Here is a 144179-nt window from a genome sequence, read left to right on the forward strand (position 1 = left end):
GCTACTAAACTCAGTGATGTTCCACATACTGTGCTGTAGATCAGCTTTAAAGTGGGGCTCTATTTTTTAAGTCCCTTTTCTGAGCTTTTTTTCTGGTGGAAGTTGGTCTCTTTCGAGATCAGTTTTCTTTATTAGACACCTTGATGTTGATATTACTTTAATCTACAACTTCTTGGGATTGATTTGATGCACTCTGTACCACTGATTGTATGAACATATACAGATTATACAGGTATGTATGTTTTAATTATTACAGTTGAGACAAATATAGTTGTGAAAAGTGTGTTAGTGATAAATATATTTTCTACTGTATTAGTAAGTTTGTTATCCATAATAAATACATAAGTTACATTAAAAGCAATGTCTCCTATTTATTTCTATGGAAACTAAAACAAATACAAACATCACAATAACACTATTTGATAGAGCAAATTCTCAGCTACAAAACACTGTTTTTGAACCTACTCATCACCACTAGCTATGCACTGTCACCAGCAATGAACAAAAGCCTGCATGCTGCTCTCATAAAAATCTGTATGGTCATCCAGAATGTGGATGTTTTTCCTATTGCTGCTGCCATCACTGGAAAACACCATACACAATGAAAGTTTTCTATAAATGCAAGCACCCATGAATGTCCATTGGAGCATTTTTTCTCTACATGAGGAACTCAATGACACACCTTTGCTTCAGAAGTACTTTTATGTCAGACATCATTTTGTCAGTCTGCCACTCTGCTGCCATCTATTACACAGCAACAAAATGTAATGGAATATTGGTGGGAAAGTTCAAGCTTTACTGCCATACCACCAACATCTACCTCTGAGATTGTGGACCAGCATAACTAAATAGGAGGCATTACTTTTGGAGAAGCCCCCATGTATTCACTTCCACAGTATTATTGATGTTTGTTGAACCTGTAACACCAATCTGTATTTTCAGCTATGTTACTAAGTTTACTGCCCGTAATTTCCTTTCTACTATCTCTCATGGCTCCTACTATGAATTAGTGCTGCACCCTTAACATCTACTATGTATATATTTGCTTTCTGGTAATATCTGCAGTAGTTTATTGTCTTCATTTTTTTAATTGTTTTAGAAATCACAATATAATTACTAGTGGTAGTTCCTTGTTGTCTGTAATAAATAACAAACAAAATCTTCTTGTCTTTGTAAATTACAAAATCCTACCTATCCACTGCTGTGGATACTTACCTTGTTCTGTATAACCCTACTCTATTACCCACAGGCTGGGCAAACTCGCTTTGATTACGATATGCTTCTAGGTAAGGCTAGTCAGAGCACATGAGTGCTGCTTAGTGCTTCAGGGACCTGGCAGTTAAAACTAATACATACTTAAACTTGTTAAAGAAGCGATGACACCTTCTCACAGCTCCACACTAACCAGTAGAGTCATCAGTTGTGCAAGACAAGTTGCTTTATTCTGTCCCTTCATATCTTCTGAATGCTTTTAGAGTACACGCCCTTTCATAGTTTCTGCAAAGTCACAGGACAGGCAACTGGCCCATGTAACCCCCATGTAAACCAGTGCTATGGAGCCACTATATGAAAAGTCAAACTATTTACATGGAAGTTTTTACTGTCAGGAAAGTAGGGAGGGAGCTACACAGATGTTAGGAACTGGAAAAAAAAAAAAAAAAAAAAAAGGGGGAGTTTGTCTCCTCTTGGTTGTCTGTGGTACACTGTGCTTCAACAGGCTGCAAGAATTAAGGAGGCGGAAGCAGAGGCATTGTCCCAAAGAAGAGATGAACCAAAGCTAAGAATATGAAATGAAAAATGGTGGATCATATTATGGTATAGACCTCACAGAGATGGGAAAAGTGAAAACAGGGTCAAAAGGATGGACTTGGCTTCAGGGAATGGAGCTGCTTAGTTGAGAAGTGTCTATTTCATAACCAAATGGAAAACAAAGAAGCATGATACTGAGTTGGTTCACTGAAAATCATGAATTGAGCAAAGTAGTGAAAAACAGGGCAGATGAGCACAAATAATGTTAGGTGATTGTCAATATCTGAAAATTAAACACAAATGCTGAAGGTTCCTTTAACCCTACCACAGATTCATGACAAAATGTGAGTGCATGTCAGATACATTTTGGCAGGAAAGCCAGGAATCTTGGCAGAGCAGGAGCCACACTGAGTACAGCCCTGTGACATGGCCTTTAAGGTCCTGAGTCCTGGTATCAGCCATGCACTTTCAGCTGTACTGCAGGTAATTAGATCTCTGTCCCTCTATTCATTTCTAAGGAAAACCTTTGTTATTTACTGATCAAACTACAAATATTTTTCTAAGAGCTGGGAAGGAGGAGGTAAGGTCTTGTCCTTGTAACCAAATTGCCTCTGCTTGTGTGTAGACGTCAAACCAGTTTTACAAGAATGTTTCAGAGGTGTTGCCTTGCAACACAAAGTTACACATTACACGTCCTTCATCAACTCTTTCCAAGGAGACAATGTACACTACTACATATTTGATCTGTGTTTCTTTGTTCAACACTACCTATGATCCTTTTGCACCCTACAGTTGGATCTTTTTTAGAAGGCAGACGTGCAGAACACACCTGTTTCACATCTCTTCTTGAGGAGTCTGAAAATACATTTTATGTTCTTTGTGCAGCTGCTTTTGTTGTTGTTGTTGCTGTTTAGATACTTCAAATGAGGCAAAATTCCTTAAGGACCACTATTTTATTTTTCCATGTTCTTGTTTTTAATAAGTATTTGCCATAAATATTTTTTTTAATAGACAGGAAAGATATCTTTTAACCATATCCATTCAGCCTGCGTTCATCTCCTCCCATTGAAAAGTACCTGCTGAAGGATGAAACTGTTAGCATGCTCTTAAACTCCTTCCAGAATATAAAACTCAATGAATATTCCTAGATTATCATTAAGGTTAGGGGGTTTATTTTTACTATGAAAGGGCTATTTTTATTACATGTGTTGCAGGATGAGATCTCTTACCTGTTTCATATTCTGTTGATGTATTACCTCTTCTGTTAATGACTTCATGGAATGCTATCTATGTTACACCTCTAAAGATATCTTTCAGTATACAATCTCTTAAAAACCAATGAATGTCTGATCTGTTCTCATCTTGGCCTAGGTATATCTTTTCCCCAAACAATTATGAAATCTTCTTATCAAGATCTGATTTATCTTTGTACCTAGCTAAATCAGCAAAAGTAGGAACAATTCCTTACCTGTCCAGTCTGAATCTTTGCAATGTTGCACAAGACCACTGCATTTCTTACTGTGTCTCCAGAGAGAGCTAAAAATTTCTCTTCGGTATCCACGTATGTTCAGTTTGGAAGAATTAGCCCTCTTGAACAGACTCTTCCAATAAACTTGCTATATTTTCTCCTGTTACTGCTCTTGCCATCCTCAAATGTATGTTTCATAACATGGTAGACTATGGCGTGTTCTAATTAAACTTACATACCTCTCAAGGGGCACACTGGTCAGGTCTGTTAGACAGCACTAGAGTTACCTGCCATCAGCTACAGTTAGGTTTTCTCTTCTCTTTTCTTCTTTGAGTCCCAGACCATTGTACAGTTCAATTCTGAGAGAAGGAGTAAAAGCCTGTTCATACAGAAGACCTTAGAATCTACTCTGTATGTGGCACACCCTGTGTTTACGTCCGCAGGACTTTTGATGATTATTTCCTTAGGAGGACTAGATCCAAATAGAATAGAAGAACTGGACATTTCTTATTATTTCCTACAGTTATTTCCTATTATTTCCTCTCTCCTTAAAAGAGCAGCTGAGCACTGTAGCATAAGTCTGGATCTTCCTCTGAGAAGGTTAAATGTTCTGTATGTGGTAGAGAAAAAAGAAAAATGAAAATTCAAAGTGTGGCTAAAGATAAACGAGTCTCATGACTGTCAAAGTGGAACTGCCAGTTCTGCTGCATATCTTCTGAGAGCTCTGCAGTTTTTGAAATTCTGTAGTATGCATGTTGGATGAGAAAAACAGCAGAAAAAAACATCGTTCAAACCTACAAAAAAATCTAAAAATTTTCTATTGCTTCAGTTCACTGAATGTGAGGCATTGTTTTGAAAACCTAATGAACAAATAAAACCAACCCTTACCCACAACCAACCCTTCATCCTCAAATTAAAAAGCAATAGATCCATCACTGCAATTAAAATGGGATATACAGTACAAGAACAGGAAGCAGGAGTTATGTCAGCTTCTACTTTCAGCTGCATAAAAAGCAGCATGGGTGAAGCATCATAAGCCCAACATTTCTCTCTTCCTCTCATTACTTTTTGCCCAAAAGAGAAATAGCTACAGTCATAGCTGAGAACCCAAAGTGTAAAGCAAAATTCACAGAGCAGAAGAAAAGAGGAAGTGAGGAGTCCTAAGTGATATCCATCTTAAAAATCTGTGTATTCCTTTGGCTGTTCATATTCACTGCAGTTAATCTCCTGGAAATCTGTGATTACTGAGAAAATGTTATTTCCAGAGTCTTTTGCCATTTTATATTTCTATCTCCTTAGCAGGCTGAGCTTGTCAGTATGTAGAGGTCGACTATACTGTAGTGTGTGTGAATAAGTTTTGTAATGGAGTAGCATACGTTGATTAAGTGTTTGCACTAACATAGATAAGCATAAAAACAAAGATCTCTGATACTGATAAATCCTTCATTTCCTGGGATCTCTCCTAGGTACAAAGCCTTCATTGTTCGAGGCAGAAAAATGAGGTTTACCAAGTTGACTGGGACATGAATATTTTGCTATCCAGCTCTTTAATGCAGTGCAGTTCACATTTTGTGTTGTTTGATTCCGATCACAGATGATGCACAACCATAGCAAACAGATCACCTGAGCTTTGATTATCTCCAGAAATAACTCCTGCTCTAAACAAGGAAAGTTAATTCAAAGAAGCAGCTCGCACATTTTCAGCACTGTCTTCTTTCTTGGAGATGCAAGCAATGAGTTAGGTGAGACTGACTCACTTAAAGGCACTCCTGATTATTTACAAATCCCTCAACAGCTATGATCCATTTCATTTCAGTAGCTGTTATCTCTCTACTGTCCATGATAATGCACTCAGTTGTAGAGGCTACAAATCTGTGGTTAATTATGACAAAGTAATCTGAGCTCAGATGCTTTTAGCTTTTTTCTCCTTCCATTATTTTGAATATTTGGGATTATTTATTTCTTTAACACAAGTCCTAACTATTGCTTGTCATCGTTAAAGTAGTCTTTAATACCAAAACTCTGAGGTAAAAGTAAAGACTTTAATCTCAGTGACATCTTCTCTAGCTATATGAATTCATCATGAAAGTTAGTTTAAATGTTTCATTCTGTGGTTTTCTTAAGGGAATGTAATAAAATAGGTTATTTCAGAATTTAATAAACACCAGTTTTATCATGATGATATTGCTACTTAGATGCTGTTGTATTACATCTGAAATGTAAGCAAAGGTCTGAAAGGAAGTAACTGCATATTTTTAAGCAACTGATTACATGATTTAGAACCTAAGCAGAAATATTTTATAAAGTACCTGAAGTGAAAATCACTGCCTTCAACTCGTTGATGACTAGGAAAAACAATAGTGCCCTTATTTCTTAATGATTTTACATGAAATCATATTGCTACATGCTTAGTGAAGTATAAGCACTGCCTGAAATTTCTAAATGGAACAATAACCAAAGATAATACGAACAATGTTCTCAGAACCCCTGTATTTCTATGTAAGACTTTGGACTTTATTTATCCACGTTATCTAAAAATAAACAGAACACATATTTTCTTTGTTAACAGCACTGACAATCACCAGAAAGGAGACATGCCAGATTAAAAGAAGGTAAAAAAACCAACTAAAACTGTAATTTCAACGTGGAACACTAAGTATCAGCAACCTCAGTATAAAGATCAAACTGAATTCTTTGTGATGCAGAGTAGGAAAATATTCCGTGAACATCAATGGCAGCAATGTCATACTAAATAACGAGTTATGTCATGGGAAGGAAATTTTACATGAGAAATAATAAGCATATAAACCATATCAATAAAACTGCTTTCTAAAGATGTTAGTTACTGAAGATCCAAGTCTCACAAGCCCACTTGAAATACTGGTTATATGGTGCACCCTATATTATAGTTCACATGCTGTATATCCAGCTCTGAAGTTACTGCATTATCAAGAAATCCTGAATATCCATAGATTCTAAAAGCTGGAATTACCTTTTCTGTGTAGTACCATCATTCTAATCACACAATTAAATACTGATAATATCAGCATAGCTATACAGCCAGGTTCATCATAACAATTGCACAAGTATTCATATGCAGCCTCTGTGCTACAGTAATAAAGGCAATATTAAAAAATCCTGTAATTGGATATTTTTATTACCTTTTCAGAGTCACCATGCATTTTGAAAATTGTGGTAAGACTGCTCAGAGGCTTCTTGGGTAACATCTAGAACTCCAAATTTTAGTGCTGGTTAAATGAACGTCGAAAAGTCATCTGCATTTTGTATTTGCATTTACTTTATCTCCTTTTTGTTTCCTTTCAGCCAAAAGTTTTAGCAGATAGAATTATTCTGTTAATTACTGCTGCACAATTTCAGAAGCTCTTCCTGCAAATAAAAACTGGATATGTAGCTTAATTATCCTGCAGCATGAAAACACCTTGTATGCTGTGATCCAAACTGTGTAGCAATCTGGCATTTCATTTTCAAAATGTGATAAACTTCGAAAAGTTTAGCAAAGTCATTGACATTCTTTAAAGAACAATTTTTTTTTCTTCTCTTCACTCTTTCCAGAGTGAAAACTGAAGTATATCTTTTGTTAACTGAAGTGAACTGGGAACTGCTTAGGTTTTGTGCTTGAAAAGTACATTTTCTAAAGAAAGCCTTGCACAGTTTGAAAACCAAAACATTTCTAAGGATTCTTGTTTTTGATGAATCATGTGCTTATGATCTTCCTTAGATATCTTTATTCATGCTCCCTACTGCCTTTTATCAAATCGTCAGTAATCATCTTTACATAATGCCACTGCATTAGCACAACCATACTAAAAAAAAAAAGATACATTTTCTCTAAAGTTTATTCCATTTTTGCTTTCACTGCCACTACCAAATCCTTGATCAGTTATCATAGACTTTTTTCATGTTTATGTGGTATTTTGGCAATATGCTTTTCTCTATGGTCCCAAACTTCTCTCTTAGGACAAACAGAGAACAACTAGTCCCTTTCCTTACACAAAACATCAATGCCAAAGACATTCCCAAGTTCAAAAAAGTTGCACAGAACTGTTTTATATTTGTGCTAAACTATCTGCTGAAATTCTTGCAGGTTCTGTTCTTGATCGTATTCCTTTTGGTATTCACAATATTTCTGTTTCCTAGTGCAGAGTCCCAGGACATAATTATCTCTCTGCCAGAAGCATTACAGAGAAATCCTTTTTGTCTCTCTTCTACTTCAGATCACAATCCTAGACAGTTAGATCATGAAAGCATCTCCTGACTTTACCTTACTTTTCTTCTCACTCTGCTCTCTTACACAAAATTTTTGCATGTCCCCAAGTATGTGCACGAGTTCCAACCAGAAAACTTCATTTGTCCACACTCAAAGTTTGTAAAATGTTTCTTGGCAACTTAACTTGACGTACAGAAAACAGTGTTTGTTTGGATCTTAAGTGTGTGGCACATACTAAATGCCTGAATAAAATATCTTGGACTGAATTTAAAGTATCAGCAAAATCACATTCCTTTCCAGAATGTTTTATCTGGTGACTAGATATCTGAATACCAGGATGCAAGGAGTTGATGTGTATGTAACAGAAACGTAGGAATATCAAGAAAAATAGTACTAAAATATACGTCAATGAAATATTAGCTTCACCCTTCCTCCTCAGATGACAAAAATCCACATGCATTTCAACTAGATTCACTGTTATATTGAATGGTGAAAGGATTAGTCTAAGTAACTTGACAATGTGAGATCTAGGTCTGAGCCAGTACTAGGTTTATTCAAGGAGACAGAGAATCTATGTATATCTTAATCTAGTCCTTATTGCTGAGAAATTCAAGCTTTTTCTTGTCAAGAATTTTTCACTGGTGTGAGAGTGAAAAGCCTTAGTTTATGACTGCAGAACAGAAAGTTCATGTGCTGATTAAAGATCTCAATCATTGACCAGTATTTTTATCAATTAATTTCATTATAATTTTGATTTGTGTTTCTTTAGCAAATGGTTACCTACAAGAAACGTCCAGAAACTGCAGCATAGAAAGTTCTGCACAAATGTGCACAAGAACTTCTTTATGGTGAGGGTGACGGAGCACTGGAACAGGCTGCCCAGGGAAGTTGTGGAGTCTCCTTCTCTGGAGATGTTGAAGACCTGCCTGGACACCTACTTGTGCAACCTGGTGTAGGGAACCTGCTTTGGCAGGGGGATTGCAGTTGATGATCTCTGGAGATCCCTTCCAATCCCTATGATTCTGTGATTCTGTGATAAAATCATGGAATTATTTCAACAGCAGTACCTGAAGAGGTATGCGACTGGAATCCCCTGTATTCATTGACTGTATCAATATTATACAAGGGTTCAAGAAAAATATGTAACAGGATAACTTAACGTATATAATTTCCATCCAATTTCCCAGGTAGACCTTTCCCATTAAGAATACCAGATACAAAAGTATTTGGACTCTGTTCAACAGACACTATATAACAGTATATAACAGTATAACACTGTTTCAGGACAAAGCACAAATAAGTATTTCACAGTCTCACCATCTAGAGCATCCGTCCCAGAGACAGCTCTTATATGTGTTTCTTTCATTAGTCAATTTTAAATTCTAAAGGTATTCTAAGATCATCTTTTCCATAAAGCAAAAACCCTTGAGAATAATCAAAAAATGCCACCTAACATCCTTATAAATGAAGTTTTTCAAAATTGCTGAACTTGGTGCTCTGAATCTCAATGACTCCTCCTGAATTTTCAGTATCACAGAATCACAGAATCACACAGAATCACCAAGGTTGGAAAAGACCTTCAAGATCATCCATACACTGTTACACAAAGAAGGAAAAATACAGTGGTCTGAGAAATACTGCAGTTCAGACTGAAGAACACCAGGTAACCAAGTTACCAGCTAGCTCTTTCAGAATGCTTTTTCAGAACCTTGCATGTTACTGCATCGTGCATACAGATCTATTAAAGTCTGTAGAGGAAAAAAACATTTTATAGAGTCTCTATGGCATATTTCAGCAGTATTAAAAATGAGTGGTCAGTCAGATCTGAATACATCTACATATAAAACAAAAAGAAAATATTTAAGTAAATTTCCCCTAATGTATCAAGTGAATTATGCCTCATTGTATTATGTTGATCTTTATGGAGTACAGAAAATTTAACTATAGAAATTAGACAGCATTTTCTGTATGTCTATTGTTGCAGAGGCTGTATAAATGCTGACAACAGCAGAAAATTATCACAGAATCAAATAGTGAGTTGGAAGGAACCCACAAGGATCATCAAGTTGAACTCCCAGCTCCATGTGATTAAGATCACCTTTCTGCAAATGTCATGGCCCATCTTTCCACTTCATCACCCCCTCCTGACAGGAGATAAATAAGTCACTACTTCCAGTTTAACTTCAGTACAAAGCTATTAGGAAAGATCAACACTGAAGTCTTAATGTAAGACTGACACAGATGGTAAGTTCTCTTGCTGAAAAATAAAGCAACTTAAAAGTTTCTATCTACTCTTATTCTTATCATGTCAGTCACTGCTCAAACCAAGATGTTAAATCTAAAATGTCTTACCTTCTGATATACCAAAAGGTATACAAAAAATGGAAAACTACTTTCTCTCATCTACCTGTTCAAAACATAAAATATCAATCCTGAATAATGCCCAGTACAAAAGACCTAGGTTAAAATATAAAACAGGCTTGGTAATAATCCAATTTCATTTATAATACTCCTACTTATCCCTCACCTAGGATGCCATTCAAAAACTAATGAAAGCTCCATAGAAACCTTTAATTACAGTCAGCTTACCAATCTAAGGAAGCTTTTTGTTTGTTTGTTTGTTTTAGAGTTTTTGTTTGTTTGTTTGTTTGTTTTGGTGGTGAAGACAGCTTCTAAATTTCCAGACTAAACAGGTGCATAAGTTGATCATTTGCCAACACTGGCCTTTCAGGTTAATACTTCCACTTTTCACTATGGCTTTTATTCATTTGCTATATTTACAATTTTTTTTTTTTTTTCCCACAGATATCCTTTTGCTCTTGCAATATCTACTGATTATACTTCCTCTTATTTTCACATCATTCTACTTGTTTATGCATTTAAGTAGCTCGCCTGTCTTGATACCACACCAATATAGTCTCCATATACTCTCTATACTCTCACACCAGTATACTCCCCCATATACTCTCTAGATACCTCTGTAAGAAACTTTTCCGATTTCTCATACTAGGTTTTGTTTGGTTGTTTTTTATTGCCCTCTCCCCACCAACACCCAAATCACTTTGTTGAATTCATGACTGATTATCATATCAATCATATCATATCATATCAATCACATCATATCATATCATGTCATTATCCTTTCTTTTAGTGATGTGGCTTGTTATATAACATAAGTTGCATTATCTGATATTTCCAGAACAAAGTTATACTATCAGTTATATGCAGGTATCTTGAGAAAGAAAATAGAGAAGAGGCCTCTCACTGGTCAGTCCCCAAAGATCCATCCAGGGTGCATAACATTTGTGTGTAGCATATTGCTCCATAAGGATAATAAGGTCAAGAATGACCATCCCATAATCCTGTAATTGCATAATTCACTTTGGTCCAAACCATACTCAGCAGATGCTGCAAACTATACTTACATAATGTGATCATCACAACACTTTCACATTCTTTCTAGGGAGTTAACCACTCTTTTTCTTGTTTAACATTGAAATCGGTATAGATAAGAGTATCTCCAAATCCTGTAATTTAAAGGCATCACATAATGATGCCTTTAAGTGCATATCAAAATATTGCAAATGTATTTAGTGGTATTCCCATAACATCTTCTGTTTTTTTAAAGCTAAATAAATAATTGTGAAATAGAAACTGTCAGGTCATAACCTTCAAAAAGGATTTCCCCCAATTTATAATGATGGATAATGCATCAGAGATGTCATCAAAATTTAATTCTTGTTCTGCTAATAATTTCAGGCATTTAGTCTTGCTTCCTGCTTTGCTCCTTTGTCTCAGGTACAGCTGTTAAACTTAACTGTTGGCTCATTAATGACTCATAGCCATACCTTTAGCTTCTTGAGAGAATTAAAAAACAAACAAACTACAAAACAACAAAATACAAAAACACAAATCACACTGGTAAAGGGTTAAATAAGACCTTTACTTTATGAAGCTGCTAATAACTGTTACTAAGTTACTAAGTTACTAAGGCATTGCTGCATAACTTAAATTTATCTCTATTACGACATTCCACTAGATGCCATCCATTTCTTACACATATCGTATTTAATGAAGTCCCTGTAGTCCTCAGTATCCTGTAGTCCACAGGAGATCAATACCTCAATACACAGACAGCCTTGAAATTCTCATCTGAAGCACAGAGAAATGTGTAACTGAATCTTGTTACACATCCTGGAATTTAAATACCTGATAATTTGTTACAATACAATATCTACACGGAAAGGTTCTATGGAGCTTAAGATCTTTCTAATCCAACTTGGCATTTCAGTGACAAACATCTCCGTTACATACTTCCTGAGGACAGTCTTTTTTTTTTTTTTTTAAATTGGATTCCCTCTGTGTCAAACCCTTGATTTCATTCTCAAATTACTCTTATAAAAATTGCATAGAGTAAAAGAGTGCATACAAAGCTTTGCTGCTTGAAAGATCTCCCAGTCTTCAATTATGAGAGAAAAGCAAAAATAAATAATTAACAAAGAATAGATAAATTGAACATAATGGGTTTGTCTTACATATCTCATATGTAGCCCAGTACTGTCACCCACAGCAGAGGCTGCTTTTATTGCAAAGAGAATATTGAGGAAGTGTAATACATACTGGCTATGACTGTCATCTATGTTCCTTTCCTACCAATCCCTCAAGAAATTCATTATGGAAACACATACTCATGTTTCTTTATCATCTGCTGCTTATGTACAAATCCTCATTAGCATTAGTATCCCTTTCTCTTGCTAAGGTCTTTTTGTGAGAAATGCAAAACAAAATAGAAACAAAACAAAAACTCCTATTTCATACGATAAAGAATGCCTCACTGGAGCAATTTCTTCTCTCTGCTAGTGCAGATATTTATGAGCACAGCATGCAGGCTCTTGTTCATCATTAGTGAATACACATAGCTAATGGTGATGACTATGTTGAAAAAGAGTGTTTTGTAGATGAGAATTTGTTCTATCAAATAATTTCATTGTATACTTTGCTACAGTTTCCATGGAGATAATAGGAGGCATTACTTTCAGAGCAACCCATACAGTTAGAGCAACTTGAAAAAAAGATGGTAGAATCTTGTACTCCATTCATGAAGTAAGCAGAATAGTGACAGAGGTTGGGATGATTTTTCACATAAATTATTTGCTGTGTTTATCTCTGAAACTCCAGTTTCAATATAAGAATTGCATACTATCTTATAGTAATGATAGTAGTCACAGACATCTTCTACATAAGCAGTGAACCCAGATGTAACTTCCATATGTTATTTGCATATAAAGATTCAAGAAACTGTGAGCAGTTCTTAGTTGGATATTACTTTTCTTGGTAAGATGCACAGTCTTCAGGTTGTTATAGACTATTTCTAATCAGGCACAGAACTTGAAAGATTTGCCCGGGAACAGACAAGATATTAAAAAGAAGTTATTATACATTGTTATCAACTAACTGCATATATGCTTGGATATTATGGTAGTAATTTGTAAAAAAAAAAAAAAAAAAAAGTTCAGTAGCTTGTCCTTCAAAAAAAGAAAAGATAAAAACCTCTCCAATTAGTTTTTATTTCCTATAGAATGTTAATTTCATCTCTTTTCAAGAAAGGATGTGAAATAATTAGCAATCACAAGTAAAAGGGATTGATTTCCAGTCCATCTCCAAACTGGCATGTACTTTCATTTTGAAGATATTCAAACTTCAAAGATGCTTTTTATTGCCATTATCTCTTAATTAGTGATTATTTCTGAAATTTCTATATGAGAATGTGTTTAGTTAAAAAATGTTGTTTTTCTACGTGAGCATACCCAGTATAATTTGTTATCTCCTAGGCACTTGCCATGCTACACAGGCTTGCTCCTCTTAGAGATAGGATACACACTGTGGCTCCCCTCTTGGCCAAGCTTCTATGGGGATTCTATGGGGATTCTATATGGATTTCCTTGTATTAAGTCAAAATAGGGAAGTGAAAGATGAACTCCTGGGTATTTGGACAGAAACACATATTTTATGTCTGGTTATAGACAACAATTAATTGCTTTCTCAAGCAGAAATTTGACTATTCTATGTACTAGAGCAAGTTGAAAACTAAAAACGTTGAGTAAGTTTTACAAAATATGTCTTCCAATAATCACAGAATGTTTCAGGAGAAAACTGATTTATGCTTTTGCTGCAAAATATTCATTCATCATACCAGATATAATGTTTTTTAACAGAAAAACAAACAAACAAACAACAGCAACAACAAAAAACAACCAGTACTATTATAGGTTTGGTATGTAAAGTATGTATTTCTCCAGAACAGCCTATAAATTTTAAAAAGAGATGCTTTGAAATTTTTCAATTATGCAGAATCTCTATGAGAGTATTGCACTGAGCATTTAGAAACAGAAAACAGAAGAATGTGGTTTAACCCGGCAGGCAGCTCAGCAACACACAGCCATTTTCTCACTCCCCAGAAGTGGGATGAAAGAGAGAATTGGAAACACAATAGAACTCATGAGTTGAGAAAAAAAACTATTTACTAAGACAGAAAAGGAAAAGAGAAACAAAACCACAATGATAACAAATATATATATATATATATACTCTATGCAATTTCTTGTCATCTGCTGATAAACATCCAGATAACAATACAGGTGCTCACTGACTCTCACCACCCACTGTCTGATGCCCAAACAATCCCCCAGAATTGTCCCACCTGCAACCAACCCTCCACAGCTCTACAGCCTTCTGCATGGTGTCACATGATATGGAGTAACCCAGTGCCTAACTCAGGCCAATGTCCTGGCTTCTGCCTGCCCCCTTGTTGCCCCACTATAAATGCAGTGGCTCTACCCCAAGTGTGCTTCCATCATTCAGTGGCAACCAAAGTATTGCTATGCTGTTAACACTGTTTCAGCTGAAACAAAGGAAGTGCATTTTCATAATGGCAGAAGACTAAATCTTCTATCAGGCATAGTTTAATTTATCCTCTGAGTTTATACAGGTTAACTATCTTCTAATTTTACAGAAATTTGAGATATCTGCAGTAACTGCTCTTCAAGTACCATCAAATCACCTAATGATTGCAGTTCTATTTTTTTATTCATTCCAACACATATTCCTTAGAGACTCAGACATGGAAAGAACTTCAGGATTTCCTTTCTCTTTAACTTTTGTATCTGTCCTTTGATTTGTTTTTGAGCTCTGAACACAGAAATTCCAGGGTATTGCACACAAACAGCACTCATTCTTTCACAGTACTTTCACAGAAAATTTAGAATTTAAAAAAATTAAAGAAGTGTGTAAAAACATCCTGCAAAGAGGGTTTTGTCACTTGCCTCTAAAGCTGTATTTGAAATGCTAATGTTTCCACTGTCAAAATTTCATTATGATAATTGTAGTTTGTATGCTGAATCTCTTCAAATGCAACGGAAATGCTTCCTTTTATTTTTTTTTTTCAGTAGTTGTATAATTTCATGATTCAGATTGGCAGATTCAAAGCAGTTCAAAATATATGTGAATATATGTATTTCTATAGTGTATGAATGTGTATGCGAGTATCTAACAGAAAAAAAAAACATAGTATAAAAAGTAGGCAATAAGAGTAAATCACATTCTGTTGACGCTTTTTAGTGAGAAAAGAAAAATCACTACTTGGAACGGAAACAGATCTCTTTATATATAAACTATTTATTCATAGAAATGTCATAATAACCATAACAGTAATGCCAGCACGCTAAGAACAAATTATATTTATGAGCAAATCTGCCCTTATTTGTCACAAACTTATACTTCACTTTCAGTTTCACTAATAATTATTTTTCAGAAAACAAAACAAGTAAAATGTGTTGAACTGATATTGTAGCTTATCAGAAACTAGGGAACCAAAGGTTCTTGTTGATACTACCTGTGTATTAATTTTAGGAAGTATGTAACAGATAAAAGGCTTATGAAGGTGACACTCCTCTTTTGGAGTAGACTCAGGTGAAGTCAGAGCTCTGGACCACACATCCCTCAACATAAATGGCTGTTTCCCTGAAGGCTTGAAATGTAAGTCTGAAGGAGGACATTGCAATTTTTTTCTTCTGCCTCACTGTTTCCTATGGAAACAGAAGAGGACATCTACAAAACAGGTTTTGTTCACATGCATGTTTGTGAAGGACATATACAAAGGCTGCTCCAAAAGTAATGCCTCTTATAATGTCAGCCCATAACATCAGAAATGGATGTTGGTGCTATGGCGGTAGACATTGAACAACATTATTACATTTTGCTGCTGAGCAATAGATAGCAGCAGAAAGGTAGTCTGGTAAAATGTCATCTGACATGGAAGTTCATAGGAAGCAAAGGTGAGTCATTGAATTCCTTCATGTGGAAAATATTGCACCCATTGACATTTGTTGCCTCTTGCTGAAAATGTATGGAGACAAAACAGTCGTTGCATTATAGAGATAGAGAAATCTTCCATGGAGGGAAGGATATTATTAGAACTAAATTTGAATGTTTTTTTACAAAATGGCTTCTTTGTAAGCCTTAAGATGGTACTTAGGAGAAAACTGCTTTTATGAGGATGTTAAGCAAGTTAGTATGGTGGGAAATTGAGAAATGGAGCCCATGTACTGGTCTCATTTACCAAAGGAAATGCTTGAAAAATAAGAGGGAATGTCAGGAGTTGTACAACTCCAGTTGTAAAAAAAATTAAAAACTTTAGAAAATAAAGCTGTAAAGATTCTGGGCAAGGTTTAAGCATTATAAGCATAAATTTGAGAAAACACAGCATGAGATATGCCACTCTTTGTTTTCAATCAGTACAAACAATTCTTGTGTTTAATCTTGGTAGATCAAATATTATGAAATCTTATAAAAAATTTGTTAATTATTATTATATATACCATACCTCCATTTACTTGCATTTCTCAATAGGTTTTAACTACTAAATATTCCTCAACAATTTCCCACATTTTTTAGTGTCTGTGGATTTGTCTTAATAATATATCATTCATTTCTGTTCTCATCAGGACTTTCACTATATCTAGCTGTATTAAGGCCTCTTGATTTTGGGAAATCCCAGATAATTAGACTGAAAGGGACTACATAGTGTAAATAATGAGTAGAATATATTTAATTTTCACAATTTCCTGAAAAAGTCTGCCCTTTGTACACGTCAAGGGATTGTCTTAAATCTTTATGCAGTTCACTGATATAAATAATTAAATATATCTAGCTGATAGGTGCTGAGAAACTGTTCTGAAACTAGAATTTACTACTGTAAAGAATCTAGATAAGGGAACTAGATTGAAATCTTTGTCAGATATATTTTTACATGGAAAATAGAAAACTTGCCACAGAAAACGTGGAGAAAGACCTTTTATGATTGCACAACTATTTTGTGTTTTGAGTTAACTTAAGAGAAAAGGCAGTGAGGCTCAACAAATACTAGTTAATGGAGGATGAGCAGGTCTCACTTTGGAAAGGAAAAACACTCTCATGAATAAAAAATAGGAATGCATGTTGCTTTGAATTAATTTGATTGATTTCGACTTTGCAACAAATTATTCCCAGAAGGATACTTTTATTCTACTGGTTAACCAGAAATTTAGTTCTGAAATCATGACAGTTTACTCAGTCCTTGGAATAATGAGGAAACAGAAAAGCCTGCTTTCTTTTCTTTGGAAAATTCTGGTGGTTCTACCCCTTGTATTCACCAACTCCATACTATAACATCACAAATAAGCACAAAACTACCAATGATAATCTGCAATAACCTGAATGCACAGAAGTCTAGAAATGAACTATGCTAAATAGTGCCATTTCTACTGACAAAATTTGCAACTAAATTTGCCATGGAAGACATTTTTTCTCATTAGCAAGTAAAAGTGCAAGGCATTTGTTAAAATGAAAGATAATCTTTCTTACTTAATAAAAAACAAATGTAGTAGTTTCCATAAAAAAATGGACGCTCCAAGTATGAAATTGTCACATATTTCATTTTCTGATTCTAGCACAAATATAGCTTCTTTTCTTTATCCTACAAATCACAGTGCATTTTCCCCAGTTTTTTTCTGGATTTTGAGAAGAATAATGGTACAAAATAAATCTTCTGTTCACTGCTGAGGAATAAAAGGGATCATGTTAAATAATTCTGCTGAGTACTCCTCTGTATCTAAGCCTGCACTCACTCCTGATCTTCTATTTTCCTCCTTTGACATAACAGCATGATTTCACTAGATCTGATCAACTTCCTGTATTTTTATGTTGAACTACTAGCGTAATACCACCCACAGCCTTAGTAAGCTAACATCCACCATTTGGTCTCCATAAATATTCTGGAAGCGTCAATGAATGTCGATGAGTGCCATTTTTTCTACAAGTAGCAATTCAATAACTCCCTTTTTCTTCATAAGCACTTCCATATCAGACATCATTTTGTCAGACTGCCCCTCTGCAGCTACCTGTTGCACAGCAACAAAATGTAATGGGATATTGCTGGGAGGGTTCAGCCTCTACTGTCCAATATCCACCTCTGACGCTGTGAGCAAACATGATAAAAATAGGAGGCATTACTTTTGGAGCAGCCCTAATACAATTTTTTTGTTCAGATTTGTTTCCAAGTAAGCAATCATTTCATAGAATTTTCTATTCAAGTACCTGGCACTTGTTCTTTTTACTGTTTTTATATCTTATATAACATATTCATATTTTTACTATTATCAGGTTCTGTTATCACATCAGTAAAGTCCTGGATAAAAAGCTATGATCATATAATATAATGATGTTTAATATCAAGCTGTGCATTCACAACATTATGAAACAAAGTAATATCATGTTAATGTAGCATATAGAGACAGAAATTCAAATGTTAAAAATATGAAGTAACAACTTCCTTTTCACTTTAAATATTGTTCCAGTTGCTTCTAAACTTTTTGAAACGACAATGTTCTGAATTGCTGATATCTTTTTTCTTAAGGGTGAAATACAAATTCCAAAATAAGGAGGTTCTAGAAAATAAGTCTAGATTTATCATACATGAGAGGTGAGATCAAAGGTATTTGTAGAATAAAGCTGTCTTAGAGAGGAAGCAAAAAGCTTCACTTTATGTTTCTGAAACCAAGAAGGCCACTCTTATATTTACTTAGAGACATCCATTGAAATGCTTTCCTGGATTATGGCCAGAACATTAAAAAAAAACTGCACTGGTTGACACTTCAACACTTTATTAGCTAACATCAGAATGCTGTATTTATGTATGTACATAAGCAAAAAAATTCCACAATGCTTAATGCAACTGCATGCAAATAAAGTATGAGACAATTACATCATCAAGAAAATGATCTGCAGTCAAATATTCATTCCTAATTTCTTGGAAATATGATAATCATTCAAATCAAATCTTAGCTCAGTTCAGCTACATTGTAACTAGTTCTATTAACACTACTACCCATGAAAATAACCTTCCTATTGGAATGTCTCAAAATGGGATTTCTGTTTGTAAAGTCTGAAAGAGACCAACATTTTAATTTCTGCTGTGAATCACATGTAGCAAGAGGTTGAATGTAACTCTTTCCCCCTCAGATAAATATCTTACTGCTGCTTAGCACTGTATGTCCCTTTCTTTTAATCTGCTTTTTAATTCCTCCTTAGAAATGATTCACAGTTGCCCTGACAAGAGATTCAGAGTCTCCCAAACATGTTGAGTCAAGACATCTGTTGTGTGAATACTGTCCTTGACAAAGAGGATTTATACGGTGGAAATGTCATCACTAAGTCTCAGAGCAATGCCATCCAGTTTCAGTCTATGCATTTTGACTTTCTTACTTTACCCACAGTGATATTAGTACACCTTATTTGAACGTGTTCCCTGCCTTTAAAAATGCAAACACCGAGGAAATTTTTCCCACTTTTACTGTCAAATAACGACATCTATAGAGAGTGCCTTATGACAGATCAGAGCTTCCCAGTAAGTACAAATCAGGCCTCTTTGCTATTTGAAAATAATGCATCAACTTAGTGGAAAAGAAATTCGGCAACAAGCTTTTCAGTTTCGAGATGGATTTACTTTAATATAAGAATTTAAAATACACTTCAATGGCCAATTTTTGTCTCTGTTGATAGAGGTGAGAAATTGCACATAGGTGAGGAAATTCATTAAAATTATGTTTCCTCACAATGTAGAGTCTCAAAGCAGCAACTCACAAACAGTAGCAAGCAAGACTCTACACGCAAGCTAGGCTCCTAATAAATTACTTGGATAGGTGGCTGAGGCTGATCTTCATCATCTTGTCTGTCTGATCAGAAATGGTTTTAAGCAAGACAGCATAAAAACCTTTTTATATGGCATTCACACACTGTGCATAATCCAAGTTTATTGAGTTTTGTGCTAGCAGCCTGCCACTGAAAGCAGCAGCACAGCACTATTTCTCCCATGCACAGCAGACACTCACATTCCTCAGGTCCATCTGTGCACAGCTGCAGTCTTTCTGGCTGTGTTCAGGAAGGGAGGTACATTATGAAGGCCTTGTGATAGATTTTTCCTTAGATCTGCATCCTTGAATGTTACTGCAGAACTTAAAGTTGACCTTTTCCTCTTATCATCTCTGCTAGTAAATAATGTACTTGATTCAGTACCTTTGTGGCTGTCAATGCAGAAAAAAACCAGGCTTGTTCCTGTTAGATAGGGTTACAGTGAAAAGGTCATCAAAGGGGTTGAATGTATTAAATTTATGTTATTCATCCCTCCTAACTTTCTTGATTTCTTAGTATGTATTTCCCATGGATTTGCTCATGCTCTTGAAAATTCAGAATATTTCTCAGGTTAACACTACTATACAATGTCTATGGGTTTCTAAAAACAGCAAGGTGATGATTTGCAATGACAAAGGACTTGATAAGCACATCTTAATTTCAGGTTATTATTCCGTGGAGCACCTTTCCCATTAATTCTCAAAAATCAGGACCAGATTGAAAGGCAAAAGCACTGCATGGAGAAAGACCTGCACTTCCTGTCCTACAGACACATTTGCTGTTGTTGATGCACCTCATTCAGGGCGTAGTCTCAGTCTTAAATTCCTTATTGAAATAAGAAGCATGAGTATGTAATTGATAATAATCTGCAACACTTTAAAAACAATTCAGAGTTCATTTAGACAAAAACTGCACAATACCAATAGCATGAAATGTTGTAATGACATTAAAAGAGATTTTTTTCAAGGAGTAACAGTGATGTTCTGTATTTTTAAGATGCTATTACTACTGAATTTTAGTATAATTACAATTATTTTACTTTAATACATTAACACTCCAATTCACTATTCTTGAATACATTAACAGTACACTGTATAATATGTACTCTTTGTTTCGTAAACCTGACAAATGCAAAATCTCTTGTCATTTCTTTTCCATTACTGTATTGTCTACAGTTCTTTGCAACCAAAGATATACAAATAACAGTAATAATGACAATAAGAGTATATTTCTGTAGTTACTTACAAAATCATCATTAGAATAAAATGATGATGTGAAAACCCATAAAGTCAACAAGAAGAAATTAAGCTGTCATTTTTCCTTCTTTACCTGTGGAGTTATTTTTTTGTTGCATTTTATGAAGACAAGTCTGAAGACAGTTTCTAAGACAAATAGATTTGGACATCAGGGTTGGCCATATATATTTATAAGTTCATTTTCTAAAATCAAACAACTTAACTTTCTTTCAAAATGATGAGTATTTGGGCTCATCTATTATTTTCATCTACTATTTAAAATGAACACTCAAATAAAATGCAGTATCGTAGAATTAGAGTCATCAGTTCTTCCCAAAGATTTAATGAGGTACTAGGATGAAGGTGTCATTGTAACCTTTGTTGGGGAAGTTCTATTTAAGTCTTTGCCAATTTCTGTAGTTTTGAGCTTATAGTCCTTTCTTCACACCTCTGTGATCTGTTTTTCTTTTCTACTTTCTGTGTCTTCCCTGAGGTCCCTATAGAATTCTTGTTTTAATGAAACCCACTAAACATGAGTGTAGCAGAGTTATAGTTTTCCTCAGCTGTGAAGGGGAAATGCAAATATTTTCTGATACCTTTGTTCATTCCCTGTTATTGAAATCAATCTTATGTTATTTGTCTCTGCTTTCTTACCTAGTTGTGTTTGAACATAGTTGTTTTTTTTTTTTTTGGATTAGGAGAAAACGAACCCAGCAGTAAAATCTTATCTCTATTTGTTACATCTACAGTGCTACAGAGTAAGTTCAAACCCTGAACCTAGTCACCCATACTACTTAATTATTAATGGACTTTGGCATAGTTTTAACCTATAACACCTGACACTCCTAGAAAATGCTTGGGATTGCATGAGCTAAGAGCCATTCCCACCCCCAAAGTTTCCTCCACAGTGCTATGCTTTACTAACCTTCTCCTTATCCCTCCCAGCTCCTGCAGTATTCTAGCAAGTCTTGTACCACAACCACACCCACAAGCCATGTCTGTGGCACTCCAGAACTTGTAACAGGTACCCTCAATAATATGCTCTGCAAAAATTGCTGACAGGCTGCAATATTATTTCATTATTTCAGTCACTTTAACTGGGGAAAACAAAAAAGATATTATTACATACATGTATTCAAAGACCATCACAGGCACAGACACAAGGTGAGGAATGTTGTGTGGATGTGGTCAGTCTATGTCTGCTGCTCTTAGAGCTAATGACCCCTCCTTTACTGTATTCAAGTGTACCTGTTTTCTAGTGCAGATGTCACCAGCTGTTAGGCTGAGGATGCAGACCAGTGCTATTGGTGATGCAGAAAGTTATTGAACTTAAACAGAATTAGTTGTTCATGAATCATGTGTTCTGGTGAGTCTAGGAACAGATTAACAGATAATGCTGAAGGAAGGTAAGATGTATCACATTTTTAATTATTTTTATAAGCTTTGGAATGTAAAGAGTCTTCTTTAACCATAGGATTCAGCTACTAAGCCCCTTCCCTAGATTAAACACATAAGCAATCCAACCAGATTCACCTTTAAAACAAAACAGATGCGTCTTATCTTTTGAATGCAATCTGTTTTGAAATATATCCCAAAGAATTACATTCCTTCAATCCCAACAAACTTGACTGCACATCTTCTACATCTCAAGGAAGTGCCCTAACCATGAGGCCATACCTTAGTTTGGGGTTCACAGTGAAACGCAGAGCACCCAGCTAGATCTGTTTTGCATCTACGCCATAGTTAAATGAATAATACATGTTGTTTTGCTGGTTATTTATAGTTTTAATCACAAAACTAATCTAATGTCCCTAAATCATCTAGTAATGATTAAATCCCATGCCTATTGCTTTTGATTGGAATATTCCACATTCTAAACAGCATGCCAAATGCTCACAACACCATGATCACATCTATTTTCTAGGCCACGGTGTCCGAAGGAATGTGTTCTGGCTTAGTTAGGCTGAACCCTGCTCTGCCAATTCATGACACAGCGTGGTAAACACTGCAGTGGATCCTTTTGTGAGCAGATCTTAGATCTCTAAATCACAATGTAATTGAGATGCAGAGAAGGTAATGCTGCTCAAGACAAAGTAATTTTGTAGTGAAAGTACAAACCTTCAGACTGAAAAGGGAAAATCGAGTAAGTCATCTCCAGAGTTAGAAGTCACTGGAGTGTGTGTGCCTCCTGAGATTTGAGTACCTTACGTATCTAAAGCAAGGAACTTGAAATTCAATATATTTTAAAACTCATAGCAAAAGCAAAATTCCATCAGTAATGTATTTATTTTAGAATATCTGCAGACAATATGGAACTCAATCCTGAAGGACATCATAAGTGTATTTGTGATTCCTTGAACTCAAAACTATCAAGCAGTGCTCTCATTATTCTCAATGATAATATCTTGCACAAAACGTACAGATATCTTATCCCTGTATTTCTCAGCCTTAGCATGCTCCACACCTATTATGGTACTTTCTGAACTTAGATCTATTTTCCTTATGATTGAAGGCAGGAATCTGATCCAGTTTCTTTCCTGTTTTAAATTATTAATTCTCTCAAGGCTATAGATATTCTACAGGTAACACAGACAAGAGGGAAGATGAGACTTAAGCTACTTCTGCAAGAATTGTTATTCTCTATATAAAACCATTTTTAATCACAATTATGATAAAAGGAGTTTAAGATTGAATTCCTTTGAAATTAACTGGAAAGTAAACTGAAGCTGCACTCCACAGGTGGACATTCTAATATTCCAGCAGAAAGTAGTACTTGACTTTCCCAGTAGGTTTGTCTCAACCTGATCAATCTTCTGTTTTGTTTTTTCTTACTTGCATTCTAATAAAAATTTTTGTGCAAGGCCACACAATACTTTAATCTCCTACAAAGTGATTTTTCCCCCATTCTTCTGGAAAGTAAAAAAAAAAAACAAACAACAGGTACAACAAACAAACAAAAACAAACAACCCACAGTTTTTTTAAAACAATTAACAACAAAAAATACATTGTTTAATTCACAAACCAAATTGAAAAATTCTTTGCACAGCCTTAAAGCATAGTCAGTTTCATTGACCTAAGTGTGCCTATGTACGAAAGTAAATTGAAAATCATACTCCCCTGTCATTACTTAGTTCTATCACAAGCAATTTTAGAATCACTATTATCCTTCATTATTAAGATTTAGAAGGGCACTAATTTGTAAATCTGGGCACTTCTGACTTTGTTCACAATAAAAACCATTACAGTATCACCAAAAAGATTTTTTCCCCATTAGAATTTATTGTTATTATTTTTGTTATTATTAATTACCTTAGCCACTCTAACAAATCTCTTTCATTCAGGAGATTGACATATTGACATATGTGACATGAATGCCTGCCAAAGAACTAATCAAACACTTTTCTCTGAAGAAGCAAAACCAATCACACAGTCATATGTACATAATAGAACATGAGTGTTCATTTATAAATAATAAATCAGTTTCATTGTGCATACTGAATACAAATTACCATAATTTTTACATCTTTCCTTTAAAACTTCTCATTGAGAAATAAACAGGAATTGACTTCATTATGTATACGTAGGTCACTCTGAAAGCAATGCATCTTATTTATTTCCATGGAAACTAAAACAAATACAGAAAACACAATAACACTATTTGAGAGAGCAAACTCTCAGCTACAAAACACTATTTTTCAAGACAGTCACCACCATCAGCTCTGCATTTTTGCCAGTGATAAGCAAGAATCTGCATGCCACGCTCATGAAAGCATGCACCAGTACAGATGAGTCAATGCCACTGTTGCCACTGCTGAAATGCACCACTCATCACCACATTGTACTCACAGTAACTGTTTGGTCTCCATAAATTTTCAGCAAGCATCAATGAATGGCAATGGGTGCAATTTCTTTTCCACGTGGAGGAATACAATAACACATTTTTGTTTCCACATTTCCACATCAGATTCCATTGTGTCAGACTGCCCCTCTGCTGCCATCTGTCACATGACAACAACATGTAGTGGGATATTAGTGGGAAGGTTCAACTTCTACTGCCATACCACCAACATCTGGCTTTGACATTACTTTCAGGGCAGCCCTCAAATATATGTTCGTTTTGTTATCCTTTGAAAGCCATGCCTTATTGTATTTGGCCATTTAAAATGATAAGTAGCAACAGAAGACTGGTAGTTATGTGTTTGTTTGTCTTTATGAATACTAAATTTCCTTTTCTCATTATGAGAACTGTTAGAACCGATTACTGATAACCAACGAGACAAATTTCCTTTTGTATAAAAATTATCTAAGACTAGTTTACCTCACAAAACAATCAGACCTATGTATCTGGTGAAGGCTGTAAGAAACAGAATCTACAATTTTCATGTATGGGAGGAAAAACAAACAAACAAACAAATAAAACACCAAACACCAACATTTTCTTTCACAGAATAATATAGCTGATTATCAAATATTTCTACCTGTTCTAAGTCTGAATACACTTGACAAAGAGGTGTTACATGCAGGAGAAAAATATCTGCTTTATGAATATCACAGAATAGCTGCCAAATATGTGCACGTTTACAGTAGCTGCATTTCTGGTCTGGGTTCACTAGCCATATCTTTGGACTTGTTAATGCATGAAGCACTCTTTCTTCTGCAGAGTTTTATGTAGTTGAAAGGAGTAGATTCACTGGTCCTCATACAAAACACAAGCGCAGCAAAATTTTGCTGTTTTTCCCATTTCTATAGGTGATTACTGCCAAATTATTCTATTCAAAGCTGACTCAAATAGTAGTCAAAACAGAAAAGATAAAAGTAGCAACCTGCAGTTAAAGTATAGTTAAGAGACAAAGAAAAGTTTAAAGTATTTTTTAAGGGAGTTTGTTGATAGGCAGGTAGTAAAAGAATTAAGTTTTTATTACTACATCTAAAGAAAAATCAGGGAAGACAATACAATGCGTCTTCTTAGTCCTTGCCATTGTTAAATGTTGAAGACTAAAGCAGAAAAAGCTTTTCACATGGAAATTCATAAGTTATTACCAGTGGTTGTTTTTTTTGTTTGTTTGTTTGTTTTTATTCTCTTCAGCTTAACTAACACACTCAATGCAGAACTATCAGCAAAAATTGGAGGCTTGTGCTAAGTTGTTGCACTAAAGGATAAACAGAGTGGATCAAACAAACTATTGATCAGTCAAAAAATAGTTAAGAGTGGTATGATAAATCTGTTATGGGTGCACTGATCAAATTTTCTCTGAAAAATGATGGCAAGATGCAAAGACGGGAAAAGTTAGGATGGAAGCCATTTCACTTTAAATATTTAAACTGCAAATGTTCATATCTGTACAAACACTCTGAGCCGTCTTTGCAGTCAGTGGAAACAAATGGGCAGTTCCAGAACACAAATAACCTCTTATACTCAACTCAGTCATTTAGACCTTTCCAGTGAAAGTAACTGTGTCCTTGAGGTACTTGTTTCTACCACTCACAATAAGGATATCCTATAATATTAGCTCAGATGTAGCTGTTACATTACAAAAGTTCTCTTATTAATCTCCAATAAAATAACTGACATCCAAAACATGCCTGGTAAGTGTGTCCCTCTGCAATTGAATCTTTTAATGTGTAGTTTGGGATCCTGCTTACCGTTTGTGTGACCTTCCTACAAGCCATTTGGAGGGGACTGCATTATCTCACTGTATCTGTCACTGCAACTGATCCATGTTTCATAGATAAAGGATTGCAACAGTGGCTTGCGATCACAGATGACAGGTCATGTTATGCATTCTTTTGCCTTTGGGCAAGATCAAGTATATTTTCTATGAGGTATATCAAAATACATTTTTACGTGAAACTTGTTAAATGGTTTTGTGAATTATTATTGAGAAAAAATATCCATATTAGATAACCAACGTCTATGCTGTTCAGCTGCCTCAGGGCGGTGAATAGGTAGGCCCTTGAGGATAAAAATCCTGACAAAGCTGTATTCAAAACCCTTGGCCACGTTAACTACAGTAATTGTAAAGTGTTCCTACATTCCATTTTATGGCCATGCCAATTTTATAGAAAGCCTATATCTATTGTTCCAGTGATTTGTATGGAACAGAAATATCTGTAGATCTGTCTAGCTAATGTGCAGGCTAATGGGAGCTACGGGGTAATAGTCTGACCTTAACTCACTGATTTCTTTCAAAGATTCAGCTCTCTGTGCATCCTATTAATCTACTAATGAGTCGAACTAGTTCTGAAGTACACAGGCACCACTTCCAGACTTGTTAGAATTTGTTTGTCTCTCCCTGGTTTTCATCAATGTCAAAGTACTATCCACAGAATCAAGCTATTCTATTTTAAGAAGTACTCTGAGAAAGGATGCCCTTATCAGGAAAGGCTTTTTGAATTTGATAGGAGAAAAAAAAAAAGCATAGTATATAATACACAATTTAAATCTGAATGAGAAATAGTTTTATTTACATTAGTACACGTTAAAAAAAAAAGTGTGTCTGTTTCATATCTGATACAAGAGTTCCATAGCATATTTTCATAATGGAAAATTGAAAAGGCTTACAAGAGTCCTGAATATCCGTGGCTAATATAAAATACAGAGTATGTCCTACAGAGAACTCTGTGCACAAAAAACTATACACTTCAAGAAGAGGTCTTTTTCTACTGCACTACTTAGTTTGAGCTATTTAATTGCCTATTTTTCAGATGGCTTTTGTGTTAGGTTCTGCAACTACTTTCATTAATATGCCTTATAAATAAGATAAGCAGTGTAGCCTTTTCAAGCCTTCAGGAGTTGGGTATAGCTTGTAGATCATATCTTCAAATGTAGTGAAAGAAACTGGGGCTTTATGTGCTGTTTTGTTCAAAGAACAATTGAAGTACGCAAAATACAGTGTGCTATTGTGAAGAATGGGCTAATTTTGAAATTAAAAATGATATCTCTAGGCTCAAAGATCTTAATTTCTAGCCTAAAAAAGAATAGCTTGGATCATCTTTGCATAACTGAGATGTGTGTGTGAAACCATGCCCTTTTTTAATGACTCAGTACATAAAATACTGATGATTGAAGATTATTTATTATATACCTAGCATAAAATATTTTCAGATCTAAATATGTCCCAAAAGGTAATATTTTTTAATACTTTGGTTATTTTAAAAGTTGTACAAGAGCATCCAAGGACTTTGCTTCCAACTAGCTGCTGTAATTCTGGTCAGAGTATAAAAGGTTCCTACAAGGCTTGTTTGTTCTGTATTAGAGCAGCTAGTGTCAGAGATTTAAGTCCTCCTCCTTTTGGCTTCATCTTCATCTGTTCAGGAACACTGGCTGGCTGCCACTGCTCTGCAGCTGTCTAGGCTATGTCTCCATAGCTGTCCTGGGTCAGTAGCTACCCTATGTAACCTTAGTCCTACGATAAATTGGATTGTGTCCTTTGCAATTGCTTTCCATTTTTATTTGATGGTTGGATTCAAACCTGTTCCATGGTGTATTAGCTGCTGATCCTTCAGATCAGTCTGACATTCTGAAGAAAATGAGTTGGAGGTGCTATACAAAGTAAAAATCTTTAGACTAAGAGAAAAATAATTTCCCTTCCCTGATATATACAATCACTAACAAGGAAAATAAAATCTCTGTTTACAAGAAAGTGTTTTATTCACATGGAACAGGTAAGAAAGGCACTCAGACACAAAATTCAGAGCAATTTCTGCATCAATGCAGTCTTTCAGTATCACATAGTAACAACTCAAATAATCCTGTTAATATCTTAATGTACCTTAACTAAACAGCCCCAAAAATGAAGAGCTGACATTACACTGATAAACAGTGATACAAGCATGCTGATGTTTACCAAAGACTGCCTTTATATCGTGTACTCAGTTTACAGTATTCTGTCATGCAATTTGCACAAACTACAGCAAATGAAAAAAAAAAAAAAAGATAATTTTGTGAAATCCCAACTTAACTCAGAGAAAGAAAAAAATAAGAGAGATATTCTTATTGCTTTTCTCAGAAATTTAACGATTACAGAGGAGTATCTTTTCCAATTTCTGGAAGCATCAAGAAGCAAAATATGTAAAATGCTGAACATGTGAGATACAAAATTAGCAGCCTATCTTATATGATGTCATATTTTTTCAATGTCTGTTCAATTAGCACAAATCCCAGATCACTCTGAAATACATACAAGGCAGTTCATTAGCTGATGAGGTCCTGACTTGGCTCCGTGGATTTTATTAACACTATTGTCTAGAACAGAAGTTTATATATACAGCTTACACTAGAGCACTTCCATACAGATGCCTAGAGATGTCTTAATCTTCATTGGAGTCTCTTCCTACACCACTAAAAACTGCTGAATTCATGTTGTTTGATGGGAAGTGGCTACTGCAAGATATCATAATTTCATATCCCAAGATGTGTATTACTGGCAATGAGAAAAGGACTGACAGTAAAATGGTAATATGAAAAAATAATTTATTACTGATTTTGTGACATAGCAATGCAATCCCAAGATAACAGAAAATATCTCAGTCTCATGACCCATTGGAAAAATAAATTTCTATAAATTATAAGTTCTTATACAGGATTGTCTACTGTAGCTCTACACAGGAATGACAGAAACTACCTGGAGACAATAAATTGCACAACTACATTTTTGATGTAATCGGTAAAGAATAAAATACAAGATATGTTGAGGAGTTTTATTTCTGAACCACGCAAAAACACTCATCAAAACATAATATTTACTGTTAGGTTTTACACACTCTGGTAAAATGCAGCTCTCCCAGAGGAGAGCTGCAAAATAAAGCTTAATTTTACCAAGACATAAAGACAATAACTAAAAGCTCTTCACGCATGTTTTTGAACATATAGTCCAATGCTTTCAACGCAATGAAGGAAAGTATGGAAAATTAATTGCACAGTCAATAGGTTCTGATTTTTCATGTTAGCTTGAGAAAAGTGTTATATTTCTACAGACCAACCTATTGATATTATTTAGGGTAATATTCAGACTGTGGTAGCGGCCAGTGTTAAAACATCTACCTGACAGGATGATTCAGACTTCTTCCTTTAGATATCCCAGCCATCACACAGTCAGTGGGTTAAATGCCTCAAAGAGGAAATAAAGAATATCTAAGTGGGATGCCTTTCATTTTCCACTGGCAGGACAGCAAGTGTCTCTGGGTACACTACACCATGGTGTTTGTTTGAACAGTTAGTTCATGTACCTATGCAGAACAGGCATCTTCATCTCTTCATCTTCAGAGCACTGAATTCACTTTTGACCACCACAGGCTAATGAGGGATGACCCTTTTTATGCACAATTAGGGAATATGAACAGGAGACTCTAAGACTTTCCTCTATTTATATCTCCTACAGAGATGGCTCCACCTCGGATAGCTGCATAGTCTGTCAAAAAAAAAAAAAAAAAAAAAAGGCAATTTTTCCTCTTCAATCTGGATCATAGCACAGAGAAAGATTGAAGCATTAGACTTGTAAGTTTTGAAAGTTCATCATTATATTATTTCATTTACATTATTATTTTAGCAGCCATTGAGTGAGATAAAAAATGACAAAGTATTCTAAGCAATCACCACTTAGAGCTGAAATTTACAGAAGCACACAATTAATTCATGTTCAGCAGAAGAACACATTAAAATAGTGCACTAAAAACATGCAATTTGGTTAGTTTTTAAGGCCACAAATTATTTACGTAATCAGCACATTTAAATTTTGGTAATGGGTTGTGAAAGTATGTTGCATTCCTAAAGAAAATTAGAACTTACTTTAATATTGGTAGCTAGCACTCTGGAAACATTTGATGAATTTGACTTGTTTTTTGGTCTTTCATTGTAAATGTATGGAATGATTTCTAGTTTCTGTGGTACAAACAAGTTTTATTTAAGCATCTTTTTAAGCAAACTGAGCAAATCTTCTTTCTTTCCCTCCTCCCTCTCCTCCTGCCCTTTTTTTTTTTCTGGTTCTGATCCATTGACATCAGCTACCTTATGCAGTCCACATGAAAGAGTTAACTAACTCAAGAAATCATAGAATCATAGAATCACATGAAAGATGTCAAGAAATCATCAAGAAATATGCCAGTTGAATAACTTCAGTATTTATTTGGTAGAAAGATGTCCTTTCTATTCTACATTCTTTCTATTCTATATTCTATTACACAGAATTTCTATTCTGTGGCTTCTTTGGCAAATCAATATATCCTGATGTTATCTCCCTCTGTTGTTCTACAGAATCACAGAAAACAGTAAGAAGAGTTATCAAATGGTATCATTTTCCTTGTGTGTTCATGCAAGATTTCACTTCTTAACAAGTAAGAACTTGGGAATTGTAAGAGTGCTTTACAGTGAAAGATGTTTTGTCTGTTTTAATAAATGTCTACTAAAAGTATCATATTTCCTCTGTACTCAGCACTGATGAGGCTACACTTTGAGTGCTGTTTTCAGTTTTGGACCTCCCACTACAAGAAAGACATTGAGGCTCTGGAGTATGCCCAGAGAAGGACAACAAAGCTGTGAAAGATCTGGAGCATAAGTTTTATCAGAAGCAGCTGAAGGATCTGGAATTGTTCAGTCTGGAGAAGAGGAGGCTCAGGAGTGACCTTATCACTCTCTACAGCTACCTGAAAGGAGGTTGTGATGAGGTCCCACTAGTGATAGGACTAGATAGGATGGCCTCAAGTTGTGTCAGATTGGATATTAATAAAAATGTCTTCTCTGAAAGAGTGGTCAGGCACTGGAAAGAACTGTCCAGGGAGCTGGTGAAGTTACTGCCCCTGGAGATGTTCAAGAACCATTTAAACGTTGTACTGAGAGACGTGGTTATTGGGTAAATATTGGTGATAGGTGGATGGTTGGACTGGGTGATCTTTGAAGTGTTTTCCAACCTTGGTGTCTGTATGACTCCTTTCTTTCTCTCTCTTCTCTGTGCTTGTATTAGGATAAGCATAATGGTAGAAAAAGTATTTCTAGATGACAAGAAATTACAAAAAAAAAGAAATCATATGCTCCACAGAAGACTATGATAGACATAACAGGAACATTATGTAATGATTGCACTGGCAGTATAGACAACAGCAAGTAGAATAAGTAGCTTCCTAGTCTAGCAACTGTAATTTAACAGAGGGTCATGGTGCCCCTAGGATTGCGGTCAGCTTTTTTCAGCTGCAGGAGCCTTCTTCACTTCCCTGTGATAGTGATTTATGTAACTGAATATGTCAAACTGTGTTTCCAACAACATTTTGAACACTACAAGAGACCTGACAAGCACGAGCAGTAAACTGCAGCTGTATTTTCAGCAGTATTACACACAGTAGTGATCTGGGAGTTGAGTTCATCAGTGACCTACCTAAGTTGTTACCTCCCCTCTAGAAGAGTGGTTTATTATCTCTCCCAGGTTTCCAGATTGCTTTTCTATTATCTATTTATCTTCTATACTTCTAGTGACTACCTGTTTCAGCTGATAACTGCCAGCTGCCTCAAATTCTTTGTGATGCCTGATAAAGATCTCTCACGGCTGAGTCTATTGCTGTTGTTACAATGTGCTGTGTTCTCTATCCCCAGGAGCTGTAAAAGAAAAGAATTTTATTGGGCATTGAATAGATGTGTTTGATGCTTATAAAGAAAACTGATCTCAGCAGAAAGATGTACTTTGGCTATATTTTATCATTAGAATTCTGCAATATCTAATTCTAGTCGAATTTTTCACACATACACAAAATGAAGTGCATCTATCTGTTTCACAGTAGCATAGCAAAACTAGGATTCACATAGCAAAACTAGGATTAAAATTTTATGTTAGTGGATGGGCTTTCTGTGTTCATGAGTGAGGATGCAATGGGACGCAGGCTGACAATGACTAGTGGTTGATATAAAGCTTACAGAAGGTGGCTGAGGTGAATTACCAATATGGTTTTAATGACTACGCTGAGTATTTGCTGGAAATGAGCACAAGAGCCATGCCAGCTTGCCCATGCATGAAAGCAGTTTGAACAGTGTGTGCATGGAACAAAAATCAGTTAGAAAAAGCATGTAATCATCATGTAATCATACAAACACTAGTGACACCAAGAACGGTGACACTAAGACCCTTTAGGTCTGGACTGTGATTAGAAGACATAACTGGTGAGATAGCAGAGGAAACTAAAATTTTGCATTCAAATGAAACTGCAGGACAAGTGGTAATGGGGGTAAATAGGCTAATCCAGTAGAAGACTTACCCAAATGATTATTTGATAGATTCACATAGATAATATCAAGTATTCAATATCAGCAGCATTAATTTTTTTCTTTCTCCAGAGAAAAATATTTCTTAAAAACAAATTCCAATAAAATCACTAAAAGGATCTCAAGTTGTTATGAATTCAGAGGGGAGAGTACATAAGATGCAGTCTCCCAAAGTCTATCTCACTGTCAAATGGATGTGGAATGAATAACCAAATATGTAACTTCTTTTCACATACACAATACGTAGGTAATTTTACTTTATTTTTTCAAATAGATCACTGAAACATACACAGACAACATCACCCTCCACACATAGACAAACACACGTGTATACAGTGCTTGGAACCTTTGCTAGCTTCTTGAAATTCACACTTGAATTATTAATCACTATCACTAATACATTTTTAATTCTTACCCTTAGAGTGTGGTTGTGAACATTCTTACTTTGAATAATGGGCTGCCTACACAGAAGGTTCTCAGAGGCTGGAAGGGTGTAGGACAGTGACAGAGCTTTTTTTTATCTACATCAGGGACCTTACTCACTTCAGAGCCCTCCTGTAGCACTCAGAGGGGAGCACTTGCTTTAAAAACTTGGTGCCAGTGAAAACAGGAGCTGCATAAAAAATAAAATCATACTTCAACCTTTAGTCTAAGGGCAAACTGCAGCTTTTTGTCACATTAAGCAGGACACTGAGCTGTATCCAAACTTGTGCAGGCTGTGGGCCAGAATCACACACTGCTTTAATTGCAGTTAACTTGTGTTCAGTCTCTGCCTCAGACTACAGAAATGTGATCAAGCGTACAGCAACAATAGGTCAATTAAGATGCACGGACCTTTCCTAGAGAGGCTGCTCCAAAAAGAGGCATGCAAACTGCTTGGGGCACATACATATATATGGAATATGGGTAGTATTCTGTAACAGTAAATATTCTAATGTTTTCTACTATTTCTATATAGACATGTCAATGTGTAAATACTCATTATATATACATAGAATACATCCATTTTCACTGTGTTATATATCATACTACATAATGTGTACTAGTGCACTAGTACAGCAAATATAATCTGTGATTTAAACATATCACTGTGTAAAATTTATTGTCCAAAACATATATTGCATACATTTATGCATAAAGAAAACCTATACTTACATTTATACAGCTATGTATTCATAAAAATTAAGACAAACTAGAGGAAATAGAACTATAAAGTGAAAAAACATCACCATTCATTTTCATGCATTTCCAGTTCCATTTGAAAACCACTTTTTTGACATCCTGCAAAGCTGTATGTGAAGTGGATACTTCATTGAAAAAGATAATGTATCCATGTTTTTCTGCATTTTACACATACTATATGAGGTCCTCTATGGCCTACAATTTTCTTCAGGGCACACAAGGTGTTTCAATACAGAAGACAGCTTACCACTAACACAGTGCCAAGTTTAAAATTTGTATTTCAGCAATAGCAGCCCAGAAGATCCTAATTTAAACACCTGAGGTCTTGTAGTTGTGGGCCTGCCTGGAAGGGACCATGAGTTTGAGCATGGCATTTGTACCAAAGTCTTTGTATACCCAGGACTTATATCCTTGCTTGTATACCCAGGAGTTACTGCTTCGTGTAGCGGGCCTCTCTCAAGTGTTTTTTTGTTTTGTTTTTTTTTTTGTCTCTCAAAGCCTGTAGTATGACCTGATGCCAGAATAGACCCTGTGATCATGGGTATTCTGGGCACAGTTTCCATCATACACTTGCTCAAGAGATGACTGACACTGCTACCTGCATTAATGCAGCTGTGAGTTTCATGAACTGCACTGGCAGTCACTGTGGATGTTTATTCCCAAAAATGACCCGGGACATAGGCAAGTAACTCAATTATTCTGAGCTTATATGTCGCCACAAAAATGGCTCCAAATTGTTTGTTTCAGAAATGAAAGCATTTTCTGTGTTACTCAGTGAACTACTTACTGCTCCTTAAACAACTGTTGTGCCAGGATCTGCCCAGGAAAGGCAAGCTGGCTGCTTTACAAGCATGTGATAAATTACTCCCTCCTTCTGAAGCTAAAGAACTTCCAGTGGAAACTGATGATAGACATATTTTAACAATAATATCTTAGAGAAAGAAGGAATTATAAGATAGGCTGTTACGCTGCTGAGTCTCTCTTCTTATTTAATATAAATTTTAAACAGAAAAAAAATCTCGCATAAAATCAAGCAGAGCAAATAAGTAGTTGTAACAAAGAAACCTGATTGCTATGCACCTGTGCTTCAAGATGTCCTCTGTGCCTGAATTCTTTGATGCATAGTAGATATTACCGCTGCAGCCTTTTCTGGGGTGTCCTGCTCCTTTCCAGAGTATTTTTGAAAGGCCATTGTTCATTTTGGCTGATGCCAGCTAAGGGATAAAAACACTATTAGCAGGAGATAGACAAGCCTATCAAGTCCCTTTATTGATCAACAGCAGCTCAACAAGCTGAATATTCTCAACTAAAACCCAACTTCTCATATCTGTAAAGATCTATCCCCAGTTCTTAAAATGCCTGTGAAGGTCCTGTTTGTAAAGCTCGTACCAAAGAATCTGCATGCATTAAAGTTATAAAAATAATAAAAATCACATGGTAGTCACAATTACTTTTTGTACATATTTTGCAACATGATGTCAGCAACTGTAACTACTTTTTTTTCAGATTACTTAAAATGTTGCATATGACATGAAATGTTACCCATGAGAATAGGCATTTATGGTAAAGGGTTTAATTATGTGATTATGTTCCATGTTCCATCATTCTCCCCATAGGATTTTAGCCTCAAGGACAGAATTTTGGGATAATTTAATGGCTGTTCTATAAATATATTCATGGCATGTATACAAAACAGTTCCTGATTTTTTCTGGGAAGTGTGGAGGTAGGGAAAAGGGAGAGAGATCCACGACTTTAATCAAGAACTCATTCCTCACGGCCAGATTTGCTGTTTGAGAAGGTGATGTTCTCCCGTTCTGCACACAAAGATCGCTGTCATTTTTTCTTGACATAAGCTTGGCGTGCCTTGCCGTAACCTCTGTGTGGAACGGCCATCGAGTGCAAACAGCCACATGATGCGAAACACTCGGCGCCCCGTGTCCCGCTGAGGAGGACAGAGGGGTGGGACGGAAGGGCGGACGGACACGACCCGTCCTGGCAGAGCCGAGGTGAGGAGCGTGACACCCCACGAGCGCGGGGCCGGGCGGGGGCCGGGCGCTGCCTTTCTCGCTGGCTCGTCGTCTCCGGGCCGGGCGCCGCGCCCCCGCCGGCCCCGCGGAGCCGGGTTGGGCAACCCGGGAGGCGTCTCCTCCGCAGCCCCCGCCCCGCCGCGCCGGTGCTGAAGCGCCTCGGCCGTTCCCCCGCAGCACCCCCGGGACAGCGGCGCCCCGTCGGCCCCGCAGCAGCACCCGGGCCTCCCTCCCCGCCGCCCAGCCCGGGCTGTCCTGCCACGGCTCTGCTGCCGAGGCTGCCTCATGGGGAATAAATAAATTCATAGCCCCGCTCACCCCCGCGGCAGCGAGAGAAGCCGGCGGCGGCCGCGGGATTAGATCCAGCCCGAGCTAGAGACCAGGTAACGTAACCTACCCGCCAGGAGGGAGGAGGAGGAGCAGCGAGGCCGCTGAGGTCGCCCCCATCGGGGAGGGCTCCGGGGGACGGAGACGGGGCTGCCGCAGCCGGGGCGCGCCGGCGTCCCCCCCACCCTCCAGCCCCGTTCGCTGCGGGCGGGAGCGCTGCTGCTCCCGCGCTGTGCGCGCCGCAGTGTCAGTCACACACACGCACACGAGCCGCCACCCACGCAGGGATGGACGGACGGATGGATGGATGGACGGACGGACGGACGCCGCCCCTCGCGGGCGTTGCCCACTGGTCCCGAAGCAGCCGCTGCAGGGAGGCGCCGCACGCCTCGCCGTGCCCATGCGGCCGCCGGGCGCTGACAGCGGGCGGGGAGGCGGGTGGCGGGGCCGAGCCGAGGCCGCATCCCGGGGCGTTGCCGCACCTCCCGTTGCCGCCAGGGCCGCCTCCGCCTCGGGGCAGCTCCGCCGGGAGACGTGGGCGGGAGGCGCGGCAGCGAGGCTGGAGCAGCGTGTCTGACTGGGCGTCACTTGGCGGCTGCGGCCCCGAGGGGAGCGGTGACGTCACAGCTGTGCTGGGGGTGATCTCGGGGAGGGGTCCGCTGGGACCCTGCGCTGTGGCTCTGCCTGGCGTGGGCCGGGCCGCTCCGAACTCGGCGGCGCTGGTTCATCATCTCCGAACATCGCTGGCTTTGCTTAGAGGCTCTGCGCCCAGCTCTCCCCGTGACTGGTACCAGAGCCGGGAGAACGCTCCTCCAGCGTTATTTTTATACGACCTCTGCTCGCACAATGGGGACACAGCGTCCTTGAAATCTCTCTTGAGTGGGGCATTGATAACCTTGTCCTGAGAGAAAAGGGTTTCTCTGTGCCCACGCAGATCTCTGTGCTCTGGCACTGTGGTTGTTGAAGTGACCCCTACAAGACACTGGAGGTGGGACACGGCCCTAACACAGACCTTTTCATATTCTGGAGACCAGAGTGTGCTCTGGTGCTCCTGGGAGGGCCGGTGATCTCTTCATCCCGCAGGCACACCACACTTACGCAGGCACACCGCTGCTTTTCAGATCAGAGGAGAATAAGAAAACTAAACAGAAAAATAATGTTTCGAGAGAGCTTTTTTTTTTTTTTTTTTTTTTTTTTTTTTTTCCTCTCAGATGCCAGCCTGAACTGTTAAGCAAAGAAGAAATCTTACTAAGATTATTCTTCCTTTCCCCTCAAACAGCTTTCAGTAAACTGAGGGATGTGGATGCCTTGTGAAGGCATCCATTCCCGATTCTGTGGTCTCTATAATAACCACTCGTGTCACCATAGTGACATCCACCTGTGTCTCCAGTTACATATCAAATAGCAATGAAAGACATGCTTGCAGCTTCCCTTGCAGGAATGGAGCCATAAACTTAACTGCACACCAATTGAGACAGTGAAATATTGCCTTGACTCTCCCTAGATGAACCATGATATGAAAGGTGGTCTTCAATGCTGAGGGGGTAGACTGATATTTAAAGGAAACAGGAAACTGAGAAGTAGTTCAATGAAAGTGGTAAGGCTTTTATTTGTATATATTAAATTTGTGAATAACATGCTTGAATGATTCCCTTCTTACTTTTAAAGACAGCTCTCTCCCCTTTTCTTCCATGATTACTGACTTTGGATATCATACTTGAGAATGAGTGCTGAATATCTTCCACATAAAACGAAGACAAGAAATTATATTTCAAAAGTTTCTATAATGTGTGCACTTAATTATGGAACCATAACTTCACGTATCTGAATAGCTCAGCTAACTTAGTTTGGAACACAGTCCTTCTAATGTAAGTGACCTAAGAGCAAAACAACTCTGAAGAAGGCAAATACTGGTAGATTTTTGTGTGTATGTGTGAGTGGTTTCAGATAATTTCACTTCATTTTTTTTAATATGATGGAGACATGGGATAGCCTAAGTCTCAAATGGTCTCTACATGGGAAGTCTTCATGGATTGTAGAAAATGAATTTTCCACATTTTGTGCATAGGAAGACTCTTTGAAAGATCTAGTGATATAGCTTGTCTGAAGAGGTACTTCTCATGTAAATTGATGAAGGAATAGTAGATACAAACTTCTGGGGAGACTCTGAAATATTTTAAAGGGAAATATCAGAGCAACAATTATATGGTTTAACATTGTGACTCTGCAGCTACAGTAAGGATAGGTTGAATTTTTTTTCAGCAATTTTCAGTGTAAATGAATAGGCCACAAATAGTGCAAAAAACCCATCCAGTCTTTAACAATTCCATCTAATAATAAATTCCATCTAATTCCACCTGTCACTTCTCAGTGGTGTGTATTGGATTTGGACTCACTCAGATCTTGTTATTGCAAAATCCTCATTGTAGAATCAGGGTTCTAGATCTCTCTGCTTAGGAGATCCTATGGGGAGATTTGAAGATGCTGTTACTTACAGACATAGAAGTTAAGGCAGAGTGAAGAGCAGTCTTTGAATTACAAGCTGATTTGTTTAAAAAATGTTATTCTTTCATTACTTTTCTTCCTTGGATTTTGTTCAGTATTTTCTACATTTTTACTATTTCTTTGTGTATATATACTTATGTTTCTGGTACCCATTGGTTTTCTGTTCTGTCATTTTAGGAAAAAAAATCCAGTTTAGTATCCTTTCTTTCTTAAGTAATTTTTCTTGTCCTCTTTTTATGACAAGCAGGTGGCTTTGCTTGCACTATCTCCTGGTTATTCTTTAAGGAAGGAGACTACAGCTCACCTGATTTTTCTCCTATTGCAACATCACAGGATATTTGTGAAGAGTTGAATTTGTCTTGAGTATATTTCTGCTTTAGCAAAGATGGTGTCTGAATGAAATTCCGAGTTGATTCTATGCCTAACTCTCTTTGCTAGAGTTAATGCTGTCCATTTTCTAATGTGTGAATCAAGACAAGAAAAATGGTCTTTGTCTATGCTAATTATCTGTGCTGTTAAATTATTTTTTTTGTTGTTGTTTCAAGGTGGGTGTGATTATGAAAATATAATTCTCTTTTGATTTGTATTTAATAAAATGTTAGGTCATATCCATTAATAATTGATAGTGAATGTTAGTTCCTATATCTGTTCAGATAATAATATATATAATGTGCTAATGCTTGCACAGCACCAAGGAGAATATTACATAGGAAAATAGGATTTCATTCGTCAAGTGTTTTATGTATCAAGCAAATGTGAGAAACAGGCTGTGTTTCACATATGCATCCCAGTCCAAACCTGCATTCTTTGGCATGTATGTTTTTATGAGCCATTGTGCCAACTTTTGTAGTTTTATTGTGAACCTTGGAACATTCAAGCAATAGTAGCTGAGATGTAGGAGTTAAGGGTATGATATCCTGTGACTTGAGAAATATAGGCTAACTGCTTAGCTTTACATTCTATCATGTATTTCCACTATTTCTTACAGCTGTTGTTCTTAAACGATCAAAACAAGCTTTTACTGAAGAAGAAATCTGTAGCTCACTGGTCACAGTGTCTGGCAAACTAGAAAGAGTCTGTTTTTTTTTTCCCTTGCAATCTCTTGAGTTTTAATTTATAATATTTATGTCTGGAGGAGGGGTAGTCACAAAATTGCAGGGGTTGAAAGGGACCTAAAGAGATCATACAGTCCAATCCCCCTGCTAAAGCAGGTAATTTCCAATAGGGCACACAGGTAGGTGTTTAGATGGGTCTTGAACATCTCTGTAGAAAGAGACTCCACAACCTCTCTGGGCAACCTGTTCCATGCTCCATCACCCTTATCATAAAGAAACCTCTTTATGGTAAGGGTGATGGAGCACATCACCCTTACCATAAAGAAACCTCTTTATGGTAAGGGTGATGGAGCATGGAACAGGTTGCCACATGTTGGGATGGAACTTCCTATCCTTGTATTATCTTTACACACCACTGAGAAGAGCTTGGCCATTTGCCTCCCACCCCCCTTTAGAACATTTCCTTATGATCAGCTCCTTTTATTGACTATATTTTTGAATTTTGTTTATAAAGTGATGTTAGCTGGTTCCTTTATTTGTTATCATCAAGTTCAAGCCACCACTTACCTCCTATAATTTTTTTTTTATTTTCAGGGCATGGTGTTTTCCTGTCTTGTTTTGCATGAGAAGCAATTGCTGAAAAAGTGAATAAGTATTATCAAAAGGATATTGACGTAACTAGGGCAATTGAAAAAGGTCCTGGTCAAGGTGATGATCTATGTGGGAACATTCAGAAAGCATATGCTACACAGAAAACTGTTCAGACCATGTCCTATATGAATGGCTTTTGTTATCTTTATATTTTTAAGAAGTTCTTTAGAGTAGCTTATCTTCACTCAGCTGTTAGAAGCCTCCTGCTAGTCCTTGAGGCATGTTGCTCCCATCAGATGGCCTCTGTGGTAGCAAACTGTTGGCAGCGCTCCCAATTTTGGCACACAGGGTTAATGAATATAAAACAAAGACTTGTAATTGTGTTCAAAGTGCATTTGACATCAAAGAAATTTTACCATTTGCAGTCACTACAGTGATGGTAGTGATAATACAACGATGACTGTTGCCTTTTGCATGAGGTGCATGCAAGAGATTAGTAAAGTCAGTCCCAAAGCAGTGCTACATAATTTCTAAGTATGGAAGTAATTTTATTTTCAAAGAAATAGAAGCTTTAATGCACATTTTAGCATTCATTCTCAACAACATGCTTGCAAATATAAGAAGTTATCCATCGTTTAGGCACACTTGCAGTCTATCGTACAAGCAAAAATGAGACAATAAAAGATAAAATTTCAAATTGTTCCACTATTAACTTCAGGTTTATACTTCTCATTGCTCAATTTCTTCCAAATTGAAGAAATATTGGAAACAAATGTGTACACTACTAGAAGTGTACAGTACTAGAAGAAACAAGCCAAAAAAAATTTACCACTGCTGTAAAAAAAAAAAAAAATGCCAAATGCATAATTTAATTTTTTTTTAAACAAAATCAGTTCCTACTGTAATCTATTTGATTAGTATTGCAGGTGGAAAAAATACCTATGCTTTTAAAGTTAATTGCATTAGATCTTTTCCTTTACATCAGGAATGAAGTCTTTTGTGGCTTTTTTTTTTTTTTTTTTTAATTAACTGCAATAATTACATACATAATTACATACATTTGGCAGTGAGGGTTACAGTTTTTGAAATAACATAGGACTACTCAAACAACCAGCTATAACGGCATGACTTCTTAGACATTGCTGCTTTTCTCTGCATTGACTTACAGAAATTGAAAGCCTTAAAATAAGGGGTATCTAAATGTTTTGTGATACTACTGAATTAAAATGCCATTGGAGTTGCAGATACCTAATTGGGTTCCTATAGTTTGCATTCTTAATATGGCCCGTGGGACAAGTTTCAAACAGAAAGAAAAAAAGAAACCTTAATGATGCAAGTAAGCTGCTCTTGGGCATGTAGGTGTCTGATTTTTTAAAATTGGAATTGTATGTGTTAAATTCCTGGATGATTTTTGATAAGTAAGTTCTCCATTGAAGAACTCATTTTCTAGACTGCTTTTGGAAGCTGTGCCACCAAGAAGAAGTCACGTAAGAGAAAATTATGATCTGCTTGAGGGTAGGCAAGCTCTATGGACAGATCTGGCTAGAGGGCTGTGCCCATTGGGTAACAGTTAATAGAGTTAAGTCCAGCTGGCGGCCTGTTACAAGTGGTGTCCCACAGGGGTGGGTACTGCGGCCCATGTTGTTTAATATCTTTATTGATGACCTAATCAAGGGGATTAAATGTACCCTCAGTAAGTTTGCAGATGACACCAAGTTGGGAGGTAGTGTCAATCTGCCTGAGGGTAGGATGGCCCTTCACTGGGATCTAGATAAGTTGGATCACTGGGTTGAGGTGAATGGGATGAGGTTCAACAAGACCAAGTGCTGGGTCCTGCACTTTGGTCACAATAACCTCATGCAGCGTTATAGGCTTGGGGAAGAGTGGCTGAATCTGAATGACCGTGAAGAGGAAAGGGACCTGGGGGTGTTGGTTGATGCTTGGCTGAACATGAGCTAACAGTGTGCCCAGACAGCCAAGAGGGCCAATGCCATCCTGGCCTGCATTAGAAATAGTGTGGCCAGCAGGAGCAGGAAGGTAATCTTCCCTCTGTACTCTGCTCTGGTGAGGCCACACCTTAAGTACTGTGTTTAGTTTTGAGCCCTTCACTGCAAGCATGACACTGAAGCCCTATAGCATGGCAAGAGAAGGGCACTGTAGTCTTATGAGGAGCAGCTAAGGGAGCTGGGATTGTTGAGTCTGGAGAAGAGAAGGCTCAGAGGGGACCTTATCAATCTATAACTCCCTGAAAGGAGGTTGTGGCAAGGTGGGGATGAGCCTCTTCTCCCGGGTAACAGCAATGGGGTGAGAGGCAATGGCCTCCAGTTGCACCAGGGGATGTTCAGGCTGGATATTAGGAGAAATTTCTTCTCAGTAAGTGGTCAGGTGCTGGAACTGCCTGTGCTGTCCAGAGAAGTGGTTGAGTCACCAGCCCTGGAGGTATTCAAGAAATACTTAAACGTGGCACTGAGTGACATAATTTAGTGGGCATGCTGGTGGTGGGTTGACAGTTGGCCTAGATAATCTCTGTGGTCTTTGTCAACCTTAAGGATTCTATGAAGCTATAAATAGGAGTGCATTTGGATCTGAATCTGTGTGCTTGACCTTTGTTCTCAGCAATGTCTTCTGCTGATGTTAGAAATGGAGACTGGGGAGATATAAACTACCAGCTGGAACTTAAGGGTCAGGTAGAAGTGTGTCTGGGACAGAGACTGAAACTAGCTGAGCAAGAGGTGTGCATCAGGGAGCAAGTGGAGAGAACAGGTCCTCACCAACAGGAAAATCGATGTCATAAGCTGAAGAAGACAGTGGGCCTATCAGCCAATTACCAATGTATTCTTTGTAATAATTTCTATGTAGTATTAAACTAAGGACTTCCTTTCTGTCCTGAGGAATTTATAGTATCTTTGCTCACTGTGTCACACAGGGCACCTAACTCTTAGTCTTCCATTATGCATACTCTCTTCCACTCTCAACTGCTACTAAAGGTGAATAAGGGGACTCAGTAGCCCATGAAGTCACAACACCAGGTTTTGGAAAAAAATGATAAAAACTTGCCTATTTTGAGACCTCTGGGTTGTATATTTGGGGAAAATGAGAAAAGAATATGCCATAATAGTCAGTAATGACAAAGCATGAACCATATATTGAAGCATAGACACATAAAGGCTTTATTCTCATGTTTTTCTGATGTAGTTATCCAAAAGGAGATGTTTTAATGTTATTATACTGGATATATGAGTGCTTTATTTCAATTTAGGTTAATTCTTTATTCATACATAACAACATTGCAGCGGCCATAAATGGTCTCTTTTGGTTTTAGCTCTATTAGAACAGTGAAAGAGGTTTATAAGTGAAGTTAGTGAATGTAAGGTCCAACGTCTCATATAAGGCTGAGAAATCAGGGAAGGACATTTAAAACTGACATCTGAACACCCTGTGGTGTTTTCTGTCAATTATGTTCAGAGATGCACTCAAAGAATATGACAGTACTGCTAATTGGCATTTCTGTTTCTGTGACTCCAGTTCTGTATTTCATCTCCATACCCTCGTGTAATTCCACTGGCTTGCTCTTAGTTTACATACATTAAGGGCTGAGTACACTCTTTTGATTGCTTTCAAAGACTTTTGAATCACTGTCTTTGACTTGCCTGATTAGTTTAAATGAAAATTATTTCTCTTAATCATTATCAAAATGATTTCTGTTTTGAAACAAATACTCTCATGTGTCCTTCTATGTACTTTATTTCCCCTCAGTTCTTTCCATGAGAGCATTTTCCACCTTTATTAGAACAGGGGGAGATATCGAGGTAAATATTCTGCTCTGCTCATCTTACCGGTATGCTGTATTTTCCGTGCTAAAACTGGAAACTGTTATACATCCTCACTTGTTAAGATAGCTTCTATGTAGAGTAGATGATGCTCCTCCATAGTAATCAGTATGTATGTTACCTTTAGACTTGCAAGTGTTTACATTCTTTACCCTTAGTGTTTTATCTATCTATCTATCTATCTATCTATCTATCTATCTATCTATCTATCTATCTATCTATTTACTATTTCTGCTTTTCAGATCTCAGGGGAAAGGAAAATATGTAGCATTAGAAGAATGATAAACTGAAGAGGTGAAAAGAGATTAGAAGTGCAAGAGATGTCATTATTTTGAGGGATTTCACAAAGGCTAATGCCTTCAAGCCACCAGAAGCAGAATAATGGATCGTATTTTCACAGTAGTTTTTAGTTGTCTTTAGATTTTTATTTATTTAGTTAGTTAGTTCTGAGAAAGTGGTAGAAAGAGTGTTGACTTTAGCTTTTATTACATCTGTGTGCTAACTGTACGCCTTAACAACATTTTTGTTGTTGATGAATTGTGTTATCTGATCACAAAATGTTATACTTTTCTATAACAGAATTTCTTCCAAACATGATGCTTATAAAATAATAAATACCAAATATTTTATGAGGAAAACTAACCATTAAATAATACAATTCTCAAACCTTAGTACTACAGTCTAGAAAGTAAAAGTTAGACGTTGAATCTTACAGTCATTGTTTAGCCCGTGGTTGACAATATCTTGAGTTCCAGAAGTAGTTTTCAAAAAGACATGTTCAGAACCATTTAACTTAACATTACACTTAGCGCTTTAATCTATTAAATATTATACCTTTTGGATTTCCTTGAGTAAATATAGTCTGTGACTTCAAGAGAGGAAGACATGGACTCTGCAGTATAGATTAGTTCCAGAAGTTGCTCCCCACTTACTGATTGTACAGCAGTGTGAACTCATCCTTCAGTGCTTTCTTGCAAAGTTCATCTAGACATGCATAGATGAATTCCTCTCACTTGGATCATTAAAAAGGCACTTTGACATAAGAAATGAATATGTCATGTGTACATTTCCACGTTTGGTACTGTCCAAATGCATAAGGATGTGTTGATTCACCTATAGCTTTCCAACTTAGAATTATTTTTGTGATTAAAAAAAAAAAAAGATAAATTGTTTCCACCATTCTGTTTAATAGTAAAGCTGATTGTTTCATGCAACCTGCAAAAATACTTTCATGTGTGATCAGATATAAAGGCCTGTTCTTTCCACAACTAATACAAGTTCTTTTTCTGACTCTGACAGCATAAATAGCTGATAATGTAACAAGACATTCTTTCTTAACTAGGTAATCAGCTTGCACTTCTAGATGTATTTAAGTATTGCTGAAATGGCTGTATATTGAAAATAATGATTTTAATCCTGTTCTTGCTCATTAATGTGTTTCAGCTGCAACACTATTTTTTTTTTTTTTCTTACACCAATTTCCTGAAAAAAATAGCAGAATTAGTTGATATGTGCAAGTTTATTTTTAAAGTATTACATGGAAATTGCTAGTCTAGTAAAATAAAATTCTCAAAGAATACTGAACAATACTTTTCATTGAGGACAGAAAATATATCTTCAGCCCTAATAAGTTAGTTAAGGATTTTTTTTCCTTTTTTTTTTTTTTTTTTTTTTTTTTTTCATTTACCAGCTTTATCTCAGGTGAAGAAATACTTGAGTTTAAATCCTACTTCTCAATCAATCCTCTCATCTAACCAACAATCTTACAGGATAAAATCAGAAATTACAACATTAATCTGAACAGCATATAAGTGCATTGAACTACAGATACAGAGGTTTTATAAGCAGAGAATCTCGCGTCTTGATGTAGTCTCAAAAAGCATCTTCTTGTTTTTCATAGAGGCTACTGAATCTATGTAAGTCAGGAGTTGATAGTTTTCTAATAGAAATAATGTTGCATATATACAAATAGCAGTTGATAGGAAAAAATTGGAAGAAATATGCAGCATGCTGTATACCAGGAGATGAATGAACAACATAGGAAAGCACTGAAAAAAGAGATGTGAATACAGTTGCTTGAAGTTTCAGGATGCTTGGGTGTTTCGATAAAGTTTAGAACCTATATTGATCCACTGCAAGTGTCAAATATACAGAGGAAAGTGTTTTCCTTAAGATTTTTTTGGTTTCTTTGGAACATTTCTATGACCAGGTTTATAGGAGGAATAGTATATACTTATGGATAGAAAAGGAAGACTATTTCTTACAAGAGCAGTGTGAGAGATGGTATGGGGGTGAAGGAGGGGAACTTGCACGCTGGCAGTACCAGAGAGTGAGGAGGTGTAGATTCCGGACCCAGTAAGAATGCAAAAGGATTGAATACTTTAAGACGTTTTACTGCCATTACTTCGCCTTAGCCCACAAACTGCCAGAACAGAACAGATGATCTTTTAGATAGTAAATTTAGCCTCCTAAAGACTGAAGAACTTCAGTAATGAAGGAAATTTTTATTTATCCTACCAAAGCAGAGCAGGTTCTGTTTTTCAGTGCAAAGTGGCTAGTGTTACTTCATGTGTTCTCACTGCTCCAAAGGGGAGGTTGAACTGTTTGGTGCGTCTCTGCTGGGTTCATTAATTTTATGTTTGTTTCTGTTACCCCAGTTGAGAGGAGAATGGTTTGCATTTATGTTACTAAAAGGCTGGACCTGAATTATTTAACCAAACCCCACAGAGCACAGAACCTTTTATATTAGGTCAAACTCGTGCTCCCAGGGTCATTTTTATCTGCCCCTCTGACCTTGCCAGAGGGAATCGTTGTTTGTTTCTTCGCATGGTAGACAATTTTATCTGAGTCTTGCTAAGGAGAAATGGGCTACCTACTTTCTACTGCAGAAGAAAATCAAGAGAAACTGTTCTCTTTCTTTAGTCCAAAAGAGAAAAAAGCTTATGTAGGACTTCTATTTTTTTTTTTTTTTTTTGTCTTGGAGATTGTTGCAGATACTTCAAATAGGGGTAGAAGACTGGTGACAGTAATGAGAAGATGCAAAGTTTTGAAAGTAGAGAAAGGGAGGAATGGTGTAATCCATTATAACCTGCTATAATTCATTAGGCTGCTAGATTTTCACTCTCTGGCAGTCCAGAAATTTGTCGACAAACTCATTTGCTGTCCTGCTCTTAAGGAAAGCCATTGTAGCCCAGGATACCTAAAAAAGCTCCATGCCTCAAAGGGAAGGGATGAACAGTACTGTCAGAGCACTGGCTTTAATTTAAACTCTAAAATGCAGCAGTATAAATAGAGACCAGATTGAGCGTGGTTGTGAACCAGGGTTGACTTTTGAGAGGCTGTGCTAAGTTTACCATCTTTAAAAAAGACAAAACAGCTGCTGTAGATCCACAGCAAACTAGTACAGTGATTTGAATCTTATACCTGTGGAAGTTAAAGCTGTTAAATTTCTCTCGAATAGACATACTCAAGGTGGCTGATTAGTTGAGAGAGGAAAAAAACTGAAAGAGAAAAAAAGTGAACTGTGAGGGAAAGGTGCTGCTGAAGTGGCATTCAGGCCAGCTGGGAGCTGCATAAAATTTGTATCTCTCTTGAGGTATCTGTTGGCAGGATTTGTGTGGATTTTTGCCCATAAAAATAAACCGGCTTTATGTTGGTAGAAACTGCAGCCAAGAGTTATCCCTTGGGGGTGAATGCTTCTGCCAGAACAGCTGCCCCTCTAGGCAAAGGAGAAAGATATTACACTACACCCCTTAATCACTACAGGGTATGTCTCCTTGTCTTTAAAGAAAATTATTTCATCACTTTCTGGATATTTTTGTCACTGTGCTTGTGTATTGAAGTACTGTGTACCCAAGCACAACTGTCATGTTGCCACTTTAATCTATGCCTGCACTTATTGCTTATTTGTTTTAAATGCTTCCCTTAATCATTTGATGAAATGGATGAAAACCAAGTGAAATTCCAACAAAGATAACACGTTTAAAGTTTTGTGTGTTTAAATCATAACCTAAAAGCTGGAGACTTTCTTACAGGCAGGAAACAAACATTTTTTGCTTAGCATAGCTATGAAACGACAGATATTTAATACATTAAGACTAAGAGTTACAGGAGACTTTCAGAAGACTGACGCCATTAGATACCAGAAAAGGTAGCAGTACCACTCCATCGAAGCTCGTTTTCCTTTTCCCTTATATTTTGCAATGTCCTCACAGCATCCTGTCTCCTCTGGAGAACACCCTTTCTTTTCTAAAACTCACTGAGTTTCATGCACACACACTTATTTCTACAGAATTGATCTCACAGACGTGATCTGATATGACTACAGAAATGTATTTTTTTACTTGTCTGCAAACACAGAAATTCATGAAAGAGAAATGAAGGAATTTGGTATCAGAATTAAAATTGACCTAAGTAAAACAGAAAATTTGCAGGCATATATTAGTGATTTGAGCATATTTTGTCCCTCATGAGCTACAGTTTTTTTTTTTTTTTTTTTTTTAACCAAGGAAGTTAGCCACTAGGTTCATATGACTTTCTTTAAGGCATTAAGTTATATTCAGATAACCACAGCCGCTACTTCTGCCTTCATAGAGTTACAGTCATCTGTAGCTATAATAATAATTTTAAAGATAATAATTCTTTTGTGTGTGATGGTTCATACAGCAAAATGTAAGATAATGAGGAAGACTGAGGAAGACTGAGGTGCTGGAGAAGCATGAAACATCACTCCTGTGGCAAACAAGCCTCAGATCAGCTGTGAGGTTTTTCCTTACCTTGGACTTTGTATCCTGGTGTGTGCTTGAACTGTTTGAGCTGTAACAGTGAGAGGGTAAGCTTGGCAGCCTTGGAGGCTGGTGGATTAGGGAGGCAGAGTGGACATAGGGCTATCAGCAAGGGGCAGGCAGGCACTGCTGGGAAGGGCTGGTAGACTAGTGGGAAGCATGTGTTTTTGCAGCACTGCCACTGCAGTCAGTGCCAAATTACAGGTAGCAAGAAGGAAACTACTGATATTTTTCTTTAGCCTGAGTTTTGCAGCTTGTGCACAGGCACTCACAGTCGTCTGTGCTTGCTGCGGCTTGTAAGTCACCAGTGTGTCTGGCTCATTCTGAAGGATGGTGAACAAGAGGGAAACATTACTGCTGCCTCTTTCCCATCGCTCACCTTGGAGGCAGATAGAAAATCTTAATGCCCAAGGACATCAGGTCAGTCTCTTCTTACTGTTGTCTCTTTATGATTCCTTGTGTTATTTTCCTTTGAGTCCTTAATGTTAGCCACTGCCAACGAGTGCCTACAGGAGAATCAAACAAGAGCCAGCCCCAAAGGTTGCAAGTTCACACAGTGTTAGGCAATGTGATGTGCAATATAACTTTCATATTTGCATGTTCTTCATACCTAACACACTGAAACTTGTTTTTAATAGGCACTGTCATGCCTTATGACATGTCTTATTACTCAAGCTCTTGCGTATATGCAGTTATCTAAGCCAACATTATCATTCAGGCCTGAATGATAATGCCTTTTACATAATTCACGGAAAAAAATTTTAAATGAATATTATACTTTTTTTTCTGCAAATAGATTTACTAGGAAATTCTTGAGCTTATTTGAAAAGTCTTGTTACCGTATCTGGCAAACAGTTGTTGTCCTGGTTAGTAGTAAGCCATCCCTGATACATATCCTAACTATATCATCAGGATCAGCCTTAGCTATTTTGTTGCCTTGAGCAAAATATATTCTGCTGCCTATCCTCCAACATTTGTAAGAAATCATTTTTAATACCACTCCTTTTTTATAGACTTTTAGAATGCTACATATTCAGCTATTACAAAGTATGGTCTCAGAAAGTTCCAGAAAAAAATATGAGACAAAGTGTCTATACCTTATAAGAATTAATGCCTTATTAGCAATTTAATTAGTGCAGTCACAAATTGGCTCTGAAAATGCTGCATCTCCAATTCTGCAGCTCTGGGCAACTGTCCAGTCTTTACATAAGGTAAGCTGCCCTCTGCATTGTTCTGTAAGGCACTGAACATCATTTCAAGTTTTAATTGGTGTTTGGATGGTTTATGCAATGATTTGGTTGAGTAAATTGTGAATTAATACTGCACATATGAAATCTGCCACGGTTTTCTTTTTATAAAACGATGGCAAGAGATTTGCCTTTACTATATAAGACTTGAAGATTTACTTTCAAAATGGATAGTATTAGTTGCTTATGGTACGCACATAAGGCATGAGATAGTTTATCTTTATCTTCCATAAATTTTCCTCTACACTGCCATGATAGCCACAAAAATGTTAGTAATACAGTATTTCAGTGTTACATGTTTTACAAGCACAGCAAAAGAAAATCCTGTACAAAATATGAGTATTGCAGCACGTGCTGTTCAGAGACTCGTTGCTCAGCAAAAATGAGCTTATTTTTCACAGCAATAAAGAAAAGATTGCAAAATTTCAGATTTCAACACTGTGCTGTTAAGTTGTGGATCTCTTTCAAGGAAGATCACAAGAACCATTTTTTTGGAATTCAGAAAATATATTTTTCAATTTCATATTTTATTTCGGGCTAAATAAACAAAAAGAAAAGTCTCTTCCTACTCAAATAAAACTTTAGATTGAACAGGAAGAGGCATCTGAGTCATTAATGTACTATTCCATACTGAGAAAATGCATTCTGGACATACAGAGGTGGATTAACCTGATCAAATGCAGAGCTTGGCAGCGTAGATATGTATAATTGAGCTAGTTATATGTCTATGTTATATAATGGATGGATATAGCCACGTTTATGTTTGAGATCATTTAACTGTAATTCAGACATGTGTAAAGGTGATATAGATCTCAGAAGTTTATTTCTGACCACTGACAATAAATGGAACCAAGATACTGAAATCACATGTAGACGCCAGTACTCTCAGTGTCAAAAGATGGCTGTGATGAATCCCTCCTTTAAATCAGAATGAATCACAAATGGTCTATAAACCAAAGAATACACAGAAGGCTTTACACAAACCTTAATATTTCCTAAAATGTGAAAAGCTAAAATTACATAGTAGGAGGAGAGGCAGGGGATACAGAGATTCTCCCCTAATATCTGAGATGATGAGCCAAAAAAAATATTCATGCCAACAGAAAAAACAGTGACCAAATTCTAAACCAATGTTTAGCTTAAAACAGTTGCCACTGCTAATGTAAAGCATTCTTTCAAGAAAGAAAACATCCTTAGACTGTGATCAAAGGACAAATTGTTCTGGAGTGTTAAATATGGCGCTTGGTTGTATGCAAAAGAGATTATTTTTTAGGTGTCTGTTAATAAGCAGATGTGCTGAAACAGACATTAGTGAGTAGTAAACCTGAGCTGGAGTTCTGGTGATCATCCAAAGTAAATGATTATTGTGAACCTACCTCAATTTTTACAGTTTAAGCTTTTGATCTGAGAAGAAATTCTCAGCCTGTTTCTGGTGTCTGGCTCTCTTCCAGGAGTCAGTGGTTAAATTTAATGAGCATGTGCCTGCGTATGAGTGGGCAGCAATGTGCAGTAAAGAAGCTACATCTAGGCATCCATTTCAGAGAAGTTCTCAAGGAGCTAGATCTGTATTATACTTAAAAATCTACTGCTGCTATTGGTCACAAAATATGCTGGTAGATTAGTCTTGTATACTGAGTTGTGTAGTAGCCCCTGGTATGTCTGAATTTTTGTAGACAATAGACCAAGACAGTATTAACTTTATTTTTGTGAAGTTTAAGCTGACGGTGAACTGCAGGCCAGGTGCCTGCCACCTGCGTGCCCTGCGCCAATTAGCTCTGTCACTCAGAAGTGCACTTTAATGTGAGCTCTGACCTTTTACTTCATGCTCAGTTCCCTGTATTTAGAAAGTTAGCCTCAGTGTAGGCACAGATTTAAGCTCTTCTGTTTGCTATCTGAATTGTGTGGACGCGCTCCGGCTCTGATCCACTACCATGATGCCCAGTTAGAGCTGTTCCAGGCTTGCTGGCGTTCACTCCATGCACTGTCCCCAGAGGACAACTATGGATGCACCTTCTAGGGTGTTTCTGCTATCCTGCTGTTATCCTCTTTCTACAGTTGCTGTTTGTGGATGCAGAAATCTTGAGGCCACAGCTGATCTATCTTTCCCTGCCCTGTTTCTCCCCGGGTGGGACAGGAGCCTGTGAAAGGAAGGGCCTCTCCTGAAGGCCACAGCGGGGGGAACATCTTTGCTGACACAAGTGAGAAGCTGCACCCACAACTACATACAAGTTGTCAAAATCTAACAGAGCGTGCCCAGCACAAACAATAGCTCGCTTCCTATTTTTTCCCAATAAAAGGAAACGTGCTATTGTTGTTACCGCATGCTCTCTGTCAGAGTTCAACAACCCGTGTTTACTTCCTTTTTTTGCTCTTCTTATGTGTATATGTCAGCAAACTTGTTCCCTTCCTGTCGTACTGGGACAGACGCCCCTTGCAAAGAGCCCTCCCTGCAGTTCTACATCAGAGGCTCACCTATTCCTGCTACATATTATCTCCACTATATTTCATCCTTCCTGAAGGAGCCATTTCAGCTTCAAATTAAAGTTTTAGACAGTACAGAGATCAATTAAATGATAATATTTTCTCATGATTAGGTTGGTATTTTTCTTCAAGCAGTGCTCACACTGGGCGTTCTTATAGGAGTTCTAAAATTCATCTCACTTTCCGTGAGAGATTGTCACAGCTTTTTTAAATGCTGATCACCATTGGCATCACTTTTTTTTTTTTTTTTTTTCTTTTTTCCCAGATAAATAATAAAAAATTGTGGGAATTGCTTCTTTCCCTGTGAATATTCCAAGTGCTGGACTGTGAAGCAACAGCCATTTTCTCATAAAAACCTGCCAGAGACTGTCTGCTATTCCCGAACAATGCACTTCTAAGACCATTAAGGCTTTAATATCAGTTACACAGTGGACAGGGAGAAGTTTCAGTTGTTTTAATCTGAGTTGGCAGAATGTTTTTCCATTCCATTTGGTCATGCGGTTTCATCCCTTCCAGCCTTTATTGGGTCAAGGGAAGTATGGTAAATGAGGCTGGTGAAAAATGACAACTGTAAGAACACATACACTTTGCTTCTCCAACAATATAGTTAATGTCTTTTTTGCCTTTAAAAAGGTAGGGGTTCTGATGTTAAAAAAATAATGTGCATTTTGCTCAGAATTCCTGAGGGAAGTTATGGTTTGATCTAAGGTACAACTTGCCTTCTATACATATATGCATTTATTTTATCATCAGTATTGCAAATGATTAGATTCTTTTTCCTATACAAAAATGGTGAATTTTTGTATAGTTAAAGAAATAATGTAAAATAAATTCTGGAGTTCTGAAGGAAATTCTACATTATTGTCAGAAAAACACAGCTTTTTGATTAATATAGTAACTAGCACTGCTTATTAATTCAAAGAATTTTCTATTTACTATACAAAGACTAATATGGAATTTTACTATGTCTGTAATTGGAACAATCTGAAAAAGTCTACATTCATTGCATGTTCATGGTTAATTGCTGGACAATTTTCTTCAAATGAGAAAAAATATTAGACTTCTGGAACTTGCTAGCTGGACTGAGTGTCTACATTTCACTTTTAGGCTTCTGCATGTGATTGCCAGATCATTTTGTGTAAAATTTTATTTTGTTGAACAAAATCATATTAATGCTCAATATTTTAGAAGGCAAGTTCACACCCAGCATCTCTATAAATGCTGAATTTCTGTAGTATTAGGCATACACTATGTTCAGATGTCCCAGATATGTAGCATTTAAATGCTCTTTTGAGTGTATACATTTCTACAGGCAATGTTAAAAAAAAGTCCTGTATGACAGACAAAGAAACAGAAAGAAACCCCATGCACTGTTCATAAACGAAGGATGACCTTCTGTGGGATCACGTTCTGAGCCTTGAGCTTCACCATAACCTCTCTTGCCTCAGCAATTTGAGATGCTTGTTGATTTGGCAATTGGTCACATACAATAAACAATCCAAACATCATGTGTGATCAACATCCAATCGGGTCTCCAAAGAGTCTTTAAATGTTCAAGCTGAACAAAGGCTCTATATCTATCAAGTTCAGATAATTGTCTTGGACAGCAGCTCCCTGACAGGTAATATGCTGTTTTTCTATTTCCTTTTGTCCTTGCTTAATGTAAATAGATAGTTTCAGATTACTGTGTTAATCCATACAAAACTAGCTGACTAATTAAATGCAAGATAAGTCAATGCACCAGCACAAGTTGCACAATATTTGCTATTGGCTTTTTAATGATTTTGTAGTATATATTGACAAAATAGTGTGAAATGCTTTCAAAAAGAAATCTTAAACTTTTTCTATATCTGAAGAGTTTTAGCAAGGATTAATGTGAATAAATGGTGACACTCTTGACTCTTGACAGGCTTTTTAGATTTGATTGGCATTTTTTGTCTTGTATTTTGCCAACATTTCTGACAAAATTAAGAATTCAAAGATGAGACTTGTGAAAAGGAACTTAAAAAAGAGGGGAGTATCAGAGAAGCTCAGGTCAGAGTGTAGAATTGGTGCACATGGAATATAAATGTTAGAGTGAAGAATGTGGTGGAAGTTATTTGGTTTTGGATTGAAATAGGGGCACGATAAGACAGTGATAAAGAGCACAAGCAAAGTGTTTGGCAGAAGCACAACTTTGAGGAAGCTCAGGAACCTCACAGCTGATGTGGGAAAAGATGAGTGAGAGCAGGAAGTAGATTTGAAGACAAATTGAATGTGGCTAAGGCAACAGGCAAAGTAGATTATCTCTGTGACAGTAGGCATAGGTGACAGGGGGAATTAATTTCATGTGTTCTGAAGTAACACACAATTTATAAATGCAATATCAATTTTACTTACAAGACAAGTCTGCATGATATACATCTTATTTTCATAAAGATTTGGGAAGGCAGCAAAACCATAATACTTCTGCATGAAAGCAAGCAATGGAGTGAAGTCTATTCCACCTTGCTGAATGCTTACATGATTCTTCTGCCGTACCAGGGGTTTTTATAATAAAGAATGATGGACTGCTTTTAAAGCAAGCACTGTAGGTGTATATTTCATTGAAACAAGTAGCTCTGTTTCAGTCTTTTGCAACCTCAGAACTCAGTGTGCTATGACTGGTTTTAGCTGTAGGCACTTTAAAATCATTAGATTCCTTTGACTGAAACAAATGCAAGAGTAATTTCCAATTCTGTTTTTCATATACAGCAAGTCCCTCCTTCCCTCCAACTTCCAACCAACTTTTGCCAGTGGTTAATACTTCTAAAAATTTTTACAGGGGCTGTTTATACCTCATTGTAAACAAATATTTATTGAGCTTATTTCATGGAGATAACCTGGTGATTTTTAGTGCTGATTTTGTGTCACCTCTGCTATCAGAGTTTACAGCCTTAAGGTCTAATTCTGTCCTTACTGAGCTCAAAATACAGTTCAAAACTGTCATTGATTTCAATAGAGTGAGTTAATGGTTTAGAGATCATAGTTTTTCTTAATCATGTTCATGATTCTTATGATATCAGAAGCACTCTGATGGCTTACCACATATTAAGACAAAGTAGGTCAAACTACAAAATCAAAAATGACAAAACTACTCAACTGTTACTGTTTTCACACTTCCACTGAGCATTTTTATACCTTTTTAATATGTTTTTTATTTGCATTTTTTCACTAATTCTCATTAAATCTACATGAAATATTATACATAAACTGTTAATGAAAAAAAGAAAATATTGAGAAGATTAGAAAAAAATTGTTTTTCAGCAGGCAGTGGAACTCAAGTGTTTATTCACATAGTTCCACCCTGATGTACAACAGAAGTACTGTATATCTCCAGAGTAAAATCAGCCACTTGCTGTTAGTAAAAATAGAAGCAGATAACAGAAAGGTATTCTGTATATAGAGAGTATAGAGGTAGAGGGAACATTGAATCCTTACATAAAGGAGTCATGTTTGAGCAAGCGTGATGCAATGTACAACCTTAGCCAAATTTGAATATGATAATTACTTCTGCTTTAATTTACCTTCCCAAATGCTTTTTTTTTTTTCAGATTATCACACAAAATTGATTTACGAGTAACCCTCCCTGTTCCCTTAAACAATTAAAAAATGTAAAGAAATGGAGCACTATAAAAATCTGTTTGTCTTTTCTTCCCAAATTCACAGAGAAGGAAGTACTGTGATCAACTCACATAACAAAAGGAAGTAAAAGAATGAAAAAGATGTGTGCAATGTAGTTACAGACATAAAACAATCACTGCTTGATGCTTAAACATCACTTTATGGTATTTCCACTGATATTCCATGTGATGGTAATAAATCATGATTGTAATTTACTGAGAATTCTTGCCTTGACTGCATACTTCTCTTATTTTTTTTTTTTGTTCCTGTGGATTGCACATGGAAAAAAAGGGAGAGAAATAACTTGAAGAAGATAACCAAAATAGAAGCAGCAAAATTACAGTAGTGCTTAAAAGCAGACAAACTTTTCAACACCATTTTATTTCAATTTGTCAATATTACTTTATTCAAGTGCAGCTTTAAATATAACTTTTTTAGGAAATGAGAAAGAATGCCTCTAAAAAATGGCCCCAGGGAGTACATACATGTGGATTAAAGTGTTTGTTTGTTTCTTCCGATTTTCCATTTCTGTAGACATAGCTTGTCTAAATCAACTCATTTGAGAAAGAATATTCTGAACTAAAGAGGGAGATTGAGATATGTGGTTGGTTTTTTTGTTTTGTTTTGTTTTTCTGGTAAGGTACTCAAGTTCTATAAAGAATTTCAGTTCTAACTCCTACATACTCAGATGGTGAGTCTTTAGAGCAGAGAAAATGCCATCTGGTGATTCAAGACAATACAACACTGATGGAATCAAGTTTGTGCAGATGACAAATGGAAATGACCATCAATCTGAAATAAAATTGCCATATGTGATTCATGGTACTGAAGATTCTGAAAGCTAGCAAAACACTCAACTCTCTCCATCATCATGATTCTCTTTAAAATTCTGTACATTCATTATAGTGCAACAAATTACTATTGCAGGTTTAGCAACAGTGAATCATCATAGATGCTTTTCCTTGATCATAAAAGTGTCAGTGTATGTGATATACACTGCTACAAAAGCTATGAACCATACATATCACAATTAAATAAGGTACGAGAATTATAAACTATGTAATTTCATCTATACTTGTGATTTTATATTACACTTTGAACTCTGATATGGGGATTGTGATTTGCATGGATATTACATAATATATGCGTGTAAAACTAGCAATAATGTCTGGTATATGAAGAAACTAGAGCAGCAATTTAAGCTATTTAAGTAGTAATAACAGTGAATTGGTAGCTAGTAAGCTGGTAGTGGGTAAATTGTAGGCCTTGAAGTGTAGAAAGATCAAAACAAAGAGAAAGGGTGCACTATGACTTTGAAGAGAAAGAAAAGAGATAGAAAAGGCAAAATTTTGTTCCATAAATTGTCCTCTCTATTTGAGCTATGTTCTGGTTTGTGATGGGATAGATTAATCAGCAAAGAGAGTAAGGTAAACTTAACTGTAACTCACTGCATTTATTTAGAGGCTCCCATCTGTAAACATTTAGTCTGAATATTGATTTTATTCATATTCAGTAGTTTCTTATAGAGCTTATATTGTGAAATTCTGGAATTTTTTATCAGGACTCCTGATGAAAATGAGTAACACTATGTGTAAGCACTCACTAAAACTGCTCCTTTAGTTCTAAAACTTAAATATTTCTTGATAAATGCTGTAAAACATGTATCTCTGTTTGGCAGAGTCCCTTTGAAATCAGTAGGCATTCCCATGAACCAAAAGGGTCAGACTGCATATATGTTTGTGTAAACTGATTCTTCATTAATAAATAAATAAATGAATAAATAATACAGAAATAACATTTGATGACTACTATGCAATGTTTTCTAATTTTTTATTTGTGTGTTTAAAAATAATTTACTGTTTATACATTGCTATTGATAAAGATCTTTTTTACTTGAAAGTCATTTTATGAGAGGAAAAAGCATAAAGAAAAAAATGTCCCACTGAACACTTGTGGATCTGCATGTGATCAGTTGCATAAAATTTCTAAAATCTACTAAATATGAGCTTAAGATGTCTTGTCATATGCTGTGAAGTTATAACACTTTTTGTACAAAGACTCAGCGCTGCAGACAGTAATGCAACAAAGCAATATTTCTCAGCCAAATCCTGTTTTGCAGTCCCTTTTGAGTTGCTTGTTACATGTTATGTATTCTCATCTTTTCCATTAGTATATATCAGCGTCTGGTAATTTAAACCTTGGTGTAATTCTGTCTTTATGAAGGATTACTGTGCTCCAATATTGTGTATATGACTTGTACAGGTAACTTTTCCATAATAGACAGTATCTACATTTTAAGGCAATAAGACAAGGTGGTGATTCTTTAAATTGGCATTCAATCACTGGTTGGGTCAGAGTGAGTTTCCATGGAGTAAGAACCCACAGTTCACCCTGATAAAGAGAACAGACATAGATGTTTAATTTATTCATTTCTTTTTGCTTGGAGGGTCAGAATGAACTGGTATCTTCATTTCTGCTTCTATGAGTTTTCAAATGAGTTTCGCTTTTTGGTTTTCAAATAATATTTAATTTGAAGTATCAAAAGAACAAAATTAAACCCTAGGTGTCTATACAAAGTTGAGAATGAATAAAAGATAAATTCTGTTCATTGTAAATTTCAATAACAACAGTCTAATTTGAATGCAGCTTAACTATTTCAGAAGTCAGTTGACGGTCAAAGCCAGTATAACTATGAAGTCTGAAGTGAAAGCAATCATCTTTGTTGTAACTGGGATAGATGATGACCTTTTTGCATTTCTTGTGATTAGAAGAGCAAAGAACTTTCTTCTCAAAGGCAAGTAATCTTAAACCAGATGTAGCAAGTCCTGTTAACAGAACGGGAGAATTCTATGCTATGCTTTCACCTTGTCTTAAACCAAAAGGCATTTCAAGATCTGATTGATTAATTTCCAGCACAAACAACGGATCTAAACTTTGCCTGACTGGAACTATTTAAGGAGTGAATAGGAAATTTAGGGAGAAATTCTAGGACTCAGTGATCATTTAAAGCCAGGTCCTCTTTGGAAAACCCATACTGCATTAGTTAGGATTCCTTCTGGATAGCATGTCCTGCAACAGGAGCTGTACCAACCTATGAGATGAAACAGCATATCCCATCTGTTGCTGGCCAGCTATCCTGTGCATCCCCCTCCTTTTCCTGAGATTAGCCTGACAGCAGTATTTATGCTCTCGAGCTATCATGCAGTTGAGCTGCAAATGGTAAACGAAAAGGGGAAGATGCTCTTCTTAGCAGTCATTTGTCCAGAAATCAGTGTCTGGGTGTGTTTGGCTTTCTAGCTCTGGTCCAGAAAGAATAATTAGCTTGTGTCTGTGCCCCACAACAGCTAAAGAGCCTTTTCCTTGAGGCAAGAATACAGCATGAATACAGCCCTTGTTGGAAGAGATAATGGCATTGTTTATTGAGCATTTTTATAGGGAATATTTTCTGAATAAATTAGTGTTTTCCTGGTAACCACTATTTTGCAGTGCTTAGTAGCAAACTATTTTAGATTTAGTTAAATTTGCTATTGCCTACTCTCAATGAATTTCTTATCACTTAGCCTCCAAAGACTAACTCCTGCATTTAATAATAATAATTACTCTCTTTTTCAAAATAGTTAATTTTTGCAATTTATTCAGGAAATACTTAATCCACTGAGAGTGGCTGCAAAATATTGCAGTCCACAAGGTGTCCTCTGAAATTTAGATCTGTGGGAGAAGGATAAAAAGCTTAAAACACACCTCGTTAGTGCCTGTCTTAAGAAAAGGAATACTGGCATGGCTGCAGGCCAGTTTGAGGAATAGGACTTTTTTTCCCCTATTTTTTCTACCTTTCAGATGATGTTCAAAGTGCATTGTAGGAAAGTACACTTTTTGGATTTGCATTGAAAATTCATCATTAAAGAAAAGAAGAAACTTTATCCTTAGATGCACAGAAAAGGAAGAATTAAAATGTAGGAAATTCTTATAACTTATCTTCTGGAACAAATTATTGTTAATTTTGGTGTAATTACTTTTTCCCTTGAAACCTTCTCAAAGGAGCAGGACTAGTCAGTAATTAGTAATATGTTATTATTTTAAATACATGCAGAGGTCATTAAGAGAAATACTCTCTAAAACTCTGATAATTGCATTGGTCATGCAATCTAGAATTCTTCAATCTGGCTGGTTTCGCTGGTCTGACACCATGTTTTATAGTCTGTGTCCCTTGCAAGAACATGAAAGCTGACAAAGCACGTCAGAGCTGATATACAATCTCAAATTAATGTCCCAATCAGCTCAATATACTATTCCCAAAAGAAGTTGACTGGATATGTGTAGTCTGTAAAAAAAAAAGAAAAAAAGGAAATGTCTATTACGGTCCATCATGTCCTGTGACAAGGAGCTCCTCTTTGTGAAATTGAGAAGTGTTTGCACGAAGCGTTACGTCATTTTTCTGTTCTCTTCCACTGCTGCCATATTCATTAAAGCTGAAATTCTTGCTCTTATTGACAGTAAACTTCAGGTATTTGTGAAAATATATATATATATTTGATAATATGTTGTGAAAATTTTGGCTTGCTCTTTTTGTTTGTTTTGCAGCCTGCACTTCCTTGGGAATGCAGACCTGGGGAAATGCTGGTGCAGCCTGGCCAGTCAGGGTGATGCTGGAAGAGAACCTGTCCTGGCAGGCGGCACAGAGTGGCAAGCGCTCCCAGGAAAACAGTTAGAAGGTTTATCACACACGTGCCTATGCTGTTGGCTGGCACTTGCCTGAAAACATCTGAGTTAGGGCTCAAGAAGGAAAGCTTAATCTACATTTCAACTGTCAGGTTGATGCAAATTCATCTTGAGGTCGTTGTAGCAGGAAGGTGGTGCCTCACTCAAGTGAGCTGCGTTGCTGGTGGGCTAGGTGGACGAGAGACAGAAAAGCAAAAATAAAACAGTTCATCTATGGGGATAAAAGTCTCTTTGACACACTTTGGTTTTGTCCCTTTGTGCTGTGGGAACTGTGTCAGTCAAGAAGTGAATGTCAGACCCTGAGACATGCAGTAGAAAGGTAAAGGACTAAGGAGGTAATTAAGATAATATGATTTCAACTGAGTGAACAAAATTGGTAAGACTCCATGAGTGGCAGCCAGAAAACCCTTTAGTTCGTTGGGTTTTGGATACAATTGAGATAAGGTTATAAGAAGGTGAATCAGCATGGTGACCTGAGATTAGCTACTCAAGCGCAGAAGTTAAACTGTGAAACAGAAAGCCTTTTCCCCAAATAGTTTTATAACAACCATTCAATTCAAGAGTTGACATCATTAACATTTGAAAAGATCTGTTTCAGTGAAGGCAAAATTACACCCTCTGCAAATCAGAAGACAAAGGAAGAAGCAATTTTTCCTTTTATGCACCCTCATCTCCTCAAAACAGGCACTTCAAAAATATATTGAATAGTGAAATAAAGAAAGATGGAAAAAGAAGAAGAAATTCTGCTTAGTGACAAACCGAGAATCGATTAAAAAAAAGAACTGGCTTAACCAAGTTTGACACTATGAACGCTTTAACTTACTAGTCATGTGTAGAACATCACTAAGTGACCAGCAAAATGAAAAAAAAAAAACAAAAACATTTAAGTGCCCTGGAGTGTTTATTTTCATATCGTAAGTGACTTGGGTTATCTATCTATCTAGCTAGCTAGCTATTTATCTGTCTGTTTAGTAAGATGTGATTCTCAGAGTTTATGAACTGAGTTTTAAGTTCATTACAATTCATAAAATTACTGTTATGTCCTTGATCTTAAATTCAAAATGACTCACTTTTAGCTCAGAAATCGGAAAAGACATAGGAAGGAAGGTAATTCTGTAGATTAGGAATTTTTCTATTAGTAATGAACTCTCTTCATGTGCTATTAGGAAACTCATTTGTATCAGTAAGTATGAAATGCACCATTGAAGCAAACCTTAACGTTCTTTGTTTAGTAATTCATCTCTGACTCACAAGGAAGACTTGCTACGATGTATGAAAATATTGAAGAGTTAATTACTGTCTATTGAAAAGCCTTGTGGGATGTATTTCATCCTTCACAGAAAAGACATTGTTTTCTGTCCCACAGTAAGTACTTTATGTGTTCAAAATGATCCCATGGTATTCATTTCTGACTTGGCAAAAAGGATTTAGAATTAGATCAACAGTATGTAGTAACATCTGGCTGCATAGTGCAGCTGAATTACTCGTGTGATAACAGTAAGAAAAGAAAATGGCAAGCAAATGTACATAATTTTAGGCTTAAGGACCCAGTATTCTTGTGCAACACTGGTTAAACAGACTGTTTGAGGCAGTTTGAGATGTGTTAATATGGGAAAATATAATTAGGTCCAAAATAAAAGTTACTATAATTCAAGCAGCAGATGTAAACAATAAAATTCTGCTAGGCCTGCATGTAATCAAATCATACTGTAAGACTGGTGATATGCTGAGTATTGTACAGTTGAACTGAAAGTTTTGAAAAGAAATTACAGAAGCAAACCCTTCAAAGCTAGATGCATTATGCATTATCACAATTAAATACATCAATTACAAAAAAAGTGACTTCATTGGTTATTGCAGCTCTCCTATCAGCCAAGTCACAACATTGAATCTAAAGACTGAAGTGTAACAATTGATATCTGTTTTTCACTTCAGACAGCAAGGTGGCTAAAGGACAAGTTAACCTCAAATTCATTTATGCTTGAATTTCTGTGTCTCACAGGGGAGGTGCTCTTTAGCTAAATATAAAATTCCTCATCTCTTCTTCTCTGCTAACTGTAAGAGTGCACAAGTTGAAATTTTTTCTTTTCTGTTAGTAATGAAGAAGACCAATTAATTTTTTTTTCTCTCTTGTATTCATCCATTCATCCCTCTGTTTTCCCCATCCCCTTTCTCCCCATTCATCTACATCCAAGATACTCCTGAAGCCTTGTAGCATCTCTCATGTTTAAAAAAGAAACTCAGGATGGCAAACAGTGATATTGAGATTCTAAACACTGATGATGACATCTTCCCAAAGTGTTTATCTGTAGAAATTTTTTAGACTTTGTTATGATTTTTAGTTCTTTAGCCCCAAATTTGTCACGATCAAATGACAATGCAGCTAGTGTAAGATCTGCCAGTTTACTCTGTCTAGTTATCTGTATATCACCTAGGGCCTTCTTTCTGTGCACAGGTATTAGAGAAATTAAGGGATATCTTGTACATTTTAGAGGCCCAGAGCACATTTTTTTGTTGCAGGCACCTACAGTTCCTGATAGGGGGGCTAGGGATGTAAAGGTAGATCTGCATCACTTAGGCATCAACATAGTACATGTCTCAGATGTTCTCTGTGTTGGCATGCAATAGGTGTTTATCCAGGTGCAAGATGGATGTAATGTCTGGCTAGTGCTGTGAAGACATGTATGTTGGTGGCTTCTATGAAACTTGAGGCAGCCGAAAGTCAGTACTGGCTTAATGACTACATGTACAGAGTATCAGAGGAAAAAGCATTGGCTGATGCTTCTGTGGGTAATTTCAAACTGGTGACCTAGATTTTGGCCTCTCAAAAATAATATCAGAGTCTAAAATGGCAGGTTAGAGAGGTGCACTCTTGAAAGAAGGAGTACTTCTGCTGTTTCCTCATTTCTTATGAAGATAATGTCTGAACCTGTTTCCAGAGCATGGATTGCTTTGTGAGTATTGCATGTGTAGTGAAGCTAAAACAGAATTTTTTCTGAACTTGCGGCATGAGTCATAAGTGCCTAGCTACACATTTTTGGCAACTTCTTGATCTTTGCACTGTAAAATGGTACAAATGTGATTCTGCCTACTCAGAACTGAAAAGATTTATCCAACATTAAGAAATTCTGGATTTCCAGAAGTCATGTCACCACGGAAGCAGAGGAGATATCTTACATCATTACAGATTATAAAAATTGCTTTGCGTTATTTTAATGTTTCTCCAAAGTTTACACATTTCCTGCATTTCTTTTAAATGCTGAATTTTATATGTTAAAATCCTATGCTTTTTTCTTTTCTTCACAGTGATTTCTTCTCCTTCTTCAAATTTATATTAGTAACCAGAAATACCCAATTTATTTAAACAACCATCAGGATAAAATCCAATTTTATTTCACAAATGTTTCAAAGACACATCCACCTTTCATTGTTTTGTGAGTTCCTAACATCTCTGTGAACAGAGAAGCAGCTTTATTTATTTCTTATACCCTAAAAGTGAGGAAGAAGTCTGCTACAAATAATAAATTGATGCCACCAGGTTATAACAATCAAAAATCAATAGATTCTGATGGCCTAAGGCCTGCTTTACAAAATTCTCTTTTCAGCATCCAGTGTCATCTGCATATCTGTAGTACTGATAAATAATCATTTGCCTGTGAAATTCATGTAATTCACAGACTACCAAATAGTTTTAGAAGTACTTGAAAGAACAATCACAGTTCGGATTTCTGGGAAGCAGTCGTTTACCAAGGCTTTCCTCTCAACTTTTGTCATGTGTGACTTTCACGAGGTTTCTTTTATTACCCTGTGCAGTTGCCATAATAACAGCAGGTCTGTTGTTGGAAACCTCAGGCTGTATTTGTAGCAGGCATACCATGCAAGTAGGAAAATTGTACTTGAGCTTTGACATAGTGCAGCATGACTTGGTTCGTTTATCTAGATTCAGCCAGCTGCGGGTAGTTCAGCAATTTACTCTGTTAGTATGAATTTACTTCCTTGTCATTTTTGATGGACCATAGTAGCATGTCAGATAGTAGCAGGGGAATTTATAGTTTGAGTCCTGAAAAAAATGTAAGATTATTTCCAAGAGGCTGTGTATGGAGTAAAACTGAGACTGGTTTTGTTTTGCTTGAGCTTGGCTTTTTTCCTTTTGGCATAATTTCCAGGGCTGGTCATTGTGTTTTAATTGCCTCATGACTTGTATTTCATAAAGTATTACATATATGTGACTTGCTTACCTGTATTTTACTAGTTGTGTCATATACATCTTTCTCTTGGATATGAAATAGTTTGATCCCCTTCTTCATTTTTGTTATTGGTAGGAAGTTTCACGTATTTCCACAGAATCAAAATTTCAATTTTGAAAAAGAATAACATTTATAGTTGAATAATTTGAATTACTCATTCTCTTAGTTTAAGTCCCTGAGAATTTTTCCTTCAGCTGTTTGGTCCTCAGAGCTGTAAAATTTGACAGGGTAAACCTTGAAGGATGTGGAAGTATTGTCTGTTTCGTTTTTTATATTGCTAGCTGATTGTTCTCAGTCATTGCTAGTAAAGCTGAAACTTTCTTGAAACATTTTTAGAAAAATGTAATTTTTGTCACAGGAATTTGAAGTGTCAATGGAAAAGTTTCCATTGCTGCTTGACTACTTACTGAACTCTGAATTTAAAACTCATTTATAAATAAGATTGTTCTAGCTATTCAATAAATAATAATAATAATAATAATAAAAGTAAGGAATTAAAAATATTATAAATAAATAAAATTAAGTGCTATTTGATTTTTGTATGAAAAAAAATGGTGAAAAAAGAATGAATGGTGGGAAATGGGATTACCAAGTGTAAGTTAAAATGCAGATGATAACATGAAACATATAAATATTATCCAGAATATTAAATTAACGGACAAAGGATTAATCTTTGTATTTCTTTGCAATTGAATTATAGGCTATGACTTCATTTATTATATATAACAGATATTTGTACCCTGATGTGCAGATCATTGTTTTTCATCTGGAAATATTTTCAGGTCATAATTTTAGGACTTTTGGCAATTGTCCAGAAATCTCAGATATGTCTTTTGTGTCTGTACTGTGGTCTCTTGCAGCTCCGTTGTCTGAGACTGACTGTTTCTTTGTCATACAAAAGAGATGTTCATATTTTTTCCCAGAAAATCACAGGCAGAAATATGAGAGGCATGGGCAACATTAATCTGAAGTCTGGATAGTCAATCCAAAGTTAAAAGTTTTTTATAATTCTACAGCTCCTATAAATTTGGAATCTGATGAGGTGGAAGCTATATGAATGCAAGTGATTTTGCTTTCAAAATACATTGCATTTTGTTAGTTTCCCAATGAGAAACTTGCTCAATACCTTGCATACACAGAACAGAGTTCCTATTGCCTTGCACCCTGAATTACTCCTATGTTACTCATACTAAGTTGTCGAGCACAGCATAAGATTTCTGCATTTTCTGAAAATGAATCTTTGCTTTGTCGTGACATAAGTGATTACTCAGACACTGAAATTCATGAAATGGTTGGTCAGTTTAAAAATATTTCTGAGTCCTTGCTTAAAGCTTACCTGTTAAGAGTGTTGTGTTGTTGTTGTTTGTTTGTTTGTTTAAATTGCATGCACAAGTAATACAGACATGACTGAGAGAGGATGAATGGAAAATTAACTGCTAAGGTTATAGAATGATGTGAATTTTTTTTACTCACCTATCTCAGTCAGTCTCTTTTTCTTCAACTACTCTGGCACCAGTATTAACTTTTCATATGACTTTTGTCTCAGATATATTGGGGAAAACTAAACCCCATAGTTTCATGCATGTTTGATTGTTGGAAACTTTAAAGAAGACTGTGAAAACTTTTACTTAATTTAGTTCCAATAATAGATGTCCTTTTTTCTTCATCCTTCCCTCCACCTCCCCATTTGTAAAAAGTTCTGAAGTTGAGGGGAAAAAAGTTTCTGGAAGGTATTCCTTATCCACTGAGTCTGGTTGTAAGTTCCCTGTCCTTCCTCTCTAACTTGATTCAGGATTTGATTGCTCATAGATAAAAAATACATGACAGGAAATAATAAGTGATCATTCCAAAGAAACAATTGGATGTGTGCTGGATGCCTCACCACAGGGCACAAGCTAAAGAAAATAGAAATCACGCTATATTTGCTTCTTAAAATGCTGCTTGATCAGTTCACCTGCTGAAGAAGATAAAAACTTGTATTTTCTTATAAGCATGTAGGAAATTCTGTGTTGATGATTTGTATTTTGTAACACTCAGCAGCTTGGCCCAGATGTACCTCATTTCCAAAATCTGTTGTATGATTTCACTGTTGAAAGCTATTTGGCATGCCAGATCTCCAGAAATGCTGTGGTATTCAGTGACGGTCAGATGAGGCCAGAGTAGCTATTGGAAAATGTGCTGCAGGGTGATAGCAAGCAGGGTGATAGTAAGCCATAAGGTTGTGGGGTTTTTTTGTTTTTTTTTTGTTTTGTTTTTTTTTTTTAAATGCTTGAGACTGTGCTATATAATGCAAAAGAAAAATTGGTGTGAAAATACAGATTTTTTTTTCCACTGGATTTACTAGAAAAGAACAGGAATAAGAAATTGAAAACATGACTGGAAGCAAATTCCAGTAGTAGGGGAGAGTTGAGTGTACCGGATCTGCCTACATTTTCTTGCATAATTCTCCCCAACTCCATGCATGACTTAATACAGAATATGGTACAAACAGGGTCAATGGTGGTGAACCAAAACCTCCAGTCATTAGGCTAAAAGGTGACCTTGTGCTGTGTTGTCAAATATTTTATCTGAAATCTGAACTGAATCTTCTTGCTATATCTGTGTGAGCACAGCTTCTGAAATATTGAAAAAGTAAAAAATGGTTTAAATAAGATGAGCGAGACAATACAGAAAATAAAATGAATGATGAAAATGTACAATCAAGGATTCAAAAAATATTATACATGGCATTCTATTTTGCCTTGAATTAATGTATTTTGTTCATAGCAAATATATATATATATTTTAATGAGTGAGAAAGTTACTCTGGCACAAAAAATAGTCTGTTCTGCTCTTCTTCTTCTATCTTTTAATAACTGTTTTCTCATACTGCAAAATAGAAAGGTTGCTCTGATAGTAATGCCTCTTATTTCCACTCTACATTAGTCACAAAGAGCACAGTTACAATATTTGAAAGTACAAGTTATCAGCTTCAAAACACTATTTTTCAACATAGTTACCACCATTAGCTGTGCATTTTTGCTAGCGATGAAAAAGAGCCTGCATGTCATGCTCATCAAAAGCTGCTTAGCTATCTGGAACATGTCTTGTCTTTCTTGTCACCACTGCTGAAACACACCACCCACTGCCTCAGTGATCTCACATCCACTGTTTGGTCTCCATAAATGTTCAGCAAGCATCAATGAATGTCAATGGGTACAATTTTTTCTGCATGGAGGAGTTCATTGACACACCCTTTCTTCATACATACTTCCATGTCAGATGCCATTGTGTCATACTGCCCCTCTGTTGCCATCTCTCACACGGCAACAAGTAATGGGATTTTGGTGGGAAGGTTCAACCTCTTCTACCACAACACCAACATCCACCTCTTATGTCATGGGCCAAAAAATAAAATAGGAAATGCTATTTTCAGAGCAGCTCTCATACAAAAGAGAATTATTTTGTTAGTGCAGAATTTATCGGACTTGTATTTAGGATTTCATATAGGTCACGTATAATGCAAAGCCAATGTTGACTTTTTCTCTTAAATCTGTACATTTGGGGATGAGTACTGTGTCTTTCAAGGATTGACATTTTCATTTGCAACAAGCAAAAAGAGAAGGTTACTGCTACATCATCACTTCACATTTTCAAAATCGAGATTTCAAACTTTTCCAGTAGAAGATCTTGGAAATTAGATTCTCACTTGGCCTGCTAGAGACGGAATTTGTTAAATTCAGAATAATAAAATGATACATGTCTTTGCCAAGGAGAGAGAAACAATCTAAGATGAACCATGGAGAGACTGTTGTTATCATATAATCAACAAATTAAATATGCTACAAGGCTTCATTCACTCTCAATTAAAAATATTACTGGTACTGAACTTGTTAGGTTTACAGTGAAGAGAAAGGGAAATATTTGCAAAATAAATGCATTCATAAATTTTGAATATGTGTTAGACAAATAAGGAAGTTGCATTTGAAAATGTTTTTGTTGCTTTTTGTCTGTTGGTTTCTTTTTTTTTTTTTTTTTTTTTTTCCTTTTTAATAGAGAAAGATTATTTCAGAAACATTCTTCCTCCTGTTGAATTCAGGATTTTTTTTTTAGTGTCTGGTATGTTTTTACTAACTATGATCTAAACTGCTAAAAAGAATATTGTTATTTTTATCATTTAACTTTTAAAGTTAGTTGCATAAACAAACTTTTGACGCAGTCACAAGAATCTGGGGAGTGGGGGGGAGGGGTTAAAAGCTTTTTGAAATCGAGTTCAACCCCACTACCACTCTGATTTCAGAAAGTTTTGTGCAGTGCCTTGTCCTTTTCTGTGTGCTATGATTGTTTCTCTGAATTGCTTCAGAGAAACAATCATGGTGTCACAGCTCTCAAAATACACAGATGCCACTGCCTACCTGCAGGTAGCCTGCCTGTTGCATTTTAATATTTGTACGTAACTCAGAGTACTGCGCCATGGCAGTAAACACTTAAAAAATACAGATAGATTAAATAGGTTGTGACATTGGATTGCAAAAAAGGCAGTTTTCAAGGACAACAATATTGCAGTGTTAAAGACCTTGACATCAAGAATGCGTATTCTGTCTCTAAAGACTGAAAGAAGCCAATAAACAAAATATTCTACAGCAGTAGAATCAATGAATTTCTGTAATGGACCAAATAAAAATAACAGAGCTGATCATACACAAACACTTTCACTGATAACTGTTTTTATCCTTAGAAAATGGTTGTCACTGGTTTTCATTGCTTTTTGTCTTGTAGGAATGTATTTGGTTTGATATGATAATCCCTTAATTCAGAGAATAAATATGAAAAGAAGTAGGAACTTATTACATAAGCTTTATATAAAAGTTTCATGATAATAAGTATAAGCTTATATATAAACGTTAGTAATCAAAATCTCGAACAGCTGCTGAATGACTGAAAGTCCTTAAATTCCTAGTTGCTTCAGGGTTCTAAAATTCTGTGCTTAGCATGGTCAGAAATGTCCAGTCTTGATTGTGCTATGTGTCATGCTGCCTTTTGGTCTGTTGAGTAAACAACATGAGGTTGTTTGATGGGTCAGGGCTGTTTGACATTTGGCACCTAGTCAATAGGGTGTCACAGTGTTGGCTCTGTTAGGTGAACTTGTCAATTCCTTGAGCTGCTTGTGCAAGGATCAGAACAGAACCTAACATCCAAATTAATTTTCTATCTAGAAAAAAATTCTACCTGTCATCTTTTCTGTTTTAAGAGATTTCATCTTATGAGACATTTCTGGAGAACATTGCTGCTCTATATTATATATATATTTATATATATATATATATATATATATAATATATATATTTGTTTTGGAGGAAATAATCTCATATTCTTTGGCTGCTGAAAAGTAATTATAAACAAAATTTAGCTTGAGCTAGAGAAGTTGCTGCTTTAGAGGTAGGTAAAGTTTAGGTTTACGTGGAATGACTCTTTTCACTATAGACCAGTTAGACACATTTAACCTGCAATCAATTCGCAAATGTCTTAAGGATAATTGTTTTATTTGAAATAATAAGAAATCTATGCAGATTCTCAAGCACGTTATTGAATTGAGACATGTAAGTATTTCTTGAAATTACAGGAAGAATTTAATGCAGAATGGGAGAATGGGTCCAGGTCACCTGAAGTTATTGCCTTGACTGGAAGAATTATGCAGGAAGCTAAAAGATAGTCAGGTGTATACTTATAATTATTGGTACACTCGTCAGGTAAATGTAGATCATGGTAAAATTGTCATTAAGATGGAAAAATAAATACAATGGAACCAAGTAAAAACAAGAAATTTCAAAGAAGGAATTAAATGTGTCAGTCAACTTGACACATACAATCAACTCATACTGGTGTGAAAGCACATCTCAGAGTGAGAGAACTAATGTATGCCTTCAAAGATTTAATGCACCTTTCTGCTTTGTGTTCTCTTTCCTAGCTACATCTACCTATTTGCAAAATAAGCATAATATTTCATAAAGACTGCATATTTTTCACAGTCAGCTGGTTGGACAACATTGTTATCCAGAAGAAATAGAAAACCTGTAACCAGTTATTACATTCAAAGTCATTTATAGGCAGCATTTTTTTTCTCTAAAATGTAATACCCTACAATGCACACAATAATGCTATTTTGGATAGCATTTTTCTTGATAAAGTAAGTCTTTCTTTCTAACAGAGCAGGACAGAGTCTCCATCTGAACAGTAGCCATTTTATGTCAGTCCAAATATGCTCTAGAGCCGTCTTTGCTTTGCTTAAATAAGCACTGTATTTCAAGTACTTTATTGGCAGTTAATGATGATCTTGTCACTACATGACAGTATAAGTTGGATTAATATTACATTGTTTCACATCAAAGCAGGTATTTATGATGTATTAGAGCAAATAAATCTATGAACTTCTCTGTTAAGAGACAAACCATTTTTCCAAAATGAGGTACAGCTATATCTTCAATACAAAGAACTGGGACTATACCACGTACATGAGGTACATAAATATAAGTTATATTTTTCTAACATGTAGTTATGTAGGAGGCACGAATATAACCTTGTTTTCTGGCTCATGACAACATCATTAGTGTTTTTAAGTTTTCAGAATCTGAATGATTTTGTGGAATATTAGGTAGCCATTATTCACAAAGGTAGCCATTGCTTGGTCTTATTTCAGTTTCTTTGGTTTTTAGAGAAGGGTAATTTATAATCCTTTTATTTCAAAGTTTTTTAACCTGTAAACAATTGTGCGTTTGTTGCCTTAAAAACAAACAAAAAACAACACAAACAGAACAAAACCTAAATAATGCCTGACTAGTTTTATTGAACTATTTGCCTACCATAATGAACCTTGGAGATATTCCATATACAGAAGCAAGGTTACAGTGAATTTCACTGAGTGATATAAAAGCTTTAAGGAGAGTTAAAATGGATGATTCAGCACTTAGAAAACCTGTAACCAGTTATTACATTCAAAGTCATTTATAGGCAGCATTTTTTTTCTCTAAAATGTAATACCCTAGAATTCACACAATAATGCTATTTTGGATAGTCGTTTCTTGATAAAGTAAGTCTTTCACAACACTTACTTGGGAGCTACCCATAGCAATATTTGGCCACTATAGCAATACAAGTTCATTATAACTGCATCAAGCGCTCTGTTTGCAAAATTTCAATCTGTTCATTTTATATTCACAAATTAGAGCACCTGATATATTTCAAAGAGGTTTCAGCTTTTATTATTCTCAGACCATGTTGGTGCACCAGTTTTCCAGCTCATTATTAGTTATCAAACTCAACCAAAGTTTGGGGAAGCCTTTTTTTCCCCATTAATTCTGTGAGCTTATGTTTGCAGGACATATATAGAAGTCCATTTGTCAGAAATCACCACGTGCATGTCCAGATGTGGTGCGTGAGAAACAACTAAAGTAAATAAAAGTCTTCCAATAGCAAACTTTTGCATTCTTTTTTTTTTCCTTTATTTTTTATTGTTAATAATGTCTGAAACAGCTTATGAAAAAAAAAACAATATTTTTATTTAAGGAGCTTGCTTGAAAAGATTTCCCTTTCTTTGAAGCAGAATTAAACAGTTCTTTTTGTTAGTTTGCTACTAAATTGTACTTAGCAATCATAGGTAGTAAGAATAGGTATTTGTTATGTATCTGCACTATGTATACAGCTAACCCTATAAAGCAACTTTATGTTTGATGCATAACAGAAAGAAGCTGGAGCCAACTGGAAAAGTCAAAAATGCCGGAGCATTCCATATGCTTCCCCTAAAAGTCCTATTTTATTTTGTTAAGAAGATGAGTCATAGCTTTATTTACACTTTGATGATGAATGCACTATTTGCTTCACCCTTTTGTGCTCTTGATTATTTCCTCAGGAAAACGATACAGATGAATTGAGTCACTGAGTCCCTGTTCACTTTCCCACAGTGTTGGTAAATTAAAGGTCAATACTGAAGTTTATCAGTACTGCATTTTGCAGCATTCAGGTCTGTTCTTCACAGGAAAATGAAACATTTCCCTGCAAAGGACAAGTGAAATATTCTGTGTCTTCCAATTTCATTTCATACCTAGAGTCACCTACATATGTAGCACCATTTTCTGAGATGTACATAAATATAACTTAGGTATGTTTTTCCATTAGATTATCCACTTTATTGTTTACATGATACAGTAAATGTGTGTAGCCTTTTACAGGTATATTTTTAGAATGAGTAAATTGTGCTAGGCAGTAGATCAAAAACCAGTCCATGCTCTTTCCACATGTGACAACCATACAAATTTATTTGGAGCTAATTAGAACAGAGTTCATTTTACACTACTGCCATCTCTTAGTAAAAACATTTTGTTGATCAGTGAGATGAATCTCACCTTACCTAACTTAGAAATTAAATCAAAACTGAAGGAAATAAAGGAAAACAAAAGTCCAAATATCATATATAATAAATAAAAATGTGAGATATTATGGAAAGGGAATAATAAACAGAACAAAGTTTTTTGGCTTAAGTCAAACCAGTTAACAGCAGTCTAATGTTCCCTCAAAAATATTAGGCAGCACATCCAGTAATGTACTGAGAGAGTTGTGAAATACTGAAAAATATGTTAAGCGAAGAACCTCTGAATGAAAAGAGAAGCTAGTCGTCCCAGAATGGGGTGGTTGTTCCATCTGCAGCTGTCAACTGAGGAAGAATCTAGCTAAATCACAATTAAAAATATGGTATTTTTCATATGTGAAAGCACATGCCAATGCAAAGTTAGTGTGTGCATAAGTCTATGCATTCTTCTGCACAGGTAAGATGATTGTTTAAGACCAGCAGAAATGAATCAAAGATATGTGCTTAAGGTTTTAAGAAAAATATATATACTCCAGAGACAGACACTGTGTTTACAAAGGAAGGTGTTATTGTCTTGAAGATTGAAGGAGGACTTCAGAGAATTACAATAATAGACTGTGAATCGCAGCATTATAGTACTTTCTGAAGGAGAAACCTTCAGATTTAAAAATCTGCACTACCACTTCCTTGTCTTGTTATCAAGACAAAGTGAAAAGATATGCAAAGTGTGCTGTAGATGTAGATGCTGAAGATGCATCTTCTCCCAGGCAATGAGCAGGACACGGGTTAATGGCTGCAAGTTGTATCAGTGGAGGTTTAAATTAGACACAAGGAAGAACTTTTTCTCTCAGAGCGTGGTCAGGCACTGGAATGGCTGCCCAGAGAGGTGGTGGAGTCGCCGTCCCTGGCAGTGCTCAAGAGGTGTCTGGATGACGTGCTGCGTGATGTGGTTTAGTGCTTGTGGTGGAAATGGTGATGAGGAGACGGTTGGACTAGATGATCTTGTAGGTCGTTTCCAACCTTGTGATTCTATGATTCTATGATTCTATGTTTTTAGAGTTTATGATCAGTTTTATATGTAGAATGTTAGCTAAACTCTTGTAACTGTAACTGTATTTAGTATATACCATGTGATGGCAACAGAATGTGTGTGTGTATCGGTTTGTAATAACAAAAAACACAACTCATAGTTTTTTGCTTCTGATCTAGTTAAACTTCTATCCTGAAAGGGACAACAGGATCATTGCAATAGACTGAGGCACTCAAATAGGTTGATGTCCTACATTCAATGTTGCTTGGTTTTGATTTATTAAACTTTCAGCTAGATATGATTTACTGGAACTATTCTGTGAATATTTTTACTGTACCCTTTTGATAGTTGGAATCATGCAAATGCCATAGATAACTTTATATTTCTTTTCTCATTTGCTGTATATTTATGTATTTTATGCTTCTTCTATTGCAGCTACTATAAAGAAATTTTGAGGACTACTATTATTCTGATCTAGATTCTCTATAAAGATGAGAGAAACGTGTTTACAATGTTACCAAAAGTCACAGGAGATGATTTATCTAAAGTGACCATATAGAAATGAACCATATAGAAATGAAAAAGCTTATACTTTGGAGTCTAATTACTTGTTTGGTTTTGACAAAGAACGGCTATGTAGAGAAAAGTGCTTGGAATAAGTTTTAATATTATTAGAGCATAGCTTATATCAACAAAAGTGCTTCTAATTTTGAATTTATTGAGTTGCTTTTGACTAATGAAACAATGTTGACTCCTATACATAACCTCTGTCCAAAATGTGCAATTTACTAGCTAAATCAGAACTAGCAGAGTAGCAGAACTCCTGTTTGCAGGACTGCTTACTGGGTTTGCAACCCAAACAGTATCACTTTTGAATTGTCCATTTTTATTAAGAATTAGCTTTGTATTAAGAAAACGACTTTTCTTAATGTTTGGAAGTACTTGATAGGTTCTGATCAAGTGGCTTACATTCTGGAAAAAAAAAAAAAGCTGCGAAGCTGCTGTATGGGTGTTGTATAAGGTAAACACATAGTGCTGGAGTCAATGGAAAACACATAATGAGAGATTCAAATCTGGAAAAACACAGAAAATTAAGAAAAACAGGGAGAAATGAATTTGAATGAAGACTCCTAGTCTTCATTCCTGATGTCAGCACAAGAAAGAAGAGGTTTCAGGATTGTACAGCACTTCTCTAGCATCCTTCAGTGGTTGGTCATCTCATCTTATTGAGTTCATCAAGCGTCAATCAATAATTTTATGACGCTGTGCCATAGCAGAGATGCAGTCTTCACACACGTATTCTGGACATTCAATGAGAGCAGAATGTAAAAGACAAAATAAAAAACTGCAAATAATACAAGTATAAACAATATGATTAAATTAGATTCTCGATGAATTCTAAAGCTTTCTGCAAATTATTCAAAGATTGTTTTAAGTGCAGCATTGTAGAACTACTCTGTCGGAGGTACAGCTGTATGATGTACATTTTGGACAGCGTGTACTGGGCTAGAAAGTGTCCTACATAGTAGACACAATAGACACAGGTTTTTTGATCTCCTCACGTCCCATTTCTCACAATGGGTGGCAGAGTACACATTAGAAATAGATTAAATTGTCTTGGTCTTTAAAGTTATTTTGTATATATATCAGCAGGTCACCTCATTAACACTTGGACAAAGTACATAGTAAGTTTGTCATTAAACATCCTCTTCCTTCCAATGGAAATCAAATACAATTCCAGCTTCTTCCTTCCCTGTATTTGTTTATGTTAAATATTATCATTGCATAAATTATATTAGTTTTGGTACATACTTCAAATAAATTTTTATCACCATGTTCCAGACTGGACAAATAATCACCACACATGCACTTATTTTAGGTAGTGCAGTGCCATGATACCTGAGTATAACTAAGTTGTCTAGATGGGATATTGAGCTAAGAAAGCTCTTCTATTAAAAGACAGTGTGATTACCTCTGTATAATACCACACTGTTCCATGTAAATGTATACCTCCCCTTTTGCTCAGTTGTCTGCTCAATGTAACATCTCATGAAATAAAAATATATTTTATAACAACATAAATATCAGCATGAGAGGAGCAGTAACTTAACTGTGCTGGACATTGCTGGCTACTTTAGTGCTAGGTAGTTAGAGATGTTACTTTCCTCTGTATAGCCCTCAGGGTGCTATTAAAATCTGGTTTCTGTATTAAGAAACAACAAGAGCACCTTCAAGGATGCCCTCTGCATGGGCATCGTGTTAGCCTGTTTATCTATTGCATAGAACTGAGGAACTGGGTGCAGTAGGAGTGAGCGTACCTTGCTCTCATGTTTTACTTTTTTTAGAGTCCTGGAAATCACTGGTCATAGGGTGAATAAAATGGTAACTAATATTTCCACCTAGGGAACACTCTCAGGTAAACTGTGTCTGTAAAAAAAGTGTTGACGTTTTCAGAACTCCTCCACTTTGATTTATGAGCCCACACAGATTCAATTCTCAAATCATTTTTTAATAAATGTATAGAACTTTTCATCTCTGCTAAATTCTGTTAAGGCACATTGATAAAATACTTATTTTCATTATTTCTACTGATCTAATAGGCTTTAGTACTTCTTGAATGATCTCTGAATTAATTTATCTTTTGGTTGTAGCCTGCTTGAAATCACATTTTAATCTTTACTCGCAGAAGGAGCTCACACATCAAGCTTTTATGGGCACAGCTGTATCAATTTGATTTTTCAGTTTAAATTACCCATATGTTTTTAATTTTGTTTCATACAAATAGATGGATTGCTTTCTCTGCTCCCATAAAGCTTTAGAAAATCTGCCTTAACTGAATAGCTTCTTACTTATGTGACCTAAGTTCTGGAGAGGCTGTTAGACTGAATACCTACAAAAAATATTCTGTCTTTTCCAAGATTCAGTAGTTCTCCAATAATATCTTCCAAAGGCTATTTTCCTTATTGGGAGTTTTTATGATTTTGCTCATTTTCTTCTTGCCAGCATATTTTGCATATCTTTCCACAAATTAACTGTGGCTTAACTAATGTATCATTCTTTAGTTTTAATGGTTCACACTTTTAAAAGCTTCCATCTCATCATTACTAACTTTTCCCATTTTAATTATAATATAGAAAACATTTCTTAAACCAATAACAATTTCCAAACTGGCAAGAATACTAGAAGTGTGAACCCTGCATAAGCTTTTGCAGTCTGGTGATACTTTCCAGCCTTGGACAGTTATTTGATCCCAGTCATATGTCCTTAGGAACAGAATCCAGATCAATTTACTTCCTATTACATAATCAAAGTAGTTGTCACAGAGACTGAAACATTAGTAACTATTTCCACCCATAGGAGTCATGCGCTGCATGAATGTTGAAGAAAAATATTTTCTCCATATGCTCAAGGTAATACTTTCAGGCCATGATTTAGGTGAGGGGTAGGATGTATGCAGAAAATAACCTGGACTGTGATACTGAAGCAGAGAAGACAAACAGCTTGGATTCTAATATCAAGAGACAGATGAACTTTGATAGTATTTACAGAAATTGATGGCAGCACAATTTGAATTGGAGTGTATTGCATCTTCATAATATTAAACTGATAGATGGATGTATTATCTTCAGCAAGAAATGAACAAAATATTGCAATTTCTGAAGTATATAATTACATAAAATAATACGAATTCTGATTCTGAACACTTTAGCTAGTTGCTCAGACTAAGAATAAGCTATTTCTTACCATCATAAATATTTTTTTCTCCAGCTTAGTGTAGAATGATATTAAAATGAATATATTTTATTATTGATAATGTAAAATCTGCTGCTTTGCAAAAACTGTGCTATTTATATTTCAAGTAATGTGCAGGAGCAGTACAGATAACACCATTAACACTGACTTGAAGCCTTAGGTCTTCCATTTATAAAATATTAAAAAAATGAATATTTAACTCTTTTCCCTCCAAACTTCAGAACTCTAAAATATTATCCAACATATAGCTCTAGATTTATGTGAAGCCATTGCTGTTATTCTGGTTATTCTTTTTTATAACTTTAATTCTATTTGAATTGTAAAGACTATGAATTTGCTCATGTACTCAGAGGGCTTTGAGCCTGTGGCTCAAGAGCAGTCTATGAAGTGTTAAAATAATACATGCCTACAACATGTTTTTAGGCTGGTAACCATCATAGTTAAATATGATGGAATACTCACAGAATTTAAAGGATGATAGGAATGGTTAGAAATAAATGAATAAGCAGATCAATATTCTTTCAGTGCTGATGCTTTGAGCTGTAATGAAGGAGTTTAGCTGAGCTTATTAAAACTTCTTTAATGAAATAACAAAGTTTTGGGGTGTTTGTTTGTTTGTTTTTGAAAAGTTGATTTGTTTGAGGACTTTTTTTTTTTCAATTATGCCAAATTTTTCATCAGCCTCAATCAACTTATTGTTAAAGCTGATTAAGTCTTTGGACTGGATCACTGGCATTTTCAATTTAGCCTTCAACATTTCATTTCAGTGTACTCCAATTTGGGTGGGGTGCCAACTTCTCCTTGCTAGATATTTTATTGACTGCTTTTTTGAAGTAATTGAAACAGAATTGCAATCACTGTGGTTGGAATACATTTCACTTAAATTTATTCATCTAGCCATTTAGTAATCCAGAATAAGGTGGTCATTTAGGTTTCCCATAAAGTCAGACAAAAATGGTAATAACAAATGCCTAATGAATGGAAGTTTGACCCAGAATTGTGGGAACTGTGAATGCAGAACAGATTTTAGAAGTTTTAATAATAGTACTCCATGTGAATCTGACAGCAACAATAAATGAATAAATAAATAAGTTAATTCCAAGGAATGATGAATATTAGCAAGACTACATTGTTATCTCATTAATGACTTGTGCTCGTAATCTGATCTCAATCATTTAACATTAGTTTCAGTGTAATTTTGTCAGATGGGTATCTCAGTTCAGTAAGAACCTCTTTAGTGACTTAGCAGTAGTAGCCCAGCCTTTGTTTAAACATGGATGAACGGGAGCCCTGGTGTGAATGGGATTTTTACTATGCTCTGTCAGGGTACTTAACACATTTTTGCTTTTCACAGGGCAACATCTTAACACACAACATTCCCTTCTGTCTCAGTAATCCTATACTGAGTCCTCAAACTGAGACAGAAGATGTGCCTTTATTTCAGTCTGGATTAGACCTTTCATCATTCCTGCAAACATTAGTAACTCACAGCTTGTAATTGTGCTTGGTTAACAGTTTTTGTTTCTCCATCCAATTTTCTGCTTAGGTGATGCTGTTACTAGGAATCAGCCCATTGCAACACCAAAGCCTACGAGGAAAGAGAGTTACTGGGATTGTTCATTTATTTTTGTCTTACAGCACATGACTTTCCCTTCATTCTGCCTCTCTTCACAGAGCCTGCCTCTGCTAACCTTCCAGGCATTTGGAACAAAGTTATTCCCATGTGTGCTTTGGAAGTATGAGGGGCTATTACTTTCCCACTTTGCCTTCAGGCATATGCTAGTGTTGGTACTGCTTCAGTGGTATGAAAAATATGTTACAATATTGATTCTAACAATAAATTATGTATGGTTGAATTACTGCATGTTTCTTTCATAAATATGACTGTTTAGAACTACTAATTTGTCTGATGTTGGAGAGAAAAAAATAATTTGTCTTTTTTTCTTTAATAAGATAAAGCTTGATATTTAAAATAGCTGTGGTAATATATTTTAACATTACTGGTTATTGTGCTACTAAGGATTGAAGTGAAACAGGCTTTAAAATTAAGACCAGTGGTTCTTTTTAAAAAAAGATTTGACCAGATTTAAAAAAGAAAAAAAAAAAAAAAAAAGAAAGAAAGAAATCCTAACATAAACCTCATAAATAAAAATTAGTATTGTTTATTATATTTATAGTACAATGTACTTGTTGTTACATTTTGCTATCTGGAAAACACCGTCTTTCAATTTGTGGACTTTGGAGAAACTTTACAAAAACAGCAGCTTTCTAAAATACTTGATAATTTGTGTGCATTTTAGCAGTTTTGTTCTTCACAGAGTGTTTTTATACTGCAGGTTAGACCCCAATGGAAAAAAGTGCAGTAAAGTCAAATTCTGAATGTATCTGTAAGACACTCGGGTTTTGTCACGTAGCCCTCAGTCTCTGCATATGGGCATTCAGACAAAATGCAGCCTATTTTCCTCTTTCAGGAAGATAAGTAGGCTGGCTACCAGTGCTCCTTAGTAGTTATTTTGCCTATTTAAAGCTTATAGTTAGAATAAGGGCAGAGGACAGTCTCTCTTGGTCCCTTCACTAAGAGTCCTTCTATGTCCTGCCTTTCCCCACAACAAAATCCCAAGTCAGAGCAAAACCATCTCACGAAACTAATAAAGATTTTTTTTTTCAAATAATGAATGTTGCTTAAAGAATAATATAAAATTGCCAAAGAAGTATCATTTAGTATAACAATAACCCTATAATACTGTCCTGCTTGGAATTAATTGGAGCTACTGATAAAAATAAGAAAAAAAAAAATTATTTCCAGCTTTCAAACAGAGATCTTTTATATAAATGTAATTCCTATATGTCTCATTCCTTAGCTAATACTACCACAAAGTCATTGATTTTAAATAGAACTGTGTCATTAATATTCATTAGGGTTTAGAGCAGCTGACTATCCAAAGCTACAAAACAAAGACTGTACCCCACCTATGCTTCCACTTCAAGTATCAAGCTGTACAATTAATTAGCATTTGTTATGTAATGAGCTTTAAAAATCTCACTCTTCATTGACAGTTTGCTTAGACATTAGTCCGCATCTCAGCTCTGCCACCCATTTTGGTGTAAAATGCAGTCAAGTTATTTATCCTGCTACTGTATTTGTTTTCGGTTTTCTGGAAGTGAATGAAACTTCTGAATCACCTCACTAGACTATTAGGAAACTGAGTGAACTGAAGTTTGCAAGGCTCTTTGCAGTCCCTGGCTTACTATGTGAAGCTGGAATGCCCTACATATGTGCTAAATATTCCTATCGTGCAAAAAAATAGGGACAGATTTTTCACATACCATCTCTTTTCCTCTGGGACAAATGGCAGACAGAACACAAGTGGAGAATGAAGCAGTTACTTTAATGGTGCAGAAGAGCAAAACTAAAACACCCAGTAAAATCTGTGTCTCTGTAAGCATGAGAACAGCACAACCCCTTCTCAGAAGTCTGTGACAAGCTGTTGTACTGAGAGCTGATGCTGGTGCTGGCAACTGCAGAATATTAATGAAGCCCTGGTCTGAACAGGTTGATCGTGACTGACTGAAGTTTGCAGCACTTGGTATCAAGATACATTATTTGTCTGTCATGTTTCTTCTTGGTTTGACCTTGCTGCTTGCTTTCTTGTGTGTTTCTTTCTCTCTCTCTCTCTCGCCATTCCTTCCTCCTTTCTCCATTTCCTTCTTTCTTTTCTCCTTCCCTTCCTCTCCCTCCATGTTTCTCTTTTTAATTAATTTGTTCTCATTTGCCCAATTAAATTCTAGTGTGCTGAGATACCTATATAATAACAGTGTTGAATATCATATGTTTTAAATGTATCCTTTTGCTCTCGTTCTACTATTTCTTAGTAGGTAGACACATACAGCTCTTTAAGTTAGAGATGTTCTTGTTTGCTGCTTACATAACAGGGATTTATACAGAGGAACTAGAAGAAGCTTAGGATAAAATCCTTGTTCACAGCCTAATTCAAGGTATAGAAAGACTGAGCAGCCTCTGTGTACCTGACAGTGAGAAGAGGGCTGATGGCTTCCTCAGGGACATGCTCCACTCACTGTACCACTGCTGCTTCTTCATGCAGACTATCCCTCACCCACCACTTGCCTATAAAAGGAAGGGGATGAGGAAGTCTAACCGGTGAGCCATTGACACACAATGGAATTAGTGTGACTGCTTGTCAGTTCTGCTGGTGACCTTTATTTACTCAAATGTAGCTTTTTCTTTTTTCTTTTTTCTTTTTTCTTTTTTCTTTTTTCTTTTTTCTTTTTTCTTTTTTCTTTTTTCTTTTTTCTTCTTTCTTTCTTTTTTTTTTTTTTTTTTCCCCTTGGTGCTGTGTTCTTCACATGCACATCATCACAGTTGACTGTTTTTACCTTTTCTACTCCGTATATCTTAATATCCTTCGTAGCCTTTAATAACCTCTGAGAGCTCTGGAAAGACTTTTCCCTTATCATTGCTTCAGTCCTCCCTCTTCTTTTTCTTCCTCTATCAGAATTTGTACCTTCTCATCTAAAATGCTATTTCATTTTGGTTGCTAATGGATTTCGCACTCATCTGTATACTTATACTATCAAAATCTTACCAGTTAAGCTTAAGGGAAGAGCTGAGGATATTAATGTGTTAGACTGCTTTAGAAGAAGTTCCGTTTTGTGGATATTAAATTAGATTTTTCCAGGAGGAAGCTGCTTTAGTTCCTGAGAAAGTATGGGATGTTTGAGACATTGGACTTAATATTTCTGACAAAATGATTACTTTGCTTTTCTTTATGCAACTATGTATGTATTTACTTATGTATTTTCTTTTTACTATTTAAAGTGAGTTAAAAATGGCTATCATGATCATAAAGGAATATCAGGGAAGCTATTATTAACTGACTCTGTGGAATATACAGGAGGTGTAAGATATAATGATCCAGGCTCCTCTTTGTGGCAGGGCAGCATCTGGCATAGGGTAGTAGACAGTCATTCACTGTAGCAGTGCTATGAGCTGGCAGTGCAGTGGGCTTTGAAGCATAGGTGGAGGCATAGGAAAGCTACTGCACCTTTGCTCTTTTCCCTGATGTCCTCTTAGTTTACTCCGAAGCTTTCAAAGAGAGGAGCTGCTACCCTGACAAGGCAAATACGATGAGATTTTTCCAAAGAGTTGATACCTTAGAATCGCATTATTATCTAGGTTGGAAAAGATCTTCAAGTCCAACCATCAGTCCGACCCACCAAATCCACCACTAAACCAGTCCCATAATGCCACGTACATTATGCCTTTCCAATGTTTGACTACCCTCTCCATGAATAATTTTTTCCCAACACCCAATCTCAACCTCTCCTGGCACAACTTGTGTCTGTTTCCTTGCAAACTAATGCTTGACACCTGAGGGACAGGATCACCTCCCTTGACCTGCTGACCATGCTTCTTTTGATGCACTTCAGGATATAATTGGCTTTCTGTGTTGCAAGGGCACCTTCCTGGCTCATATCCAGCTTGCCACCCACCAGTACCCTTGTATTGTTTCTGATGGTGCTATGCTCCAACTTTTCATCTCCCAGTTTGTATTGATAGCTGCAGCCCTTGCCTGCTGGCCACCCTATTTCTGATGTACACCAGGACTCTGCTGGCCTTCATCACCTTGGTATACTTCTGGCTTGTATTCAGCTGTCTGCTGACCACTGCTCCCAGGTCCTTTTCTGCCAAACAGTTTTCTAGCCACTCTTTCCCAGGCCTACAGCACTGCACTGGATTGCTATAACACTTGGGCACCACTGGAGTTCTTCTGACCAATGTACTGGCAGTGATTTTGCCAAACACTGGTGTGTTATTTTTAGGGAAAAGCGTGCTGCCTCAATAAATTGGTTATCACTTTCCATTTTTATGAGGAGCAATTCCTTGATGCTGCACCATAAATTACTAGAATTTATAAAAGAAGTGCTGTTGTATGAATATGAAATATAAAAACAAATATGTTCAAATTTTGAAGTGTAAGAAAATAATAGTTAACTTTTTTTTTTCAGGAAATAACTAAAAGTTTTCTCTAATGAGCAGTACAACAGATTTCTGGGACAGAAAACTGCTATTCCAGGCCATTCAGTTAGGTCATAGAAATGGGATTTTTATTTTCATGCCAATTTATGTGGTTTTCTTTTTCTTTTTTTATTTTTTTCCTGTGGAGGCAATCAGTTACTCTGCATGCTCTAGTGTATGATGGACTTTTTGAGATACTTTGCCTTCCAGTGGGTCCTCAGTCAGTAAACAGGTGTTTAACTACTTTGCCAAAATTAAATTTCAACAACTGTAATTGTCTCTACTTTTCTAACTTCTAGTGGCAGACCCAGGTTTTTCCTTCTGATTCATGACTAATATTAAGCTGAGACCAGGGTAACCAGAACCAAAGTACATGCCAGGGGTTCTTTCTGGACATGCATATTAACAAAAAAAAAAAAAAAAAAAAAAAAGTCTGTGGAGCAGTAGATTTCTATTGCTGTCAGCAGCAAATCTGTATGACATGATGCAGAAAACAAATTAGCTGGGATATTGCAGCTTTGCATAGAAGCCAGGTGTTTTAGTGGTTGATTTAGCTCCTTTGGAGGTTGGCCAATATGAAGGTGATGTCTACAACCAGCTGCAGTGAAGTAGAGAATCAGAATTAAAGAGGTTTCTATCACAGAGGTGACCTTATGATAGATAATTTGTAAAGGAACACTTTGCTAGTATGTGGCATTTACCCTGACAGCACTCTAGGTACTATACTGGGAATTAATATAAGCTGACACAGTTCATTTTTTGGTTTTGTTAAAGTAATCATATCACTCCCAATGCTAATGCAGTTCACTGTGAGAAATTGGGGTATGATGTAAGCAACACAGAATAAATCTCATGGAGACTCACTGGTAATCATAATCATAATAAAAAAAAACTTACATATTGTTATGATCCACAGCTTTCAGTACTATATGTTAGGAGACCATTCAAGAGTAAGAAGTCATGCAAATCCCCAAGTAAGAAACATAGAAAAGGGTGGAATGTTCAGGACATGCAGTGTGTGTAGGTTGCATTACACAGATGAAAACAAAGTGGACTCCAACTTTGTTCAGTAAAAAAAGAGGATTTAGATTGGAAATATCTCAGAACTACAAAATTAATTCTTGCTGCTACATATTCTTTAGGAATATAATATCAAGATGGTAATATGTAATATCTATAGGAACAAATAATCAAGATGATAATAAAAATATAAAATTAATTTCAGGCCTTAGGAGTTTTAAGTGAATTACCTATGATTTGTTAAACTCCCTGATTTTTTTTTTTTTGTTGGACCTCTAGGAACCTCTGCAAAAATCACTCTGATGCTTTCTATTATGGTAAACTTTAAATTAGAAAATAGCTGTGGAAAGTTTGTGAAGTTATTAGTAAAAGACTTTCTGATGTCTTTAAATGTGTAAATACAGAGCAAAAAAAAAATACCATCGAGATTGACTTTGCCCCTGCAAGTAATATCAGCAGTTACTAATAAGCAGAATAAAATTTTAAAACCAGTACAGTATGACATTGTAATTTTTGTGTTTATTTTATGGCTACACAAGGAATTTTAAGTCTTTCTTTAAAATACACTCTTAAAATGTTATATTGAGTTAAGCGAGAAATATTAACAATGATTAATGACTGGAAAATGGGAGCACATGATAAAGCATTCTATTACACACTTGTTCGTTACTGTAATTGCTGATGATTTTGCGAAAGTAATTGCAAGTGTTGCTAACAAAACAGCATTTAGGAATTATTTACTGTAACTTTTTTCCATTTCTTTCTATACAATATTGTTCTTTTTTTTTTTCCTGTCATACCTATTCTAAGTCCATAGTGTAGATCGAAGAGATAAGGAAATTTACCTACACAAACACATCATTTTCCAAGAAATGAATAATTACAAACACAATTTCACAATTTTTAGTGACATAGTTACACATACTAAATGGGATATTTCAAATATTCAAATATTCTTTTCTTTCTTCTCTTTTCTTTTTTCTTTTTTCTTTTTTCTTTTTTCTTTTTTTTTTAAAGGACAGATTTTTGCTTCTGAAAACAGGTTTTTGTATTCTATGTTTGCATGTAAACTGGGAGTTTTTCTCTGCTTTGAGGATTCTGCAGATGATGGTGGAATACTGCAGTATATTAAAAAAAGAAAAAATGTCTGAAACTTTGTTTTTTCTCTTCTTTTTCAGCTTAATTGGAGAAGAGGCAGAGGCTAGAAATGCCACCAGCAATAGGAGCACCACAGTACCCACCTCCAGATGGAGGCTGGGGGTGGGTTGTGGTCTTTGGGGCCTTTATTTCCATTGGATTCTCCTATGCATTCCCCAAAGCCATCACGGTATTCTTCAAGGAAATACAGGAAATCTTCCATACATCATATAGTGAGATAGCTTGGATATCATCAATAATGTTGGCTGTCATGTACGCAGGAGGTAAGATGTTTGTGAAATTTGAAATATCACAGCTCACCTGCCCACATGGTCTTAAAGCACTTAAACTTAATTACTAACTGATTTTACGAGTTACCTGAGAATTTACCTGGTGCTTTTTCTTTGAATGTTATAACTTGGTACATCTCAGACTGTTTGTAATAATTGGACTATGAAATCTTAAATACATATATTATAAAAAAAATGTACATTTGTATAAAAATGTATAGAAACTGTATGTATAGAAACTGAAAAGTTTATATAGAAAAGGAATATAGTATAAAGTATATAGCAACTGAGAACACCGTGCCTATAGCACTTTATCTTTATTCACTGAAGAGCAGCACTTCTGTATTTTTCAGAAGTGGTTTCTGTAATAAAGTATGATATTATCAGATCCCAGCAAACGACCTTGTGAAGAATACACAAAGTCCTGTTTTTACCATGGTATTTTTTTATCACTGATTTCAACCTACCTAAGCCTTGACATATGAGTGACCATAGCTGCTTTAGCAGTGAAGGAAGAGAGGTAGGTGTCTATAGGAGAGAGTTCAGACTAGCTGAGTTGCACTCTTTAAGTACCTTTTTTCTCCTCTGACTATAAAGAAGAGTCTACAGCCAGCATAGCATTAGCTGAAGCACCTCAGTTAAATATTTTTCAGTTAATGGAATGGAAAACATAATGGTTGTTTTTTTTTTCTTAAAACAGTAGCAGAGACAGAGACCTAATAAAGTTGATTTGGCAAGTGGTGCCAGTATCAATGCAAACTTGCTTTTCAGATGTTTTGATCTTATATTTATTCATAGGGAGAATTTGAAGGAGTTTATAGGAGCAGCAACAATTCACCAAGCAAAGAAGTAACTTGATTCAGTGCCTTCAAGAGCAGAGTAAAGGAGCATACATGTCCTTACCATATGTTATGACTTATGACCAGGTTACTCTGAAATCATAACTGGTGGTTATGGATACTGCAAGCCTAAAAATGTGTTTCACTCTGATAATATGCCATTTTGTGTGTCCAAGCATGCTTGACTAGCACTGTGCACTCTGCAAGCAGCCCAAAGGCAGTCAGTGTGCATGGTGCTGTGGGAACGGAGAGAATGTCTCATTCAGATTTCCTCTGAAAGTACTTTCTTCAGAAGGCTGTGTATTTACAAATACATATGCTCTTGCACTGCAAAGTGCACAGATGTAACTGTGGAAGCCCCTGTGTGGATCCATCTGGAAGAAGGGAAGTGCACAGATGATAAGAATTGGAATCTGCTTCCATTTTCCTTATGCTGTGACTTCTGAACTGAAGTCTTGTTCACTGTGTTTTCTAATGTTATCTAAATTTTATTAGGGCAGATTTACTTTATAGCACAGTTGTTTGTTGTTTTTTATTTTTGTTTGTTTGTTTTAATCTCTGAATAACATCTAATTTGTGCCATTTCTATCATCTCAAAGTTCAATCAACTTTTATTAATAGTGCAGACACAAACTGAAAGGCATTTAGCTATGGTCGTGTTTGAACATAGGCTGATCTGAAAGCAATGCCCCTATTTTATTGTTTTGGCCCATGATATCAGATGTGGGTGTTGGTGGTTTGGCAGCAGAGGGGCTCACAAAATGGCATCTGACATGAAAGTGCATGTGAAGCAAAGATGTGTCACTGAATTCCTTCCTCCACACGGAAAAAAAAGGCACGCATTGACTCTTGCTGAACAGATATGGAGACTAAACTATGGATGTGAGCACAGTGAGGCAGTGATGGTAGGTTTCAGCAGTGGCAACAGTGACAGTGGGTCACCTCCACTGGTGCAGAATTTATGAGCATGGCATGCTTGTTGATTGCTGGCCAAAAGGCATAGCTAATGGTGGTGACTATTGACAAACAGTATTCTGTAGTTGAAAATTTGCTCTATCAAACAGTGTTACTGTGTTCTTTGCTGTAGATTCCATGGAATTTAATAGGAGACATTACTTATCTTACTGTGGTTTTGAAATGACGATTCTGTTGGGTATAAACATTCTTTGAAGCCATAGCTTCTCTAGAACCACTTCCTAAAAAATAGAGCATTCAGACAATATCTGGCAGAATATGAAATAGCAATCAGGAAAAACACTTCTGAAGGAAATCACTCCATTGTTTTTACTGTCTGAAGGTGGTTTTATTTCTTAGCATTTGATGTGCTGTAATGTGAAAGACATGAAGACTACAAGTACAGTCTGTAGTGTTTACTATGAAGTATGATATGTCTGCGTGAACACTCTCTTCATCATACTATTAATTAAGGTAACTTGAAAACATCTAAGATCTGTCATTCTCATTAGAGCTTAGCATTCAACCTATTAATCATCACAGTGGGGTCAGTGAATAAGTTAAGAGTCTGTGCTGACACTCTTTGCTTTAGAGGCTTCAGCCTCTTGCTATAATTAGCTGGCTTCTGTGTTTCAATAACAAAGTATTAACTTACCTTTCAATGCTTTAGGAAAAAAAACCAAAAACCAAAAAACAAAACACGAATACTAATAAACTAATAAATGGCATCCAGTAAGGAACTGAAAGAATGTTAATTATGTTTATCACTTACTTCATACTTAGAATAAATGGCATTAAATTATAGCAGACCATCTGGCAATCCATATGGTCTCTTGCAGTCCTGGTTAATTCCTGCAAATAGGTCAAGCACAGCATTCACTCTGTTAGGAAAGCACTAAGCAGAGGTGACAAATCTGATAAATCTAGTCAATATGAAATTCTTTCCCCCTCTCAATCTAAGATAATAAGCAGTTCCATGTAGTTCTTGTTGGGTTTATTTATTTATTTTTTCTCAAACACGCTCTTTTCCTCCCAACTCTCGTCTCCTGGATGTTTATTAGAGCTTACTAAAAAGCCTTCCCAAAATGCAAGATCCTGTAATACGATCAAGGTTACATGTAATAGATGGCCTCTGTGGTTCAGCCTGTGCTTGAAAGAAGTATCCTCTGGAGAAGGGCAATAGTTCAGTCTCCATGGCAACTCTTTCTTCTGCCTCTCTTGAGCAGAGACTGTCAATTGTATTAAATTAGTGGTGATAGCTTTGTGATGGACTCCTACACACAAGGGACTGTGGCTGGGATGACCACACTTCTACTACAGGAGGGCCAAATTTGGGGTAAGATGGAATTAGTGGAGCTATCCTGACAGGGCATATTGTGTTTGTGTACACAAATGAAAGCATATATATATATAATATTTATGCATGTATGTTTTCTTTAATATATCAACTGTGTGTGCATACTTAAAGAGTCATATGTTTGCTCTGATGCACAAGATATTAAGGAACTGAAGACCCAAAAGACCAAATATGCTTTACCTCAGATTCTCACCGCTCATTCTTCTCTTTTTCAAAATTTCCATTTTTCCACTTTGCACAGCATTAACCAGCTAAAAGTGATTAGAAATTTTATTAGAGCTCTATTTGTCTAGAGAAAAATATATGTATTTGTTGTTTTCAGTATAGATTTGATGGGAAACCTTAGTGGTGGTCGTTAGAGCCATGTGACAGATATGTTGATTTCAGACACAGCTGACCTTGGGTTTTAGACATCCTTGTGGAAGTCTAAAAACTGGAAAAAGCAGGTTACTTAATTGAATTTAACTCTTTTTCTTGTCATTTAGCCAAGAGCAAATTTCACTTTGGTTGTTGTTGTTTCTATTTTCAAAAATAGCTTTTTAGATGTGACACTAGATTATAGAGATAAGCTTGAAAACTGCTAATTCTTCCAAACTGTGAAATGTGGGATTATCTTGCTATTCTGAAGTTCAAAAAATAAATGTCCATTTAACTTCCAGATAACTTATCCAAATAATAATTTTAAAAGCATTTTGAGACCATTCTCCAAGAAAAATGCTTCAAGTAGTTTGAGTAGTCAAGCAGAGTTTAAGTAGTTACCATTACCATTTTTGAAAACATGCTTACAGTTAAAAAACACAACATCTAATTGATTCACAGAGACACAGAATTGCAGAATTATAGGAGTTGGAAGTGACCTCTAGATATCATCAACTCCAACTTCTCTGCTAAAGACAATTCCCTACAGTAGGTCACACAAGTGAGCATCCAGGAAAGGCTTGGATATCTCCAAGAAAAGAGACCCTCTCTTCTCTCTGGTTTTCTTCTTCTTCTTTTTTTTTTTTTTTCTATGTTTCTTTCATTATTCAAGTTTGAGCTTAACCATCATGTAGTTGCAAACTCTTAAAAGATTTTTCAGGTGACAACGCAAAAGTAAACTAAAAACAAGTGCTCAATGTGACTTTGTTGAATATTAATTTGGAAAATAAAATATCATATGGTATGTTCAAAATATTTGTGATTTTATCTCAGTGGGTGTTTCAGTGATATTGCTGTGAAGATGGAATGACGTGAACAGTGGAGATGACAGTTGCAAAATGCATGCAACACAAACAACAGATGGTTATGGATTTTTACTTTTGGATAGAATCTAGTCTCCTATACTTTTCTTCCTCCCTGGTAACATTTTCTTATTTTACATTTACAAATACTGGCACAAGGTATTCCATGGCCGTGGATAAGGAGACTGAGAAGCTTTCTTAAATTGACCTATGTCCTTTGTTGTTAGGGACAAACATTTTTCTCCATCAGAATATGAAAAGCATTGAATTTTAATAACCTCATTTAGAGTGTCCTTGAAAGCAGAACTTATCAACTTTCCAAATGCCTCATGGGCATGAGGGAATACTTTACATTTAGCCTAAAATGCATGTAAAGTGTCTATGTCAAGTTAATTTGAGACTCACGTAAAGAAAAGAAGGCATAATGAAGAGACACAAGAAAAAAAAATTTTGAGCCTTACTAACTGAGATAAGTTCTAGAAAGAAATACCAAGTATAACAAAATATTACAAATATACAGTTGTTCTGTTTTTAAAAGAATACGCGAATGCTAAGATGGCCAGATAAAGGCTTTGATAAAGTAGTACAGCTACATTTCACTTTTAGAAGTCTTTGAGTTTTAGTAAAACTACCTTTTAGGGAAGTGTTCTGTTGTAGTAACCTGTGTTTTAAATGCAGAGAGGTTCTCTGTTTCTACAATAAAATACCTCTGAAATTGGACTTGGGAAGAAGGATGATAATGTTTTAGATGGTTTCATACCTTTTTTTTCTATTTGGAACAGATTTGTCATTCTAGCCAGTCATTCTAGCCAGCTCTCAGTCTTGCCATTCTGAGACAGTCTCAGAGTTAAGTACACTTAGAAAAATAATTTTTTTGGTCTTTTGAATAATTGTCAGAAGGACATCAACATGACAAAGAATTGCCACTGTACTTCTACTTAGCATTTTCAGTGTCTGAAACATAGGTTATTAGTAATGATTATCATAGGAATATTTGCCTTAACTTTGATTAAACTAACTCAAGCATCTAATGAAAACAATTTTCATTTATATACAAGCAGGCAACATTGATCTTCATTTCTGTAGATAAATTAATCAATCATGACAGCTTTTTTTTTATTCCTGAAGAAAATACTTTTTTATCTCCCACTTTATTTAAAATAATGGGTCAAAAACAGAACAAAACAAAATAATAAATAGCATACATCATAAAGTACATTTTCTAAGGGACAAAAATGTGGATTTGTTTAATTTAAAACTTAGGCCTTTGATATGTTCGTTGAGCTTGCAAAACTTTGATGAAGGAACGCTTTTTTTCTGTACACTAATAATGTTGGATTAGTTCCCATATAGTTTTTCATATCACTGGATCATACAATGGTTGCATTTGTGATGTGTGTCACATAATTCAAAGGTAATGAAACAATGGTGTAGCACAACTGGGAATCATGAGATATTTAAGCAGATCCCAGAGAAGTATTATGGGGAAGGAAAAGTCTATCTACTCATGCTGTGTATACCATTGTAATCACATCAGCACTTCAAATGAAATAATAAACCTGGCACTTTACAAAGAACTTATTATAGAATTTTACTGGTCCATTGTTTTGGAACGTCTAAGAACTATTCCCTTGTTTATTTTGAAAGGGTATAGTCAAGGGAAACAGACCTGAACTGTGATATTTATAAGATATTATAAAGCAGTATCAATTGACTACAGCTGAGATTTTTATTGTGATTCCTAAAGGTATGTAGATACGTATTTGTTAATAGAAGACTTAGTGGCAGGTTTATTCTCCTGCCAGAGTAACTATAGAAATCAAAGAATGAGGTTGTTTTTAATTGTCATTTAATTCATTAGCCAGTTTTGAAGATTTTTGCAGAGATCAGATCTGACACACATAGATAAACATATGTACCATATGAAGAGGTTTTTGATCAACCAGAGCTTTTTTATCTAGATTTTTAAGATTGCTATTATTTTTAAGATTAGTTATTAATATTACTATTGAGATTTTTAAGATTACTGTTAAGATCACCCATATCAAAGAGTACAGAACAACTAAAGTTTTCATAGCCAATAAGCATTTCAGCAATGTGTACAAGAGAAAAAAATTACCTTTATTTTTCACAGATTTTAGCATCTTTATTTAATTCTCAAGAAATTTAAGCATTTCCAGTGCAATTTTACCTGGCTTTTGTTTAGATGAATAAGAATTATGATGAGACAACATAATTACACGTTTAAATATGGAGATTGTAATTAAAATAGGAGTCTGTATTGAGAAATAGGTTGTTCATTTACTCATCCAGTTCAAACACTTCCTGCAGCACTTTCACATGGGCAGGTTTTACACTGACTGTGCCCTGCTTTATTTTCTATTTATATTGCTTTGAAACACTTTTCATTAAGTGCTTTGACTCTTAGAAAATTCTGGAAGGAAATAGTGGTACCATTAAAGCTTTTTAATAGTAGTAGCTAGAGATTATATCTTCTGTACTGATGGTTGACAGTAGGTTCAAGTGTATCCTCAGCAAGTTTATGGATGACATCAAGCTGTTTGGCGCACTCGACACTCCTCAGGAAGGGGATGTGATTCAGAAAGGCTTAGGTTTGATCACTGGGCCAAGGTGAACCTTGTGATGTTCAAGAAAGCCAAGTATAAGGTCTTGCACATGGGTTGTGGCAACCCCCATTATCAGTACAAGTTGGGGAATGTAAGGATGGAGCACAGCATCACCAAAAATAATGCGTGGGTACAAATGGATGTGGTCCTGCCTCTCTACTCTGTGCTGGTGTAATCTCACCTGTAGTACTTTGTCTGCGTGTGGAGTACTCAGTACAGAAGAGACATGGACATGTTGGAGCACATCCAGAGGAGAGCCACAAAAATGACCCAAGGGATGAAACACCCAGCTGATAAAGCTGCGGCTATTATTTCTGGAGAAGGCTCTGGGAAGACCTGAGAGGGGCCTTTCAGTATCTAAAGGGAGGCTATAAGAAAGAAGGGGACAGACTCTTCAGCAGAGTCAGTTGTGATGGGACAAGGGCAAATGGTTTCACAGTACAAGTGGAGAGATTTAGATGGGATATAAGGAAGAAGTTTTTTACAATAAGTATGATGAGGCACTGGAACAGGTTGTGATTTGGGGCTTGTTCTGATAGCGGTTTAATTAATATTCTTAGTCTTTCTATATCCCTTGAATGTTGTGTAGGTTGTAGTGCCTCAGAATTTCAATAACAGTTTCAGTTGTACTAGTTTTGATAACCTGGTAATCTTAAAATTATTGTCTTGTAAATGTCAAATCTTTCCTCAGACCCCTAATTCACTTGCTTCCATCATTAACTAAATAAAGATAACACATCTGGGGGAATAAGTTATATGTTTAATAATAGGCAGAGTTTGTTTAGTAATTATAGCTGATTATAAGCTGATAGAAATCTATTGATCTTTTTATGTCTTCATCTGTTATGTGAATGGTCTGGAAGTTTAATACATTCCAGTTTATTTGAGGCAAGATCCCTAAACGCTTCCCTGTTGGTATCAACTGACAGTACCAAACCTGTCATGCTGGAAGTCTTGCTTAGCTTGCTCGTCTTTGCAGGATGCCTTTGCTTTTCCATGAACACGAATTATTTGTGATTCCTTTTTTTTTTCTTTTACAGCAGTAAGCTTTGTTGTCCAGCATATGCTGCTGTCTAGATTTACTGCTGTAGCCTACATTTTATCTTCTTGTTATTCAACAGAGTAAAATATAACTTATTCAGAGGAGTGGCTTAGTGTCAGAACTTTCAAGGACTCCTTGCAGTGGCTTTCAGAGTAGGCATAATTCAAGAAGGCAAGTGTCCTATTTGGCCTTCCCTAGAAGATGGAGTCATCTTGTGTCCTTGGATGTCAAATTTCACTCAGAAAAACTTCAAGAACAGTTATGTTTTAAATCATTTGAATTGTTGACATATACCTGAACAGCAGAATTGATGTATTTTTATTGTATTACTGCTAAGCTTTGAGTGTGTCTAATTAAGTAGCTAAAGCTGTTGTTATTTGTCTAATTAGAATACTTGAAATTTCCAAAGCAGAAAGTAAATAAGCGAAGTAAAAGAGGTTTTACTTTTGGATCTTCTACATAAATACTCTCTTTGCAGGAACTGTTTAATCCATAAGAAACTAAGACACTATAACTGTTACCATGAAGCATTTAATTAAGGAGCATAAAGTTTTAAAGCTGTACACAAGCAGCATGGCATCATTATTTATGGTGAATAAAAAATAAATTAGCTAGCATGCCTGAACATCTATCCAGCAAAATACAGTAAAATAAAAGGACTGAAATCAGTAAATAGATACATTATAGATAGATTGTGTGCTACATATGTGAAAATGTGAAAATCTTAATTGAACTTATTGCCGAATATTCTAGAATTGTAGTTTGGATAGTGACACTTGAAAAAAGTAACAAAGTCGAAAAGGAAAACCTAAAACAAATCCATTGATACAGATACTGGCAAATGACATGTTTCACTAACAATGTCAGGCTGTTATCAGAGATATGCAAAAGAAGTGCTCGGAACTCTGCTCCAAGTATGGGCAATATGTGCTTAAATTTAAGTGCCGAAGAACCAATCAAGTTCAAAGTTGTAATTCTCTCTTGCTTAATGAAAGTCAGCATATAAATGTGTGTTTATATATTTATGTAGAAATCCCTCCTTTCTGTGAACTGTACATCCAGAAAGACTACATATTTCACAATGAAATGGGAATTTATCTCAGAGCAAGATCCACTGTGTGTTTCATGACTGTATTTACAATAATGACCAACATAATTCAGCAGCTCATCTTCCACTGAGCTCCAGTTGAAAGACTGTGGATCTGCAGCATTTTAAAAATGATTTAATAACATTTAGAAATGTAAAATAGTACTGTGTGATCTGAAATAAAATGTTTTTTTTTATTATTATTATTATTCCATAAAGCTAAAGAGTAGGAATTGCACTACTGGATAGCTTTATTTCTAATTTGTTTATTTGTACCATAGTAGAAGTTTGCAATATTTCAGAATAATGTACTTCAAGAGTTTTGACTCAACCGAAAATTCTGAGATTTTAAACTTTTATTTCAGTTTAGGAATAAAACATGTTAAAGCATAAGGACATTTCATACAATGTTGGTTCTGATTTGTTATCAGTCCTTTACAATCAAATAGCAAGTCACAAAAAGAATATACCTAGGAGTGATTTTTTTTTTGTCTTTCACACAGTGAATTTATATCTGTACAAAGAATGTGCAAGGACGTATAAGCCATTGCCATTCTGATTCAGAAGCTTTTTGTATTCACCTGCTCAAATACAACAGTAACTTCACCACACAGCATGTGACTCTGTGCTCAGAGGAACATATCTGAAGTGGCAAGTGAGATTAAGACGCGAACAAATTCGTATCATGAACAATTTCTTCTTGATCGCTTCTCCATATGTTATAAAAAATTTACCTGACAGGGTGTTCAGATATACATATTGCCTAGATCATTCAACTTTCTAACCAATAGTTTTTAAGCAAGATGTATTAAAATTGATTAGGCAAACTTAGTTCCTCCTGCAGGAAGATAATAATTCTTTTATTAGGAAACCTAAGTAATATTCTCCTTACCAGCACATACATTAAATCCTTGCAGAGGCAGATGTATTTCACTGGATCATTTTAATATGTTCTGGCTGAAAAATATTAGCATAACTCCTTAGATGCAAGGTGACTCCAGGAATGCATGATATCTAAACAGCATCTATAATACAAATCATAGGAAGCCTGTATTTTAATGGCCACTGATTTATTTAGAATTTATGATGCATTACAATCATTAGAACTAAGCTGCTTTATGTTACTTGGTAGAAAATAAAGTTTCTGGCACTGCTAGGTTGTTATCTCACATCAAGTAAGAAAATATACCTGTTTCAAAAGCCGCATGGTTATTATCTTCAAGTGCAATAAGATGGTCCTGAGTGATCAAGCTACTTCTTGTTGCTGCCTACAGGAGAGCTCAGATATTCCTTATGCATATGAACAGAATTGGTATAGACTCCCTTTCACCTCCACCTTTTTCAAGAAGACCTTGTCCGTGGGGATATAATCTCTGATGCCACAACAGAAGGGCATGATTCCTTTATAGTCCAGGCAAAAAACAAACGCAGCAGATAACTTCACCTAGCTCCCTGATGATATCTTAGTTTTCCACTTATTAAGTCCCAGGTTTCATTTACTCATTTTTTCATGACTACTACTCATCTTACCTATTCAAATTTTATGACATTTTCTTTTTATTGAGAAAGCATACTTTCCTTCTTGTTGAGGAAAGTCATCATGCTTTAACTGATTGGAGTCTGTGGAATGAGCATGTTCTGAAGTCCACAAAAGAAATGGCATGTGACTACTATATATGGAAAATGTCTAAAGATTTCAAAGACCCAACGTACAAAGCTCTTATTGTAGAAGGAAATCTCAAAGTGTCAATCTGATGACAAACTAAAGTCTAATGAAAAAAAATAATAAGTAAGGTAGATATTGGAATATGGAAAGATAAAGTGACATCTGCTCATATGTATGGAGAATATATATATGTATATGATTTCACTTTCACTATCAAATAGAATACTATTCTCAAGCATATGTATTTTGCTTTAAAACATTAAAAGAACTGAAAGAAAAAAGGACTAGGAGAGTAATGATTAGAACTCACTCTTAAGTTACTTATTCACTGGTGAATATTTTCCTAAGTATTCCTATTAAAAAAATTTTGGGGTGCCTAAATTGTAAATAAATTGGAAAAAGTTCTAATTTGAACCTCTGAAACACTTCCAAAATTCTGGAATTATTCACTGAGTTGTCTCTACCATAGTATTTTTGTTTGTCTGAAAACAGAAAACCAACCAAACAAGGAAAACAACATCCCAAGGATGCTCACTTTAAATTGATGGCTGAATGTCATTGTGTATCTCCCCCACTCCCAATTGCCCTGGTTGCTCAGATTCCCCTTTTACAAAATACTGGGAAATATGCAAATTCTACTCATGGAATGATAACCTTTCATATACCAACATCTGCCCCATTTGCACTTCAAATATCTTGGGTGCCAAACCCTAGTGGAAGTGCTCAGTTCACACCTTGTAGAATATCTCTGAACAACAGTATCTTCCTCTTCACCTTTCCCTCAATACTTTGTGAACTAAATATAATTCAGATACAGTTCCTCATACATGAGCTAGCTTACTTGTCAAGGAGGCTGTTGGGGAGCTTCTGAAATTTCCACTCACAAGTTTTGTCAGTTGTAACTCCTGAAAGTCACCACATGCATTTTATCAGATATTTTTAAGAATGCAATTATAATGAAAATGATTATTTTGGAAAGATTTTTTTAATACATCATAAGCATATTGTGAGATGTGTGTTAGACAACAAATGCATTTGGAAATAATCTAACAATATAAATATGATGAGTTCTCAGGACTCCCAGTTATGAATACATCCAGATTTATACTTCTCAGTACTTGTATTCTGAATATGTAGATGATATTTAATGATTAACTCATGGTCCATAATTCACAGTAAGTGGTCCACAAAAGCATCATAAGTGGTAGATTGAATATTTTCAATTTGAAGTTTAATTATACAGTTAAAAATTGAGTTGTGGAAGGAATATGATAAAGAAAGACCAACGAAGAGGAAGCATGTATGTTGTGCTTTTCCTGAAGTAATGTATTATTGTCTGCAATAACTTATAAGGAGTCATTTCTAAGTTGGGTTAGACTTAATATTTTTCTGGAAAACAAACAAACAAACAAAACAAAGCTATAGGATGATGTGCAATGTAAAAATAGGATGTTATATGAACACTACTACAACAGGCAGTTTGAGGAAGACAGAGAAATCCAAATAGCAATATTAATCTTAACTGATGAAGTTTTGTTTTTTTCTAGGAAAAGTAGTCAGTGTTTTTTAAGGTATACAAGAAATCATGAATCATAATAGGATATAATAAATACAAAGTGATGAGTAATGAACATTTGTGAATATTTTGCTCATGTGTACATACAGGGAAAAGTATTGTTGTTCAGGAGCAGAAAGAATAAATCAAGGGAAATATTTATGACTATATATTTGTAAGTTAATAGCATGGTTTAGGAAAATATCCATGAAGAATTTAAATATTAGCAAGAACTGTTTATTTTCTTTTTCAATGAGTAGCTCTGAAATTAAGAACATGGATGTATTTTCAAATTGCTATAATTGTAGCTGCAGCAGTAGTATAATGCAACTGCTGTCTTTTCATTTTCTGAACTGCAACAATGCTGAAAATCTCTTTGTAGTAGCAGAATATATAGAGCTTGACTGACAGTTCAGTTCACAGAAGCAACAAGCTGTAAGGAAAGTTTTTACTCCCCAAATTGTGATCTGCATTGACAAGACACAAGTCTTCTGCATACAGACATTTAATTATTACTTTTCAAATTCTTTTGTCTCACTAATACACTCAGAAGTTTTCAGGTAAAAAGTAAGTACTTTTATGAGTACTTTATAAGTATAAATGGGATGAATGCTCTCTGTTACCCCAGGTAGAAACAGTCCATTTGTATCATTTGAAATCTCACAACCAAATGAGGAAAAATGAGTGTTTATATTTCTTTCTTCATATCTTAATTGATATTTCTATGTAAATACTGCTTCCCATTTTGTTATTGTTGTCTCTGTATGGGCATAGGGGTTTTTTTTTTTTAGTTTTTGTTTGTTTAGAAGAATTATCTTTGAAATAGTACTAGAAATTCTGCATAGCTATAATCACAGAATCACAGAATTGTAGGGGTTGGAAGGGACCTCCAGAGATCATCGAGTCCAACCCCCCTGCCAAAGCAGGTTCCCTACACCAGGTAGCACAGGTAGGCATCCAGGCAGGTCTTGAACGTCTCCAGAGAAGGAGACTCCACCACCTCCCTGGGCAGCCTGTTCCAGTGCTCCGTCACCCTCACTGTAAAGAAGTTCTTGCGCATGTTTGTGCGGAACTTCCTATGCTCCAGTTTCTGGCCGTTTCCCCTTGTCCTGTCTCCACTCACCACTGAAAAGAGTCCGGCCTCGCCATTCTGCCCCCCACACCTTAGATATTTATAGACCTGGATCAGGTCCCCTCTCAGTCTCCTTTTCTCAAGGCTGAACAGACCCAGTTCACTCAGCCTTTCCTCATAGGGGAGATGATCCAGGCCCTTCACCATCTTCGTGGCCCTCCGCTGGACTCTTTCCAAGAGATCCCTGTCTTTTTTGTACTGGGGAGCCCAGAACTGGACGCAGTACTCCAGATGAGGTCTTACCAGGGCAGAGTAGAGGGGGAGGATCACCTCCTTTGACCTGCTGGCCACGCTCTTTTTAATGCACCCCAGTAAGCCATTGGCCTTTTTGGCCACAAGGGCACACTGCTGGCTCATGGCCAACCTGTCGTCCACCAGGACACCCAGGTCCCTTTCCGCAGAGCTCCCCTCCAGCAGCTCATCCCCCAACCTGTACTGGTGCATGCAATTATTCCTCCCCAGATGCAAGACTCTACACTTGCTTTTGTTAAACCTCATCCGGTTTCTTTCTGCCCAGCTCTCCAGCCTATCCAGGTCTTGCTGAATGGCAGCACAGCCTTCAGGCGTGTCAGCCAATCCTCCCAACTTCGTATCATCTGCAAACTTGCTGAGGGTGGCCATTATCCCCTCATCAAGGTCATTGATGAAGATGTTGAACAAGACCGGACCCAGCACAGACCCCTGAGGAACACCGCTAGTTATAGGCCTCCAACCGGACTCTGCACCACCAACAACGACCCTCTGCGCTCTGCCAGTCAGCCAGTTCTCAACCCACCTCACTGTCCACTCATCTATCCCACACTTCCTCAGCTTTGTTATAAGGACGTCATGGGGGACAGTATCAAATGCCTTGCTGAAATCAAGGTAGACTACATCCACTGCTCTCCCCCTATCCACCCAGCCAGAGACAACATCATAGAAGGCTACCAGGTTGGTCAAGCACGACCTCCCCCTTGTGAACCCGTGCTGACTACTCCTGATAACCTCCTCTTCTTCCAGTTGTCTGGAGATGACATCCAGCACAAGCTGTTCCATCACCTTTCCAGGGACAGAGGTGAGGCTGACTGGCCTATAATTGCCTGGGTCTTCCTTCTTGCCTTTTTTGAAGACCGGGGTGATGTTGGCTATCTTCCAGTCTTCAGGCACCATCCCCGTCTTCCAAGACTTCTCAAAGATGACCGAAAGCGGTTCAGCAATCACCTCTGCCAGCTCCTTCAGCACCCGTGGATGAATCCCATCGGGTCCCATGGATTTCTGAACATTGATGTTGCCTAGGCGCTCCCGGACCACCTCTTCCCTGACAGAAGGGGGGTCTTCCATTCCCCAGATCCTCTCACTAATCTCCAGGGTCTCAGATTCCCGAGGGGGAGCTTTTCCACTGAAGACAGAAGCAAAGAAGGCATTCAGTATCTCCGCCTTCTCAGCATCCCCCGTTACCAGAACACCCCCGTCACTTAGTAGGGGAGCCACATTCTCCCTAGTCTTCCTTTTACTGTTAATGTACTTGAAAAAACCTTTTTTATTATCCTTTATCCCCTTTGCCAGATTTAATTCCAGGCGGGCTTTAGCCTTCCTTGTCGCATCCCTGCAGACCCTGACAACATTCCTGTATTCTTCCCAAGTAGTCAGACCCTTTTTCCACATTTCATGGGCCTTCTTCTTTCCTTTGAGTTTGTGCACGAGCTCCTTGCTCATCCACACAGGTCTCCTGCCCCCCTTTCCCGATTTCTTCCTTACAGGGACGCACCGATCCTGAGCTTGGAAGAAGAGCTGCTTAAATGCCGACCAGCTCTCACAGGCCCCCTTGCCTTCCAACACCCTAGCCCATGAGACAGCTCCAAGTAGGCCCCGAAAGAGATCGAAGTTGGCTCTCCTAAAGTCCAGGATAGCAATCCTACTTTTTGCTTTACTTCTTCCACTCAGGATCTTGAACTCCACCATCTCGTGGTCACTACAACCCAAGCTGCCCCCGACCTTTACTTCCCTGACAAGCCCTTCTCTATTAGTGAGAATAAGTTATTCTTTAATTTCACGTTAGTATTAATTTTCCTTTGTTTCCTGTGAGTAGACAAAAAAAGATAGATAGAGCTTGTTTTGATCTCTTCAGATAAGCAATGCTGCTTCTTGTACAAGCACACAGCTACTATCAAATTAAACTAAGTCCTTCATCTATAAGAATCCACAGAGGAAGAAGAAGCACCCTGAGATGAATGAATAATACTTCACAGACAAGATGTCTCCAAGAAAACCATTAAATATGTTCATTGGAGCATTTCTGTACTTGGAGTTATACATCCTGAAATTCCTGCTGAAACCTTGAAAGGATAGAAATTTAATGAAGCTTATTATTAGTATCTTCATGTAAACTATCCGCTGTAGAGAATTATATTTATTAATATTTACCTGTTTTTTGTCTCACGTATTTTTGAGCAGAAAAATGAATAAATCCTTGCTTTTGTTTTTTTTCTTTCTTTCTTTCTTTTTTTTTTTTTTTCATTTAAAGAAGTAACCTTTTGTCATATGAGTTCCGTGTGCATGTAACATTATTTAGGTGAAATCTCCAAACACATTTCTAAGTCTGAAAAGACTGTCTTAACTTCAGCTTCACAAAAGTTCATGAGCTCCCGAAGATTGAAGTTGATTACTTTTAAATACTATAATAGAAAATTTCATAATATTTTCTTCTCCAGGACATTTTCATTATGTCTTCCAAGAGCCTTGCATTTGCAATTGAATTGTCTAATGTTAATACTGATGCACTACATTACACTTGCTGTTTAAGTTACAAGCTGTTTGCATCAGTTTTCTGAGAAAACAAAACAAAACAAACACATTTAATTTTTTAGAAGACGATTTGAGATTCCAATATCACGGTGTTGATTCCATTTGCAGCTGTTCGCATGACAGAAGCATATAGGCCACAGTGTCCAGTTAATTTTGAGACAGCATGCTTTTTTATTTGAAAGTAGTAAGTGACCATAAATGTTAGTGATAATGGCTGAGTGCTCAGCAGTTCATAGTATCACACTCATTTCTGATTAAGTATCATAAGGTTTCTTATTGCTAGTTTCTAAAGAAATGCCATAAATCATCTTCAAATCTTCTGCTTTGTGATTGACTCTTTCGTGACAAAAGAAAGTTCTATAGCAGAGCATACAAGAGATAATTAATATCAAACAAAAATGTGTATCCATTGAAATAATAACCAGCACCACTACACTTTGATTAAAACTGAACAGTTTTCCAACTTTTCAAAATTAACATTTATACAATAGTTTGCCAACTTGGAGATCAGTTTTCCAAATTGTGTGATCTATAGATCCGTACACCTCAATACCACAACTAATGTACAAAAGCATGCAAGACAAAAAAAAAAAAAGGAAACATAGTTTGAGATGAGGAAGAGATGAGAAAAGCTCAGTGCGCTGGTGGATGGTTGAGCTGTTGGCTGCTTGCATCCTGACATGCAGTCCTTGAACTGTTGCACAATCTTAACTCGAGTTCAGCTACCCTGATTCAGTCTTAACCGCTTCTTTTTGGTTGCTATTTCTTGCATGTGTTACCATCCTGCAGACATGATAAAGAATTCTGTAATAAAATGTTGCCTGACATTTTAATGTTCTCAAATTCATAGATGCTTTCTTTTTCACCATGTACTCCAACCCCCTCTAAACGCTCATCCAAGAACGTTGATAGTATTTTATTGGTATATGATAGTAATTAATGGAAGATTTTGGACTAGAGATAAGAATGTCCCAGTATACTCAATATTTTTAGTTAATCCTGGTTGAGAAAAACAAAATATTTTTAAGACATTTTCAGCCTTCATGATTTTCAGTACTGTCAGAAATGAATTTTGATTTGCTTACTCTCTGAATAACTAATGTGACATTCCAACAGTAATACTAAGTACTTGCAGAAAGCACTTGTGGTTGGAGGAGTAGTTTTAAAATGAAAAGTAAGGCTTTGCTGTAGGAAAATACTGGTGACTGCCAAACAAAACAAATCAACTCCTGAAAGTGGAAAAAAAAAAAAAAAAAAAAAAAAAAAGTCAGAATGAAATCAGTATTAGCAAGTAGATTATCCTCATTTTAGTTCTTGGAGTTCCTTTGTATTTTCTGCCTTGTCAGACACACAGATAAAATACAGCCAGACTGAAAATATAGCTGATGTTAAGAGAAAAAAATAATAAAATAAAATAAAATAAAAAAGATGAAAAAGAGAGAAGGCAGCAAGAATTCTGTGACCTAGACTCTCTTTCTCTTATAAATTAATGGAGTGTACCTAATACATTTGGACTGATAAATGTTACTTTACCAGAGAGCTGAACAAGATATAGATTTTATGCCAAGTAAATCTTCCTTTATGCTTTTTGGTGGCCTTCAAACAGATCTTCCTGTACTATAACCTTTGGGTATCATGAAATGGAAATACTGTTATCATCTGGTTTGCATCCTTTAAGCTTTCGGAGATATTAGATGTGAAGTTGTTGCATTGTCTCCAGAGTCAGATAATTTTTTGAAGTATATTTTTTTAGGACTGGAAAAAGCAAATAAATACATAGGTATGTGCATGACTGTGTGTGTATCTCTGACAATGAGACAGAGGCTATTAAATTTATAGTCTGTAGTTTGAGCTGTGTTCATTTCCACAAAAATATCCAGCAGTACACTGCTGTAAAAAAAAAAACAACCCAACATTTAATGTTTGAGTTCTGTTTAAACAATATTAGCACATGGGTATCTTTTAAAGGGAAAAAAGTGATTGTTTCTTCTAACATCTGCTTTTTAAATCTACTTATTATTCAGTTACCTAGTCTTTTTTATTATCTTTCTTTAACAACAGCAGAGCTTAACTGAAGAAGGGAGATTTAAGCAGTGGTTGAAACACCGAACTTGGAAGTGAGAGGAAAACATAGCTTATTGCTACTATTGTTATTATAAGAAATAATGTATTTCATTTCTAAACAATGTATTTCTACTAAGAGGTCTGTAAGAGGACTGAAGGCCAGTCAAAGCAGTCTTGTCCTCACATTTTTTGCATACAACTGGTCAAGTAAATGTTCTGCTTAGCTGTCAAAATAAGTGCTTATAAGTGATTATAGGCTTTGTATAAAACATCATTAACAGCTCCCAAACATATAGCTGAACAAGCTATTGCAATCTTTTCATCAATGTATGATGAACATGAAAAGCTTCTTTCTTTCCCTTGTCTTCCTTTAAAACATTTGTGCCCTGCTGTGTAACCCTTCCTGAGTCTGTTCTTCAGTGACACAGTTACTGTCGCTATCTTACTCCTCGATGTCTGGACATTACCTTAGACAGATATAAAACAAAAATACAGCCAGGAGACTATTAGTATATTACGGTCATGGCCTTAAATTTATCTCAGGGAGAGTATAGTCTTTTGTGGTTGATGGTTTGTAGGTGCTAAGGGAGAGATCAGGCTAAATATTCTTGTGGGCTTCCTGAGTTAACATCTGCTAGGTAGTTATTTCAGGCTTCAGGAAAATAGACTCACAGATCCAGCAGTCCTTTAGTGCATTAATATGCATGATTTTGGCAGTGATACGTGACTTAAACAGCTTAATATTGCTTCTCAAAAAAAAAAAACAAACCAAACCCAAAAACAACAACCTCCCCCCCAAAAAAAAAACAAAATAGAAAAGCATGGAATTTAGGTCTCTTCTGCTGGCATGTGAGCATTGCTTATTTGCAGAAACTGTTAAATGTAAAATTAGATTGATGCAGGGCTATAAAAAGTATGATTTCAGACAAACAAACAGCTGGAATTTATGTGGACTCATATACACTGAGATATGATATGCATCATTTTATGAGACTCAGAAACCAAGTATATACACAGATGTCACAAGAGCATATTTAACCTACTCAACAGATTGGGAGGGTTTCTGGATACTAATGGAGGTGTCTTGAACTAACTTAGTCTCTGATAGAAAGTTTTGTATTTCTCAAATGCACAAATACTAAATTAAAATGCTAGAATACAAAAAAAAAAAAAAAAAAAAAAAAAAGTGATATCAAGTTTTGGCAGTAAATGCACTTCATTACTTGGGTAAAACACCTCAAAGATAATATAAATTTTAAAAGAATTTTTAATTTATGCAGTCCAAATTTAGGTCATTTGAAAGTTCGGAGCTCTGATATACCAGGTATCTTTGTCTTTTCTCTGGTGTCTTTGCCCACTACCTGCCTAAACTGATACATGCATACTTGACTTTGAGCTAACGCACCTTGTAGGTGAGGATGACCTTGCATTCTTTGATCACAAAAGCTGTAAGTCCTTAAGTCATGGCCCAGCTGCCACAGTTAAGATCCACAGAGATGAAGTTTTCTTTTTTCTGAACTGTTTGCAAAGCTACGTCCCTGAAAGTATTGTGCTGTGAAAACGAGTTATTTCCCATTCCCTAAAAGAAAACTTCCAAAAGCAAATATCTTCCCCAGACAACTAAACAAATAAGAATCTGACACATTATCCTGTCTTGCAGAAGGAAGGAAGGTTTGATGGAACAATATCAAAGAACATGGATAGTTTAGTTCAGATTCTTTTACAGTGAATGCTAATGTAGAGCATGACTTTTCCCATGGTTATAGTTAGAAAATGTCCACACTGTGCAATGTTGATCCATAGTTTTATTTAAATTAAGTTAGCAATGCAGCAATATTGCACAACAATATTTTTCAATCTATTTCTCTCCAACATTTGATAGTCTGCTATGTGTGCATTTAATTCATCATCTTCACACTGTCTCACACGTAGCTTGGCTTTTCACAGTCTTTGTTTAATGAAAAAGACTGTGAAAAGAAACAGATTGCTATCAGGTCTTTTGCTATCTAGATAATTTCTTAAGTTCTTACATACGGGTACAACTCAAGATGCTGCCTGTAGTTAATACATCTGTAAATACTTTGACGAAATATTGTCCAAAATGCTTCTTTTGTAGTTCCTCCCCTTCCTCCCTCCCTCCTCCCCCAAGGATGATGAAAGGAACATTCTAATATGATTACAGCAAGTCGGCATTTATTGCTGACATAATTTTGGGGAAATTAACAAATATCACATGATTTTTCATGTGGTCAAATTTATAGAAATACTGTTTCAGTCCACTTTTGTGATTAATCAATGAGCAGCAGAGCTAGCAGAGTCCTCTGTCCTGTTTTGTTCATCAGCAAGATGAGCCCTAACACCTTCACTTTGATTACCCTTTACCTTACCAGTAAAATAGCAATAATGTTTCTCCTGTATTCCACCACCTATCTTCCACTGCTCAGCTTCCTGGGAAAAAAAGTTTTTTCTGTTTCTTAAATACAGATTGTAAGATCCAAGCATCACTGAAATCTTGTAGTAAATTAGATCCCTAAATATTCAGTCAGTCAACTTGACATGTTTGTCATCAAATTAACTTCAAGCTGACCTTTGGATTCACAAGCTGTTAGAAAAGGTGAGCAGGCACAGAGCAATACTATGGTAAATATTTGTTTCCTTAAGGAAGTAAGCTAAAATGTGGTCATTCAGCATATGCGAAGTATTTTTGTTGTAGGTATTTACCATTTACAGTATGTTCATAACACTCATTTAATACATTTAGAGTAATTCAAGCAGTGGAGTCCAAAATAACAGTATACACATGAAATATACAGTCTTAAATTTGATGGAATTTAGGGTTTTTTTTGCATCATGAAAATTCTGGCATTTACTCCTTCTGATATTCAGAGCGAGAGACTTAAAAGAGTTTTGCAATGAAATCAGGTGCAGTGCTTGGCATTCCACTTTATTCCAAGTGCCTGTTTTGTATTTAAAATTTATTGCTTTTTAATACTGGTGGGTTTTTTTTTTTTTAATTGAGTAAGTTTAGTTATTGCAAAAACAATGCGATTCATAATGGTTTGGGCCAAATATAGTGCAATCAGACGGTGTGCAGTTTTGCCTAAAGAGCTTTGACAACCTCTTAATCTTGATATGTAGCATGCCATCTATTCTAGTCATGGTCGTTTAAGAAACATATAATGCATGTCATGCTAAATTGCATACTAGCTGTTTGTTTAGTGTGGACATAATTACACCATAAACTGAACTGCAGTTGAAACTGAGAAATGGACTTGTAGTGATAAAGTTTCAAAATCTTTATGCTAAACCACATTTTAGATTTTCCCAGACAACCTGTAATCATCCTATTGCCCATTAACTGCCTCTGAATCAGGTAAGAGAAAATGATGATTGGGGGCCAAAAATGTACATTCTGATGTGACAGTGTCTATGTGTGGGCTTAAGTCAGTGTCCAAGACATACTGATGTGCTACAGTATCAACAAGATCAGTTGTTGGTTTGCTTGCCTGGATATTTTTCCTGCTCTGTTAAGCAGGGTTTTGATATCTGTCTCATACATGAAATTCTTCAGCCCTTGCACTTTCAAAACTTCCACTGTCCGATCTCAGTATTGATTACTTGTGAACTGTAACAATCCTTCTTGCTTGTCTGATGTCTTAAATCTTTTGATCCATCTCCATGATAAATCGATATTTATATTGTCATGGAGATAGTATATCCACATTCAGGCTCATGTGTCTGCAAACAGAGTGTTTGTCTGACAAATCAGTATAGAAACAGCTAAATATTCTCCTGGATGGAATACTAAGGCATTCCAACATATCTTGAAGAAGAAGACATGTATGATAGAGTTACCTTCTATCTGCTAATACTTTTTCTTTCTTCCAACAGGTCCCATAAGCAGCATTCTGGTGAATAAATATGGTAGCCGACCAGTGATGATAGCAGGGGGTATTCTGTGTTCATTTGGCATGATTGCTTCCTCTTTCTGCAATAGCGTTCTGGAGCTTTATATATGTATTGGTGTTGTTGGAGGTAAGAGTGCTCTTTAAAATGTAATACTATATTATTTCTAGTACTGCTGTACCAACAACCCGTTACTGAGGAAAAACTCACCATGCAAGGCTAAACAAGAAGGAAACAATATCAGTTCATTTCAGCCACGTAAATGTTTTAATTCTTTAAATTAGCCACTATGATGTTAAATTATTTCATAGAATATTTAAGGAACAGCTGAGAATTTTATTCAATAAATGCTGTATGTATGTACTCTTCCATGCTGCACTGTAATTATGGTATAAAAATTGACAGCATTTATTACAGTAATTTGTGTAGCATTTCACGTTCATTGTTTTAGCTTTCAATCAAGTTACACATCAAGCAGGGTGGCAGAGAGTAACAGAATTATAGTAAAAATGCAGAACCTAATCCCAGCTTTCTGTAGGTTTTCTCCTGTAGAAAATATGATAGGTTTCAATTCTAAAGCTTTCTGTGTAAAATCCAAGTCAAAATTTAAACAAAATTTTTCCTGTGTCATTAAAAGCCTGAATATTTCCTAAGACAATGAGGTAGTTGTAAAGCCAGTAAATTAGTTATTTACCAAAAGTATCTTTAATAAAATGAATGCCACCAAACAGATCAATAGCTACTTAGCCTTTATTACAGAGATGTCTTAATATGGACAGAAGGCCAAGAGGTGCAACTCATATTCTTGTGTGAATGTGTGGACTATCTCCATACTTTTCCTCCTCTTCTGAAACAAGTGGGGACTTCCATACCTGAGGTTGTAGAGCTGAATGTGCTCCAAAATAATTATCTCTTTTAATTTCCACTTTTATAAAAAATTTCAATCTTAAATAGGACTGGAAATAAAATGAGAGGAGATTTGTTTAAGTTCATCCTATTTTCATTGTAACTGAGTTGCCATTTAATAACTTTTGTGAAATGAGCCAAGAGAGAATTGTATTACGGCTTACTAAATGAAAAATAGAATCATGGTGCTGATACCATAATTCCTGTGTCATTCCACTGTCTCTATCATTGCTGAAACACAGCGAGGAATTTGTGTTTATATTAAAATGCTACAGGCAGAAATGACAGAATACTACCATGACTTACTGCTGACTTGAAGAGAGACAGAAAGGCATGAAGCTGTATTTCACTCTCATTCTTGGTGGTTTTCATTTTCATTCAAAATCACTAGATTAGATATTGGTAATTTTAAAAATAACTTGGCTACAGTATAGTGTATGTTCTGCAGTTCATGCTATGCAATAATGCTCTGTACTATTTGTATTTGTATTTTAGGTCTGGGTTTGGCATTCAATTTACAGCCCGCCTTAACAATGATCGGCAAGTATTTCTATAAGAAGCGTCCCATTGCTAATGGGTTGGCCATGGCTGGAAGTCCAGTGTTTCTGAGCACATTGGCACCTCTCAATCAATTCCTCTTTAATGCATTTGGTTGGAAAGGAAGCTTTCTCATTCTGGGAGGACTACTTTTGAACTGCTGTGTGGCTGGGTCACTTATGAGGCCTGTTGGACCAAAACCAGTCCCTCCTGTGAAAAAAGATGTTGAAAAAGGCACAGGAGATTCTAGCCTGCACAAAAACAACAAGAAGTCTTTTTGGCAAACTATTAATAAATACCTAGACCTATCCCTCTTCAAACACAGAGGGTTTCTGATCTATTTGTCAGGAAATGTTATTATGTTTATTGGTTTCTTTGCTCCAATAGTTTTTTTGGCTCCTTATGCCAAACACAAGGGAATTGATGAATATTCTGCTGCTTTTTTGCTATCCATCTTAGCCTTTGTAGATATGTTTGCTAGGCCTTCAATGGGACTTGTAGCAAACTCTAAATTTATCCGTCCAAAGATCCAGTACTTTTTTAGTTTTGCTGTCTTCTACAATGGAGTCTGTCATATCTTGTGTCCTCTGGCAACAAATTACACTGGCTTGGTGATATATGCTGTATTTTTTGGGTTTGCATTTGGAATGGTTAGCAGTGTACTTTTTGAGACTCTGATGGACCTTGTTGGTGCTGCCAGATTTTCCAGTGCAGTTGGACTGGTCACCATCGTGGAATGCTGCCCTGTGCTCATAGGCCCTCCTCTAGGAGGTAAGAATCTCTTTTATTCCACTCTTTTTTTTCCAGATATGACCTTGCAGTTTACTAATGAATTAATAAAATAATTTTACTTAATGTTATGTCATGTTTTCTCTGTGATTAGGAATGTAATGTAGAAGCACTGCATTGCACCTACTATCTTTGCAATTCACAGTTTCATATCTGCATGAAAATGTAAAGGCATTCGTGGAATCTATTTGCAGTAGATAGATTATGAATGTATCTTGACTAGCCCTTAAATTCAGATAATGTATGATTCCCTGGTAGTACTTAGAGCTAAGTTTGCTGCCTTAATTTACGTATATTCAGTTCCACTTTGCTCTTCACCAGAACAATTCTTACTCCCTGGAATTCATCTGATCCACTGGTCAGTTTTTGAAGATTTTACAGAGTGACTTGTAGTTTCTCCATCTTCATCACAGCTGAAGGAACACTTTCTTACATTTAAAATGACAATCTTAATTTCTCTAAATGGAGACAATTTGCATATCTAGATAAAACAAACTGGCAGAGAGGTGCTGGAATGGACAAAGTCAGGCTTAGCAGCTCAGGCAGTACTCCAGCATGGTGTTGCATGGCACTGTGCCCTCATGTGAATGTCACACCACACCTCCACACTCAGCCAATTGTTCAGCCTGTTTCTGTAGGCATTAGATAGGTTTCAGACATTTCACTGTATGAATCATCCTACCTGGACTGAAAGTTGTTAGTGTTACTAACTTCTCTTTTCAACGTAAGGGGAGATAAAAAGCAGACTAGTTGATACAGCTTGGGCTATATTTGTAACTTTTGGGAATCAGGTAGCAAAAATGATGAAAAGAGTCTTATAGAAGTTGCTCTAAAAAAAATAGATACCCTAATCTTGTTGAAAAGTATATGTTAATTGTGTGTGTGTGTCTTGTACTGTAAGCCCAACAATATAGAAATGCAAAGACTCCTAGCACTGTGAACATACACTATACCCAAATAAGCAGTGTCACAAAAGTCAGCTAGACTATATGTGCCTAAAAGTACATGTCCAAGTTTTTTTAGGATTACCATCAATATTTGTATGAAAAAAGCATTCCTTTATGAAATTTTAAATAAGCCAGAACTGTTCAACTCATTTCATTACAATAATAATTGTACAAGTATATTTTTAACAGACCTCAAGATATTCCATATTTGCCTCATCTTTTATCATATGAGTTCATTTTGGTAATGGCAGAACAAAACGTACAACTCACACAGACTCTTTCTGTGCCACCTAGTGGGGGGAGCCATCTGTGACTGATAGAGTCTAGCTTTTTCAGCCAGACTCTGAAATCAGTATCAATATCAAAAAATTTTAAATTTAATATCAGTGGTGCAATGGCATATATGAGTATTTATTTTTTAATTTGTCAGGTTTGCACAAGTTTCGAAAGGCTGTGTATAGTGCTATAATCACAAGTATTTGTGGTATAACGATAAGTAATTGATTGTGCTTGTTAAACAGAGACAACAGAGGGGATGAACACATGAAAAATCTAAATTCCAGTTTTGACTAGTTCTTGTTCTTTTAAATACTATGCTGAAGTAATGTTAGTGCAGAATCTCATTTTTAATCAATTTTATGAGGCTGCTTATGAATAAAAAGCGGTAAATTGTACTATATACAATAATAAGTTAATTATACACTTGCGGCACTACTTGAGTTTTTTCTAATGCTAGGCTTGTGAAGTAAAGAAAAGACTAAAATAGTTTGATGGCTTGTAAATGTGTCTCAGGTGAATTAGGGCATTGGGTACAACCCAATAGAAGCATCTAAGTAAGTACTTACTGTGCAGATTATCTTTTGAATTTCAGTGATAGTGTAGCTGTGTTCAAAGCTGAATGCTTGGATAAGTACAAATGTTGATTAGGGAGATGAAAAAAATCAGAAAGAATGGCTCGTAAAATGGAAGAATGTTGTAGTTGTCATGTCCGAACTAATCTTAGAATTTTGAATATAATTCTTAGGGACAGGATTCTGAGTTCAAAAATCAACAGTTAAGGATGATGGCTGAAGAAATAAGCCTTTCTATTTCTTTCACCAGTCACAGGAAAATAAAAATGAAAAACAAGCAGTTGACAGCAGTCTAAGAAGGCACATTCCTTCTCATGCTATTGTCTGTGTACAGCCTACATGAGTGTCAGGCAGTCACTCCAAAACAATAAAAAACAAAATCAGGAGCTGAATAAAATAATAAGACAATGAAAGAAAATGAAAGAACTGGAAACTGTCTGTCATTATTCATTAAGCTTTTCTTACTTTGTTCTTCAGTATTTTATCATTGTCTGTGATTCCAGTGACAATTGCTAGTTTAATCAACGCGTGTTTTATTAGAGGCCCACTATATATTTTAGACAATTTGAATGTGTTGGAAACACTTTTCTGCTCCAGCTTTGAAAACAGGTCATATATAGATGTTTCTCCTGAAGAAATATTTAGATTGTATTAGGTGTTCTATTCTAAACGTACTTTTCTCTCCTTTTGTTTTTCTATTTCAGGTTGGTTAGTGGATGTTACTGGTGAATATCAATACATGTATTTTGTCTGTGGAGTGATTGTGATTGTGGCCAGCATCTGGTTGTTCATTGGCAATGCTATTAACTACAGGCTATTGGCAAAAGAAAAGAAGTTAGAAGATGAGAAACAGAAAGCACAGAAGAACACTGACTTGAAGGAGGCAGAACCACTAACAAACAACGAGAATGAAGATGCTGCTAGCAGAGCTGACAAAACTCTCGAAGATCCTTCAGAAAGAGAAACCAATATTTAATCTGCTATGTAGCCCAGAAGACAACACTTATGACTTCCATTTGAAATATGCCTTCAAGACACAAGCCAGGTTTTGTGTTAATAATGATCAGTTACAATATTGGATGGGAACAGATTTTTGCCCCATGTCAAGACTCCGAGTTAAATTGCAATCTACAGTTTATTTATTTCAGTGATACAAAATTGAAGTTACAGAGGTAGTGGTTCCATAAATAAGCCCATCCAAACTATGACTCTGGACAGTGAAGAGTCAAGAAAACTAGGTGTAAAGCCTTCACATGACAAAGTTTTGTTTCAAAAATACATCTAATGCAAAAGCGTCGGTTGCTGTTATATGGGGAGATATTTTGTGTTCTTTAATAGAGTACTGTTAATGTCTGTTGAATTAATGTGCCCAAACTGTATTTACTACTAATATAAAAAAAAAAAAAAAAACGAGCTCAAAGGTTTGTTTCAAAATTACCTGAATGAAGCACAATGAAAACTTTTTTCTCATTTATATGCCCACTAGATCAAAATATTCATTATATCTATGTAAACAATTACAATAGGAATGTAGAAGTTCAGGTTGGAAGACAAACAATTGGTGGGCACAATTTATAAAATGCAATAAACAGCAAAGGTTGTTTCCTTCTGTAATAGGTGGCTATGTTATGCTTCAACAGACGCATTTGAACACAAGTACATTCAGACCTCACTAATTCAAAATAAGCTAAATGAAAGTATTTTAAACTAGAATTTATACTGCTAACAAAAGTGGAAATCAGTTTGTTCACTTGCTTCATGGCAATGACATCAGCGTGGATGCTTGAGTTAATTGGCAGGTCATTAACTGGTTGATGACAAGATGTAAGGTCTAACTTCAGGTCCTTGAGGGCAGGTAACTTCATACCAGTTCTCATCTCCCCTTCCCATGTATTTAGTGAAAAGCTACTTCTTGTATTGGTTTCTTGTTATTGGTTTAATCAAAAATGCTGCAAAGTACATTGTCAGTACAAATCTGGGAGCTTTGTATTAGCGTATCATTTTTTGTGCAGGATATTTGGTGTTATTTCACACAGACACATCAATTGAAATACACACAATTGTTCCTTTAGGTAAAAACAAAATAAAATAAAATAAAAATTATTAATTAAAAAAAAGATTTAGCTTTGCACTTGAAATTGAAAAGTGCAAGGTTCTGAAGGTTTTAGATGAAAATATTTCTGTTCTGTTCATAGTTGAGGAACTTCATTTTGCAGAATTTCATATATATGCCACAGAAGTTGTGAAAATTAAGGGTCTGATTCATAGAACATTTATACATGTACATTCAATTCAGGAAAAAGTATGTTATTTTTCTTTAGTCCTCAAATACATATCATATAGCTGTAAATGCGCTGGACAGACAGATATGTTAAACACAATTTGAAGTGCCAATAACAAAAGAAATACAATAACAGAAACTAGCAAGTGGAAATGCCAGTTTCTTAAGAGCAGCATTCAATTTGCTTATTTTCACTATTTAAAAAAGACAAAAAAAGATACTGCTTGCCTCTGTCTTGCAGGATTATCATCTTATTTGCTACGAACTTCCACAGTAGCGCTGAACTTTTCATTAGCACTGTTTTGGAGAAGAAACATCACGAATCCACTAGCAAGATGGTACAGAAATTTGCATCTTCTTTTTACCTAATTAAGTGCAGGAAATCCAGACAGCTTCTACAAGTCTTGTAGGTACTTCAGCAATAAAATAATGTGTATTTCAGAGTTTCAGAAGAAAATAAGGTTTATATGCTCAGATTTGAGCAGTGAACTGTCTAAAGGAAAGTGATATAATCCCCATAAAGTTGAAGTTCAGAGACATAAATACATTATACCTTCTTTCAAAATGTAATCCAGACAACACCCTATGAGATGAAAGCATTACTCTGGTTATGGATGCATGGACATACATGGGGAGTTCCAGGGTCCAGTCTGAAAATGTCCCACATTTCACGAGATGTAGAGTTTCATAATTGGCAAGCTGTCATACAGTTAGGAATATCAGTAATAATGCTGGACTACAAAGGATGAACTGAAACATCAGCTAAAGAGTAGTCATCAGGAACACCACTTTGCTCATGACAGCAAGTGTCAAAGGCAGAGATTATTTGAAAAGAGTTGAGTACATAGGTAGAACAAAAATGACTGAGGCAAAAATTTGTATGTTTATTATCTCTGCAAAACAAGCAAACAAACAAACATAAACCCAATAAACCAAAATGAAAAAAAAAAAAAAAAAGAACAAGAACAAAAACACAAAATAGCATGATTAAAAATGCAGGGTAAAAGACAGCAAGTATCAACTTTTGATTTAAGCCCATTAAAAATTGATATTGACCTTTAGGACTCAAGTAAGAGGCTCTTGGGAATCATACAGGCAGCTCACCTGTTCTGTAAAGGACTGCAGAATGCAATAAAACATGGCATAGGAAATAAGGGAAAAACAAGTTTCTTTGAGCCATAGACACACCTACAATAGCAACACTGATGTTACTATCTCAGAGGAAATCGATATTTCTGTATATTCTCTACAGGACTCCTGATCTTTCATCTCCAGTCAATTATATCAGTAGTAGGAATCAAAGAGCTGCTTTACCACCATTCACCAATGTACAACTTTTAATCACATAATGAGGTAAAATGATGTATCAGGCAACAGAAACAACAAAAGGTGTGAACTGAATCTAGAGAAGCATTTCTTTACATTCTTCTCATTTTATCTTCTTAAAACTGGCAACAACTACTACTAGAACAGCAAATCAGAATGCACCTGATATTACTGAGTGTTATGGAATTTTGAATGCAAAGCGTAATGAAGAAGATTGGAGCCATATCTATGCAAAAAAAAAAAAAAAAAAAAAAAGCCAGAAATGAAAAAGTCTTCCAAATAAGAGTCCTAAAGTGGAATTTTAATATGTAGTTCTTATTTTAATATTAATAATAAACTGCCTTCAGTCAATTCTGTGAGCATTAAAGTAATGAAATGAATATAACTTGCCTATAAAACCTGGAATATCATTCTTACTTGCACTGAGCTGAAATCATTACTGCAAATAAATTCCTTACCATTCTGCTTTTAGAATGAGACCCATGTATATATCATTTATTTATGTCCCCCTGCTTTATTTTAGTTACTTTGGTCAGCCTTCACTATAGACCACTGCAGGGTCAAGATTAAGAGATGCCTTTGCTGTACACAGTCATGTAATGTACTCTCAAATTTTAAGATGTACCACAGGCATCTCTTACACACGATGAAGTCTGTAGTCTGTCAGTCAGTGTAAGCAAATCCTGAGTTAGCCTTAATCTGATATATATTTCATCCTCTTTATCTCTCTGCTATAATATTTCTGAGCCAGATTATCATGTTGTTTATATTCAATTAATCAAATAATGCCAAAATCTTAAAATTAGTAGGAAAGAGAATAATCAGCCTCCACCGATCGTATGTTTCCTATTTAACATCAAGGTTAAATTTCAGATAGATTCAGAGCACTTATCCAGATACTTCTATCTCTTTAGGGTTTTTTGACATTATAATTCTCTAGTAGCAGGACGGTTCTTCTGTTTTGCCGTTTTCAACTCTAGAGAAAGCCTTCTCACTAATAATTCCTAGTACTTGTTCAAGAACAAATGTTCACCCTTGCCACTTCTCACCACTGAACTGTGCTTGCAGCTGTTGCCAGTTTTGTACCTCGCTCAGGTTCGAAATCCTGTAGTCAAAGTGCAGTACTTATGTTTCAAGAAGGTGATGTGTGAACTGTTTTGACAGGATTGGAAAGAGTTGTCTTCAAATGGATTATTATTATTTTCTTCAGTTTTCTAATGATATTTTCCTTATGAGAGTAAGTTCAGCTATCCTTGCTGTTGAAGTTAATGGCAACAATTTCCCTGACTTTGTGACTCAACGTTCACATTAATTTTTATGGCATTTTTGCATAGCAACATCCACTGTACCTAAAAAAAAAAAAAAGTTTGTCAGCATGTACATAACTGTTCAAAACTTAAGCCAGAGAAGTCTATGAAGAGTCACAAGCTCTGCGGGTAAACAGTGAGTTTTAATTATTATTTTTGGTTTTTTTTGGTACAACCATCCATAAAGATTCTATGAAGTAGCAATGCATCATATACTCCCTCAAGGAGTAGGATTCATCTTGCCTAGTTTTATCCATACAGAAATCATATTGATTTTATTTCCCATTAGAGATGGATCCCTATTAACTATTTTTGTAACTTCATTTTCCTTCTTATTCAACTTGAAGGTTCTTCTGACTTGCAGTTTTCCATTCTGATGTTGCACAAAAAACTTAGATAAGGCACGGAATCTCTTTTATTAAATACTTGCTGTCATTGTCTTCCCTCAAATGCCGAAATATTTTTTTTTTCACTTGCTACTTTAGATGGTTGTGGGGAGGTAAGGTGTTATCCACTTATATAATAAACTACAGATATAACACACAGCCAGATTGTATTTAGCCATCAGGATTTACTAAACAAGCCCACTTTTTTAGAATCATAGAATCGTAGAATGGTTTGGGTTGGAAGGACCATTTAAGATCATCTAGTTTCAATCCCCCTGCTATAGGCAGGGACACCTCCCACTAGACCAGATTGCTCAAAACCTCATCCAGCCTGGCCCCGAACGTCTCCAGGGAGGGAGCATCCACAATCTCTCTGAGCAACCTATTCCAGTGTCTCACCACCCTCGCAATAAAGAATTTCTTCCTGATAATATGTAGTCTAAATCTACTCTCTTCCAGTTTAAATCCATTTCCCCTCATCCTGTTGCTACATGAACTAATAAAGAAGTCCCTTCCCGGCTTTCCTGTGGGCTCCCTTCAAGTGTTGGAAGGCCACTATAACATCTCCCCAGAACCTTCTCTTCTCCAGGCTGAAGAGCCTCAGCTCTCTCAGCCTGTCCTCATAGTGGAGGTATTCTAGCCCTCTGATCATTTTCATGGCCCTCCTCTGCACCTGCTCCAACAGCTCCATGTCATTCTTGTGTTGAGAGCCCCAGAACTGGACGCAGTACTCCAGATGGGGTCTCATGAGAGCAGACCAGAGGGGTAAAACCACCTTACTCTATCTGCTGGTCATGCTTCTCTTAATGTAACCCAGGATACGGTTGGCTAGATTAACTTGCTTCAATGGATACTGACAATTTTGCCTTTAATAAAAGTCAATCAAGGCAATTTTTGTTAGTTTCTCTATAGATAATTATTTTTTTACTCCTACTGAGGAATATAAAGGGATTTTTAGAAAATATTTATTATCAGAGATGACATCAATTTTAACAAGGCTCTCTGGTTTACTTTGGGGGGGAGGGGAGAAGTTGGCACTTTTCTGATATTTGTACATACATATTTAAAGCATTTGCATGTATAGGCATCTTTTAAATCACAATTTGCATAAGTATTGCTATATAATTTCAACATCATTTCATGTTATTATTTTGCAATTCAATTTTTTTTTCTCTGTCATCTACCTCTCAGTTACAGTTAGGAGACTTGCATGACCCTGGAAGAATACAGCTAACAAAAAGCATAGTGTTTAAACTTGCACAGATTATTAGACAGTCTCCAAAATATTTGAAGTAGTTCATAGTAGTATTTCAAAGCACTGCATACTGATGACTGGACTGTATTCCTTTTCAATATTTTTAGTAAATCTGAAGACTAAAGCCATACTGGTGTATTTTTTGCATCACTGAACTGGTGTAAAAAAATTGATGTGTCATTTGAACACCCAAAGTCTACTGCCCTTTCTGTGAGATGCTGCCTTTTTGTATTTCTTTCTACTTATGAATTAAAGGAAGAAACTAAATGGAAATGTTAGGACATGAGTACCTACGAAGTGTTACAAAAAAAGTTGCAGAATATTTTGCATTCTTGAAAAGAAAAGAAAAGAAAAGAAAAGAAAAAAAAAAAAAAGGAAAGAAAAGAAAAGAAAAGAAAAGAAAAGAAAAAGGAAGGAAGGAAGGAAGGAAGGAAGGAAGGAAGGAAGGAAGGAAGGAAGGAAGGAAGGAAGGAAGGAAGGAAGGAAGGAAGGAAGGAAGGAAGGAAGGAAGGAAGGAAGGGGAGGGAAAAGAATTGAATACAGAATTTTAGCTTTCTTTCTCTTTTGTGGAGACAGCTGGGGAAGCTGGTCACAAAATACTCCACTGGGGACAAGAAATAATGGTTGTTGGTCTTGACAAAAAAAAAAAAAAGAGAAAATTGTTTCATCAAATATATTCTTCTGTTTAGTCTACAAACCATTCTTGCCTTCTAGAACAGTCCACAAAGTCCACTGAAGTCAACGTAAACAATCAGACAAGCTTTATCATACTTTGGAAGTGACATTTGGAAGTGACATGGCTTCAGTGGAGGCTTCAGCCTTACTTTCTCCATATCAAATCTCAGGAATGTCAGATAATACACAACAAATGCAGGATTTATTGCAACTGGCAAATTTAGCTATGCCTGCATAATATGCATAGTGAATCAGTCCCTAAATTAACGCACAATATGTATTATTTTACTCTATGTAAATAAGCAAAAACAAAAAGCAAAAACAAACAAAAAAACCTTCTGAATGTAAATTATAAATAGAGAGGATATATTTAAATAAGTATCCGAACAAACCTGTTTAACTCCTAAAGAGAATATCTGCTTTCAAGCTTTCCGTCAGCAGTTTATGATCTTCATTTTTATTATTTTTTTTTAGACAGTGATTTGTGTCTTTTGGAAGTGTACATATAAATATATATATAAGGGAATATATACCTGTATTTATGTATGTGCATGTATATGTATTCCCTTATATATGGAACTCTAATTTATATATATTATATATACTTTTGTATATATTAAATATATATAATGTTTTAGAGTAAGTTGCATATTGTGCCTATTAAATTACACACACTTGTAAGTAGATAAAAAACTTCAGTTTTTATTCAAATAAAAGAACAGTGTAGAGATTTTTTACAGTGTTAAAATATTATTTTTCATTTTCTGGTGGTTTTATTTATATCAGAAATTCCTTCAGAAAACTTCATTATTTCATAACACTGATATTTCAAGCATGACTCAATTAAAAGTTGAGCTAAATTCACTGAGAAGGGGGATTTTTCATTATTAGACTAGAACTCCTCCACTGAGGGTGGAGTGGTTGGCTGGTTGTTCTTGCTGTGAAAATATTATCTGTGTGATCTCTGAGCAGACTGTGAAATGTAGACTGATTTTTCAACGCTGTAATATGTATTAAAAGATCATATAAGATATTGATAGACAAGATATTGTTGTAAAAACTATGGAAAATGAGGAAACTGAAGCTCTGCAGACATTATTCCAATTAAATTATTGTGGGGAATTCTCCAGAACATTAGATTATAAAAACAGAGGCAATGTTTTATACATTTTCCACATATTATTTTTATTCTGTCTGCAGGTTGGCAAGTCTGTGAAATGCCTACACTTGTCTCTGACTCTTAAGAAGATCTACCTTAATTTCTTTTTTTCTTTTTTTTTTTTTGAGAAATTTTTCGGAGTGGTACATGAAGCACTTATATAAATACCCTTCCTGATCTGTGACATAGATGTATTTTCCAATTCTGGCTTACTTGGAAAGTTCACCATGTCTGCAGTCTGCTAATAGAACCTGGTATTCCTATGCAATAATTCAACGTGTAGTTGCCACTGTTGCTGGCTAACATTTTTTTTTTCTTCCTTTTTGTATTTTGCAATACTGTATGGTTTTTACTTGAATATATTGGCTAAACTTTTTGTTTGGTTTTGTTTTGACAATCAATTATTAGCTAGAGGTGCTATTTATGTTCCAAAGAGATCTGGGTGGATGACAACATTTTCTTTCTAGATGCCAAATGCTTTTTTGACCTGATAAAATTCATTGTTCATAATGTATATTAATCCTGTAAAATGCTTATGCACTGCATTACATTGTATTTAAAATGCATTTGTGCTCATTAACTTCTCTTCCAGGCCTGTACTAATGTCTAATATGTCCAGTTTGTCCATGTATATTTATGGAAAATTACAAAGAAAAATATGTATGATAAATAATCAAAAAAAAAAAAAAAAAAAAAAGAAAGAAAAAAAGAGAAAGAAATAAAATTTCCATGTAAAGTTTCTGAAAGTATGTAAATGCTTTTTAAGTTTTTCATTCTTTAGTAGAACATTATTTTTAATTTTGAAATGTTGAGATATGCATAGATATATGCATAGATTAACTATTCAGATTTAGCTAAGACCTCAGAATTTCTTACATCTGCATACGGATACAGAACTGAAAGGTTTCTAGTGCAAAAAAAAGTAGTACTGGCAGTAAATGTGTTACCAGCTCCTTCCTATCCCTAACCACACCATCATTACAACTAACTTTCATAAATTGCTCAAAAAAATCTTCTGGACACCCAGGACTTTTCTCAATTATCTTGACTGGGAAGTTTTTCTGTATTCCATGTATACGCAAAACCATTCATTTATTACTAGCACTCATTTTTGTACAGAAGAGGAATATATCCATACAAATTAAAATAGTGGATATAGAGAACTCTATTCATTCACTTCTTTCCAAGTGTGTCCAGATCCTACTTACTTGTCGCTTGACTTAAGGCTACTGTTGCTAGCCTCGGTTAAATCCTTTTTTATGTATGTAATTTGGGTATTTGAAATCAGAAACAATTGATTAACATCATTTTCATGCTATCTACGTGCCTTTATAAACAAGCACAAGAAGCTACTAGAAAGCAAAGGTGTACCATTTCTTAATTGAACTGTTGAATACAAAACATAACTTTTATGAAAATAAAGACTTTTATTTTCAGATTTCTAATAACTGCAACATTTATTTTCATGTAATGTTATCACTAATTTCTTGACATGGAAACATTGATTCAGCTATATTTAGATTCTGCTTAGATTCTAGCCCATTGTAATATTTGCATATTTGAATATATGTAATATACATAAATAATCTATTTTGAGGCATAGACCAAACAAAGATTAAAATTAAATTGAAAAATGCTTAGTGGTAAAACTGTTCTTTGTACAATGTATTGGGTCCAGTACTGATCTTTCCAGTTTGTTTTTGATGCAAATATGATATTTAACTTTGATCAAAGACGTTGTTATCTCTTGCATGGAAAACATATGTTGCCTCTCTGAATGTAAACACCATGCTAAAATGTTATTTAATTAAGTATATAAGTAATGGACTGAAATCTTCAGTTTTCAGTTGAATACTTTCAAGTATCAGAATAATTGAATCACTAAATGATAGGATACCCTGCGTTGGAAGGGACCTGCAAGAGTCAACATACCCAACCCCTGGTTCCACACAAGCCCAACAAAAAAATTCAAACTATATTTCTGAGAGCATTGTCCTAAGACCTTCTTGACCTCCCGTAGCTCAATGCCATGCCCACTGCCCTGGGCAGCCTGTTCAAGGGCCCGAGCATCCTCTGGTGCAGACCCTTTCTCTAACCCCCAACTGCCCCTCACCTGACACAGCTCCATGCTGTTCTATCACAGAGAGCAGAGCTCAGCACTGCCCCTCTATTCCCTGTGAGGAGCTGCAGCTGCCATGAGGTCCCTCCTCAGCTCCAATGATCTGAGCCGAGCAAACCCAGGGACCTAAGCTCTGCTCCTCATATGTCCTGCCCTCTAGACCCTTCATCATCATTGTAGTCCTCCTTTGGACACTCTGATTTATGTCTGATTTTTATACTATAGTATGCAAAGCTGCGGGCAGTGCTTGAGGTGAGGCTTCACCAGCACAGCACGAAGCAGAATAATCTCTTCCCTTGACCAGCAAGCAGAGCTGGGTCTGATGCACAGGGTACAGCTGGCTTTCTCAACTGTCACAGCACACTTTTCACTCATCTTCAATCCTATCCAGCAGCATCTTACAAGGTTTTGTTTTCTCACAAATCTATGAAGTTTCTTTCTTTAGATATGCTTATTTTCTTTCCTTAATTTAATTATATGCATATAGATTCCTCCTAGAAATCTTACAACTGCAAAGAATCACATGAGAGTTTTATTTTCTGTGTAAAATTGTTGTAGATTTGCTGTGATTTCAGAAATCTCTGATGCCATCTATACCAACTATATATAGTTCTTGAATGTCTGTGAACTGAAACAAGCAACTTGCTAATACAATTTTTCTTATTTCTTAATTTAATTCAGACAACAGTTCATAAACACAATCTACCTTTTATTGTTCTCACCAACATTTGTGGGATCCTACAAAAAGTCTATATTTAATAAAATAATTTAAATTGTATTTGAAATTCAGAGTACAACACCATAAGAAATATTTTAAAAGTGTGAGTTATTCAAACATCTTGAAACTTTAAAAACTGTCTGTTAAAAGAAATTGAAACCAGCTAGGAATTGAAAGACTTGTCTTGCAATTCTGGTTAAGAAATCCTTAGATTTTATGTAGTCATATTTTCCTCAAAATAAGTATCTTCAGAAATGGTAATTGAAAAATCTAAAGCCATAGGAGTATAAAAGAAATTGCAACATTTTCTGAAATGTCACATGCATCGGCTTTCACTGACAAAAAGTTTATTTTGGAGGAGCAGTGATTCGTTTTGCCAACCATCATAATATACTTTGATTAATAACTGCAATTCCAGTTTTGCCTGAATGATAGATGAGTAGTAGTTAGGCGGTGTAATTATTCAGTTCAATTGTTGAACTGGATAATTGAGGAAAAAATGGTTGAGATTGAATTTATTTTTTTTCTTTTCCTTCAGAAAAGAACTGCTTTTTTGCCTTAATTAGAAAACAAATGTTCTCAATTCTGTTTTGGACCTTCTGAATGGAAATAAAAGTAGACTTGGACACCATTTATTAAACAACAGGATCCATAAATGATCACATTATTTATTTATATAGACAGACAGATTCACTTCTTTCTTCTGTCTGACATGAATGAATGCATGATTTCCTCTTCTAAAGCTGTTGGGGATTAGTGAGTGATTTGCTGTCTTCTCTTCCATGTAATTTTTTCTGCCATGGAGACTGGTAATCTTTTGTTCCGTTTTACATGGAGGCACTCTAGCATCTGCTCTCCAACTCTTCCAACAGCAAAAATACTAATTAAAAAAAAAAAAAAAAAAAAAAAGCAGAGGTAATGAGCACCAATGAAATAATGTTCTGATATCCTTTAAGCAAAAGACCCTACAGAATTGTGTTTGGATAATATTGTAGGAAATGCACTGGTTTGAAATGATGCAGTATTCATCAGTTTTGAAAGACTGAAAAAAATAGGCTGGCATTGATGATCTCCTTCTACTTGGCTGATGTATATTGCAAACAAAACATTTTATTTTGGGATATTAATAAAATCCACAGTCTGCTTTTTTGTATTTAAATGGACACTTGGTTTGTTGTATTGAAGGAATAGTCTGAGTTGATTCAAAATGACGACCTCACACAATTAATATTTAGCTTCTTGTCTTCAAGTTCAAAAATGTGGAATTACAGTCAGAAATAAATAAGGGAAATAGTGCCCCAAATTAGCAATTATTTTCCAAAACAGTTAATCATTCTACCAGAATACTTCTCATATGTTAACAGTGTCACTTAATGCTCTCAATTCTGAAATCAAGCAAAAAGATACCAAAAACTAATTCCTAAACTCTGCTTTAACAGCCACAGTAACTTGAAGATTCGGTGCAGCAGGCAGAGGGCTGTTAACAGAAGCATATAGTTGCAGGTTCTGAAAAGTATAAAGTGCTTCACAGCCTTCAGGAATTTGAAAATCACATGAGTTTTTAGCCTGTGGACTGTTTGAAATTTGGTAGTAGCTGCAGGGAATCAACAGCAAGGTGAACAAGTTTGAAACTGTTTATAAGGTCCATTTTGTGTATCAGTTCATAACTTACTCCCATATCTGTGTCATCAGTCTCAGCAGTGTGTTTTCTGTTTACAGAAGAAAGTCACTGGGAAGCTTCCCTGATGACCCTTCTGTCACTTTCCTCTAAGTGCAGATCAGAAAGCTACCAGGAGAGCCTGAGGTGAAAATTGCTTGCCTCTAGTTTTTTGCACATTCTCCAGCTTACAGCTAAGAATCTACAATGCCAAAAAACAACTACACAATACCGTGCTCTCTTCAAGGTGCTCAGTTCAGAAGCTCAGCTCACTAGAAGTTATTTCAAGGATTATCTGTTTTGAACATATTCCAAATTCTTCCTCTGTGTGCCCCAAAACTAAACAAAGTACAACCAGGAAACTTTTAGGCTGAACAGCTGGGGTGGTTTTTTTCTCTGTTAGTCAAGAACTTCAATGTGCATGGTTATATTCCAGTGGAAAAACTTACAGTTTTTAAATTTAGGGAATTCTCTTTAAAATAGATTTTGGGAAAGATCCTAGGAACTTCACATGGATGTAATCTGAAAGCTTTCTGAATAGATTTTTTCACTTCATGCAACTTTTCCTTACGAGACTTTCATCTCTACCAAAAAATTTCAGACACCCTGTGGAAAAGTATATTTTCAGATAATATTTTCATCAACTAAACATGGCTGTGAAAATCATAAGCTATCCCACAATGGAAGGATCTCGATTGGATTGAAGGACTGTGAGAAAAATATCCAATATAAGAAGAACCAGAATTTGCTCATTCAGGAGACTTTCTCCAACTCCTATAAATCATCCAATTATTTTTTTGATACAGACTTTATGGAATAACTTGTACATCTGGAAAGTTATCTGTTCAAAATAGGATCAGAGAATAAATAAAAAATAAAAAATAAGAAATGCAAGATAACTAGAATTTCATTTTTTACCTGTCTGATGGGCTGTTCTGGGAATTTTTCTTATTATTTTCAGGTGTATTATCCTACATTTCTAGGAATACAAATGAAGTCTATAAACCTTCTCAAAGCAAAGTAAGACCTATGCATTCAAGGTGTAATATCAGCAATTACTATTATTTTAATGTACAGTATGAAGCACATACTGTTTCTTTCTCACCTTTGTAGCAGCTGAAGAAACACTTCCCCTGTTATCGGCATGAGGTTGCTAGCATCACTGATAAAAAGGCTACTGAAACAGCTATTCACTTTCTAACATCTCCAAGACATTAATTACTTCGTAGTTCTGAATATTCAAATCCACATATTGAATTAAAAGCAAATCTTCCTCTCTGTTCAGCTCCTTATTTCTGTCAAGTTTGTTAGCATAAGAGATTACATGCATATTTGTAATAGTGTTAATAGATTATATAATATATATATAACACTTTGTGAAGTTAAAAATATAAACTGAGTACCACAGTTTCAGTACAATATCTAGTCTGTATGAAAGTGTCTTGCTCGCAGTTACCATTTCCTCTTTTCTACTACAAAAACAAGCATCTGTAAGTCCAGCTGTTTTCCCTTAAATTGTATTAACAGGATAACACTATACAGCCTTGTGGACCTGTAGAGGATTTGGAGCAAGGGAAAGTTCATACAGCAGACTGCTCTCTTGAGCTGTAGTTAATGTATTGATACACAGCTTCTTTTTGTCAATATCTGTTGAAGATAAGGTCAAGAGCTGCAGGACTTTTATAAGGTGTTCTTTTCCCATTACATCTTTCCCTCAATTTCACAATTCAGATATGCTTCCCAGTCTGTGCCAGAAAGGGAAAGGCTCAACTTTCCCAACAAAATATGAATAGCATCTGCCATGAAAGGTGGATGAAAGGGTATAGGCACTGGGCCTTTTTCTGCTTAGCACATTTCCCTTCACAGAGGATTTCCCAGTGTATTGTTTTGTCTCTCAATGTGTTCTCTAAATGAAAATATACATATGAATTGCTTAACTAGAAATAATTTCACAGCAATACAGTTCTGCTGTGGCATAACAGCTTTGGCATATGCATATTGTAGCACTTGGGATTTTCATAGTAGATTTGTAGTGACTTATGCAAGAAAACCCACAAAAAAAAAAAAAAAAAAAAAAACGAGAAACCTTTCACTTAAGTAATGTTCAAGGTGATCACTTACATCTCTACAGATATATACATATAAATACATGTTACCTTGTTTCTGTACCTTGTAAATACTCCTTGCTTCCCAGAAAAAGAAAAGAAAATCTTCTAAATGCAGACTTTTCTAGGAAATATTTACTTAATCTCTTTTACATTTAATGAAAGTTGGTATATAGAAAAAGTTGGGTAATTTTTCAGGCAGTGTTGAAATCCCATTGCTTAATACAGCTTTTATATTTTTACACTTTCATTTTTCTTAGCATATATGTGTAAAGGTCCATAGGAATTTGCAGTACTGAGTATACACACCCTGTGGAGTTCTCCATGTAACTTTCAGGTGAATTTCCATTTGATTCACTTCAATTTTAAAAGATTGATTATTAAAAAAAATGTTTCATATTTCAACTTTTAAAGCTTTTCTGCTCATAGGGAACAATCCTCATTTAATTCAGGCAGTTTCTCTATATTCATAATTAACTATTTTATATTTCATCTCCTTAAATTCTTCTGTTAGAAAGATTATATAGTACCAGAAATTGAGTCTGCTTGAACTGATCAGTAAATGAGATCTATCCTTATAATCTGAGTCATCAAGAGAATCTTTTCAGAAGATTAAAGAATTGGCCCTGAAACATCCTCGTAATCGAAGTCGCTTAATGTCAAAAAGCACACTTGCTGCTCTCTTCATGAAATGCATACTTCAACAAAAGAAATGAAAGACATCCTTGGACTTCTCAGACTTCAAGACTCTGCAGCTTTGAATTGAAAAGAGGAGAATAAAAATTTAGATTTAAGCCATTAAAGAGTGATTCATGTCCTCCTGTACAAAATCCAGACTTTACATCTTCTAAAATAATTTGAAAAGTCGAATACGACACCAAGTACAACAAAATGTACCCACTCAAAAAAATTCATATTTAAAGCTCATCAAAGCCTAAGTTAATATACTAGAACAACCCTTTATGCAGCCACCTGAGTATTTTCAAATTTAAGGCTGTCTTCAGTTTTCTCAGCCTACAGCATGTCTCTGGTCATCCAGTCTCTCAGTGAACTGTACACAGTACATTGCACTGTGTGGTCAGTAACCCTCCAGTTCTGATTTTTTTTATTCCAAAATAATTATGGAGAATGTTTCCATTGTGACTTCTTGCAGCAAGATTCCTTATATACTGGTGACATGCTGTTTTCTATACTGTACATCCCACAGCACCTCTCTCAGGGCTTTATCCAGTCAGGCTGTGAATGCCTCTGAGACCAGAGATGACATAGAACACAGTGATTTCTCACTTTTCCATCATCTTTTATTTTCCAATTTCCCATAATCTTTGAAAAGCTTCCTATTTAGATTTATCTGAATCTAGTCCTTCCCAGAGTCACTCAGTCTAAATCAAGATTTTCCCTTAATTAACAAACCATCAAATAGACGGGAATCACTTTATAAAATTAAATACAGCAAGAACCCCCCACTTAAAATTTTGTAATGTAGGTTCAAATCTAAAATGCAAAGCTCCCTGTTTCAGTAAATTTCTATTTTGTTGAGTAACATTAACATAGATGAATCAAAGGTGTATTCCAAAACAAAAAGAGTCACAGACACTGTGCCAGTGGCATTTGACAAACTGTTTCTTGTCTTGTGAGTCAGAGGGTATGCATATCCTGATAAGAGGGCTGACACATAGCCCATCCTGCAGATGGGACTGAATCCTCTCCAAGGCTTACTGTACTGACTCCAGCACCCTGGACCCCAATTTACCCTCATTTACTCCAATGGACAGTTACTGTGACCCGCAGGCCACCTACTTTTCTCTCCAGCTAGTCTTGCTCAGTTTGGGATGGTGTCACATGACTGCACAGTCATCACTCAGACTCATCACATCCTCTGTTGGCATTACAGACATGGGACTGCCACACTTGTCAACCTCAACACTCAGAACTCCTACATCTCTGGGAGAGGTGACAACTTTTGTAATCTGACAAAGGCTGCTTCTTTATGATGATGATCAGCATTAGGTGCAGGTGGTTCTCAAGTCCCTCTCATGGAAGAAAACTGTGTCACCACATACTTTAAACAGACAAGAAAAATAAGAAAAAGTGTTAGTGGTGCTTCTTATTTTTGTGTTGAGAAACAATTACCAATGTAATTCCATATCTGTTGATTCACTTTTGTTTGTCAGAGCTCTAAATAGCTAAGGAAAGGAAAACCTTTTATTCCCTAAAAACCTCTTTTAAATAGTCTTTTTAGTAAAGAGCAAAGTATCTGGTTCTGAAGTTTGGAAAATTATGAATAATTGTCTGCTACTGAACAAAAATAAATATATATTTTTTGAATATTTATGTTATATATATATGTCATAAAAAATCATGATATTAAAAAAAAAAAAAAACACATTCAGAACTTAAAATAAAAGGGAGCAAAAAAATCTCCACTGAGGAAAAAAAAAAAAAAAAACAAAACAAAAAACCAACAACTTCAGAAATTGTTTTTATTTTCAATTTATGTCTTGCACATTTTTATCAGATCTACATAATGACCAGGCAGTACTGTCACAAATATACAATGAGTGAAATCCCACAAAGGTAAAAATTACTTTCCTTTTGTCACACAGAACTATGAATGTCAAACTTCTTCCAGAGTAAATTTGTCAGTCATTGAAGGATGTAAGAGTGCTCTAACTCAGTTGATTTAAATATTTTACTATAAAACTCTCCAATTTTCAAAGCAGAAATAGATTCTTCAAATCCAAATATGTGTAATGTTGGTGGCTAATGATACCGTCAGTCAATATATTTTATTTGATCTCCGTAGCCTTTGTTCATATGCTTGTTTTGATTAGTAAGTGAAAAGTAATCATTCCTCGCAACTACATCAAAATACCCTGAGAAGACATTTGTGACTGTTAACCTCTTACTGTACATCCCAGTATTGATTCACATATGGTGCTGAAGACAAAGGCTTGTGAATGTCTTCAATACTGCTTCTACTGTGGAAGCATGTATTGACAGATATGTTGAAATCCAGTTTTATTTCATGAGTAGTAAAAAATTATGATTTCCATGAGTAATAAACTCACTGACATTATAATTCATAGTAGCAAAGTGCTTCACCTTTTTTTCTTTTCCCTTCATAATTTCTTGATTATATGTGATTAAATGTGACTTCATACTTTGAATTGGAACTTTAAGAGATATAGACTACACCAAAGATAAAAATTGCTATGAGCTGCGGCTCAGAAGTCAAATTAGCAGTTACTTGGTTGAGAAATAGTAGCTTGACAAGACTCTAAAATTTATCTTCTTCAAAGCCTCCTAGGAGTTGGAGAAGGAAATTGCACTTGATATAATGGAAAACATTTAAGATTTTTAATACAAGGCAATGTATTCTATATACTCTCTATCAAGAAACTTTTTCAATCTGCTCCTACCTGAGGGATGACAATTCTGATGGCTTTTAAAATGAGAAAAGAAGCCTTACTCTATACTAAGGACTTTGAAAATAGCTGTGTACTTGTGATGGAAATTCAACTTTTTTAAACAAAATTTTGATGGAAAATTAGTTAGAAGATTTCCTTACTTATAAATTGTTTAACCTAAGAATGAAAATCAGTTTGATTTTGATCAAGTCATATATATTTGTGATTATATGAACAGTGACTAAATATGAAAAAATAAGAATGAAAATTATATATTTGTACCAGATTTTTCTTTCTGAAGGATTTATTATTTATTATTAATAATAATATTTTTTATTATTAAATACACTGGGGTGAGGTGAGTACCTTTCATAATGGTGTTTTCATGCGCGTAGACCAACTATGGTCCACAGAGACAGCCTTTATCTGTCATGTTTATGAATTTCTAAACTTAAACTAATTTCTAAACTTTCTAAACATGTTTATGAACTTTCTAAACTGGAAATAAGTTAAACTTACAAAATCCAGATTTACCTCCAGGTGCAGATCATAGGGTTTAAAAAAAAAAAAAAAAAAGTGAATAACATATTTTTTCTCTATATTTAAAGTGTTTCTTTACCATGTAATAAGAAAACCCACACATGAATTCATTTATATTAGCCAATTATGAGTGTCCATATTTATGATCATTTTTCTGTGTTCAAATGAAAATATAGACGGAAAAAAAGAATCAAAAAGAAGATGAGGTCAAAGTTTTCCTCTTCATTTCAATAGAAAGTTGTAGTGCTGGCGTGTATCCATAAAATTAGGCAGACGAAGGCTAAAATTCATCATTAATCAAAGATTCAACTCCTAATGCACCTCTCTGGAGACTTTGCATCCAGAGAACATCTCATACATTTCATAATGCATTCCAAAGGTAAAAGATGCTTACTCTTGTTCATGCAATACACAGTATACCGAAGGTATTTTTTTTTTTAGTATGACTTCAGAAGGGAGCAGCTTATTTTATTTACTTATTACAATATTTTGTGGACACTCTCACAATTTTAAGCCCATGAGAATAATCAGGATATCATAATCTTTTATTATATTCCTATAGAATTTTTTTTTACTTCCATCCTCAGAAACCTCTAAAACTAGACAGATATTAAATTAATTTAATTCATGTTTCATTCCATAACAAAATGTAGGTTTATATTCTAGGGAAGAAAAAAAAACAAGAAAAAAGAGAGCAGACTTTTTTAGATTTAGCAAGATCTGAACTGATCTCGCAGATTTAAATATCTGAAAGCAAGCATCTTTCTTGACTAAAACCTGACTAAAATTTGGAAACAGAATTATGATAAGACATTTGATGAACATAAAATAAATGATAATAATAAAAAATATAATCCAGCAAATTGGTAGATAAGGGAGCTTACCCCTCCCTGGGCTGAAAGGTCTGTGAATAAAAAGCGATTTAGTTTTATAAACTTCTTTTAAGTCACCGTTAAGTTACTCTTTCTCTGTTAAACACATACTAAATTAATTGCTAAGTTTTCTATTAACTTAAAAAAAAAAAAAAAGAATCTGTGAAAAAAATATTCTCATAAAACAGATCAGAGCCAGAGTCAGTAGTCAAGTCTTGTTACAGTTTCTCAGAGAGGGCTCTGAGAGTTTGCTTTTAGAGTGAGAGACTCCATATGTCGTGTAGGGAGGAAAGAGAAGTATTCAGAACTGCTGTTGTCAGCATATGAGCAACTAATGAGGATTGCTTCTGGTGATCTACTAGGAAATGAAGTGAACTGCTAGTGCATGAAAATATTCAAATTCATGTCCATCTCCTAGGTATAAGTGGCATGGGAAGCACTTTGCTAACTGGAAGTCTGTAATCTGAGGGATGGAGTTCAGATTTTTCTCTCCCCAAAACTTCTTGACGTTTAGTACTTAGCTATCTGATGCTTCTGATTTTCCATTTTGACACCTTTGGACATCTCAGTCCAGGGATTAGATCCACATTTGCTAGAGGGTAACAGAAGACAGATGCTACATATTCTTGGAAGTACTGTATTTAATTTTCCATTAGTCCATTGCACTATCCATCAAATTCCATCTTTGTGCAACTTGGTATATTTGCATAGACTACACTCTTGAGTTATTTAATTACTTCAGTTCCTAAAACACCTGCAGTGTTTTGGTCCATACTCTCATCCTGGTGCCAAAGCTGTTCCATTTGATGTCAAGGCAGTCACATCAGCTGAATCGTACCTATGGAATCAGCACAAACTCCTCACCTCTGTTTGCCTTGAACTTGTCCTCATTGAGGAGTTGAGCTTGTAACGAGATCATGGCTCCAACTGCTGTCTGTGACTACTGCCAGCTCTTTTAGAAGAGTGATTAATAACAGTAAGATCTGGTATGTATTTTCCTCTGCTTTTATACAAGAGATCAGCCACAGTAAATTATACACTACAAGAAGGCTTGACTAGCGTGTTTCAGCACAGAAATCCATCCAAAGCAATAAATAAATGAAATCAGATGGTTTGTTACTGTTATTGTTGTTGCTGTTCTATATTTTTTTAGTATATATTTGTGTGTGTGTACACTAATGCTGCCACAAATCCAACAAGGATTCTAAGTACAAACACCTGAACTCATACTGTTTTTATTTCATTTGGTAAGGGCAGGCTTTTGAAGCTTTCTTTACCTAAAAGTGGCATCATTCAAACAGAGAATTGAGATGTCAGGCAAAAGCTCTCATTACTGTTTTCTGTTCATTTTTCATAGCAAGAAAGAGGAGCACAGAGGAGTTCAAACGCTATCATCTGTACAAGAAGATACATTATTGTAAAATGCAACTTGCTGTTATTGCTGGTATTATCATGAACAATGTATCTATTATCACTTTGTAGAGGGTTCCTCATCTTGTTATCTGGCTTTGAGTCTTGTAAAGTGTAGTTATTGTGGAGGGCTCGCTTATTACTTACTTGCAGAGAACTCCTCTCAGTCTTTCTTTCATCTAAAGAAAACAGCAGCAGATTTTTTTTTTTTCCAGAATGAGGGGCAGAGGGCTTGAGGATTTTTGTTTGCTTGTTTTTCTCAAATGCTTTGTAATTTCAATGAGTTCAAAGATGAAAAAGCAAAACTCTTGCAGTCTAAGAAAGTATTTTGAGAGGATCTTATCTCATGTTCACCTTGCTCCAGAATTTATATCTTTGTGTCATGAAAAGGACTGAAGTTTGTTTGAGCTGTCAGCAATGTTCCACCCATCTATCCCATTGCTCTGTCTTCCAGATGTGTTTATTCTCACAAAGAAAAGCTGTTTTCCCTATTTCACATCTGAGCAGTTGAAGAGTTTTCTTTGGGAAAATTTACTCCAGAGAGTAGAAGACAGTTCAAAGGATTTTATGCAGTCATCCTAATGATTGAGTTATTTGCATAGTCCATGTGCATCACATAGACCAATAATGAAGCCCTTGTTAGTAGTATGCACTCTGTTTTTTACATGTACATAACAATCTTCTCCTGAAAACATTGCTCGGTTGTTTACCTGTTTATCCAGGGGAGTATAAAATTATTGGGAAATAATGTACAGCTGAAACAAAGAAAGGTTCAAGCTATCATACATCCTGCTGACAATAAACTTCTGCTTTTATAAACCATGCTTGGTTTATTTCTTTTAGCAAATTTCATGAGTACCAGAAATGGAGCTCAAATGCAGTACCAGCAAACCCATTACATTTGGACATTATGCTAATTGCTGAGGTATGCCAGATATAAGTGTTCAGTACATCAGGTAGCTAGAAAATAAGTAATTATCATGCTCATTTTACTTATAAAAATCCAAGCTAATAAAAGGCTGAAATAACACTGTAATGAAAGGCAGTTGACTAATTATCTTACCAACAGAATTTCACTAATTTATTTAAAAATATATATATTAATTGTCAGAAGTTGTGAACCATAAGCACTAAGAACTTTCCAATTAGACATTAATTTAAGGGATGTAATTTAATAGGACTTTGCATGTGCTTGAGACATTTTTTTTATTTTTTTTATTTTTTTTAAGAACATTTTAAAATTCTGTCAGCATTCTTTGAAACAAAGCACTCAGAGCAATGTGATTTATATGCATGGCACGGGCCAGATTTGTAACTTAGGCCTTCTGCATCATTGACAAATCATCAGGGTGTCATAGGATAGCAAAGAAGGTCCAAGGGGAATGTCCTCTGGCATTGAAATTCTCAAATATTATTGGAAATGTGTCATTGTTACTTACCCTGCTCTGATGCAAGGTAAGGACAGTGCTGTCTTTATGAAGGCAGCAGAAGAGTGCTTCTAGGCTGCCTGAAACAGCACAAAGGCTCAGTCCAAATCCAGGAAAGACAGAGCTTGGAATCTGAGGTGACTTGTGTGAGTACCAGACACATGAATTCTTGGTACTGTCACATGTGAGGGGAGTGGTGGGGCAGTTTCCTTAGCTTCCTTAGCCTTCCAGCGGGCAGCACACGCTGTGAGCTTCATGTTGGGAAGAATCCTGCAGGTGCACACTTACTCCTCCAACACCATACACAGAATACAGACTGCAATCCACACTCATGTGAAATGTCAGCTGTGGAAACAGTCACAGCCCAGCAGTCAGTCTAGTTGATAGACTTTTAGTCTGTTCATCAATAGCTCAATGTTCTTGTGTTGAGAATCTGGAAACTGGACACATTATTGCAAGCACTGTCATTGAACAAGATTGATATGTTAGTTTTAAAAAAACAAGATCAAATATCTCACTAGTTTTATGCTTTTGTTGCTCTCTTTTTAATGTTTTAATGAAAAATATTAAAAATAAAATAATTTTATATTATTTATATATATAAACATAGATTTTACAATGGCTGCTCAAGATGTAACACCTGCCATTTTATTACCTTGGAACATAATGTCCAAGGTGTCCAGGTGTTTGTTGGTAGTATGGTAGTAGAGACTGAACCATTCTGACAATATTCCATTAAATTTTGTTGCTGTGCAACAGACTGTGGTAGAGGTGTTGTCTGACAGAATGGCATTTTACATGGAAGTGTGTATGAAGCAAAGGTGTGTCACAGAATTCCTCTATGTGGAAAAAAAATGAATTTCAGTGGGCTCATCAATGCTTTCAGAAGATTTATTGAGACCAAACTCTGATAGGAGCACAGCGAGGTGGTGGATGGTGCATTTCAGCTGTGGTGACACTGGTCCAGACTTTTACAAATGTGCAACCTCTTATCGTCACTGAAGAAAATGCATAACTAATGCTGATGACTCTGTTGAAAAAAGTGTTTTGTAGCTGATAATTTGCTGTATCAAATTTAATTATGCTCCTTGTAACTGTTGTAATTTTCAAGGAAATAAATAAGAGGCATTGCTTTTGGTGAGACCTGTGTATGTGCAGCCCAAAATGATTCCTCTTTGCTCAGTGCTGCCCAGACAAGCCAAAAGGTTAGACACCAATTGATTAGATCATCATATGAAGAAGACTATTGGGAACAAATAGGTTGAGAAATTTGCGAGCAAAGATTGTAATCTTTTCCTCAGAGTGCTACCAGGTTTAGGTGGCATGGAGAATATATTGTTTGAATGTATTTGAAATTAAGCAAATTTCAAACAGTTTGAATTTTATACTTTGTTCCTACTTTCATAGAATCATGGAATCATAGAATCATAGAATGGCCCAGGTTTGAAGGGACCTCAAGGATCATGCATCTCCAACCCCCCTGTCACAGGCAGGATCACCAGCCTCCCCATTTAATACTAAACCAGGTTGACTTCTCCAGTCATACGCCTTGCAACTTTAGGAAAATTCACAAGAGCAAAATTATACAATACAGTGACTCCAAATCAGAGAAACACTGCAAATTTCTGTTAAACTGAATAAATGAGTCAATCTTGGGACTATCTAAAGATGGTAAAAAGTAATACATCCATATAATGTAGATATTCATGGGTCAGAGAGGCCTGGACAAACCTTAGAGCTTCATGTGTATGAATAGCCACATCAGAGGCCTTACTCTACAGGGTTTTTTTAGTGATGAAATCATCACTTTCTCACATCCTTGACTTGAGTTTTAAATCCTGAGCTTCACAGGTATTGATAATATCCTTTAGCAAGTGCATTTGCTTCAAATGAGCAAAATCAGAGTTGCTTGCTACATGACTAATTAGCATAAGCAATCTCTTGTTTCATAGCAACCTAGATCTGATGATGAACACCTGCCAACCCAGATGGTTTGGGGAGGAATTTTCTCATATAATAGAATAAAAAACTGTTTTTGAGCTGCCTCAAACTATTATTTAACAGTTTTGAAAAAAGTCCAAAAAGTGATTATTGTGAAATCTTAACAAATAAGCATCTTCAAAATTGTCATGTTCAACTGTCATCAGTTGTCAAGAGATGGATTTTAAATAATGCATGGCTGTTATTCTGTACATGTGTTCTAGCAATATTATTGAATAAGCGTATAAATTCAAGCATACTTCCCCCTCCTCTCAAAAATAAACACCAGAAAATCCATGGAGAAATAGTATCAGAAAAATCACAAAATTTGTGTACTCATAGAAGATTTTTTAAAATACTGATGATAAGACTAAAAAGATTTATTAGTAAACATAATAATTTTTGTAAAGTTTCAGATAAATGTTCAGCTATGCTAATTTTTAAATATTTACTCAGTCAAGTCTTATAACTTACAGTATTTCAGCACAGGTATGAGAAGAACTTCAAATGTATATATATATATATAAAATATAGACACACATATAAATATAAAATAACTCAGTGCTGAAATTCTGATCTCACTGATGTCAGAAATGCCAAGATTGAACTACCAACCATGAGGAACATTAGAAATATCAACAATATTATATATTGTCTACATTTTAGAGTAGACATATATTTCTTAAGCCCTTCCCTCAAGACCACTTATTAAATTCTAAAGAAATGAAGAAATCTCAGTGAAGAAACCAGTATTAGTTGCCCTGCTGAAAACTGAATATTTTCTTCTCTTCTATATTTTAAAATCAAAAGCAAATTTGTCTTGAACTAACAGATTGCCTTTTCAGAGGTTATATATTTAGCTTCAGCTTTAATGCTCCTACAAGGGTAAGCTGAATATTTGATAACACAGAAGAAGTAAATTCTCCTTGGAAAATTTATCTATTCTGTATTTTCTCTGAGGCTTCTGTTTCTGATATTCAGTAGTCAGTACTGATGCTTAAGTTGGAAGGTAGTGTGGAAAACTGATGATGAAAATGTTTAGGGATAATATGCTTGCTAAGGATTGTCTTACTTGCCCCTGTATCTACCTTGTTTATATATTTATTTTTTAATCAAACCATTTAATATGAAGTATGGATAACTTATTTAAAAAGACTAGTTCCGGAAACGGATTTGCCAGGAACTGTGTATACTAATATTTCCAGACTTGAATTAAGCAGCTAGCTCTAGTGATCCATGAGTTGGGAAAAAATAAAAATAAAAGAATCAGTTCCATTTAATCATTTTATGATTCAAGTATTGACTTTGTAATATTAACAAGATAGACCTCCCTCTATTTTCTTTTCCGTAAGTAGTCTAAAGAGACATTTGAAAAAATATGCAATGTGCATAAAGGCTTATGAATCAATTGAATCAATTTAAATTCACTTCTCTGATGGAATCAACAATTTAAATTATCTGTAAAATCTGAAATGGGAGTATTTCACAACCACAACTTATCATTCACTGCATACATTATACACCGTAAGTGTATAATATAATCTACTAACAGATTCTAGAAATGTATTTCCTAAAAGTCTTCAGCTGAGAAAGAAAAATAGACATCATTGTCTTCTGCAGAACTATGGCACTTAAGAATGGAAGAACAATCTTTTCATAGTATCAGAAAAGTCTATATTGTCCCAAAAATATCAGCAAACCACAAAGCAAAAGTAATAGCTACCCTAACAGATAATATACAGGGAATCTGGGATATGTCGTGCTGCAAGATTAGCTCAAAGCATTTCTATCAGAGAACAGAATGCATAGTTTGATTAAATTGCAGCAGACCTACATAAATTTCATTCATTATCTTATCAAAATACTACAATTTCTATGTCAGTATTTTCCTTTAGTAGTACATAAATATATATAATTCTCTCTTTATATATATATATATCCTTATATTATAGATATATACTTATGTAAAAAATATATAAGGATAGATATATATATCAGAATACATATTGCAGTACAATCAGTGCTTTTTATTTATTCATTAATGAGTGAAGCAGTATCTTAGAAAATGGATCTTGAAGTACTTAATTTTATGCTAATCACTATTCACTTCTGGATCAGAAGCAACACCCACTATTTTTGTAAAAACATAGTAGAAACTCTTAAAATAATGTAGTTCTATTCTCTCTCTATGCTGAAAAGAAGAATAACTAAAAAGAGGTTACATATATATATTCTAATCTAAATATATATATTATTTCAAAATTTAAAAAAAGTGAACAGGTTTTATTGACACTTAAAGACTTGAGAACAGATTAAAATAAATTCACGCTTGTAAAAATTCTAAACAGGAGCTGAAAGGGAGGTCTTTTTATTTCCCACTTTCATGCTGATTGTCTTGTGGCATGGTACTTCGTTCATCCTTAGACCATTTGAGAATGAAATTTTCTCAGGTTTAAATTTTGGCCAGAAACACGTAGGACAAAACAGATGATGTTATCAAAAACAAGACTGAGAGATATTTCATAGGGATATGATGAATAGAACATAACTGCCATCCAAATATTTCTTCAAACCAAAGTCCTTAGAAGTGGCAGAAGCCCTCAGATGTGTGTGTGTGTGTGTGTATTGTGGAGGTGTAGGGGAGGGGTGCATACGTGTGTTTATATGTGTATTTAATACACAATAAAGGGAAATTAAAATTAAGGGGGGAATATTCAGAATAGAATGTTCCATTTTATTTTTGATGTCAGAGGACATTGATTAGGCAAATAATGTGACAAGTTGACGAGATTTGAGCAGACCTTACCTGATCTATCTTCAAGTTCTATATCAGGTTAAGCTAAGGTTGAAATTTTGTTCTGACATGAGTGATTTGGTACACTGTCTAGCAAGATAATCTTGGTGTATTGGAATTTTTGTATAACTAGCTAATACATAAACATTGTGAAAATGTGCTGTACGTAGGAGTCAGGACTGCCAATGATATCGCTCTTCCAGCTCAGTAGAGGGATAGTAATGATAGGCCGCTGCATTCTTAAGTAGCAACTCACAAAGCAGGAAGAATTATTCAAGGAAATTAGGCTGTCATATATGTATTTGGGAGAATCAGAATTTCTTCCTTCCACTGTAATTTTTTCTTCTTCATGGTATGCATATTTTGTGTGCTGCTCCTCTTGGTATTTTCTTCATGCTTGTCTGTTTACCTCTTCCAAAAACTGACAGAAGCCTTTGCTTAACATCAGCTCTGCTTAATCCTTCTCCTACAGCAATACCACAATATTTTCAAATGTCTGCTCTTAGCAAGAGAGTGAAAACAAAAACAAACAAACAAAAAAAAACAAATATCAAAAAAACATCCTAGTGCTTTCAGAGCTGCATTTAATATATACTTTCCTGTCTGGTCTGCTTGAGACTTGTTAATACTATAAATAGAGGAAGCAGGTAATTTGAGGTAAGAGATGAATTGCACTTTGTCAAGCTGCATGAGACATAAGAATATCTATTAAATGTCCCTGTAGGGAAATTATGAACCATTGATTTAAATTCTTCAGCTAATGGTCAAACAGCTAGTTTTGTAAAAGCAGTAAGTATACATGCTCATGAATCACTCTGAAAAACACTGAAAGTATTCAGTTCTGCATCTAAGTTCCTTGGTATTTCCAAAACTGTAATTTTTGTGTAAACTGAGAGTTCCAAACTAGTGTCAGAAAATGCATTGAATACTTTCTTTGCAATATATTTCATCCTTCAGCAATACAATTGTCCTCATTTCAGTTGAGATAGTGCAACTAGCACTCTTATGTTTTGGTCATCGATGAGCAAACAAAATTGTATTTTAAATACACTTTTATATATATATATATATATAAATATATATATATATATATATATATATATTTAGTTATAATTGCACTTTTGTTTGTGTCTTCCTTGTCTGTCTTAGTAAATAACCTTTTTCTCAACCCCCAAATTCTATTTTGTTTCCAGTTCTCTCTTTCTGGGGGAGTGAGTGAACAGTTCTGCAATGCTTAGCTGCTTGTGAAATATAAACCAAAGCAATCATCAACCTGTAAAATCTGTATAATCAGGCCTACCATTAATTTGATATATTCTACAAGTTCTGCTCCAAAAGTAGTATCTCCTATTTTAGTCTGTTGTCCCACAGTGGCAGAGTCATGGTTTGGCCTACGGCGTTGGTGGCATGGCAGTAGAGACTGAACCTTCCTGCCAATATTCCATTACATTTTGTCACTGTGTAACAGTTGGAAGCAGTGAGGCAGTCTGACAGAATGGTGTCTGACATGGTTGTGCATATGAAGCAAAGGTGGGCCATTGAATTCTTCAGTGCATAAAAAATGGCACCTATTCACATTCATTGATGCTTGCTTAACATTTAGGGAAACTACCTGAAAAAAGTTCATTATAACTAATAGAAAAAATAACAATACACATCTGTAAAGGAAGAGCAACAAAGTTAAATTTTTTCTTTCATGCTTGATGAATTTTCCCACTGTAGGATCACGTCTCCAGCATCAACATCCATTTCTAGTATTAAAAATAACACAAAAAATACAAAAGCTATTGGTAGTATTCTTCAGATTTATAAGTGAATCCATCGAGTCATGTTTCATTTTATTGTTATTATTATTTTTCAGAAACACTAGAGAACTGACATTTGCTAGCATGAATTCCTATAGGCAGCAGTATTACATTATTTTAATATTTGTGATGAAACAGTTTGATTTCTTTTCCAGAGAATAGAAATAATTCTTTGCAACTTACTTTCATTATAATATTAATATTATTATAATGATTTAGAGTTTTTTAATTGATCCACTGAGTGCAGTACATCATTACTGGACAGATATACTCAGAGCAACAAAATAAAGCGTCATAAATTCAGTAAGTGAAATGTGTTATATAAATTATCTATACTGCTAAGAAGATTTGAAGGTCTGCTTTCTAAAGCTTTCTTAAAATGTGATTGAAGCAATAACTTAGCTGGAATAACTTAGGAAGAGAGAATGAAATATTATGGTTATGTTTGTCTGATACCATAAATGAGGGCAACAAATCAGATAGTACAAAATAAAAGAAATGTATAGAAATTCAAATTCACTGTTTCCAATTATGTTTTGTTTAACAACTTTCTGCATGTATCCTAGCTTGCCTGTCATTTCTGAGAGTCATTGTAAGAGTTAGTTTTCATAAGAATCAAATCAAAATATAGATTACAAATACCATCTCTGTAATTCGATTGATTTTGGATGACAGCAAAAGATGTGAGGAAACTGTCATAGAAAGGCTACAATGAGACAGCCTGAAAAATCAGGAATGGTAATTGGACAAAATTCAAGACATTGAAATTATATACCAAAAGACAAAATCTGCATTTGATCACAAATACATCTATGCTTCTAGATTTTTTTTGCAACCAAATTTAAAAACAAACATTGAAGAACAGACTTAGCAAGTCTTCCAGTTCTCCCATTATTGCTAGAACAGGAAATGCACAGCTACCTGAACTTTTACTTCTTACAGAATTTTCTAGAAGGTAAAAAGCAGACAACTGTTGAATTTTTTCTGCTGACCACTCTGAGACACAGTGAAAAGAAACAATTATATCTTGTTCCTCCCCTTCTCATAGTTTGAGTGTGAAAGTTGTACTGAATGGCTGCCTTCCATGATATCTAGATTTCTAATTAATTCTCCAGAATAAATGTTTAACATGGAATGCCATATGCAAATCGAGGTCTAGAACCCCTGTACAAAAACAAATAAGAGCTTCTCAAATGAAAGGGACAAAAGTGCCTTGGCCATTTTACTTGTAGTTTGGGGTTTGATTAATATTCAGTGTAGAAGTACAACTGTAATTTTTCCCCTTCATTTTCAC

General features: G+C 35.7%; 1 protein-coding gene and 1 long non-coding RNA gene across 10 annotated transcripts; one reads left to right on the forward strand and one right to left on the reverse strand.

Annotated features, from left to right (window-relative positions):
* Positions 1–29369: 29369 nt before the first annotated feature.
* LOC125694617 (uncharacterized) lies at positions 29370–37106 on the reverse strand. 3 transcript variants are annotated; one of them, XR_007377626.1, is made up of 3 exons: positions 36758–37106; positions 32375–35546; positions 29370–30316 (listed from the first exon to the last, which is right to left on the reverse strand). It is a non-coding gene; the product is annotated as an uncharacterized LOC125694617 (long non-coding RNA). The 3 variants fall into 3 exon arrangements; XR_007377625.1 differs by having other exon boundaries at positions 30694–35546; XR_007377628.1 differs by lacking the exon at positions 29370–30316 and having other exon boundaries at positions 30328–33763; positions 35413–35546; positions 36758–37104.
* On the forward strand, positions 36539–120878 carry SLC16A7 (solute carrier family 16 member 7). 7 transcript variants are annotated; one of them, XM_048947914.1, is made up of 5 exons: positions 36539–36743; positions 87148–87390; positions 109615–109758; positions 111031–111843; positions 114364–120878. In XM_048947914.1, the coding sequence occupies exons 2-5, from the start codon at positions 87177–87179 to the stop codon at positions 114633–114635; spliced, it is 1443 nt and encodes a 480-aa protein (XP_048803871.1). In that variant the 5' UTR covers positions 36539–36743; positions 87148–87176; the 3' UTR covers positions 114636–120878. The 7 variants fall into 7 exon arrangements, with proteins under 7 accessions (XP_048803871.1, XP_048803922.1, XP_048803891.1 ...); XM_048947965.1 differs by lacking the exon at positions 36539–36743 and adding an exon at positions 38152–38284; XM_048947934.1 differs by lacking the exon at positions 36539–36743 and adding an exon at positions 49581–49872.
* The last annotated feature ends 23301 nt before the right edge of the window (positions 120879–144179 follow it).

Source organism: Lagopus muta, chromosome 1 (genome assembly GCF_023343835.1).
Source record: "Lagopus muta isolate bLagMut1 chromosome 1, bLagMut1 primary, whole genome shotgun sequence".
NCBI lineage: Eukaryota > Metazoa > Chordata > Aves > Galliformes > Phasianidae > Lagopus > Lagopus muta.

Excerpts from the sequence above, each read along its gene's own strand:
- SLC16A7 (XM_048947914.1), top strand. The coding sequence starts at position 87,177 with ATGCCACCAGCAATAGGAGCACCACAGTACCCACCTCCAGATGGAGGC. Across the intron at positions 87,391-109,614 it reads GGCTGTCATGTACGCAGGAG|GTCCCATAAGCAGCATTCTG; the intron begins GTAAGATGTTTG and ends TTCTTCCAACAG. Across the intron at positions 109,759-111,030 it reads ATGTATTGGTGTTGTTGGAG|GTCTGGGTTTGGCATTCAAT; the intron begins GTAAGAGTGCTC and ends TTTGTATTTTAG.